Source organism: Mus caroli, unplaced genomic scaffold (genome assembly GCF_978045245.1).
Source record: "Mus caroli unplaced genomic scaffold, Mus_caroli_1 scaffold_11, whole genome shotgun sequence".
Lineage (NCBI taxonomy): Eukaryota > Metazoa > Chordata > Mammalia > Rodentia > Muridae > Mus > Mus caroli.
The window spans coordinates 122,257,746-122,382,787 of NW_028227266.1; the positions used below are offsets into that span (position 1 = coordinate 122,257,746).

General features: G+C 43.6%; 1 protein-coding gene across 2 annotated transcripts; it reads left to right on the top strand.

Moving 5' to 3' along the window:
* Positions 1 to 15,214: 15,214 nt before the first annotated feature.
* On the top strand, positions 15,215 to 108,909 carry Lars2 (leucyl-tRNA synthetase 2, mitochondrial). 2 transcript variants are annotated; one of them, XM_021171924.3, is made up of 21 exons: positions 15,215 to 15,376; positions 20,606 to 20,854; positions 26,502 to 26,630; positions 41,110 to 41,201; positions 43,292 to 43,352; positions 55,485 to 55,574; positions 57,736 to 57,879; positions 63,800 to 63,907; positions 64,256 to 64,415; positions 73,140 to 73,244; positions 77,551 to 77,666; positions 81,713 to 81,996; positions 83,758 to 83,856; positions 87,009 to 87,146; positions 97,165 to 97,265; positions 97,656 to 97,838; positions 99,163 to 99,332; positions 100,272 to 100,349; positions 101,207 to 101,318; positions 104,795 to 104,922; positions 106,801 to 108,909. In XM_021171924.3, exons 2-21 carry the CDS (start codon positions 20,624 to 20,626, stop codon positions 106,978 to 106,980), a joined length of 2,709 nt encoding a protein of 902 aa, XP_021027583.1. In that variant the 5' UTR covers positions 15,215 to 15,376; positions 20,606 to 20,623; the 3' UTR covers positions 106,981 to 108,909. The 2 variants fall into 2 exon arrangements, with proteins under 2 accessions (XP_021027583.1, XP_085684348.1); XM_085828222.1 differs by lacking the exons at positions 15,215 to 15,376; positions 20,606 to 20,854; positions 26,502 to 26,630 and adding an exon at positions 34,960 to 35,115.
* Positions 108,910 to 125,042: the final 16,133 nt, after the last annotated feature.

Consider the following 125,042-nt stretch of genomic DNA (forward strand, 5'->3'; position numbering starts at 1 on the left):
GCCGGATGTCCTGACCTCAAGATGTACCCTGATACCGCCAAGTTCCTGCTTCCCCGTGTCTAAGGGGGTCAAAAGCAGGCCACCGACACACCTGCTTCCCCGTGTCGCCAAAAGAAAAATTTCCGCTCCCCCATTCCTCCTGCTGAGAAGTACTTCCACTTTTGCTTGTGCATTTAAACCTTGAGCCTTGCTAATACAGGGAGACCTTGATGCTACTCAGACTGCTTCCATGTGTTGTTCATTGCACAAGGTTCTCGTCTCTCTCTACCCCCCCTCCCCCCATTTGGTTCTTAGAAGAAGGTCCCCTCAAGACCCTGAATAACTGGACCTGCTGGACGGGTCACAGATGGCTGATGGTCCATTTATTCTACTAACTAGAAATCATGGCAGGTCTCAGATATAACAGGAACTGTCTCTACAAGTGTTAGAATCCTCATGCAGGCCTGGGACGAGGAGACTCTTAATCTTGCAAGTGTTAAGTACTTGAGTATTAAGAGCCTAAGCCCTTGGAAGCAGCCAGTGTTACAGCTCTCAGCCTGTTGTCTGAGACCTTGGTCCTATGAGTTGGTATCTCTTTGGAACACTTATGGTGACCTGTGCCTCTGGGTTCTCTTCTGTGACCCCTCATATCCTTTTACTCTTCTTTAGTCATATCTTCACTCTCTCTTATCATCCATTTTTACATCCCTTCTCCATGGCTTGGTTGCTCTTGAATGGTTCAACTACCCCTTCAGCTAAACCTTCCCTATAATTCAGTGGCTTGCTGTTGAGAGGACTCAGGATATTCACCTCCGTGTTTGAGAGCTGCTGGGAACCCAGTGTGCTGTTCAAGAGTTGGGTACATGGCATGACTGGGGTCACTCAGGTGTGGATGTCCATTTTTGATCAGCCACCAAGCAGGTCTGGTATTGGGCTAGTGGGTAGAACCAGATGGTCTAAGTCCAAGGTGTACCCACAGGATCTTTAGCTGTTGGGCTGATAGCATTTCAATGAATCTGAAGTGTATGTACGTTTTTCTTTTCTTTTTGCTATCTTTTTGTGCATGTCTATAAGTAACCTCAAAAGAAACATGAATATTATTGTAAATGTAAACTTTTATTCACCAAATGTAATTGTCATCTTGGAGGCTTACTGCTGAATAAGCTCACCCTTTCTAACTCTTTCTGAACTCTGTCTGGCTGACTGATTCAAACTGGCTTCTCTTGGTTTCTGACTGAATTGCTCTGCTTGGCCTCAAACTAACTGGCAATCTGTTCTAATCTTCTCATTCTCTGGCCCATTCTGTCTTCACCTGCCCTGTCTCTGTAAAATTCTCCCAGTAAAACAAAACTCTCCTCTCTCTCTCTCTCTCTCTCTCTCTCTCTCTCTCTCTCTCTCTCTCCCTCTCCCTCTCCCTCTCCCTCTCTCTCTCCCTCTCTCTCTCTCCCCCTATCTTTTCTCTCTGTCCTTATGAAAGTTGGGCATATCCTATCTCTGACTCATTCTGTCAAATCTCTCTTTGATTTGTCACTTTGTCTGCCCCTCAGTTAGACATCATTGTTTGGGATTAAAGGTGTGTCGTTCCAGACAAATCACACAGATCTGAAAGGTCTTTGGATGCGATTCCATATCAGAGTAGCCATGTTGCTGGATTAAAATTCTTCTCCATACTATCAATTTTGGAGTCACACATATCTTTAACAAATAGTCACGAGCCGGGCGTGGTGGCGCATGCCTTTAATCCCAGCACTAGGGAGGCAGAGGCAGGTGGATTTCTTAGTTCGAGGCCAGCCTGGTCTACAAAGTGAGTTCCAGGACAGCCAGGGCTACACAGAGAAACCCTGTCTCAAAAAACCAAAAAAAAAAAAAAAAAAAAAAAAAAGTCACAAATGAAGAATCTGTGATTAGCAGGAATCAATTTCACACTATCTATGCAAAAGAACACATGATGTGATATCACATTTCTGGGCTACAAGGTGAGTACCTTCTCAAAAATATAGAACAAAGGCCAGTAAAATGGATTAAAGCTGTTGTTGCCAAACCTGACAACCTGAGTTTGACTTCTAGAACACACATGGTAGAAGGAAAAAACTAACTCCCAAAAGTTGTCCTCTGACTAACACACATAACCCATAGCAGAACACCCCCTGATACAAATACTAAATATAATAGTAATAGAGACTAGAGGCTGTTGGAAGAATTGGGGGAGAGAAAGAACTGGACTGAATCCCAGACTAGAAGATTTTAACAGGTACCCAGTTCTGTGAAGGAAAATGGAAGATACTTGAGGGAATAGACAACATGACTTTGATGTGGAAATATGGGAAAGGGTAGAGTTTATATCAGTTGAGTATGAGAGAATAGAAGATGATTTTATGAACAGAAAACTTAAGATGAGGCTTAAATAAGAGTCCCTATTAGCTCCTGTGCATGGGAACACAAGGAGCAATGTGGGTTTCAGGCAGAACTTGATCTCACAAGCTCTTTCATGGCAATCTTAGCAAGTTTCCCATTCTGGTTCTAGGTTGGGGTGGGGAGGAGGGAGAGAGACAGGGAGGGAGAAGACCAGGCTCCATAATAAGGAAGACAACAGAGACAAGAGACAGAGAGAGAGAGAGAGAGAGAGAGAGAGTAAGAGGCAGGAATACCCAGGTAAGAAAGGAACTGAGAGGGCTGGGTGGAGACTGTCTGGAGGAGTCTGTCCAGTTATCACTGTGTGACTAACCCCTGCCACAAAACCTGGATGCTATGGTATTCATGGAACTATTTAAATGAGTATCACAGCAGAGTCAAAAGGATCACAGGATGGTACGAAGTGAGGTGATATGGGTGGGAAGAGTAAAGTGATCAAATATCTTAAAAAGAAACACTGGAAGAAAAAGAGACTCCCCCCATTTCTATTGTGTGGAAGCTGCTTATGATAAGGGAAAGGTGGTAATTCTATGAATTTTGAAAAAGGACTGACCCTTGAGTCAAAAGAACCTTGGCTCTGGTTTAAGCCTCTCAGTGGGTGAGTCATGAATTTTAACAGTGCTGATCAAAGCACCTCAAAGAACTCTACTCCTTTTTCTGAGAAAATCTGATAAGCATGCCAGATGATCCACGGTTACAGTCAAACATATCTTGACTTTTTTGTGGTCTATGCTTAGTGAGAATTCCTTTGACTTTTCCTGACCTATGTTTCCAGCTGTCAGTATTCTTTTCTAATCCATAAACCTGTACAGTGCCTCTCCTAAGCCCCACGATAATCTAATTTTCTAAATAAAACTTCCTTGGATGAAAATTACTATACCAGGGACTGGAAAGATGACCTGAATTTGAGCCTCAAAACCCATCTAAAGGTAGAAGGAGTGAACCAATTCTACAAAGTTTTCTTCTGATCCCCACAGGAGTGCCATGGAACAAGACCTCTCCTCCCAATATCATGCACACCAAAGACAATGGAGACAACCTGAATCCCAGTCAGTTTTCCCTCCTAGTGAGGAAAAGACCTGTTTACTATGTGAGCTGACGTCCCCAGAAGCCAATCACCAGGGCTCCCTCCACATTTAGTGATGAGATAAAGAGGAGCACTGTGGCAATAATATACTACTCCCCCGAGGATGGATCCCCCATTATTCTATTAAAAAATTGCCCCATGGCTCCCCCCCAGTGTTAGGAACTATATTTAGCTCTAAAAGAAGCCAATAGGCCCTTAAATCTTTTTTTCAGGCAATATATATGCTATTAATTTGCTTTTTTGGTTATCAAATCCTTTGTCAAATTAGATGCCAATCCACTTTTCTCTCTGCTCTTATAAACTCTGCTAATTAAGGTCAAAGTCCACCATGAGCAGATAGCCTCTAGGCTATATGAGAGACTCCCTTCATTAGTGGGATTTCTCCTTCTCAGACCTTGTCTGGGTAATTCTAAGCCCCACATATGCCTCTACCTGAGGAATGTAATGTAGCCTAAATTAGATTACAAGATCAATTTCCTTTCCTCTGATAAAACCTGTTCAGCCAGTACCTGAGATTCCTGAAATGTTTCCCCATGCTAATGAAGCATTCCAGGTACCCTAAGTCCCCAGCCTATGACCTTTGTCCATCCTGGATGTCCCTACTCTCAGTCCTCCAACACTTTATAAGTCTTGAATCACCCTAAGTAAATTTGATCTGCCTCCTGATAGCTGGTCCTGATGTGGTCATTCACCATTTGATCTCACAGGGCTTCCAAACCCCTGCTGGACATCTCTGCTCCTTTTGTCCTTGTGGGCTAAATAGGCCAAAGATCCACGAGGGTAGGGAGACCCACAATCCTATAGGTTTCCACCCTTTTACAGGGGCCAATCAGGTTCTGGTCAATACTGTTCCCAGAATAGAGGCTGATGACTATGACTCCCCTTTATAAAAACAAAAAGGGGGTGATGTGGATCCAGAAAGCCATATGACATGGGGGGAAGGGCAAGAGTGAGGTTGAAATGTGTCCAAACTCAAAAATCTCATCCTGATACCAGCAGGACAGAGTAGGGCTGCTTCCTCTGTGCTCCTGTAAGACTCTAGTGAGTCTTAGCTTCCCCGGGACCCCTTGAGTGAACCACGTAGAGCCGGAATCGATGCACAAAGCAAGAGGAATTTATTGTTCCAGTGTACTGGGGTCGTCCCAGATCTGAAGGAGAGGCAGAGACCCCCCAGCGGCCTGTTCATCGGGTTTTCATATGGTTTCCAGGGGCAGAAAAGAGCATCAGCAACTAGGCACAATATGATTGGTGGAACAGTGCACCCTTTAAATTGATTGGTCTTTAGGGAATGAGGTAGTAAAGGCTAACTCAGCCTCTCCCTTCTGGCCTATGTGCTCCCTGACCTGTCTCTTCCAGGGTGGGAGGGGTCCAATGGAATTTTGGAAAGTTCCAAAGCTCTGAGCTGACCTCTTTACTCTAAGCCTGCATGTCCCAGCTCATGTATGCCTTATGACCCCCACCTCTGCTGTCTTTGAGGTGGTCATGTAGGCTGGTGGTCAGGTTTCAGGTTAAGCATTCTCTGTCCTTATAAGGACAAGTTTAGCTAGCACCTAGAATTCTTCTTCATGCAAATGAAATATTCCTAGCATCTGGGCCTCAGTCAATGATATACATTCACCCTAAAAGCCCCTACCCACTCCCCAAGGTTTATATAGCTCTCATTTCCCCCAATATAGAGAGCTGTTTTGCTGAAAACCGTCTACAGTAAAGGCTGTTTTTCTCTCACTCACACCAACTGTATTCTGCCTAATCCACCCACACCACACACCTGAGCTTCATTCCTTCCAGTCCAGCCAGGTATGCAGTGATTCCTGGATACTCTGAGGGGTAAAGCAGACCCCCAAAAGCCGTACCTACTTAAAATATTCTATGAGTGTGACTAAATGACTATGGGGAGCTAGAATATATAGGTTGGGAGACAAATTATCTTGGGCCGCCTAATCCCCTGAAATAGCCATTGACTGCTGATGTTTATGTGTGACCTAACATCCTTGAGACTTTCAGGTCGAATCCTTTGGGAATGTACAAACAGGCCCCTCACTACCAATGTCCAGTTGTCAGCTATTGCAGGGCTCTCAGGCTCCTGCTTGGGGTTTAATAATAAAGACACAAAGACATTTGTGTAATATAAGGCTGTTGCTTGTTTTCTGGTGCAGTCCCTCAGCTTGCCCTTAATGTAACCTGCAATTGCATCTGTCCACGTGGTTCTCACTCACTGCTCTACCTCCCTGTCTTGCTCTGTCCTCCCTTCTGTCTCCTGTGTCTTTCTTCTGCCCCAGCTCCAGTTGCCAGCTCTTTATTATGCAAAACGTCACACTCCTTACTCATCCAGTTGGCTTTGGGGCCTATCCAACCTACTCCGTGGCAACTTGCCTTTCTTTTGGGGCAGGTGAGGAAGTGTCAAACATTTACATAGCCTGGTGCAGCTGGCCCAGCAATTAACAATTGATAATACAGGGACAAGTCTTACAATATGTGCAGGGGTATATTATCCTAGTTGTCAGATAACATCTGAGGCCTATAGCAGATTTCCGAATTTTACTGTAACCCACTCTCCTGATGTTTCTTCTGATGTGTTTCAAAATTGCCTTGGTGTTAGTGTGCAGGCAGTTCCACCGACCTGCTCTCTGCTTATATCAAGACCTGCTGCAGTTGCCAGGTGTGCTAAATGTGGGCATTGAATAAAAAAAAATGCACACTACCTCAGCTCTCTCTCTCTCTCTCTCTCTCTCTCTCTCTCTCTCTCTGTTTTCTGTGTGCTCTCCCCCTTCCCCCTCTGCTCTCATGACTCTCTGTTCCCTGTCTGTCTGTCTGTCAGTCAACATGTCCACTTATCCTGCCTCTATCTTTCCCCCAGGTCCTCACTCCTCTTCCATTCCCCAGTAAACCACTTTAAAACTAGATCTGTTGCCTGACATAATTTCTCAGTGGTATACCTTGGCATGGCTCCACCAAAGGTACCTCCACTTGCTGCGTTATCTTTCATAACACTTGATTTATCACTTTCCTTGTTCTGTTGCTATAGAAACTTCATAATTGTTACTGTGTTGGAATGCGATTTTGAGAATAACCTGAATCTGTGTTCTTTGGCATGATCATTCATATTTGGCTCCAGAATAAACCATTCTTATTCCCTTTGAGACAACTATCTCACAATTCCGTCTATGTATCTTCTGGCTGTTGTCCCATGGATTTCTGTACACTCTCCTCGGGCCTGGTGGGGAGAAATTAGTAGCAACCTGCTTCTGGCCAAGTAGTAAATCTAGTTACCTTATTAATTTTCATTTCCGAATTTTCATGGAATGCAGGGAAATGAGATACTGTGTTGAATCAAGATTCTGATAACAAGCAGAACAGGAGAGGGGTTGGTTTATAGACCTAGACAAAAGAGGAGAGAAACAAGAACAAAAGGAAGTTAGTCATTTCCAAACTTTTTTCCTTGCAAGGCAGGAGCAGGAGTCAGAACAGCACAAGGAAATAATGGATTAGTTAACACTGGGATATTCCAGGTTACTTCTTTTGTGTGAAGATTAACAGACAGAAGGGACTTTATTATCAGCTCAATTTCCCTGGGTCTGTTGGGAAACCTGTTAATTCTCTAATCCTGAGCTCTCAGGTCAAATCTTCACTTTAGTTTGGTGATACAGAACTTTAATGTGAATGATTCCACCTGGCCTGGGACTGTTGGAACCAACAGCAAGGCTTAGAGAAGACTAATGGATTTCTCTAGTTTTTATTTGGTCATGGGGAATCATTTCCTATGGAGGCTGGAGAGGGAAGCTCTTTTGTTTTCTAATTTTTGATAAATATGCATATGCATACAGTTTACCATTTCAACCATGGGAGAAAAGCAAAGACTCTATCCCAGCCACCTTTTTACTTTTTATTCTGAGATAGGGGCTCATTAAGTTGTCAGGCAGCCTTGAATGTGTTATCCTCCTGCCTCAGCTTTCCAATTATTTGGAATTCCTGGCATGTACCACCACTCCTGACTTAGTAATCCTCCTGCCTCATTGTCAGATGTATTTAAAATACAAGCATATATTATAGTGCCAGACTTCCTTTTCAAAAGAAGGAAGAGCAGGAGGAGGAGGAAGAGGAGGAGGAGGAAGAAGAAGAGGAAGAGGAGGGGGAGAAAAAAGAGGAGGAGGAGGAGGAAAGAAAAAGAAGAAAAGATACAACACACTCTACACTGCACGCAACTTGTCTCTTTTATTTAATGATGCATCTCGGCAGCATGATCTTTAAAAGTGAAAGGATTTACTTTCATGCTACTGTCTTTGATGTAAAAATAGTTACTTTTCAGAAAAGCAAATGACTTTTAGGAAAATTCCACTTGAAATAATCTTCTAAAAATGTCAATGTTAACTTTACCAAATAAGAGGACAGAGAGATTTTGAACCAGAATAAGGATGGAGGTTATATGTCCATGTATGTGGGGAAAGGCACTCTGGTGGTTATATATGAATGCACACATTAAGAGTGATGGGTTCAAGGTAGGCTGCCTAGAGACCTCCTCCTCTCTCATTTTGTTCCCCCAGAGCCAATCCCCTAGTCTTCTCCCTAGCACTGCAGCAGACCACTAACTACAGCCTTCTCTCATCCTTGCCCACATCTCCTGTGGATCCCACAAACCATTCTCTCCCAACCTTTATCCTTCTACTTGTTGCTTTGTTCTAGACTTCAACTCCAGAAGGCACCCCCTGCTAATCCAAGGGCCTCTCCTTTCAAGACAACAAGTAGGTTGAAGGCAGACCCACACCTCTCCTGCTCCCAAGATCCAGTCGTCTTAGTTTCATCCCCAGCTCTGCAGCTAGAACGTTGCTGTGGTCTCTCCTTCCTCTCTAACCCCATCCCCATAGGATCACAAAGACCTTTTCTTCCACACTTCCTTTCACCGACTTTTCTCAGTAACCCAGCCTCCAGCACCAACGTTTCCTGTGCCAACCAGCTGAACAAGCCAGGAAAACAGACAATACTTAGCCACCACACTCTCCAAAATCCAGAGAGGAAACAAACCAAGGAACAAAACACTCACCCAACAAAGACAGATCGGAAGGCAGCACCTAGACCTATAATCATCCCAAACCCAGACTTCTAGACACTAGCATAAAAAAAAAAAAATCAAAACCACCCAGGACAATATGTCTCTACTAGAGCCCAGCTATCCTACCACAGCAGGCTCTGAATACTCCAACATAGCTGAAGCACAAGAAAAAGACCCTAAAACAGCCTTTATGAGTATGATAGAGGTCTTTAAAGAGGAAATGAATAAATCCCTTAAAGAAATACAGGAAAACACAATTAAACAGTAAAAGGGAATAAAACTGTTCAAAATCTGAAATTGGAAATAGAATCAATAAAGACAACCCAAACTGAGGGAAATCTGGAAAAAATATTTAGGAATTTGAACAGGAACCACAGAATCAAGCTTCACCAACAGAATACAAGAGATAGAAGAAACAATCTCAGGCACTGAAGATACAATTGAAGAAATGGATACATCAATCAAATTAAGTGTAAAATCTGAAAAGACCCCCGACAAAAAACCTCCAGGAAATCTGGGACACCATGAGAAGACCAAACCTAGGAATAATAGCTATAGAGGAAGGAAAAGAAACCCAACTCAAAGGCCCAGAAAATGAAGCCAGGCGGTGGTGGCACACACCTTTAATCCCAGCGCTTGGGAGGCAGAGGCAGGTGGATTTCTGAGTTCAAGGCCAGCCTGGTCTACAGAGTGAGATCCAGGACAGCCAGGACTACACAGAGAAACCCTGTCTCGAACACCCCCCCACACACACACACACAAAAGAAGGCCCAGAAAATGTTTTCAACAAAATCATAGAAGAAAAATTTTCTAATCTAAAGAAGGAGTTACCTATAAAGATATGAGAAGCATACAGAGCACCAAATAGATTGGACCAGAAACGAAAGTCTCCTCAGCATACAATAAGCAAAACACATATAGAACAAAGAAGGAATATTGCAAACTGCAAGGGGAAAACCCCATCATATGAAGCAGGTTTATTAGAATTACACCTTACTTCTCAATGGATACTCTAAAAGCCAGAAAGACTTGGACAGACGTGCTGCAGACTCTAAGAGATCACACCAGACTACTACACCCAGCAAAACTTTCAATCACCATAGATGGAGAAAATAAGATAGCTCATAATAAAGTCAAATTTAAACAAGATCTGTCTACAAATCCAGCCCTACAGAAGGTGCTAGAAGGAAAACTCCAACCTAAGTAGGTTAACTACACCCATGAAATAAATAATCTCACAATAGCAAAATCAAAAGAAGACACACACTAAAAAACAGCCACTACCACAAAAATAACAGAATCCAATAGTCATTGTTCATTGCTATCTCTCAGTATCAATGACTTCAATTCTCCTATAAAATGATACAGACTAGCAAAATAGATGTTAAAATAAGACCCATCCTCTGCTGCATTAAAAAATATACTTCAAGATCAAAGATAGACGTTGCCTCAGAGTAAAGAGTAGATAAAGATTTTCCAAGTAAATGGACTTAAGAAGCAAGCTGATGTCGCTATTTTAATAGCTAACAAAACAGACTTCAAACCAAAACCAATCAAAAGATACAGGGAAGGGTACTATATACTTACAAAAGGAAAAATCCACTAAGATAACATTTCAATTCTTAACATTTATCCCCCAAACACAAGAGTACCCCAGGATGTAAAAGAAATACTACTCCAGCTTAAATCACATATTGACCCTTACACAATCATAGTAAGAAACTTCAATACCCTATTCTCACCAATGGACAGGTCATCCAGGCTAAGACCAAACAGAGAAATACTGGACCTAACAGTTATTTACAGAACTTTTCACTCAAACACTCAGCATCTCATGGAACATTCTATAAAACTGACCACATTTCAGACACAAAGCAAGTTTCAACAGATACAAGAAAATTAAAGTAACTCCCTGCATTTTATCAGACCACCATGAATTAAAGCTGGATATCATCAACAACAGAAACAACAGAAAGCTTACAAACTTGTGAAACTGGACAACTCTCTACTGAATGAAAAGTGGGTCAAGAAAGAACTAAAGAACTAAAGACTTTCTAGAATTCGATGAAAATGAAGGCACAATATACACAAATTTATGGGACACAATGAAAGCAGTGTTAAAAGGGACGTTCATAGCACTAAGTGCCTACATAAAAAGGTTGGAGAGATCTCATACTAGCAACTTAACAGGACACCCAAAAGAGTAAGTGGAAAGAAACTGGGGGCTGAAATGAATAAAATAGAAACAAAAGGAACAGTACAAAGAATCAATGAAAGAAGAGTTGGTTCTTTGAGAAAATCAACAAGGATAGACAAATCCTTATCCTAACTAACTACAAAACAGAAAAAAAATATATCCTAATTAATAAAATCAGAAATGAAAAGGGGACATAAAAACAGACACAGAGGAGGAGATGCAGAGAATTGTATCTAATTTAAAAACCTGTACTAAACCAAATTGGAAAATATAAAAGAAGTGGATACTTTTCTTGATAGGAACCACTTACCTAAGTTAAATCAAGATCCAATAAACAATTTAAATAGACCTATAACTCTAGTGAAGCTACATTAAAAGGCTTGCAACCAAAAGAGGTCCAGGGCCAGATGGTTTTAGTGCATAATTATACCAGACTTTCAAAGAAGATTTAATGCCAATGCTCCTCAAATTATTCCACAAAATAGAAACAGAAGAACATTGACCACATCATTTTATGAAGTCACAGTTATCCTGATATCCAAATGACACATAGTCAACAAAGAAAGAGACTTACAGACCAATCTTCCTTATGAACATAGATGCAAAGATACTTAATAAAATACTTGCAAACTGAATCCAGGAACAAATCAAAAACATTATCCACCATTATCAAGTAGGCTTTGTCTTAAAGATGCTTGGATGGTTCAACAAACAAAAATCAGTAAATGTAATCTACCATATAAACAAAGAAACCCCCCCACACACACACACATGATCATCTCATTAGATGCAGAAAAGGCCTTTGATTGAATTTAATACCCCTTTATGTTAAGAGTCTTGGAGATATCAGGGATACAAGGGACATACTTAAACATAATTAAGGCAATGTATAGCAAGCTGATAGCCAACAGCAAATGAAATGGAGAGATACTCAATGCAATTCCACTAAAAGCAGAAACAAGACAAGGCTGTCCACCCTCTCCAGATCTTTTTAATACAGCAGTCAAAGTTTTAACTAGAGCAATAAAACAATTGCAAGAGATCAAGGGGATGCAATTTGGAAAGGAACAAGTCTAAGCATCATTATTTGCAGATACTTTTGTCCCCCAAAGTATACATAAGTGACCCTAAAAAATTCAGTAGGAAACTCCCTACAGCTGATAAACACTTTCAGCAAAGTGGCTGGAAACAAGATTAGCTTAAAAATAGTCAGTAGTTCTTCCATGTACATATGTTAAATGAATTGGAAAAGAAATCAGGGAAGCAACATCTCTCATGATAGCCTCAAATAATATAAAATATCTTGGGGGTAACTCTAACTAAGCAAATAAAAGATTTGTATGATAAAAACTTCCAATTCTTTGGAGAAAGAAATTGAAGATGATATCAGAAGATGGAAAGGTCTCCCATGCTCAAGGATTGGTAGGATTAACATAGTAAAAATGGCCATCCTACCAAAAGCAATCTACAGATTCAATGCAATCCCTATCAAATTCCAACACAATTCTTTACAGACATTGAAAGGACAATTCTCAAATCCATATAGAAAAACAAACAAACAAACAAACAAACAAACAAACAAAAATAATCCTAGCATAGCTAAGACAATCTTGAACAATAAAAGAACTGCTGGATGCCCCACCATTCTCAATTTCAAAGCATATAAACAGACGTGTTGATCAATGGAATCAAATTGCAGATCCAGACACAAATTCATACACTTATGGACACCTGATTTTTTTGATAAAGAAGCCAGAAATACACAGTGGAAAAAAAGACAGCATCTTCAACAAATGGTGCTGGTTAAACTGGATATCTGCATGTAGAAGAATGCAAATATATCCATATGTATCACTCTGTATAAAACTCAAGTCCAAGTGGATCAAAGATCTCAGCATAAAACCAGATACACTGAACCTGATAGAGGAGACAGTGGGGAATAGCCTTGAATGCCTTGGTGTAATAGATGGCTTTCTGAACAGAACACCAATAATGCAGCCTCTAGATCAACAATTAATAAATTGGACCTCATGAAACTGAAAAGCTTCTGTTAAACAAAGGATACTGTAGCCACCAGCGACCACAGATTACCAGGTTCCTGAAAGAAAAGATGGGGCTTTGGATGGAAAAGGCTGTGAGAGAAATAACGAGCCAAGACAAAGTTCTGATCAAGGCCAATGTTTACTTAAGAGTCTGAGCTTATAAAGGGGGGGACCCATCCCCTACCACACTAGGATCTTGTTGCTTTGTCAGGATAGTGTCAGAGAACAGGTTCCACCTCTCAGCTGAGGAAACCACAGATGTGGCAGTCAAAAGACTTTACCCAGGTCGGAAGACTCCACCCTAATTGGACTAACACTAGCAGACTGCTCAAGGCACAGAATGGGAAAAGAGTTTTACCAACTCCACATATGATAGAGGACTAATATCCAAAATACATAAAGGGCCCAAGAAACTAGATATCAAAAAAACCAAACAAATAAAAAACAACAACAACAAAAAAACCACCAAAGACAAAAAAACCAGAAAAAAATAAAAGAAAAAGAAAAACAAAAACAAATACAAAAAAACCCCAACAATTCAATTCAAGAATGAGGTACAGATCTAAACAGAGAGTTCTCAATAGAGTAGTCTAAAATGGCTGAGAAACTCTTAAGGAAATGTTCAACATCCTGAGCCATCAGGGAAATGCAAAATCAAAACTACTTCCATCTTATACCTGTCTGAATGGCTAAGATCAATAACACAAGTGACAGTTCATGTTGGCCAGAATGTGGAACAAGGAGAACCCTCCTCCATTGATGGTGGGAGTGCAAACCTGTATAGCTACTATGGAAATCAATATATTGATTTCTCAGAAAATTGGGAATCCATCTACTTCAAGACCCAGCATACCACTCTTGGGCTTATACCCAAAGCATGTTCTATCCTACCTCAAGGATACTTGCTCAACCATGTTCATTGTTGCCTTATTCATAGTAGCCAGAAACTGGAAACAATCAATATGTCCCTCAACAGAAGGATGGATAAAGAAAATGTGGTGCATTTTCACAATGGAGTATTACTTTGCTGTTAAAAAGAAAAAAAGTGACATCGTGAAATTTGCAAGCAAATGGATGGATCTAGAAAAAAAATCACCCCAAGTGATGTAACCCAGAATCTGAAAGATAAATATGATATGTATTTACTTATAAGGGGATTTTAGGATTTTAACCATTAAGTAAATGATAATCAAGCTACAATCTAGAAACAGAGAGGTTATGTAAAAAGGAGGGGTCTGGGGAGACATAGGAACCGACCTGGGAAGGTAGATTAGATTTTATGGGAGGATTAGGGGTGGGTGAGGATGGGAGGGGGTTGTGTGGAGGGAGAGAGTGTGGGGAGAGTCAGCTGAAATTGAAGGAGGGCACTTCTGAAGGTGGGGGTGGGGGTGGGTGGCAAGCCAGTGCAGTAGAAACCTAGTGCAAACTGTACCAGGGCAATGGTGGCACAGAACTGGTTTCCAGGTGAGGTTTGATGCTGGTCTAGAACAACCTGGTGTTTTGAGCTTTAAATGATCAGGAGACTGTTTTTGTTGTCGTCGTTGAAGTCTTGGAAATGGACAAAAGCTTCCTATGTTTCCTGGGTGGCACACAGAATGAAGTTTTATTCTGTAGGAGTATACACCCCTGCTGGTCTCCTTATGGACTGCATTGACCCATGTAAGGTCAGAAACTAAGATGGAGAATATGCAGTGACGGGATGGATTGTCTGTGAAGCTACAATTGATTTCAGCCCTGTAGGAAGAGATGGCACTCAGACATTGTTTTGTTTTGTTTTTTATTACTGGGTAGCAACCATTTTGCACTATTTGCAAATCTCAGTACACTTCTCACATGTGGCCTTAAAAAGATTCTTCCTTTAAAAGATAGAGTGTAATTACACCATTGTTCCTTTGTAATTCCTTGATTTATTACAGGCAAGAGGCCCTTGCTCCATGCAGTGCACGCTGGGCGATGGGGCACATTAACCCCATAAGGAAGGAGGTCAGACAGCTTGTTTTCCTGTCAGTACGTTTTGTTCCCGCTCTACTCCGGGCTAGGTAATTCTCCTCCTGGGGTTAGAAGATCACCTGATATGATGGATGAAAAGTGCTTCAATCCTCACCAGGCCCATAATGGATCAAAAAGTCAGACAAGCCAGCCCAGTAGGCAGCTTCTGTGACGCTGAGATTCAAACCCTGGCCTTGAACCACCCCAGAGCTCTTTTAACCACCTGTCACTTCATCCTTTAGCATCTCCCTGGTTTCTGTTCTAATTGTAAGACCCGGACAATCAGGTAAGCAGAATTTGTACGGAGAGCAGGCGTAGAGGGCGAGGCCTGGGCGGGGTCAGCCCTGGGCGAGCAGCCTGGGGGCGGAGTCAGCGCTGTCTCTCCCGCACCCTGCCTTTCCCCCTTGGCTCCGCCTCTCCTGTCTGTGTCCGCGGCCTCCGCTTCCGATAAAGTTGTTGTTTTGCCAACATGGCGGCGCCCATAGTGACTGGCTGTGTCCTGCTCGTGTAGTGCTTGGGGAACGAGGCAGAAGGTAGCAGCTGGCCAGAGCCTGTGCGCAGAAAGCCCCTACTGGGGCTCAGGAAGACAAGAGACAGGCCCCGCTTAGCCCCAGGAGCTGAAGGTGCGGACAGGCTCGGGAGTCCCGGGACCTTGGAGGTTGACAAAATGGGAAAAGCTCCGAGATTCTAGTCTATAGGCTCTTTCAGCCATGGACTCTTGTTGACAGCTCCGGACTCTTGCTCGGAGAACGCACATCTTCACATGGCTTTGTATTCGAATTCTCCTCTACTACTCACCTCCCCCGGGTGCCTGGATCTTCGCTTCGGGGTTGGGGGTTTGGACCCAGAAAAGAACCATCAGTACTACATCTTTGGGGGACCCACAGTATTAATTAGGACCCGCAGGTCTTTACAAGTCGCCTGGATCTTAACAGGCTCACAGCTTACAGAGAAGGTGGAGTTCCAGATACGAAATAACTTGCATGAGATCCTGCAGGAAATTAGAAGTAGCATTTTTTTTTTTAAACATTAGTATTTTACAAGACATGTCTGCTGACATTCGTGGTTTTAGAAGATGTTTGTTGGGGTGAGGTGTGTGTTAACTTACTCGTTTTGTTTGTATCCACACCACCCTCTGCTAAAATGTCTGCTTTTGATGCCAGGAAGAGGCAATGCCTATTAGGACTTCAGTAGACAGGTACTTGAAATGGCCCAGAGCTGTGCCTAGTAAGTAAAAGAACAGAAGATGGTTGAAATCTAAAAGTTCTGTAAATTCATAGGCATGAGCACAGACTATATTTGTTCTTAGTCTCTTTCCCCTAGTGGATAGAGTCTGAGGGTGATCTTGGACCTATGCCTAAGGGTTTGGGGTTTATTTTTATTTTTTATTTTGCATTGCTCAGGATGGAACCAATGGCCTCAAACAGTGTCAGGGAATTAGTCTACCACTAAGCTATATCTCCAGCCCCCACATTTACAGTATTTACTTGTTTTATTTTGGTTTTGGTGCTGGGGATTGAACTGGTGCTGAGCATCTGTTTTATATATCTAGTCTTTGGATTTTCTTAACAAATCTGCTTTTGTTTAAAGACTTGTTTTTAATTGTGTGTGTGTGTGTGTGTGTGTGTGTGTGTGTGAGTGTGGGTGCCCATGTAGGCCAGAGGCATCAGATCTTCCTGAAGCTGGAATCATAGGCATTGTGAGTCACCCACTGTGAGTGCTGGGGACCAAACGGGGATCCTGTACAAGAGCGGTGTGCTCTCTTAACTGCTGTGCTGTCTTTCCTTCCTCTTCTTTGTTTGTTTGTTTAAAGACAGAGTCTCGCTGAATAGCCCAGGCTTCCCTACAGCTCATGGTAGCCCAGGTTGTACTGGAACTCTTGACAGTCCTCCTACCTCAGCCTCTCAAGCTACTGGCATTCCAGGTGTGAGACATCACAATTTCTTAATTCCTCTGTCATACATACATTGCCAAATTGCTTCAGAGAGATGTTCTTAATTTGCATCTACCAATAGTATATATACATAATTGTTTTCATTAAAACTATAAGCAAGATATTTAATTGTTTTTATTTCTTTGATTAGTTGTAAAGTTGATTTTTTTTGTTCATGTTTCTTAGCTTTTGTCCTCGGTCTTATCCCTCACTTGGGGCATCAATCCCCCTTTTCTGGTGCTGTGGATTGAATCCAGAGTTTTGGACTTGCAAAGCAAGTGTTCTACCACTGAGATATACTTCCATGCTTATATCTTTGCCTATTTTAAACATGTTTTGGGGGTTCTTTCCTCATATGTGAACTCTTTATGGAGTTGTATAACCTTTTGTCATTGTAGTTTGGGACAAATACTTTTCTTCAGCAAATTGTTTACTCTTTAGCAATTTGTTCAAATTTTTTCTTTCTTTTCTTTAAGACAGGATCTCACTGTGTACCTGTGTAACTCGGGCTGGCCTTGGACTTAAGATCCTCTTGTCACAGCCTCCTTAGTGCTGTTATTACCAACATGTTTTACCCCACCAACTTACACTTTTTTGGTCTATAGATATTTTATGGTTTTGGAGTAAGACTGATTAATTGTGGTACTTTAAAAAATTCCTATTAACTAAGTTTGATGGTTTGTGGTGCCTGTAAGCCTAACATTTGGGAGGCAGAAGCAGGGATATCAGGAGTTCAAGGTCATCTTTGTCTGCAATGCTAGTTCAAGGACAGCCTGAACTAGATGAAACCCTGTCTCAAATTCCCACATCCCTCCAAAACAGTGGGATTTATGCCAGTTTATGGCTTGCGTTGGAGCCCTAATTTAAATTTTTCTCAAACACATTGAACAATCAATCATTTTCAGAGTTGTGGTGGTGCACATGTAATCCCAGCTCTGAGGAGGCTGAGGCAAAAGAACAAAATTAGAGGCTAGCCTGGGCTATATAGTAATATTCTGTTATTTTTGTTTTCATTTGGATGTACATATGTGTATACATAAGTACACACATGTGGAGCCCAGAGGTCAATGTTTGACATTTAAAAATTATATTTATTTAATTAATTCTTTTATGTGTATTTTTGTATGTGCCTGAGTTCATGTCTGTGTATCATATGTGTGCAGAAACCCTTGGAGGTCAGGAGACATCATATCCCTTAAATTGGAGGTATAGATTGTTTGAGCTGCCCTGGGAGTGCTCAGTAGGAGCTGTAGTACTCTTGTAAAATAAGCCATCTTTCCAGTTCCCCAGTGTTAGATGTCTTTTATCTATCTCTCTCTCTCTCTACATTAGTTTTTCACTGAAACTGAAACTCAGCAATTGGCTAACATAGGTGGTCAGCAAGCTCCAGGGGTCTTCCTGTTTCCACAAGCCCCACCCCCAGTGCTGGGGTAGAAGCACAGTGCCACCATACATGTAGGGCTTTTTTTATGTGGGTGCTGGGAATCTGAATGTAGATCTTCATGCTTATGTAGCAAGCACTTTGCCCACTGAGCCACCTAAGCCACAGAGACAGTTCCCTATTACTTTCTGATGTGCATGTGTTTTTCTTTATGAAGTTTAATTGCATTATTTATTTGTTTGAAGGCATGTCTGCCATGGCTGCATACAAAGGTCACTGGACACACCTCTCTACCCTGTGGTCTTAGGGATCAAACTTGGGTTGTGAAGTTTGGTAGCAGGAGCCTTTACCAGCTGAGCCATTTACCAGCATTCATCATGAGCTTTAAATTCTTGTATATACTTAGATCTGTTTTACTGGTTTTTAGTTCATTGGTTTAAGCAAAGGAGAAGTCGTTAGAGAGCCTGGTGCAATGTAAAGCACCGTGTTCGGCCAGCAGTAAGTGTTCCTGTGCATTCGTATTGCTCTTGTTGATGGTTGCCCATTGGCACTTTACCCATCATGATGGGGAACAAGTCCCAAACAGCAGTTCAGGTCAATTTGTATTTTATTTTCCTATTACTATTTATTTATGAAACAGAATAGTCCAGAATACTCTCCTTATGTGCCATGTAGGAAAGAAATGTTAAATATCTGACTGGGTGCCTTCTGCTAACAGCCTTTGGCTTATTGTGGTTTTAGAATGTTTACATAGTAAGAAAACCATAAAATCCCTGACTCACATAGATAGTTCTAATAATATACAAATCTAAGCCCTAAAAGAAATGCAATTGCCTTCCTTATATAAAGTTGGCCATATAGAATTGATGATAGCCAGTTTCATGTAGTTCATTCTATTTCCTATATAGTCATATTGACCTATTTTAGAATATCCAAACCCAACTGATAAGGGGTTTTTCCCTACCTCCCAACCTGTCACTTATTCTAGTCCTGAAAGAGTAAGAGATGTTAAAAGTAGTGGGACATGTTGTGTCAAGAACTTGTGCAGACCAACTTGTGGCAGCAATTGCCACAGTTCCATGTTCTGTGAGTATGCACTCCTCTTTTAGAGCTGGTAGTAACCCTCCTGGCAACCGTTGATCCAGTGCCTTCATGTAAGGAACATGCCAAATCCCAAGGGATATGGAAAAGATTTCGAGAGAATCAGATAATTAAGACCAGTTTAGAATGCCTGGTTTTCCCATGTCTCTCTTGTCTTTTTACCTCTCCATTGCTGTTATGAAATGAGGCAGAAAGTTTAGGGTGTTCATTTAGTACCACATCCTAAACATTTGATGAAATCTCACCTCATCCCCTTAAAAGGGAAAAGGCAGGGAAATTCTTCATCAAGGCTATTTTTGCCATTCACCTGAGGAGGAAACCAGGGAAATATTCGAATTAAGAGTTGAATCCCAGGTGGTTATATTGCTGGATCCTTCCTTGTACAGTGTTGTAATCCAGAGAGTTCTATAACAGAACCACTGCATGTTATGCCATAGGTTCATCTGTGTCTTAGCTGCTTCTCTGGGTATATAGTTGCTGTGAAAGAAGGCGCTTTGTCCTTTGTTTTTCTTTGCTATGGGTAGAATCCAGGACTTGGCTCTTGGTAAGCATATGCTCTGTGTCTTACACACCCAGCCTGGGACTCCTTTGCTATGTTTGTAGTAGTTGGAACAGTGTGTAGACCTAATATCATTCAATAAGTATTTGGCAAATGAAAAACCAAAGGAATACATAGTTTTCTAAATAATGTTTATTTCTTGGCTTAGCCTATAAGGGTCTGTTCAACTCATAACACACATGTACACACACATACACACACGCACACAAATATACATATGAAAAATGTTAATTTTGTTCAGAATTTGTAGTCCTTCTGGGAGACCTGCGCTCAGATCCCTTCTGGTATTTGAGCACATAGCTAAGTTAAGATGTGCTTAGAGTTCTTCTGGAGTTCAGAGAGATAGCAATTGATATGCTAGATAAATTAGAGGGAAGGATTCCATTGTCTCCTATGCTGTTGGAAGGGTGTGTATTAACTGGCCTTTTGGTGGCCTCCCTTTTTTTTCTGTGAGGGTTTTGTGTATTTGGTGTTTGCAACATGAATTACCTTTATATTTTCTTTTTTAAAGATTTATTTTAAATATGTGAGTACACTGTTGTCTTCAGACACACCAGAAGAAAACCATCAGATCCTATTACAGATAGTTTTTAGTCACCATGTGGTTGCTGGGAATTGAGCTCAGGACCTCTGGAAGAGCAAGTCAGTGCTCTTAACCGCTGAGCCATCTCTCCAGCCCACCTTTATATTTTCTAATAAAAAGTTTGTATCTAATTGTAGTCTACAGAACTTCTAAAATGTTCTGTTAGGAAATGATTACTGAAGGAAGAAGAGAAATCATGCGAGCAGGCAGTAAATGCTGAGCTGTGTCGATCAGAAAGACCAATCTTGAGAGGTTCTGGGTGGTGGATGTCATGTTCCTTTGTCCTCTTTTCTAGGGTCTTCTCTCCTGAAGAATGGCTTCCACATGTCAGAGGCTGAGTTTCTATGTCTCTCCTCTGAAAAGGCAGCTAGTTAGTGGGCCACCTGTCATCCTGTGGGAAAGACTACTTCCAGGGTGTTCCAGAAGTATCTACAGTGCCACCGGGAAGTGGACGAAGGAGTACACGCTGCAGACAAGGAAGGATGTGGAGAAGTGGTGGCACCAACAGATAAAGGAACAAATGTCCAGAGTCTCAGAAGAAGATGTGAGTATTCTAAGAGGGCAGATGCCAGACAGCTGATAGATAAGCAGCATCCTAAGTGAGGAAGAGTTTTCATGGCTTTCAGTTAGAGGGGATGAATTCCATCATGGCACATCAGGTAAGGCCTGGCAGACTGTCAACAATGTGAGGTGGCTGGTGCATCTGTAGTTAGGGAGCAGAGAGTGGACTGGAAATGGGGCTGAACTATATAGAACCTTGATTTCAGCAAAGCTCTACCTTCTAAAGCTTCCACAACCTTCCCAAATGGCACCACCAGCTGGAGGCCAAGTGTGCAAACACATGGTCCTATGCGGACATTGTACATTCAATCCACGTTAGTAGAGAAGAGGAGCTAAGGACTTGGATTCTGGGCTCACACTGCTTGGTTTAGGATAAGTTATTAGATGTGTGGCCTTAAACCAAATAACTGAGTATCTCTGTGCTTTCCTTTTCTTACCTAAAATGGAGGGTGATAATAGCACTCACTTGGTTTTCAGGAGGATTGTTGAGAGGAACAAAGGAGGTGACATAAGGTTAGGGCACAAAAAACTTTCTAGTGTGGTAGATGTGTCTATGTTAATACTGTAATGGTTGTGTGACAGGCAGCCCCATAGTAGATATTCTAGAACAGCTTTGATTAGGGAAAACGCAACCAAACAGAAGTACTAGCAGGTACTGGGTCATTTTTGACCCTTGTGTGGTAGGATGGAACCCATTGATCTAACAGGTCATATGTGAGATTCCTGGAGAGGCCTATGGATCTGTCAGGAGGTTGGGTGAGGTAGTGTTTACCCCTTCTGCTGTGGACTTGGCTAGCACCCTGCCCTGCCACTTGAGCATTAAGGTCTGAGGAGGGCAGCCAGCATGTTCTTTGATATGATCTGAAGTTGGGGTCCAGTCTTCAGCATCTCAGTAGATCAGTGGATCTTGGCTTCTGGTCCCGACCCTCTATCCTAAAGTAGTTGTGTGATGCATTTGGCTTCCATTGATTTCTTCAGAAAATTCTCTGCCTCCTATTATAATTGGATCAGAGCAAATACTAGACTTTTATACTAACTGACTTCCCCTTTGTAATAGCAGCCATGGAATAGTAAAGACATTTGTAGAACTCCTTAGGTGGGGCCAAGGCAAGAAGCCGGGTCTCCCTGCAGCTAACGCTGTATTGGACTTGCCTTTTCTGGTCTCCTGACTCTTATTGGACTCACACTCATTCCTTCTGAAAGTGGGAGCTGTTTATATTCAGCTGGAAAGTAGCTTTGGCATTGTTTAGAAAGAAGATCTGTAATTAAGAGAGATATAGTATCAAATAAATAAATGAACACTAAAAAAGAAATTTGAGAAATTTATGAGGAAAACTTGCCCTTTTCCTTAACCCCATGGTTCTTAGTTCCTTACACTGTTTATTTTACAGGTTTGTTTTGAAAAAATCAAATGAGAAAATGTGATTGAACATTTTTGTGATGGTTTGTATATTCTTGGCCTAGGGAGTGGCACTATTAGGAGGTGTAGCCTTCTTGGAATAGGTGTGTCACTGTGGGTATGGGCTTTAAGACCCTCTTCCTGGCTGCCTGGAAGTCAGTCTTCCACTAGCAGTCTTCAGATGAAGATGTAGAACTCTCAGCTCTGTCTGTGCCATGCCTGCCTGGATGCTGCCATGCTCCCACCTTAATAATGTACTGAACCTCTGAACCTGCAAGCCAGCCTCAATTAAATGTTGTCCTTTATAAGACTTGCATTGGTCTGGGTATTTGTTCACAGCAGTAAACCCCAACTAAGACAATTTTCAAACTGAAGACTTCTAAACTGAAGGTAGGTAGGTAGATAGATAGAAAGAAAGAAGATAAAATCATATGCCATTTTACCAGGGACTGAGAACCTGAATGAACACTGGTGTATAGGAAGCTTTAGAATTCACCTCACATTGATATGTTTGAAGTCCATCCAAGTGAGTCTTTAGAAGCCGAATCTTGCTACCAACATCAAACCACCATTAAAAAAAAATTCCCCAAAACAACAACAATAAAAACCCAAAACAAAAAACTCTACAACTTCTTTAGTGAGCACTTTACCATGTACTAGGTTCCATTTCCATTGGTTGAGTTATTTAATATCAGAACAATCTCGAGAGTAGGCATTACCTTTACCTGGGAAATTACCAACCCAACTCTCTGAGAGCCTTGATTTATGAAAACTCCCTGCATCAGTCATCAGTGGAGAATAGACTGAGCCTGGGAAGGCATGAGGATTTCTCTGAGTGAGTCCTCACAGCTCATGGCAAAGTGAGGGTCAGAAATAGAGGCTCTGCCTGTGTGGATTCTGTTACAGCTTCAGAGAGCAATCCCCAGAGATGCAGAAGTCATGTTCTAAATCACAACCTGATGGAAATAGGGAGCCTGCTTTTAAAAATCACCCTCTCCCCATCGCTGGCATTTGTACTTTCTCTTAAAGGCTTGAATTCCTGCACTTTTATGTAATTATGAAAATTTCCCTTTCAGGCAGATTCCTACTCAATTATAACACAAACTCCTGTCATTTCTTCTCTTTCCACCTCCAGATGATGGAACTCATTTCATTGTCACAGAGGAAAATGACTTAATTTACACAGAAAAGCACAAGGCAGGGACAGGCAGTAGGCTGAATATATTTCTGCAAAAACAGAAATGTTCGTGAATATTTAAGACTCACTAGTATTGCTTTTCTGTATGTCTCTGTAAACTCAGGGTTGGAGGTTAGCTGTGCTAGTCCATGATTATTTGAAGTTGTCATTAATTTACTTTTCATTGCACAAACATACAAAACAGAAGAGGCTACTGCAAAAGCTGTATGTAGAAAATGCTTGGACAAGATTGTTAATTAATATGATATAATAAATAGCACAAGAAGATAGGGTGATTATAATAGAATAAAATTGTTTTACATAATAACTTGAAAGTCAAAAACTAGAAATAGACCAGGTGTGGTATAGGCCTGAAGTCCTAGCACTCAAGAGGCCTTAGGCCAGCCTGGGCTATGAAGCAAGACCCAGTCTCAGAAAGAAAAACAAATAAACAAACAAACACACACACACACAAACAAACCGACAAATACATATGTCAAGGATTTTTATTTCTTTCCTAGCTCCCAAAGAACATGATTACAGGTTTGTTGTTTTGTTTTTTTTTTCCCTGTAGCCCTAAAAATTCCCAGAGAAAAGTTGTGGGGTTGATCGATTGAAGGTAGGAGAAAGGGGTCAGTGAAGGAAACAGTTTTATTTTGCAACCAGTAGAAAATAGCTGTTGTACCTTTTATAAGAACTTGTTCACAAGGGGAAAGGATTTCTGTCACTCAGTTTTTCTTTTCCCCAATGCCAGGGATAAAGCCCAATGAGCTTGCATAAGCTAGACAAGAACTGTATCACGGAGCTAAGCCACCAGCCCAACCTAGTCTTCTTAAAAGCCGTGAAGCCCCTGAGTATGCAGCAGCCCCTACCTTAGGGCCTGCTCACCCCTGAGACCCTCCATTCCCCACCTGCCGCTCTGCTGATTTAAATCATTGTCACAGAAGTACAGAGGATGCTTCACTTTCGTATTCTCCAGATTCTGAGAAAACTTTAAAAAGTGATCCTTTCTCCGGGTGTATTACTCACCTATTCTTCTTGGTCATTTCTAGAGGACAGACAGAACAAAGAAAAGTTGTGTTTTGCATTTTGGGGGGTGTGGGAGGTGGTGGTGGTGGTTAGCTATTGTTTATGTTTTGTTAAATATTTAAAACCTTCAATGAAATTTAAGAGCTTGGCAAGAAGCTGGGCATGACATGGTAACATGTGTCAATGTACACCTGAAATCCCAGCACCCTGGAGGCAGAGGCAGGAGGATTGTTGAAAGTTTGAGGCCATCTCATACTATATAACAACATCCTGTATCCAAAAACCAAAACCAAAAACCTTTGCTGCAATTTGATTTCTAGTTCTGCTTCCCTAATTAAAGTTGTGTATTAGTTATTCTTGTTGTTGTGATCAAATACCAGGCAGAAACAGCATAAGGAGAGGTTCATTTTGGCTCACAGTTTCAGAGAATACAGCCTATCATGGGGAAGGCAGCTGATCATATTGCATTGCAGGATGCAAGCAGAGACAGACGAATGTGGCTACTATTCTTACTCTCTTTTCCAGTCCCAGACCTGAGTCCATGGAACAGTACCACTCACAATTAGCTTGGATCTTCCTACCTTAGTTAATCTAGGTTGTCTGACATGCTCAGAGTCTTGCTTCCCTTGGAGATTCTGGGACCTGCCAGGTTAACAGTGGGTATTAACTATCACAAGTAGGCTCAGTCCACCATCAGTTATGAAAATACTAGCCAGCAATGTTTAAAACATCACCTCCCACACATGCACAGGAAGGGGTATGAATTTTTCTCTCTGTTTGTATTCAGTGTTTTGGTGCTTAGGCAAAACCTTGGTGCCTCCTAAAGCTCTAGAAGTAGGGACCAAAAAGGGAGAGCCAGAAGGCCAAGGTTAACAATAGTGTAGCAGTAGATGGTCCACCCTCACTGACCACCAGCAGCCGTTACCTGTCACTCCCCCAGGTGCCCCGTGGCAGAATCTGAGGCTCAGTTAGAAGAGCCTCCAGTTACCTGGACAGGATTTGTAACATCTGCTGGGTGGATGGTTGTGTCTTTGGTAGGCCAACAAGCATTCATTTAAGAGTTACTGTTGGCCTGTTGGGTGGCAGGGATAAATATCAAGATGATTAACACATAATCCTGGGGCTGTGCATTAAGTGCAGTGACAACAGCACTGATCTGACAGGCCTTAGGTCCTCAGGTCTATTCCCAGCACTGCAGAACTTTCCACAAGCACCAAAAATGTCAAGTCTTCCATAAGTAATCAGCTGCGTGACTAGACCCACTCCTTTGGGCCCTTGTCCTTTGATGTGCACGAGCTCTTGGCAGCATTTGACATCCTGCCAGTGGAAGGCTGAGGGTGCCCAATGCAGTGACCGCATAGGATTCCCTGCCCTGTCTTCATTATAGTCAGATGTGTAGATTTCCCATGTTTTCCATGTTGCTGGTGCTAGAGAATCATACGACTTTAATCTGTGGTTATTTGTTTGTCACCACTGGGAAACAAACAGTGCATGTTCCCTTAAGCTTTTCTGTTGAAAGAAACTCGCAGTGTGCTGGTTAGACTTCAGGACCCATCTGGTACCTGGAATTGTCAGCATTGGATCTCATGTGGATGCAGTCATGGGGAGCTGGGGAAGGGATTCTAGTGTTGGAGAGTTCTGAGTAATTTAGCCTCTTCTACTTGAATAATGTGGATCTAACTGTTAGAGGCTCGTCTGGAAAAACAGTCCTTTAAGACCTAGATAGAAACTGCTTTAGGAGAGAAGCTTTGAAAAGAAGGAGAAAAATTGAAAACACCTAGGCTAATTAGCCCTTAACACATTGTTCTGAATTATTGTGGACATTCTTTAGCTTAAACCAGGATTTTGAATCTTGGAGGTTTTAATACATTTTTGTCAATTTACACAATGAGAAAAGTTTTTTTCTTTAAGGAATTTAAAAAATGTTAAATTATTACTTCGAGTAAAGCACTAAAATATTGCATACAGAGCTCCCAGAAAATATGTAATAAACTCTTTCTGTCATCCTTTGTTACTCTTTCCTAGAAATTAAAGCCCAAATTCTACTTGCTCTCCATGTTCCCATACCCTTCTGGCAAACTGCACATGGGCCATGTCCGTGTCTACACCCTCAGCGACACCATTGCACGGTTCCAGAAAATGAGAGGCATGCAGGTAAGGACAAATACCTTTATCACCCCAGACAAGAGTGTAGAGCGGGTCATGTGTGCTTAGGACAGTGAAGAAAGCCAACGCTAGTTAAGATTGAATGGTTTTAAGTGTGAGCATGACTAGCTCAGTTCAGAGAAGCTTTGTAATGAAGCTTCTGGGTGAACTTGGAACAGCTGCAAGAGGTAGATGTTATGCTGGGGATGGACTGGGGTGGGCTTGGGGAAGGTAAGAGCAGACTCGGGTAACACTGCTCCTTTCTCCGAAAGAGCTTTCCCAGAAGCAGTCACTGTACAGTGAAGCCAGTGGGTTAAAAAAAAAAAAAAAAAAGATAAGGACAGCACTCTGGTCAACTCTGCATCTCTATAGATAGAAAGTACCTGAGATCCTGAGATGGCTTTTGGGAAAGAAAGAAGGCTTTCTTGTGGCTCCTGGTCTTACAGAGACAGTGCATGATTCCAGGACCCAGTGATTTTAGGCCTCTGCTGAGGATATTGGATAGCCAAGGTGAAGAGCACCTCAAAGCACAACTGTTTTTGTTTTTGTTTTTGTTTTTTCGAGACAGGGTTTCTCTGTGTAGCCCTGGCTGTCCTGAAGCTCACTCTGTAGACCAGGCTGGCCTCGAACTCAGAAATCTGCCTGCCTCTGCCTCCCAAGTGCTAGGATTAAAGGCTAGCACCACCACTACCCGGCAGAGCACAATTGTTAACCAGTGGCTAGGAAGAAATAGAGAGGGGTCAGGGTTCCTAGGATTTCCTTCAAGGACACACCCCTCATGATCCAAAGACTTCTCATTAGACCCTGAGTCTTAACGGTGAGTGCTACAGGGAGATAAACCCAGGGCTTCACATTTACTAGGCAAGGGCTCCATCACTCAGCTACATCCTTAGCTCCTCTTCCTAATTTTAGTTTGAGACAGGGTTTCACTAAGTTGTCTAGACTGGCCTTGAACTTAGAATCCTTCTGTCTCCGGCTCTGGAGTAGCCGGGAGGCTTGTGTCACCTGGCCCAGCTAGCCCCTACCTCTTGAAGATCCTACCATTATCCAGTAACACCACCCTGGGGATAAGGCCTTTAATAACACGTGGGACTTTGGATACATTTGTGACCCAAACTATAAAGCTGTGTGTAGTAACATACTCGTGTAATCCCTGTGATTGAAGGTTGAGGAGGAGAATGAGGAGTTCAAGGCTAGGCTTGGCTTGGGGATTAAGGATGATCTGCCTCTAGCTCCTGAATTCTAGGACGACAGAGATGCTGTCATGCCTCGCACCAAACTGGGACAATACTGGCCATCGCTCTTATGAACCTGCCAGGCCCTGTGCAGGTGGCATCTTGCACTTCCTAGGTCTCTAGGAAGGTTAATATCTCTCTTGAGACAACTGGTGAACATTTTTTGGTTGGCAGAAGTATCCTATAAAAACCACAAGGTCGTGCTATCATATGTTCATCACTTGAGAATTAATAGTTTATATTGCTGAACTGAGGTTTCTACGAAATTGAAAGGTTATTCGTCATCCTGGTTTAGGAAAGATACGTTTTTCAGACACTATTTCATACCATTTCCTAAAAAGAGGCGGCTCAGGCTGGAATGGTAGCTCAGCAATTTAGATCACTGGCTGTTCTTGCAGATCTCAGAACTCATGTAGATTGCTGTAACTCCAGGTCTAGAAAACGAGGCACCTTCTTGCCTTCACTGGTTCCTGTACCATGTGGTATGCATACACTCATACACATAAACAAAAACAAAAATTTAAATCTTAAAAAGAAAAGGAAAAAAAAAACCAACAACAACAACAAACCCAGGACCGAATTAATTGGCACTTTGCCTAAATTACAGTCTCTCCCTCCCTCTTCATTCCCAAGTATATAACCCAGAATATTGCACACGCTGGAAATGTATGCTATCACTGAGCTACACCCTGGCTCTGTAAAGTGAAATTCTGTAACTAACTTTCAACTATATTTGTCTTTTTAAAAAGCCACCTTAAGTGTATACCATCAGTACATACCATCAGTGTATGCAGGCTTCAGGCACATTGCTAAGCTGGAGCATTTGAGCAAAATCATATTATTGGTGCCAGAGTATAGGGAAGCCTGCCAGCAGTTAGGTAAGTGAGGGGGGTATATGTGGGAGTCAAGTTGTCTTGGATAGGATGAGATGTTAACAGAAGATGTACATGAGGTATCAGAGCCTTGAGGCAGCTCAGGGCCATAAAATAAGGGGGTGTCTTCTCCCATAGCTGAAGCCCAAAGTCAGAGCAGATAGCATTGGTTTGACCTCTGTTCTGCTACTTCCTAACTGAGGGACCCTGCATAGTCACGTAGCCTCTCAGATTCCCACTTGCCTCATTTGCTCTAAAGGAATGGCTTTGGATATAGGGCAGCAGCAGAGGGCTCACCTAGCGCATAGACAAGCATCTAGGCCCTGGAGAAGGAAGGAGAGAGAGAGTGAGAGAAAGAGGAAGATAGAGAGAAAGGGAGAGGGGGAGAAGGGAGGGAGGGAAGAAGAAGACACTGGGGCTAATTTCTCCTCAGGTTGCTATGAGGTCACATTAGGTAGTGCATATGCCACGTGTCTGGTGCATAATACATCCCTTCATCAATGATAGCTGTAATTATGATTTATACTGATTGATTTGCTCTGAGCTGCTCAGGAAAGTGAATTAGCTCCATTTAATCAAGAAGTTCCTGTAGTCTTCTGCTGGGAGCAGGCTTCAGGGCTGCCTCAGTGAAGCTCCTGCCGCTCACTGTGGCCAGTGCTGCCTTCTGCTTGCCCACTGGCTGAGTCTGGGCCTTGAATATGATGCTGTTACTCGTAATTATGTGACATTATTTGGGTTAATGTCAGTGTATTAGTCAGGGATCCCTAGAGAAACAGGAACAGAACTGATTGAATAAATGTGTATATAGAAAGAAAGGGGGGAAGAGAGGGAGAGGGGGAGAGGGAGGGAAGGAGAGAGAGAGATTGGAGATTGAGATGTATTAGAGTGGCTTCAGGGTTGTGGTCCACCTAGTCCAACAATGGCTGTCTGCTAACAGAAAGTCCAAGAATCCAGTAGTTGTTCAGCCCACGCGTCCGGACGTCTTTAATATATGCCAGAATCCTAAAGAAACAGGTTTTAATGCCAGTGAAAGAATGGACTTGCTATCAACAACAAGGCAGGCAAAGAGCAGAGCAAAGCTTCCTTCTTCCATGTCCTTTATTTATGTGGGCTGCCAGCAGAAGGTGTGGCCCGGATTAAAGGTGGATCTTCCCACCTCAAACGATGTGGACTAAAGGTGGGTTTTTCCTCTTCAAATGATTTAATTAAGAAAATTTCCTCACAGGTGTGTGAAGTCACTTGGATTAATTAATTCCAGATGTTGTCAAGGTGACAACCAAAAATAGCCATTCCCTACAGTGAGCAGGTGTGCTGGGTTGTCCTTTCCCCTTGTGCTTCAGACACTCTCTCTGGTTTTGTTTTGTTTTTCAAGACAGGGTTTCTCTGTGTAATAGCCCTGGCTGTACTGGACTCGTTTTATAGACCAGGCTTGCTTTGAACTCACAGAGATCCACCTGCCTCTGCCTCCCAAGTGCTGGGATTAAAGACATACATCACCACACCTAGCCCAGCTACTTTGTTTAAGAAAATTTATTTTGGAATTATTTTATTATTGTTTTTTAATGTGTGCAGATGTTTTGCCTGCACTTACTATGATATGCAGCACTTATATGCCTATTGCATTCAGAGGCCAGACGAGAATATTAGATCCCTTGGAACTGAAACTAGATAGGGTTGTGAGCTGCCATGTAGGTGCTGGAACTTGAACCTAGCTCTTCTGGAAGAAGAGCCAATGCTATTGACTGCTGAGCTATCTCTTTAGCCATCTCTACCCGGAAAATATTTATCTTGATAGCTCCTGTTTAAGTCAGATCATTGTATGTGCAGTTCCAAATTTGGTGAAAACTCATCAGGCTGTTTTAAATGTGGAATCAATGTGGAATGAGAAATAGACATCTCTCTCTCTCTCTCTCTTTTTTTTCTTTTGTCAACAGTGTTGGCAATGGATGAGGTAGCACGTGTCTATAAGCCCAGCATTTTGGAGGCTGAGCCAGGAGGATGGAACTTGGGGCCAGCCAGACTTGGCTATGCAGCAAGACAGTTTCTCAGAAAGCAACAGGAAGCGTATACAAGAAGGCTTGCTGGATGACCTTGCTGGTTCTATAAGCTGTCATATGTCAGTACTGGTGCCTCAATAGTCTTTGATACAAGACAGGAGGGAGAACCTGCTCTGGGACAGCCAGGCAAGAGTGGATGGATTCCTGTGTTAATTAACTTGATCAACAAACGGTCCTTGACCACCAGCTTCATTACAAACTCTCGGTTTCCTTCTGTATCAAATATAAAACTGATGTTTTAGGTAAAAAGCAGGCAGTCAACTGGGAACACCTCTGTCAAATTTTGCCTTTTCCATAACTGCTGAATCATTAACTTTAAAAGCAGGTTTTTATTGGTTCAGTGTGGTGCACATACCACTAATCCCATCACACAGGAGGGAATCAGAGGCAGGAGGATCTATGTGAGTGCAATCTAGCCCAGCCAGAACTGTTACAGTATTTATTTTATTGATGTGTGGGCATGCAGAGGTCGGTGCTCGCCCGCCCACCATGTGGGCTCCAGAGACTGCATCTGGTGTTAGACTTCTGCCCCAGCCATCTTGCTGACCATGGTTCTAGTTTGTGTTTTCCTGGTTCCTCCCATGGAGACTAAAATATGCATGTGTGTAGTTTTTACATAGCTCCCTTTTCTCTGGTTTGTTTGCTCACTGTAGTTTAGTTGCCGAGTTATTGCTCTACATTGTTTTTTTATGTATTGTTTGGATTATTGACCCTGTCAGTAGTGCAATGCAAATATCTCCTCCAGGCTCCAGACTGTTCCGTATTGTGGGCAACTATGGGTTACAGTCTGGTTTTGAGGGTAGGCAAGAGTGGTAATTCAGAAAGTTGAAGGTTTTCAGATTATGCAAAGGGAGGAAATGAGGTAAGAATGCTTGGGGTCCTGAGGTTACTAGACATGCCCTTGTTTCTTATAAAGCCTATGGCTCAAGGTTGCTCCAGCCCAGGGTGTGAGACTCAGGTGTATCATCCTTCTTAGAAGACAGTGATGCCCTCCATTTGGAAGCTGTTACTTAGGCCCAGAGTTCCTATACTGGATAGCAGGACAGCCTTCCAGTGTCTGTGTCAGTGACCAGCTAGCCTATATGACTCTCGCATTCTAGTCCTCCAGAGCTAATCCAGGACCCTTAAACTGTATGTAACTGCATTTCAGTTTTCTTTTATAACAATTTAAACATTTTTCCTTTATTTCATTTTATATGAATGGGTGTTTTGCTTGCATGTATGTCTGTGTACTGTGTGACTTTGTGCTTACCTAGTGCCAGGGAAGCCAGAAGAGGACAACAGATCTCTGAGACTGGACTTATGGTTGGTTATTAGCCACCCTGAGGGTGCTAGGAACAAAACCTACTAGGTTCTCCATAGGTGTCTAGTGTACTTAACATCTGAGCCATCTCTCTAGCTCCTTTATAATGATTTTTTTTTTTTTTTTTTGGTCTGCTGGCTCAAACCTCCTGAATCCACAGTTCTTAATGATGTACATAATTTTTTTCATAGTGAATATTCTTGTTCTTACTTACCTCTGTGGTTTTCTCCCAGGTGTCTCATGCTTCCCTTACTATTCTTTAAGGTTCACTTAATCTTCCTTGAACTGTAAACTGGCCTTCAATTCTGTAGCTCACATTTATCAGCACTTATGGGCAGAGCCATAGACTACCTTAGCTAAGCTCATAGGTCCTCTGTGTTTCTGTCATCTGCCGGATACTATTTCAACTTCTTGGGGACAGAGAAAGTCCCTATAACTCCTTTGTTAGTAGCATGTCAGCTGTTTAAAGGGTACATGGAACCCTCTTTTTTTTTTTTTTCAACACTCTACAACTTACAAAATCCTTTGTTTCCAGTCAGACATGGTGGTGCACACCAGTAATCACAGTGCTAGAAAGCCAGTGGCAGGAGGAACATTAGTTTTGAGGCCAATATAGGCAACTGTTTTCTCTTGAGTTTGCTATGGGTGGAGGTAGGGCTGGAAGTATCCACATTTTGAAAGAGCAGTCTAGGCAGCTGGGCCAGTTTTGTACATGGTGGATGAATGCCATCTCTGCTGAGTAAAATAGACATGGCTGTCTAGGTTTGAGCCCAAGTTACACTGACATGTGAGAAGAGAGTTAAAGGACTTTAGCAGCCAACTGTAACCATAGACACATGTAGACTGTAGAAGCACTGTTCGAGTACTAGGTGGTTTGGGGGTGGTAAATCCGAGCAGTGATGTGCTGCTTTCCTCTTCAGACATGTAGTGTACCCAAGGGTATTGCATAACTCAGAAATTCCAGAACCCCAGAAGAGGGGGAGGCAGGAAAATCAAGCAAGTAAGGGCAGCCTGGGCTATATGAGACTCTGTGTCAAAAGGCAAGCAAACAAACAAAAAAAAATGTGTAATGCCATTTTGAGTGTAACCCAGTTTCAGTGGCTCCAATAACGCTTTCCTAAGACTTGCACGTTTACTCAAGGGCCATTTAAAGCCAGAATTAAATCCTTTTTCTACAGTCAAAAAAGGCTATTCTGACTGTTGGCTGCTCCTTAAACTCAAAAGAAGCCTGATGACATACTCAGGCTTAGCTCCATATGGTGATTTTGTTGTGTTTTCATATGTTGTATGCACAGATGGTTGGAAAATAAATTCCCTGCCTCCCACCTCAGCTGGTGTCCCCAGCACCTTCTGGTCCAGGAGCAGGGTGATGAAGCATCAGAAGTACTCACTCATTACCTTTGCAGAGCTGGGCTTGGGCTAATTAATTAGCCTCAGGCAGAAAGCCATAGCCTTGAGCAAGTACAGGAAGAAGTTGGGGCTCAGTGTCTAGCAGCTATTACTACTGTGTGATCACCCACAAGGGCTACGTGCCAGGGACATTCTCAGCGAGCAAACGATTGTGGATGTCTCCTCAGTTTGCAGTCTGCAGTTAGTATCTGTGATGTGCCCAGAGTACACGGCGTGGCACTTAGTTCCAGATTTTCAAATCTCCGTGGTATCAGGAGGTAGGCAGTGGATTTCCAGGCTTACGCTTTCAGGTGTGGTTTGGGAAGAGAAGGCAATGTTGGTCCAGTGCCTTCATTGGAAAGTAAGTGCCTGGCTTGGCCACCAGTCAGGCTCTTCTGTGTTTCCACAGGAGCCATGCCCTTTGGGGATAGCTGCACTGTTTTTTTCATACTCTGAAGTAGTTGATTTTTATATCCACTCTGTAATAATGGTGGTTTATTATACTGGCTAAATGAAATTAAACACTGCATTTCTCATTTCTTGGAAATAGAGTGCTGAACTCACTCCAGAGAAGCCCAGACACTGAAAATAGCATTTCTTTGTGAAGCAGTAACCATGGTGCCTGAATCTGAATCTGAATTGGTTTCAAATATAAAGCTTTGTTTTATGGGGGAGGGAGAGAAGCTGGCCATTGCTACCAACTGGCTGGCCCCTGTTCTGGAGGCATGCTCCTGTCTCCAGACTGAGACCGGATGCCTCAGTCTCCTTCCTGTCCACTCCTCTCTGCATGGCTTACTCTTGCTTACTGTGTTAGAAGGACAGTGGCCCCTTGCTTGTTCCCCACTGACATCTTAAAGTATTTAAACTTGTACATAAGATCCCACTTTGTCTCTGGTAAAATAATGCAGCATAACCCAGGCTGTAGCGTGGCTCTCAGCCCTCTGTCCTTTTTGCTGAATCAGCTTGCCTTCAGCCCACCTGCCAACCCTGAAATGCCCAGGTACTTAGTTCTGGAGGACTGTACTCCAATGCTAGCCAAGACCTCCCGCCCAGGCCTCACTCTCCTTCCAGCTCTGGTCTGACTTACAGAGCTCTGACACATATTTCGGGCTAGCAGCCTCTGGTCTGTGAGGACACCAGCCAGCCTGACTCCTCCTTGAGAACCACACATGGAAATGGTCTATGTGCTGTGACAGTAGCCAGCTCTGACTCCCACTTGGGACCTCACATGGAGATGTTCCATCTGCCGTAATATCGTGCTCTGACTCTCCTTTGGGAAGTCACATGGGGGTGGTCCATCTTCCACAATAGAAGCCAGCTCTGACTCCTCTTTGAGTCGTGTTCTTACATAGTTCCACCCCTGCTTTCTATTAAGTTGTGGTTCTCAAGCTGTGGGATCAGCTGCCTAGCTGGTCTTTTGTTGTGACTGTTTGATTTTGTGATCCAATGAGTTTAATTAGGGTTACTTACCAGCTATTACCAGTGAGGAAAATCAGTCTCTATTTCTGTCTTTTTGTCTCTGTCTCTGCCACCCACCCCCAGCAAACACTGACCGATCTTGGGTGGTGGTCATGAGTCCTTCCCTCCGACTGTGGCTGGATTTGAGGCATTGGAAACCTAGGTGGAATTGGAGGGCAGGTAAGTGGATAAGCCAGGGACTTTCCCCCAGCACCTGCCCCAGCCACTGCCCAGCTCCTTGTGGCTCCATGTGATAAGTATTTACACTCCTCCCCTCACATCAGCCTTGGGCCCTGCCCATTGCTGCCTCTGTCTCCTGGGCTCTAGGTGGCCATGATTTCTCTGTCAGGTCTGAGCTAGTGATGATGTCCTGCTCTGTTGAATTTTAGGGAGGCTTCACTGTCACCATAGCTTCTCATCCAAACTTACAGACTAGAGTATTTGTTGTGAAAACTAGATAGAGATTGTGATTTTTCAGACTTTGAAGTGTTCTGATTTCTAATTTAAGCAACTGGTACTTCTTGATTCAGCCTCTGAATATTTTTACATTTATTATCTTAAAATTATCATTTTTATCTTCTGCTACCTTCCATGATGTCACATTCCTACTGTTCCAAAATTGACATGATGGATATTTAAAAGTATATCTTAAGTAGAGTTATAAAAATAGGTCAAATATCTGGAAAAAAGCTGTAGGAAGCATTCACATCCAAGAAGAGGTTATCTTAGAAAATAAAAAGAGGTTAGCTTAGGAAATCAAGAATGCTCAGGGTGTGCCATATATTCCTTTATTTCAAGAAGGGACCTTATTTTGTTGCCCAGGTTGGCCTCCAACTCTCGGTACTTCTTTAGCTTCCCAAGTAGCTGGAATCATAGGTATGGACCTCCAGACCTAGCTGGGCCCTAGTATATAAATGCAGGTGCCCTTTTGTCTTTAGGGCAGATTGCCATGTTTGTACATGTGGGCTATAGGTATAGTAACTTATTTTAACTATGGAAGTTTAGTGATACAAAGAAACCAAGTCATTTAAAACCCAGCAGAGTGTAAAGTTCTCCTAGTGAATGGTTTGGACAGTCTTGGCTCAGAAGTCAAGAGTAAGGAATTATAGCTGTCTTTTTGTTTTGTTTTACATTGTTTGGGATTCAGTCTGTAGCTTTTCTCTTCTAAGCGTGCTCTCTACCACTCGGAGGCCAGAGATAACATCACGTGCCAGATTGTGATACAGGATACCTGAGTTTTGTTTTTGAGGCAGGGTCTTATTGTGTGACCCGGGATAACTGCGAGCTCACAATCCTCCTGCCTGAGCTTCCTGAGTGCTGGAGTTACGGACACATGTAGCCTATCAGAACATAGTCCACTGCTAGGACAGAGGCATTTGGGCATATTACAGTGGCGCTTATGTTTTTACTCTCTATTTCTCCTCCATTGGGAGTGAGACATTCTACAGCAAGGGAATGGGCTCTGCATGTGATCCCCAAGGCTTATGACCAGGCGCCTTCCTGATTTAAAGAAAGTTTACTTGCAGGGACATTTAATTCAGTGTTCTGATGGATGGCAGCAAGACAGTGAAGTTATAAGATGGACCTTCCACAGGACTTAAGACAGTTGACTTTGTTAATTTTTGCCAAGAATCTGAATTATTAAGGAAGCTTAAGATTTTTTTAACTTTATCTTCATACTAACATAAAGTTACTTGGGTAACATGTGACCTAAGAGTATCTTCTCATGTTAATTCCATCTGAAAATTAAAATAGAAATGAATAAGTTTGTTAACATAAATCTAGACTGTGTGTGTGTGAGTGTGTGTGTGTGTGTGCATATCTGTGTGACAGTGTTTCTCTCTGTTGACTTTATCTAAAAATCAGGACAGCACCTAATAGAATGTTAATGGGCAGAAACATTGGACTGGTGCCATTGGTGGTTTTGACAAAGAATCCAAGTGATGATTAAGTTCCCCTTTCTGAAAAACAGTTACACAACAGCTACTGTGTTCTTCCCAGGAAGCAACCTGGGAGAATTCAGTACAGCATGAGCAGAATTTGAGTGTAGGCCTGGTAGTATGGAAGGACTCCTGAATAACTCAGAACAGGGCTTTTTAGTTCCTGGAAGAAAAAAAAAAGCCTACACAGGAAGACTGTGTCATCTTCGGATAAAAGCCATATTCCAGAGCAGGCTGTATGCCAAGGGTGCTTTTTTAATGAGGCTTCCTGGCTCCTGGGGACTGAAACCCAGCTTAGACCAACTTCAGCCAAAAAGCAATTTGTTTTTTGTTGTTATTGTTTGTTTGTTTTTAACAGATCCTGGTAAAAACAGGATCCAAGGAAATCTTGCAAGAGCCCAGGCACCCTGGGTACTTGGACCAGGTTCTTGAGGTTCATCTGAACATGGACCTGACTCAGCTACTATTTTGCTTTTTTGGATGTCACTGTGAGGTTGATCCACCACTGAGAATCCTTGTGGGTCCCCATCACTACAGTAGACAGCCTAGCTTCAGACTAGCGCAGGGAAGGCTCCAAACCCATGTGTCGTTCTCTAAACAGGCCATCCATACCAAGCCTGCATGAAGCTTAAGAGGAAGCAGTTTCTGAGAAGGGCAGATGCTTTTAGGAAGGATGGAACACTATATAGGTCAGCCATATTTCATGGGAGGAAAGAGACCTCTTGTCCCAACTGGGTTGGGGTATGTCTAATAATGTTCCCAACGCTGCATGGAATAGGTTCACTCAGCAAATGTTAGAATGCTGTTTTTAGAGATTTGTATTCATCATACTTAGGCAGGAGTGAGTAGGTGGTAAGGGCAAAGGATCTATGGTGGAAATTACAAACCTCCCATATATGCTGCAGCAGGGTGTGTTAAGGTCAAAAAGAAATATAAAGGTTAAAAAAATTAAACCAAGAGCACTAAAAACAGAGACAGTTATACTTGCATCTGGATATGAGCCATCCAGGTGGACCATAAGAGACAATTAGGCTCCAAGAATCAAGGCCACTGATAACAGGTTGGCTGGCTAGCTTTCATAAGACCTTTCCCCTTTGGAAGATACATGGTAGATACTGTTGCTTATTACATATTCTTGCTTTTAACGCATTACTTCTAATGTAGCTAATTTTAATAGCCTGTGGTGTAGTAAGGAGAGGTTATAACAAGCCAGCCTAATTTCAGGAAAGAGATCCCAAACTATAATGAAGACAAGGCAATAACCAAGAACACTGCAACTGCTTCTTGGTAGCTGTGAGAATGAAGAGAGTTTAATATAATGAACAGCACTTGGGACACCCAGAAGGTAAGAGATAGCAACACCAGCTGGCGACTGACCAATGGCCAGCCAGTCAAGACGAAGACTAGCACAGTCATGGATCGAAGTTAACAGTTAGCAACACACCCGAATAATGGGAAGGAAGTGACCCTGGCCAAAGTAACTGGCAGCTTAGCAGATAGTCATGGTCAGTAAGCCCAAATTAAAGGCGGACAGGTGGCCCTCAGCTACCCTTAACTGGGGCAACGCATGGATATCAGATGATTGCCTTATTGGTTGGCCCAGGGGGACATGCTGTGAGTATGTGGGCCTTCCCCTGGTTTTGCCCATGATAACCCAGAGTTAATCATTCTCAACAGAGATTTCCTCAGTTTTTTTGTCCAGTTTCTGCCCATTGCCTTATAAGATTCTGGGCAAAGAAAATGGTTCTTCTGTCTTGGAAACTCCAGCCTCTCTCTTGAGAGTTTCTTCTCACTTTTTCTTAAGTTCTTGATTGTTCTATGATAATTCTTAATAAAGCCTGCTCCCACCTTACATACTTCCACGAGAATCTGTGTCATTAATCTTCATTGGTGTGAGACAACAAACTCAGCACCTCTGTCCCAGGTTGATTTTTCTTTTTCTTTTTCTTTTTCTTTTTTTTTTTTTTGTGAACTTAAACATCCAGCATCTTACATCCTTAGGTCATGCACAACTGTGTTGTGAAAGGTCACATCACACTCAGAAACTCTGCATCAGTACTTTTGTATTTAGTACAGGTGCCTGTGATGTAATGCTAAATGAAAAAGGCAGGTCATAAAATATTTATGTATGACTAGTTCTATTTCCATAAAAACCACATGTTCCTATATGTGTTTGGATGAGTACTTTGCCTGCATGTATGTCTGTGTACCGTGTGCATACAGAGCCCACAGAGGCCAGAAGAGGGCATCAGATGCCCTGGGATTGGAGTTACACAGTTGTTAACTGCCCCGTGAGTTTTGGGAATCAAATCTGGGTCATTTGGAAGAGCAGCCAGTGCTCTTAACTACTGAGTCATCTCTCCAGTTCCAACTATATTGTGTTTTTAATTTGAACAACATCAAATGAAAAAAAAAATCTGTTTCTGGTTGACTCCAGAAGAGCTATGAATATGGGAACTTGTAGAGGGCAAAAAGCCCCTTGTGCACACAGGTCAGCTCTAGAGAAGCTAGGAAAGTTTAACATGAAGCCATCCTTCAAAGAAAGGAGATGTTTACTTGTCTTCCTCCTGGGATGCTGAGAATGGGTGTAGTTTACAACCTGGTTATCCTTTGTTATCTACTGAGCCAAGCCCACATCCCCTAGTATTTATGCTTTTCTTATTCCAGATCCTTCCCCCTGAATCTTAAGCATTGCTTTAGGTCATAAAACCCACTTAACCATTTGCGAGATGTCACTTGTCCTTACAACAGCCTAAGTGACTGTTATCTTATGTTCCATGTTATCTTATGTCCAGGCCAATCCTGATACCTCAGTCATTCTCCCTAGACTTTAAATCTTGGGCAGGATCTCTGAGTCAACAGAACTCACCCTTGTGAAAGAAGCCAGATGTACTTTGTGAAGAATTTCAATGTAAACATGTCTTAAGTTCTGCTGTGTACATGGGACTGAATTAATTGTCATCAGAAAGCTTTCTTTTTTTTTTTTTCTTCAGAATTCTGCTGTGCTTAAATATAGCTAAAATCAAGCAATTGGTGTCAGACTCTCAAAGTCTGGCCCAGCACCAGGTACTGAGGTTGGACTGAATCAAGTTTCATTCTTTCATTACCTAGATTGTTTCCCTGCCAGCTATAAAGCCTACAGGGACAGCCAGAACCATCCACCCACACCCTAGCCCCTACCACAGGAACTGACCTATTAGCCAGTTCTTACATAGTCTTAATTAAACTTAAATGTGGCTGGTGGCTGCCACATCAGAGATCAGGGTTCTATAACTGGAAATTTCTGGCATGAGATGGATATTTTGAAACCCTTGACATTTTATTTTTCTGAGACAAAGTCTCTCTGGCTCTTGGTGTTATTGTTAGATATGATCTTACTATGTAGACCAGACTCACCTGGAACTCATGGAGATATGCCTGCCTCTGCTTCCAGAGTGCTGGGATTAAAGGGAAACCTGGCAAGGCAGGGTCTCTTAATCAACCCTAGATCTCCAGCCACCTTATTCTCAGGGTTTTCTGTTACTACCTTCAGAGGTTGTGGTTAGAGGTGGGCTGCTATGTCCACTGGCATTTATGTGAGTCCTGGGGATCCAAACTCCCATTCTCTTGCTTTGGAGGCAAGCACTTTAATCTCTGAACCATCTCATCTACTAAGCCCTGTTTGGGTATTTCAATGAGCTGTAGCTTACTCTGAGACACTCTGGAGTGCCTCTTCCTGAGCCAGTGACACATTTTAATCAGAGGGCAGGTTCTAGCCTTCCTCTCTGCCAACTTTTTTTCATATGTGAATTTTATAAGGCTTCATATGAAGCTTTCTGGATATCACCCAACCCTTTACTCCCACCTCACTGTCCAATCATGAAGGTGGTCTCAGGTGTTACGGGATGATTGACAGACGTTCTGCATCTGTACTTGGAACATGTTCTTTGAAGAGTTTGTAGGGCAGAGAGTTGCTCTATCATTTTCTTTGAAAATTTCCTTCAGAGCAGACTCCTGAATCCCTGTTAACAGGGTTCTATTGAAAATGAAAGATGGTGATAGGCAAAGGAAGGAGGAATCGTGACAAATGTCCATCCAGGAACTTAGGTACCATGTGAAGAGGGAAGCCTGTGAGAGTCAGGCAGAGGAAGGAAGGTAGCAAAAGAAAAGCTGTTCCTTCCTAGTAAGGCATAGCTCCTTTCATAAATCCATTTTCATTTTTTTTTTTAATTTTCACTTTGTTCTATTATACCAGGTTATCAATCCCATGGGGTGGGATGCGTTTGGATTGCCTGCAGAAAATGCTGCCATAGAGAGGAATTTGCACCCCGAAAGCTGGACCCAAAGGTAAGTATTTAAGATATACTCAAGTACTTATACAGAGAGAAACCTTTTAGAAACCTTTTTAAGCCTATGCACAAGAGAGACCTGAAAGCAAAAAAGAACACAAAACAAACCACCACAACGCTGGCAGATTGCCAGGATGTAGATATACAGGATTCTGTGCACAGGTGTTTGTCAGCTGGCTAGTCCGTTACGGGGAAGGTGAATGTGTCACAGTGCACATGTAGAGGTCTGGGACAGTTTATGGGAGGAAGCTCTCTTCTCCCATCCTGTGCATTGTGGGGATCAAACTCGGGCTGTCAGGCTAGGTGGCAAACACCTTTACCATTGATCCACGGCAGCTCCTGGCACTTGCCTCTTACTGCTCTGCAAGCCTTAGAAATGCCAGAGCAGGTTGTGTGCTTGTTACTCTGATGCGGGTTACTTACAAACTAGTCTTTCCTGGAGCATTGATCTTTATGAAGGAAACAAGGAGGAAAGAATTGGATTTGTTCAGTTTCAACAGTACTTTTTGGCTGCTGGACCTGAACTGAACCATAGCCAAACACTACATTCTGATTGTCACTGAAGATTAAATTTTTGTTTTCATCATTTATGAGCAAGGAGCAACTTAGTAAGATAAACAGCTACCTGAGTTTGGGTGTGGCTTTCTCTTACTGCCCCATGGCCCAGAGTTCCTAGCCTTCTCCCTGCTAGTCAAGTACTGAATGCCGAACATCAGAATCTTCTGGCCTCTCTTATCATCTCACTCTTCAGATGCAGGACAGTTCCAGGCCTGTCTCTGGAACCTCCACTGCCTCCTCCTCTCCTCTCCTCTCCTCTCCTCTCCTCTCCTCTCCTCTCCTCTCCTCTCCTCTCCTCTCCTCTCCTCTCCTGTCCTTCCCTTCCCCTCCTCTCCCCTGCCCTCCCCCTCCCCTTCTCCTCCCCTCTCCTCTTTCCTCCTTTCTCCTCCCATCCCCTTACTCCCCATTTGTATGTGTGTGTGTAAAATGCATTTACATGAATGTGCCTGGCTGAGCATGTGTACTAGGAATCCAAAGCAGGATGCCAAGTATCTCCCTGTATCACCCTACTGTCCGGAAGTAGGGTCTCTCACTGAGATGGAAGCTCACCGTTTCAGCTAGGCTGGCTGGTCAGTGAGCTCTCAGGACCTTGGCTGTGTCCAGCCTAATGCAAGGGTATGGCATGCAAGCCATGCTTGGCTTCTCCAGGGACGTTGGGGATTTATATTCAGGTTCTTGTGAACCCACCCTTCCACTCTCCCCAGCCCCTGTCTCCCCGGCCCCATTACTACCTTTTTTTGCACTCACCGTACTCTATCCATCATACAATTAATTCTAGATTAATGGAAGTGATCAAAAAGGAGTAAAAGAGGAAATGACAGCTCTAATAAAGTAGATCAAACATGGCATAAGCTGATTCCAGCAACAAGAATTATAAATTGATTAGCACACTTCTCATCCAATTTGAGAGCAGTTTTAGGTTCTGATCGATGAACACTGTGTTATTTCTTTTGAATTTCCCCAATTTATACATTAAGTGGTGTGTGTGTGTGTGAGAGAGAGAGACAGAGACAGAGACACAGAGACAGAGACACAGACACAGAGAGAGAGAGAGACATTTGCACACACAGATCCAGGGATCACACACACCAGGCAAGAGCTTTGTCCACTGAGCTCCAAACTTCCCAACACACAAGGGTTTGTTTGTGTTTCTGTTTTTTTTTTTCAATTACTTTAAAACTCGCTGGCTTGACTTAACTGTGTAGAACACAGACATAAGAAAAGGCCAGGATCACACATTCAAAAGGTTGCTTGTTAGAGTGGCCACGGGAAGGAGCTGCCCCCAGGGCTGCGACCAAAGTGGCATCGAGTAGATGAGCAAGTCCAGCTTGGGTGTCTGCTACCATACTGATATTTTACTGATTCTTGGGGATTGATTTTTTTTTTTTAAATCCTTGCCAGGACAAAGCAACAGTTAAACTTCCTTGTCTGAGCTAGACTTTTTAAGTTTTCTTAAACATTCTTCATATGTGATTCATCTGTGGTCCTGATCCCCTCTCAGAGTCAAGCTTTCTTCCCTTTGTTTCACAGCAATATTAAACACATGAGGAAGCAGCTCGACCGCCTCGGCCTGTGCTTCAGCTGGGACAGGGTGAGTCAGCTTCTTCCTGGGGCTCTGTTCAGGGAAAGGCCCGACTGAGTGAGACCCTTCCTCCAGTTTGGGTTGGGAGAAGGAAAAGGAATTGACAGACCTCTGGAGAGAAGGCTTAGCACTCCACAAACTCAAAAGAATCCAGAGTGGGTGTTTTGCCTGTATACAAATAATTTTCTGGGGCATTAAGCTAAGAGAGCTCACTTCTTATTTGACTATGTGTGGCAAAGACTTTGCACAAGGATTTCTGGCACACAGCAACAGTTTAAAAGGATTATTGAAATAAACATAAAAGTGATTAAATATTAACCTGCTGGTCTTTTAGGTGATGAACTGGCCATTTATTTTGTTCTGAATTCAGAATTGGTATGCACAAGCCCACGGTGATTCTCCACATACAGTCTTTGGTGTGTAGATCTTTCAAGAAGTCACACACCAAAGCCAGTGGGAAGTTCCAGACTCAGGAGGGTTACAGATGAGTAACCCTCATGCCAACTGTGGAAGGAGACCTTCAGAGGCCCAGCCCAGGCCTTGGAGGAGTAGGCTGCTGAGTAAGGGAGACTACTGTTTGCCCTTCTGTAAAAGGTCTCTTCCGTGCCATGATCCCTCTCAGTACCCACTCACTCAGCAGCCTGGGTGGGGTTTTGCTGGAGCATTGGGATAAATGCAAAATCACGTCTGAAACGAGGTGAGTGCACTGGGAAAGACAAAGGCAGTACAGTTAAAAAGGCCTTGGCTGTTTGGTTTGGTTTTCCTGCTCCAGATCATAGTGCCTTGAGCCAACCATGGGGATTTGCTAGTAGAGTAAAATGCAAGGCTGTCACAGAGAGCTAGCCCCTCAGGGGTGGCAATCATGGTTTTCTTAAGTGTGTGTGTGTGTGCATGTGTGTATAAAACCCAGGGCTCCAGCCTATATTTATGTTTTAATTAGAATTTTTTTTAAAAAAGGTGTATGGGTGTTTTACAAATGCGTATGTCTGCACTATGCACTTGCCTGTTGACTATGAAGACCAGAAGAAGGTGTTAGGTGCCTTGAACTTAGAATCAGAAATGGCTGTGGGTACAGGAAATCAAACATCTGGAAGAGCAGAAACTTAAACAGCACTCACTCACATGGCTTGCTTACATATGTGCACACAAAGCACTTAATACAGACAAGATAAAATAAAAAATTGAAACCATAGTTATAAGTATCCCTTTTTTTCATGATTTCTTGCCTTTGACATTTTGTTTTCTATTTTCTCTAGGCATTTGAAAATCTCAGGTCTAGATTGTATTTTGCTAAAACATAAAACATATTTGCTTGTTTTTAGCAACACATGCTAGGTATAGCCACAAAATTATAAAATAGCTTTTTTACATTTTTCACTTTAGCTGTAGCCCCATTTTCAGGAATTTTAGTTTTTGTAATCGAGGGCACAATGAAACCATTGTATCTGCTCCATGGGTAGAAAGAAAGGTTTATTGGGGATCAAGCTGCCAAGGTTATCTTTTAGGAAGGGAAGGGTGGCAGAGAGAATTGAAAAATGGCAGAAAAAGCAATTGGGTTTCATAGGACAGTCAGCAGGGTGGGTTGGATTGCTCTTGCATGAGGTCAAACATTGGAGTTGCTGTCCCAAGACACTGTAGTTAACTGCAGAGCTGCCGGCTGCACATGAGCAGGAGCCAGGGCAGCCGAGTTGCTGTGCTGTTCACAGCACGTGTTTGTAGAGTCAGAGCTTACAGTTCGGATAAGGCTGGGTGTTTACTGAGAACATCACTGATACTTTACAGCTTGAATGCAGCTGCGTAGCTACTAAGAGTGCCATCTATACCTTATAGCCTGATAAAGTCCAGTTGCCACTGAGTGCTTTGTGGCATCCCCTTTGTCAACACAAATATTTTTTGTTTCTATTTCTCTTGCTTTTTCATCATGGCATAATTTCATGGATAAAGAATTCAGGGGTTGGAACAGTGACTCAGCAGATAAAAATGCTTGTTATACAATCATAAGGTCTAGAGTTTGAATCCCAGCACATATATAACTCATATAACATATGTCACACACACACACAACTGTAACCTCAGGTTAGAGTGTCGTGGAGACAGCAGGATAATTTTGGCTTGCTAGATTCCAACCTAGCTGGCAGAATGTGAGTTCCAGGTTCAAAGACAGACCCTGCCTCAAAGGAAGAGGCAGAAAGAAGGGAGAGGGTAGAAAGGGTAGGAGGAAAGGGGAGAGAGAGAGAAGGAGAGAGAGAGGGAGGGGGGGAGAGAGAGAGAGGGAGGGGGGGGGGAGAGAGAGAGAGATGCTTTGGAATAGCAGTTTACACATTTCATATTTCCACGGCTGGGTTGGGATTTCTTCATGCCGTGGGCTTACTTGTTTCAGCCTTTCCTTCCCTCCTGTTAGATGGTGATTACAACTTGGGAATAACGTCCTCTTCATCCCAAACACCCTGCACCCTTCCTGCCTGAGTTCATTTTCAGACACCATTGTTAAGCTTACAGAATGGAAAGTCATTATGACTTCAAGATCCTGGCTCCTTATTCACGCATATGACTAAACATCAAATAAGAAGGGTTAAACCCTAGAAATGACAAGGCCTGCAGGGTAGCAGATATATTTTTAAATGAGGGTGTTTTTTTTTCTTTTAATTTTGAAAGCATCAAAAACATCTTTAAAAGTACTTTGAGTCAGGTAAGTGCCTGACAACTGGGTTGGGGAGAAGCTCCCATTGTGAGAGCTCAGAGCCCGTTGCCTTGACAACATGTGGCGGCACTGCAAGTGTTTGACTAAGCCAGTCTCCTTTCAGGTCCTTACAAGTGAAATCATTTGTCTGCCCAATCTCTAGCTCTGGGTTTCTGGTGTCCCCTTAGAAGAATGAGTGCCTCCTGTAGGTGTTCCCTATAGTCCAGACTCACCTTTGAGGGGGCAAGGCGGAACCTTTGAAGTGAATTTGCTGTGTATCTTTTGAGACTAGCATGTTTCAGTCATCTTGAAGTTCTGACCATGTCTCGGCCACATGTGCATGGCCAACTAGGATAGTGTTTGCCAGCCACTTCTCTTCCTCCACTGGAACTCTAACCAAAACAAACCAAACAAACTACTCCACATTTCTAGGTTAGGAGCTGGGAAAATGTTGAGTCACTAAGATGCTTGCTGTGCAAGCACAAGCACCTGGATTTGGATTCCCAGCACCTACATTAAAATCTGGGCTAGGACTGGGGTGTGGGGGCAGGAGGATGCCTGTAAGCAGCCTAGCCAAATTAGTAAGCTCCAGGTTAGGGAGAGACCTTGTCTCAAACAAAATGGAGAATGGTTGCAGATGTCCATTGTCTACCTCTGGTCTCGACATGCACATATGTGAACACAGACATGAACATGTACAGACCCCCACCCTACACACACACACACACAAGCACACAAGCACACACACACAAGCATATGTGAACACAGACATGAACATGTACAGACCCCCACCCTACACACACACACACACAAGCACACAAGCACACACACACAAGCATATGTGAACACAGACATGAACATGTACAGACCCCCACCCTACACACACACACACACACACACAAGCATATGTGAACACAGACATGAACATGTACAGACCCCCACCCTACACACACACACACACACACAAGCACACAAGCACACACACACAAGCATATGTGAACACAGACATGAACATGTACAGACCCCCACCCTACACACACACACACACACAAGCACACACACACAAGCATGCACACATACTGCTGGGCTATTGGTATTTTTTATGGCTTTTTCTAAATTTATATTTCATTTCTTGGTCTTTGTCTCAGGTGAAATTGTTCACACTGTGGCAAGTTTCTCCAACTCATTGCTTAGTGAAGGTGCAGATAGCTCTGTGGCTGCCACTGTTTGCTTTGTGGGCTGGTAAAGAAGCATTTGCTTCCAACTCCTGGCCCTCATTCATGCCTGAAAAAAATAATGCTTTCCCATTCTCAGGAACCCTAGAGAACCAGCCTTGTAAAAGTATCTGTTGGAAGATTCTGCCCTGTGGAGCTTGAAAGTTTGAGGGTGTTTCAAATCACATAAATTGTATCAGTGTTCCTTCCTTCTAGAAAGATGGAGTGCTGGTCTCTGCCTGCCTAGACTGGCAACAAATTGCAACTCAAACTAATTAATCTCCTCTGTCACTTTATGGAGAGTGTTCTGTCCCTAAATGTCAAGTAAGCAAAGCTGTGCTTTGTTATAATGCCTTGATGAAGTTCTTGTCAGTTGACAAAGAATAATTACCAAGAAATTTACCAAATTGTTGCTTTTTGTCTGCATATGCGAAGCTCCTAGGATCTTGAATACCATGGGTTGTAGAAATTGTCAGGCCACCAGTTACATGATAAAAGTCAAATACAGTCTCTCTCTCTCTCTCTCTCTCTCTCTCTCTCTCTCTCTCTCTCTCTCTCTCTCTCTCTCTCCCCCCCCCCCGTCCCTCCCTCCCTTCCTCCCTCCTTACCTCCCTCCCTCCCTCTCTCCCTCCCTCCCTCTCCCCAACCCCTTCTGAAGAGGAGCTAGGAGCTATTTTCAATAAGACAGTGTCTTCAAAACTGCTGGCTTCAACCCCCTGCTGTTAATATTCTAAATTTTCTTTAAGAAATGTAGAAAGCAAACCTTTCAAATCACTTAAGAACTTAACTTTTGGCCCTGGATTTAGAAAGCAAGATCTTTAAAAAACAAAAAACACACTATAAAGATGTGGTGCCTGACATTTGTCAGTTTTGGTTTTCTTCAAATGTTCATTTTCAGCCTAAAGATAGTCCTGCATGGAAGAACATAATAGCCTGAAAATGAGTGCTTAGACAAATGTTAGGTTCAAGATTAATTAATTACCCTGATATTAACACTTTTCCTTCAGTTCTGCAAAGAGGTGAGCAGGGAAGGAATAGGAGATACAGGTAAAGATGGAAACTGACAGATGGAAGGAAGAGAAACAAAAGAAAGAGGCCAGGAGAAGGCCACAGTGGGTCTCAGTAAGCCTGGTTTTAGGACCATGGGGATGATGGTCCAGAAAGGAGGAGGGAAGCCACGTGGCATAGTGTGGTCCTGAGGATGTCAAGGAGCCACTGGGAAAGATGCAGCTAGGAGGGAATGCAACAGGACCTTGAGAGGAGACAAGCCAGCCCTGGCCTGGGAAGCTGGTGGATGTGAAGGTAGCAGCAAGCTTGCTTCTCTTTTCCCAAGGGGGCAGATGGACATGGATGAAGTGCTGAGGAAGATGGTGAGACTGTAAAAGTCCTCAGACTTCTCAGAGGTGGAGGAAAGGTCACCTTCCTGAACCTGAGCCCAGGTGTGTATAGCCTGACCTGGAATGCCAGCTCTCCCTGTCCTTCTCTTCCCTGGACAATACTCTGGAGTTGAGTTATGAGTGAATGCATGTGCATAATAGCAGATCCATTTTTTTTCCCTCTAACCCCCTGCCTACCAGTGACTGTCTTAGCTACCATCAGCTGGCCTGGTGGTAGTGGTAGCACAAACCTGTAATCCCAGAACTCGGGAAGCAGAGGCAGACAAGTTTCTCTGAGTTTGAGTCCAGCCTGGTCTACAGAGCAAGTTTCAGGACAGCCATGGCTACGTGGAGAAACCCTGTTTTGGAAAACATAAAACAAACAAACAAACAAATGACTCAGCAGGTGACCTTACTCAGTGTCTTCTCACTGGTGAATTAAGAGAGAGCAGAAGTATACTGCTGAGCCAGTATGACACTAGATCATTGAGCAGGGGACCTCATGTGTCTCCTTCCCAAAGGCTACTGTTCTGTGTTTTTGATTTGGAAATTGCTAATAATAAACACAGTTCTCCATTTGTCTTTGGAGTTTTGGAGGCTCTGCACACAGATTTCTTAAATCACTGAATGGTGTGTTGGGGAGACTCTTCTCAGATGAGGTGCTGTGAATGAACCAGGAACAATGGTATACTCCTTTCTTTAAAAACCTGCTTTATTTATAAAATTATCTAAAACTCTGCTTCAGGCCAGAGTTGCTTTGCCTTGCTTTGTTTTGGAAAGGGGCATCCTACTGTAGACCAGGTTACCCCGAAACTCATTGTGTAACTCAGACTGATCTCAAATTCATGGGGATTCTCCTGCCTCATCCTCCTGAGTATGCAATTGTGGGTATATGTTACCACATCTAGCTTTGACTGTTTTGTAAATACCCTTAACCCCTGGACTCAGTGTTTTGTTCCATGAAGACTCATGAACCTTCAATATACATCTGAGGGGTTGGCAGTGTTGGAAAGTCAGGCTGATCTTCATCAGATTTCTTCATTTTTATAGTGGTGGCAACATCTGTGTCAGAATACACTAGTGAGGTCAGAGAGAGTCATCTGATTGCGATGGTCCAGGTCATCCAGTGCTGGGGCTTCTTCCTGTAGCCCTGTGCTCCTTCATTTTCTCATTATCTGACAGCCTGCTTGAGAAGTGAATAATATTTAGGAGCATAAATAACAAGTCTAGACAGTGCTACATCCTGAATGAGGGAAGAGCATTTGGCCTTTAAGCTTTAGCCTAGTTTGGTGGTGAACTGTTCCCCACTCGTCACCATCGAGTCATTGCCTCTCTTATTAACAACTTTTCTTGAGGTTTACTTATTGTTTGGACTTGGGTGGCTTGGCTGGGTCTCCAAGGCTAGAAGCACATGTGTGAAAGCAAGCACACTTACCTGATGTGCCATCTCGCTGGCCTTCTCTCCCCTTCTTGTACTGGGGATTGAGCCCAGAGCCTCTTGCATGCTGAACAAGCATTCCAGCACTAAACTCTGTGGTGGTTGCCTTTCTAACACCAGCACCCAGCTCCTTGCCTTCACACTTACTTTGCTGACTCCATCTTGTGTAGGTCACAGTCCTGCAGCACTTCTCCCTCTTATCAATAGCTGTGTAATGAATGTCTGAGACTCACTGTATAACCCAGGCTGGCCTCAAACCTTCAGTCCTCCTGCCTCAGCCCCCTGCTATGAGCTTTCTATAGAGAAAGAAAAAAAAAAAAAAAAGAAAAGAAAAATCCCCAGACAAAAACCACAGGAAGAGCTAACAGACCCAAACCAGTACTGTGCTAAGCTCTATCACACTGTATGTCCCTTTTCTGCCTGGGGATTGCTGAGAGACCTCTGAGTGTCCTTCCCTGACATCACACTCATCTAGATATTTCTAGAGTAAGAAAGGAGTCGCAGAGCACCAGATGGGTCCTGAATGCCATGATCCTAACATCTAGTGTACGTGTTCTTCTGTACTGCAGACATAACCAGGCAGTGCTGCCTCAGCCTCTTGTACATCGTCAATGCCAAATTACTGGGCCACAAGTCACTGTGACATTGGATTGGTTAAGTTATTCAAGATCATTAAGGGAGGATAGTTGGTTTCCAAGAGGTTGTTTTGTCCCTCTTTGTGTTGTGAGAGAGCGTATCTTTTGCCGTGGGTCCTATAAACCTATGAAATATTTTCAACACCAACCTCAGACAGTGTAAAGTGTAAGATTGCAATGTGGAGGAACCACTTCACTGAGATCTCAGATAGACAGCTAGATGGTGCTCTCTGGAGCTCACAGGCTATAAAAGCTGATACTTGGATAGAGATCTGTGTGGAGTGAATTGTATTTGCTTTTAGAGCCATGCACTTGAATTACCTGACTTGGTGTTAAACCAACAGTACCTTAATGCAGGTGTGGGTTTATTTGTGTAGGAATGATTTCCTGCATGTTTGTATGTGCACCATGTGCATGCCTGAAGAAAATTCAGATCTCTTAGAACTGGACTTACAGACAGGTCTGAACTGACAAATGTATACTTGGAACTGAACCCCAGTCCTTTGCAAGAGCAGCAAGTGCCTTTAAATACTGAGACATCTCTCCACCTGTGTGAACTTATTTGAAAACAGGAAAAAGCAAGGAAGAGAAGTGTTGGGGAATTTAGGGACAGTCAGTCTTATTTTCTTTTTCTGATGGTCTCACCGAGAAGTCTTACTTACTGGTGCCATCCATGCCTGTGGGCAGATGAGGATTGCAGGGAGCCCCACCCCACATATGCAAGGTACCTGAGTGGGCCCTGCAGATGTGGTTGGATTTGAATATTTGGGTTCATGGGCTAGATTCCAGGAGGCAATCTTTAAACACATCTGTGTTGACATCTGTTTTGTAGGAGGGGTTATCTATAACCACATTCCTTTCTGACTTCAGAACAGAAACATTTAATACATGAAAATTTTTAAGTCAGACTAACACTTAGGGATATATTAAATTATTTAAAATTTAGATGTTACCAAAAAAAAATCACTTGTCCCCAGCAAGCAGCATTCTAGCTCTGACCTGTGTCTGGGCAAGGTTCCCGATGGTTTGCCAGTCATGTTCAGTGAAGGGGCCATATTTGATGGAGGAGAGAAACTCAGTAAATGGACTAGCCCCAGGAGACAAGATTTAACCTTCTTTGTCACTTTGTGGACTGCCCACTAGAGAGTTATCTGGCTAATGTTCCTTTGATCTGCCTGTGGCTTCATACCTAAAATGAAATAATATAAACCTTTAGATCAACATTGCTCTATTAACATTTAAAGCTGAAAACAGCATATGGTGCCTCACCCCTGTAAACCTAATACTTGGGAGGGTAAGACAGGAAGATTACCCTGAGTGTAAGGCCAGCCTGAGTTACATACAAGACCCTATTCACAAAAATGAAAGCTATGATTAGCTAGATAATTTGAGGGGCCTGTTTTGTTTTTCAAGACAGGGTCTCTCTGTTTAGCCTTGGCTGTCTGGAACTCACTCTGTAGACCAGGCTGGCCTTGAACTCACAGAGATCCACCTACTTCTGCCTCCAGAGTGCTGGGATTAAAGGTGTGTGTCACCACTGCCAGGCTAGGGAACTCTCCTTTATATTAGTTCTGCAGTATTAAATCACATGTCCACTAGTTGGTGAGCATGTGTGCACGTATGTGCGCTCTCTCTCTCTCGCGCTCTCTCTCTCTCTCTCTCTCTCTCTCTCTCACACACACACACACACACACACACACACACACACACACCACAAAACTGTGACAAAGAATTGTTTATAGACATTGCCAGATAATTCCCAGGGAGCAGAGTCTCTGCTTTAGAGACAGGGAGACTGTTAATATTTTCATGGGTGTTAAGCCCAATGGCCTCTTGACTGTAGAACTGTGTTTTCAGTAAGTAGTTCACAGTGAACATCTAAAAAGAGGGTTTTGATTTTTAGCCAGTTGTCTAAACTAAAAGCTTTTAAGTGATATAATTTTTTAAAAAATGCCTTTGATGATTTTAGAAGACTAGAATTTTTTTTTTCTTTTGTTCTAATGAGCAAATCATGGAAGTCTCCAAAGGAAATCTGTGGCTCTCAAAATGTACATTGCTCAACTTAGTGAATAGATAGCTAGCCTACTGCAGGTAGGAAGGTGCAGCATGGGGAGCCACTGTAACCTCCTCAGCCCTGGTCCCCTCAGGCAGGTGCACAGCAGTGGCCCTGGCCATGCAGCAGCTAGCGTTATGTTTTTCTCTAGATGCAGCTGTAGAAGCAGCAAATGAAACAGGTCAAGTTCACATGGGAAGTTAGGGAGAAAATGGGGGCGCAGCCTCTTTCACCTTGAGCTAATGATGCCCAAAAGGAACACAGGTAGATGGTTGGCTAGATAAAGGTTACCTTCCTTTTCTACCTCAGGTAAACTAATTTTCAAAACCACAAACCTAGTTAAAGATAATGCTGTTCTATTGCTATGTGAATTTTACTCAGTGTCTAGAAGCAGATCCAAGAGATCCAAGAGGTGCATTATAAAAAAAATATATATAGAAGCAGATCTAAGAGTGCATTATAAAATATTTCTTATAAAATATTTTCATTATAATGCATATTTATTATAATCCATTTATTTTATTATATTATATTAATTAGAAAGATTTGATATTTCATTATGAACAACTCAAATAAACACAAAATAAAGTGTTAATGGGCCCCATCCCTAGATTTAACAGCTTGACATTTTTATATTTGCTTTATGTACTTCCTTAAAACTGTAGTGGATAAAGGTTTTTTAAAAAGATATTTCTACCATAACAAGGTCTAATATATTTCCCATAATTCTCACCCATTCTACTCTTCAATTCAAATCTATTTTCCCTGTGTGTTTGTGATCACAGCACAGTGAGAATTTAGCTATGAAACTTATATGAGATATACAGATGTGCTTTTGTATATAGACTCATGTGTCTGGTTTATTCTCAATTCAGCAGCATTTGGGGGTGGTGTTTCAGTGTTGGAGAGCATAAAATGATGAGTAAAACAGAGTAGAAGACAGCTCCTGACATATGTTTGTTAATAATGAAAGCTTTAAAGGTAATTGTCTAGAAAACTAAAAAGGGCAAGTCTGTGTCCTACTAGCAGGCCAGGGCTGAGAAGGCAGCACTGGCACTGATAACAGGATCTGGGGAGGCAAGCTACTCCCTGCCTGCTGGTCTGATCCTGGAACTGGCAGTTTCCTCATGCCTGGCACCCCTACATATCAGGTGCCTGAGGAGTCCCTGAGAGCTGGTGATTTACCAGAGCTTAGGTTTTGGCGGGGGCCAGGCTGCTTGGAACCACCATTATATTGGCAGATTTGTCTGAGACTCACAATGGGGAGATGGAGATGGTAGTCAGAGTTGAGTTATTTTGCATCTTTAAAATTTTTATTTATTTATTTTATGTGTATTAGTATTTTGTCTGCATGTATGTCTCCGTACTAGGACATCGGATTCCATGGGACTACGATTATAGATGGTTGTGAGCCACGTGTGGGTGCTGGGAATTAAACTCAAGACTTTCTAGAAAAACAGTCAGTTCTCTTTGCTGAGCTATTAATTGCTAAGCTATCTCTCTAACCCCTGTTCCACATTTTTAAAAACTTGTTTTCTGGGCTGGGGTTATAGCTCTATGTTGAACACTTGTTAGCATGCCTGAAGCCTTGGGTTTTATTCCCAGTAACACCCAAATAATATAATTGTTTTTTAAAATTAGGACTCTGCTACTTAAAACAACAACAATAACAAAACATCATATAAAACAACCAAGAAAAGCTAGGAATGTAGCTCAGTAGGTAGGGTCCTTGCCTAACATGCATGAAGCCCTGGTTTTTAAAATTCTATATTAAACTTGTTTTTCAGTCAGAAAGTAAACTTTAGGAACTTTTGATTAATCTCCCCAGGTAGACAATAGCTTGATTCATATTATATAATAAAGAGAAAATAATGAGGCTAGATAAGCTATTAGACCTAGGTTCTGTGTAGACAAAAGATTTATTACAAAATAAGAATCACATCACAGTGAACAAATACTCCTGACATTTGTGATTTCTTTTCAGATGAGCTATATTCTTGGCCCCCAGCATGTGTTTATCCTGGCAAAAAATGTTCATAGTGGAAAGATGACTCAGCAGTTAAGAGCATTTGCTGGTCATCCCGATGATCCAAGTTCAGTTTCCAACACTCATATTTGGTATCTCACAGCCACCTGTAACTCCAGTTACAAGGGATCTGATGGCTTCTTCTAGCCTCAGTCAACAACAGAACTCATGCACATATACCCCCACACCCACATACATACAAAAACTATTAAATCTTTAAAAAAAGAAATTGGGGCTGGAGAGATGGCTCAGTGGTTAAGAACATTAACTGTTAAGAACATTAACTTCCAGAGGTTCTGAGTTCAATTCCCAGCAACCACATGGTGGCGCACAACCATCTGTAATGGGATCTGTTGCCCTCTTCTGGTGTGTCTGAAGTCAGCTATAGTGTACTCAAATAAATAAAATAAATTAATAAATAAAATTCTTTTTTAAAAAAAAGTTCATAGCTGTTTCCTATACTGTAACTTCTTCCATGAGACCTGAGACTATTCTCATTGAACACATCTAGAAAAGATAGGGGAGACAGTCCAAGGGCAGCATCTCTTTCTTCCTAGCATAAATGGCTTCTTCACCCACTTTTGAGACTTAGGAAATAGGTTGTGGAAATAGGTTGGTAAATTTGCAATTTAATTGCTTTTTAAAACCCAAATCTCTAAGTTGTGGTGTGTGTGGTGGAGTGCCTGGCTGTGTGTTTATACCTCTTCCCTTTTTGGCAGGAAATCACTACATGTTTGCCAGATTACTACAAATGGACTCAATACCTGTTTATCAAACTCTATGAAGCTGGACTGGCCTATCAAAAGGAGGTAAGTTCATGTTAGCTTCCTTCTTAAAATTTTATAAATTCTCTCCATCTTAGAATCATTGCTGTTATCCAGGTGTGATGGCACACCTATATCTTTAATCTCAGTCTTTAAGAGGCAGAGGCAGGTAGGTCTCTGAGTTCATACCAGCCTGGTCTACACAATGAGTTCCAAGACAGCCAGAGCTACATAGTGAGACCCTGTCTCAAAAATACCAAAACAAAACAAAAATAGTAACTTTTATGTGAGAAACAAAGAAAGTCCTGTTTGCACATAACGGTGAAGATGAGAGCCACTTTAGGTTCATAGACTCAACTGCAGCAGACGAGCACTTCCAAAAATAAAGCAGTAGTATTCAGTCCTTTCTTTCTACCTCCTGAAATCTGCCTGGTGTTAGTGGTAATAAAAGATGAGCCAATTTCCTTAAGTTTATGAACCTAAAACTTTTAGGTCCTAGATCCTTACTACCCTGGACATCTCTGTATACTTACGAGGTAAAGACCTAGGAGATCCCATGTTAGAGAAACCAACTGTTCAAGGCTCATCTTCCCATCTGATTCCAGATGGCATAGCTTCAGTTTTTTGTGTGACTAAACTACTTGCAGTTGTAAAATCATAACCCAGATTATGGCTGATGGCTAACCTCTCCCCACCCTGACCTTTATGTAAGTGTGGGAGACATCCAGAACCAGTCAGATCCCAACACGTCTTGAAAAAGCCACTGAAGAGAGCATAATAAAGGGCCTGGCTGTGCTGACTTGGAAATGGTCTAGCACGGGTGACAGAGAAAATCCTTGCCATTTGACTTGGGCTGGAGGGCAGTGTTAGGCTCCTGACCCAGCAGGACAGGCTGTCTGAAGGTGCTACAGCACCTCCTTCAGCTCACCATAGTTTCTCACAGAAGGCAAACCAGCCTGCAGGCCAGAATTGAGGTGGATGCAGGCCATGAGCAGGAAGGAAGAAGGGTCTGTGAAGCACATGGCTGTTAGCACTGTCTCTGTCGGAATTACTGTGAATACTTTCTGGTGCTGAGGAATTGCACATGTTACATAGTCTTCCATTAAGTTTTTAAGCAGTGCTTCTCCAGTCAGTAGAGCAATCCCCAGATTGCTTTGTACTCGGTGCCTTCTTGGTACCAGGAGGCACCTGAATGTCACAAAGTGGTAAGGGTAGGCAGAGGTATTTGTTTTAAACAAAGACTGAAAGTAACAGGAACTCTGGAGTGCCTTCATCATGGTTGAGACCACATGTTCTACCAACCAAGTGAATCTGTGAGTGGGACTCGGAGTTGTTACCCATGGGGTACAGTGTTGAAGGCAGAAAGCATAACAGTTTTCTGCAAGTGCTGAAAATGTTCTGTATTTTTACAAGATTAGTGGTCACATGTTTACTCATTTAAAAATTCGTTAATTGTTCACTTAAGACTTACCTACTTTTTGTATAGTCTACATTAACTTAAACTACAATCTTCAAGAATTACAAACATAATTTAGTTTCTTGAGACCCAAATTCCTTCCGTGTCTGTCGGTGTCTCTGGGGCCTTAGGTTTGTTATATTGCTTCTCTACTTCTCCTCATCATTCTCTGAGAATAGGATTCTCTGATGGTTCTACTTACTACAAAGTTGATTGTGAGCATTAAAGGGCCTCACATAACCCAAGGGTAGTGGCACACAACTGTAATTCCTGCTCTCGAGAGACTGAGGCAAGAATAGCTCAAGTTTGAAGCTAACCCTGAGCTAGATAGCCACTTAGCTGTAAAACCGCTTAGCATGGGAACTAGCACTTGTTTAACACTCAGTAAACAGTGTTGTTATTAAAGACCAGTATATTTAATTCCTCTGCAAATTATAACCCTATTCTCCTAAACTTTAAATAGATACCTTTTTTTCTTCTCTTCCAAAGTGTTCTAATAATTTTAATCCTGAATGTTCATCATATCATCAAGAAAAACCTAAGGTTGAATTGGCCATGTGCTCACAGATGTCCGTCTTCCCCAATCCTATTCTAACAAAGGCATTTTATGTGTCCTTGTCACAGCTTACTAGTGGCACATTGGCCAAGCAACTCACCCCAAAGATGCCCTCAGTCTTGGAGCCACACTGTAACATAGCCTCCACAGGGCATTCACCACGGTGTATTCCCCTGTCTCCTGTATCCTAACAGGCCTTGGTTAACTGGGATCCAGTGGATCAAACAGTGCTAGCCAATGAACAGGTGAATGAATATGGCTGTTCATGGCGTTCTGGAGCCAAGGTAGAGAAGAAATACCTCCGACAGTGGTTCATTAAGACAACTGCTTATGCAAAGGTAAGTGGTGGTCAGAGGCTCTCAGTAATGCCCAGTGTGTAGGTATAGCACACTGTCAACTCTGTTGAAGGAGCCTAAGCAGAGTCCTAAGACATGGGAGGCAGAGAGCCTCAGTGTTGTTCATGTACATACAGGGTGGTGGGCAAGGGTCTTGAAGTTTTAACAAGAAAGACACCTGGAGGTCATTACAATTCTTCTTTAGTGAGTTGTCCTCAAAGCAGCAGTAATTCTATCTGCAATTATACATCCAAAAAGGGAATGAATCTTTGTGATGCTCCATAGGGCTTGAGTTGAAGTTTCTCTGTGCCATCGCTTATAGTAACCCAGAAGTAAAGAGCTGACTGGTCTCCAGGAGGGAAGGCCAGGGAGTAGGAGTAAGCTGGGCCAAGTACAGAGCTCCAGATGTGGCTCTCCTGTGCCTCTGATTGTTTGTGTAGGTTGCCCTGGGCCTCAGTTTCCTGATAAGTAAGTTGAGCAATTAGACCCGATGATGCTCCAAGTACCTTCTGGCTGATTCTATGTTCAGAGATCAAGACAAAGACAGCCATGGAAACAGAGTTCCTTAGTAAGTCATAGTGGCCTGGATAAAGTCCTGAGTTCTGTATGTATGTAATACTCAGTGCTTCTGTTTTAAGCTGAGTCTCAAAGGCAACCTATGGTATACCCAGACAAAGTCTGTGTCTCATCTGCAGATACTCAGGTCAGATATAGTATATAAGACTCATGTGCAGAGAAAGCACAGTCCTAGGCAACTTCTGGACCAAAACAAAACTTCATCCCACCAGCTCAGCAGACCCTCAGTCCTCCCTCTAAAGATATCTGCAGGGAGACTCATTTCCTTTTAGTTTATTCTGATACAGATGACCCTGGGCATGGATCTGGACAGGTTCAAAAGAGCTTATTAGCTTGCCTGGAGGAGAGCAAAGCTGAGAGCATAGCTTTCTGTGCAGCCCCTCTCCGCTAGCCTTAGGTCTATCATATTCCTGAGTGTGGGTCATTTCTTCTCCTCTCCCTTCCCTCCAGAGACTGATAGCATATTGGAAAGGAGGGGTGCCAGTCCCCTAGCTGATGTGCCATGAAACTCTGATGGCAGTATTGGAAGGACACCTGGTTAGCTCCTAAGTTTTGACCTCTGCTTCTAGTTGGAAATGTAATAACCTGACCAGGAACACTGTTCTTTAAAGTGTCAGCTGTGAATTTTCAACTGTTCAAGCAGAATGGTGAGTTACCATGGTAACTCTTGGTTCTTGCTGAACTCCTGTGCAGATTTATTGAAAAAGCTCTTAGGAGGTTAGCACTGAAAATTGGAAGAAAAGGGAGAGTCCATGATGCTGGAACATTTGGGGACTCTGGTAGGAGAGCAGACCCAGGGCTGTGAGGCACATGGGAACCTGTGCTTTACACATGGCTAAGAGAGACACTGAATCCCCAAAGGCCACAATTGGAAGCTTGGATAACACCCTATGACTGAGGACAAAAGCAGATCAGAGTTGCCTTATTGAAGATTAAAAGTAAGCCTCTGTAGGGGTCAAATAGAATTTCTAGAAAAAAACAGATCCAAGGGGAGTCGAGCATGATCAACACCCCTGTAGAGTATCACCTGCAGTGCCCAACAGGTAATAAAAGTTACTACATGCCAGGTGGTGATGGTGCACACCTTTAATCTTAGCACTCAGGGAGGTGGAGGCAGACAGACCTCTGTGAGCTCAAGGCAAGCCTCATCTTCAGAGCTAGTTCTAGGACAGCCAAGACTATCAAAGATAAAGGCTATCAAGAGAAAGAAACCCTGTCTTTCAAAAAAAGACAAACAAAATTACTACATTTTTAAAAAGCAAGATTCTGCTACCCAACAGACATAGACCCAGAAGTTGAAGTTAGTTGATAAAATGAAGGCATTTTCTATATAAATGAACAGGACTTAAAAGAAAAGGTGATTGTTTTGAATCTCAGGAGAGCAGAAGCCACCGTTAACACTGAACTAACTGAGAATCTGGACCATCTGAGTACATCTGAATTAAAAGCTTCAGTGTTGGGCTGCAGAGAGACAAGTTAGAGGGAATAGACATAACACCAACTCAGTGCAGTGAGGGATGTGTGATGGGTGTCTCAGGCTTCTATTGCTGTGAAGAGACACCATGACCACAGCAACTCTTATAATGGAAATCATTTAATTGGGGCTAGCTTACATTCAGAGGTTTAGTCCATTGTCATCATGGCAGGAAGCATGGCAGCACACAGGCAGACGTGGTGCTGGAGAAGAAACTGAGAGTTCTACATCTTGATCCACACACAGGCAGCAGAATGAGACTGTACCACACTGGGTGTAGCTTAAGGATATGAGACCTCAAAGCCTGCGCACACAATGACACAGTTCCTCCAACAAGGCCACACTTGTCACTCTCTAGGGACTGAGTATTCAAACACATGTGTCTATAGGGGCCATTCTTATTCAAAGCACCACATAGGGTTGAAAAGCTAAGAGATGGACAGTGTATGTTAAACTGAGAGCCATGTAGGAAGAAGACTCAAAGTAGGTCTGGAGAGGTAATTAGGGACTGCATTAATTTTTACAAATTTTGACTTCAGCACAAGAGCCATATGAAATCATGAAATATTGTAAAGAAGTCAGTGATGTCAGAATTATGGGATAGCCTTTTTTAAAAAAAGATTTATACGTTTTCAAAAATGATATGTTTGTATGTGGCTCTGTGGTTGTGAGTACATGTGCCCGAGGAGGATGGAAGTTTCGAATGCCCTGGAACCAGAGTTAGGTTGTGAGCCACCAAAAGTGGGTGCTGAAAACTGAACTCAGGTCTTCTCAAGAGCAGAAAGCACTCTTAACCATGGAGCCATCTCACCTGTTCCCATAGTTGTGTTTTCATAAGAACATTGTGGAATGGGCAGTGTGGCTACAGGTACCAGTCCAAATGCTTTTGCAGTGGTCCCAGCCTGCAGAATCTAGACTTAATGGTCCCAGCATGTGGAATCTACACTTGCTGAGATGGGTGAGATGGGATATCCTGAACACCTGGTATGATAGAAATTGTCTTGAACTAGTAAAGAAGTCCTGCTGTGTACTTAAGGATAAGACATTGGATCAACTAAGAATGCTTTCAGCTGCGAGCAACTGAAAACCCGAGTCCGGTGGTGTAAGCAAATAGGAAGTTACTTTTCCCACATAATGAGAAGCAGTTGCTGGGACCAGACTTGGCTTCCCAGGGTTTCCCTTGGCCTTTTCTTCCTGCTTGTGATCTCACGGTTGCTAGATGGCTGCTGCAGCTCCAGAGACCACATCTCCATTCAAGGCAGAAGCAACAGGAGCAGTGTAAACAAGTCCTTTCTAATCCGAAAGCAAGAGCTTTGTCCAGCAACCCCCCAACCCCAAAGAACTCCACTCAGGTTTGTGTCATGTGGCCACCCCCACCATTAAAGGAGGTGCAAAATGGACATGGCTTTTGAGCTTCTATAGTCCAGGCAGAGGAGGAGTGAGCACTAGGACCTGGCTTGGCTTGAGAGCTGTCTGCCACAGGGATCTTAAGATCTCTGTGTTTGTCCCAGTGTGTTCATGTGGTCAGCTTAGGAGCAAGGCTATGTCCAGGAGCCCTTTCATGCGCTATTGTTCCAGGGTCTAAAGACTCTGACCTTGGAAACAGAACTCGACTGTCTTATCAAAGGCTGCTGTGCAGTGTGTTCTGTTTCTTCCTCTCAAGCTGCCCTTCAGAGTTGTTCACTGTGAGTGGTATGCATGAACTCAGCCACTGGCTGACAAAGAGAGCTGAGGTGGGAGAAAAGACAGTGCAAGCTAGACCTGCAGAGCAGTGTGGGTGGTATCTCACAGGCAGCTGTGCTATGTCACCCATGAGGGGAGGAGGATGACTGGGCTTTTCCAGGTACAAGGCAAGGGGTGGGCTGAGTTGGATGCCTAAATCCTGTTATCAGTTTTAGCTAACTGCTCTTATTAAATGGGGATAGTTAATAAATTGTTTCCAAATTGTACCCTGTCCGAGGGTCCATTGAGTAGGGCAGAGGGAGAGGCTTCCCTCCAACTCTGACATACGGGCTTCCTCAGATTTATTTTTGTGAATGAAAGCTGCTAATTCACTGATTAAAAACATACATATAGAGAGGTTAAGATGTTGCAAATCCAGACCCAAGTTTTCTTGGGGTAGCTCAAGCCTTCTTAGTAGCCATTTATTGCCTCTTCTGTATTTGACCTGACATCTTTGTGTCCATTAGGTAAATCCATGGCAGGGTATAAATAGAGCTTGTTTTCTTTGGAATGTATAAACGGACCTCCAGATTCAAATAAGCAAAGGCTGCAATTCTATCAGATGGGATGCGAGGCCTGAAGCAGAGCTTTTCCCACCTCGCTGTAGCTGCCTCATCGCTCTTAGTACCTGTGCCTTTAAAAAGTGACTTGATTTATGACTTTCCTTGTTCTGTTCCTATAAAAACGTCATCCAAATGTTACCACATTGGAACATAGAATTTGATGTAACCTGAATCTCTGGTTCTGGTTCTACTCCAGAATAAACCATCATTTCTCCCTTGGGAAGTGAGAGCTATGATTTTTTTTTTTTTAGACACTTTCATTTGTATGTGTTTGTGCACAGGGTATCTTGCCTTGGGCCTTCAATGTATGTTCCACCAAACCTGATTCTTCAGGATTTCATACCATTTTATAAAAAAAAAAAAAAACCTCTAAAAACCTGGTGTTTCCCCAAGTTTTTTTATTCTGTGAGCCAAGAGAACTTCTATACCTGTGGTTGGCAGGGATGGGAAGAGGAGCTGCTAGCACTACTTGCCATGGGTAGATGAGACCAGAGCTGCTGCCTGCTGGCTCGGTAATTGCAGCTCCCACAAAGAGTATGGACAGCTGTGGCTAGCAAAAGCTGAGTGTCACACAGGGGACTGAAAAGAGCTTGTTTAGTGCTTCAAGATAATGATTTCATTTGGCCAAATAAAAAATTGTTTTATTTTGTAAAGATATTCATAGATTTGCTTAGATTTTAGGCCAGCAAATATCTAGAATTAACACATGCAAACTTTCACATTTCTTCCTATTTGAATGTTTGGGCATCGTCTCCATCTGAATGTTTTAAGCTAAGCACCTCCACCAGGAGCTTTCCCATCTTTGATGTGCAATCTGGGAAGAAAAACAAAAAACAAAAAACAAATCAAAATCATTGGCTGCCAGTATGCCAAGCATGTAATGTCAGCACTGTAGGGGGAAGCAGGAGGATAGGAATTTCAAGGTTAGCCTGGGCTGTGTAAGACTCTCTGTCAATCTCTCTCTCTCTCTCTCTCTCTCTCTCTCTCTCTCTCTCTCGTGTAAGACTCTCTATCAAAATCTCTCTCTCTCTCTCTCTCTCTCTCTCTCTCTCACACACACACACACACACAGAGCGAGAGAGAGAGCGAGAGAACTAGAGATATAGAGAACTTGAGGAGTTAGAGCGGGAACAGGAAGAAGAAGGAAGGGTGAAGTGATTCTAGGGAGGGTGATACAAAATTCTGTGGGAATTGGAGATAGGCAACTGGAATGATCTTTGGCAGGAAGGGAGGGGGAGAGGTGGAGCTCATCTGCAGATTTTCTTTTGACCCCCAGACTTGAGGAGAGAAGCTATAAACACATTCAGCAAAGATGTTAATTGAGGTTTTTGTCTATTAGCTTGCTTCCATGAAATGTTGAACAGAGGTAGGTCGGGTTGATCTTGCTTAGGTGGGTTGTGAATTGAGTGTGTCTGTTGTGTTTTGCTGTCCTGACTAAGGCAGCAGAATGAGGAAGTGTTGAGGGAGTCTGATATCCAGAGCTTTCTTCCATGTCCCCACCTTTCCTACCTCAAGCCCCACGTCATTCGTTCTCACAGGACCTTTACTACTTTTCTTTTCTTTCTTTCTTTTTTTTTTATTTCCCCAGGCCATGCAGGATGCGTTGGCAGACCTCCCAGAGTGGTATGGAATCAAAGGCATGCAGGCCCACTGGATTGGGGACTGTGTAGGCTGTCACCTGGACTTCACATTAAAGGTGATAAGACGCTGGCACAGCATTCACACCTACGGATCTCGTTTGTATTTTGGAACTCTCTGAATACACAGCAGCTCTGCACCAGACCACAGCGCTGTTGAGCACAAAGAGAACCGGGAAGGCATCTTTCTGAGCATGCTTTCTCCATCGTCATCTTGGGGTACCTGGTGCGGATTGCAGGAGTGGAGACTGACCAAGGATTGCTCCATTCTGTTCTTGCATACATTCCTGGTCCTGTGGTCAGAAGCTGCCATGGCTGTTTGGAAATGAGGGAATGGGTGGCATGGGGAGCTCCAGAACTTAGGGGGGAGAGGACTGAGAATAAAATACCATGTTTCATCCTGCCAGGTTGATGGAGAAGACACAGGAGAGAAATTGACAGCATACACAGCCACCCCTGAGGCCATCTATGGCATCTCCCACGTGGCCATCTCTCCTAGCCACGGGCTTCTACATGGCTGCAGCTCTGTGAAGAAAGCCTTGCAGAAGGCACTAGTCCCTGGCAGAGGTGAGCTACAGGATGTAGTCCAGGCTATGAGGTTACCTCCTTCACCTGGACCCATATACTTCCTGCATTTGCTACTTTTTATCATCTGTTCTTCACCGTAGCCGTAATTTTTACTTTTTTTAAATCTCAAAACCTGAGGTAAAACAGCTCTGGAAACATTAGATTGGTCGTCCTGGGTTTCCCTGAGCCCTTCCAGAGAATGCCCAGAAGGCAAGTTCTTTAGTTTTGGTTTAGTATCAGTTTAAAGCTCTCTTCTGAGAGGGAAAGAATCCTTTCCTGAATTGTTAATTCTTCTAGGAAATAAAACTACTAAAAAGGAACGGTGAGGTGGCACAGTGGATAAAGTGCTTATCTTTGTCAGCCCTGATGACCCACATGGTGGAAGGAGGGAGCGGACCCCAAGAACCCCACAGTCCTGTGACTTACACTCACACGCATATTGTGACACACACACCCCTAAAAATAAATAAATGTACTAAAATTTCAAAACATGAGGATATAAAAAGAACTCTGACAATGAGTGACTGCTGTCACTGAGACTGCTGACCTTTTCCGTTCCAAAGGGAGGACCACACACCTCTGATAAAAGCCATCCAGGGAGGATTTTGAGGTATAGAGCCTGGAGGTTGAAAGGAAGGCCTTATTGACTAGAAGTAGGTCTCCGGTGAAGGCTTAAAATTCTCTGCAAAAATCTCATCCTTACGCTTCTTCTTACACTGTGAACTTTAACCTGCATCTCACATCTGAGTTATTGAGGTCGCAAACCACTTTGGATGACTGGAGAGGCAGTGTCAGGACAATTTACTTCTGCTCTAGACAGTGATTGTTTCCTGAGTGCACTGAGGGCAACTTCGTCACCTGCTCTTCCTAAGAGCCTGCTAGGGGCCCAGCCTCCTGGGTTAGACACAAGCTTTTTACAGTCCTGACTGTAAGTGACTCTGGGCTTAGGGCAGAAGACTTCCCGATACAAGGCAAATCTTGTCATTTGCAATCAACATTTTTTTGTTATATATTGAAATAGAGAAAAGATGCAAGTTAAAATTCCATGTGTCCCTTGAAGGCCTCTGTGCCCATGTCTCATGAATGCTTGATCATCAGGGAATAACACTACTTGTTTTTTCCAGACAGGGTTTCTCTGTGGTCCTTGAACTCACTCTGTAGACCAGGCTGGCCTAGAACTCTGATCCTCCTGAGTGTGGGATTAAGTGACACAATTTGAAAGGATCAGGAGGAGTGGCTTTGTTGGAAGAAGTGTGTTAACTTAGGGTGGCCTTAGAGGTTTCAAACGCCCATGCTAGACTCAGTATCTTTTCTCTCTGCCTGCAGATAAGGATGTAGCTCTCAGCTACTTCTCCGTCACTACTCCTGCCTGCCACTGTGCTCCCTACTGCCATGTTTCCTGCCACGATGATAATGAGCTAAACCTCTGAAATTGTAAGCAAGTCCCAATAAAAAGGTTTATTTTATAAGAGTTGTCATGGTCATGGTGTCTCTTCACAGCAATAAAATACTAACTTAGACAGTTAGGAAGCAGAAAGAGGTGAAAGGTGCTGTTCAGCCCACCTTCTCCTCTTCATGCAGTTCAGGACCCAAGCTCATGTAGTGATGCCACACATATTTAGGGTGAGTCTTACCTACTCTGTTAAGTCCTTCTGGAAACACCTTATAGACATATCCAGAGATTCTAAAATCCAGATAAATTGACAAAGTTAATGATCTCAGGTGTTTGTTTTTTGTTTGTTTTTACTCTGCTGAAGGAGGAGGAGGTGGAAGAAGAAAAAGAAGAAAATAAAGAAAGAATTTATTTCAACTTTTTGAAGGGAAAACTCAGTTTTTACACTTTTGAGTTATTTAAGATTCCTTGAGGCTATGATGATTAAAAAGTAAATATTAAAAACTAAATGCTATAAGTAACCAGCTCACACATTTCCCCACCTCATAGTTCATTTGGGAACACAAAATGAAGAATTTTAATAATTAATGAACTAGTAAGTTATAAAAGATTACAGTCCCTGAGATGAAGGACACCATAAATTCAAAGTACCTTCCCATGATAAGCTGGAGTATCTATCTTAGTTACTTTTCTATTGCTGTGCTAAGACACTGTGACCAAGACAATTTATAGAAGACCTTATTTATTGGGCTTCCAGTTTCAGACGATGAGCTCATGACCATCATAGAAGGGAACATGATGCTAGAATAGTAGCTGAGAGCTTGTATACTGATCCAGAGGCACAATGCAGAGAGGGAGAGAGGGGAAGTGGGGGAGAGAGAGAATGAGAATGCTAGCTGACCATGGCATGGGCTTTTGACACCTTAAAGTCCACCTCCAGTGACAACACCTCCAACAAAGCCACACCTCCTAATCCTTCCCAGACAGTTCTACAACTGGGGACCAAACATTTAAATCTCTGATCCTATGGGGATCATCCTTCTTTAAACCACCACCGTATCTAACTAAGTACATACGACCAGCCATATCTTTGAGACCACTTTGGTGCTAGTGCACCAGACTGGCTTGGTCATTTCATTTTGACAAATTGAAAGGCATTTGTAATATCCCATTTGGAAGAGCTCCTGAGCGTCCCCCTTCTCTCAATAATCCTGAAGCTGTTCCAGATGGAATATTATGCTGAGTATTGAGCGTTTCCAGTTCTAATCTTCAGAATAGAAACATCACTTTATTCAGTCTGAGCCAATTCATTCAGTCTGCAAATCAGTTAAGTTAGTACATCAAGACTCTGATTTTTGTCTTGTGACATTGTCTGGTCACATTCAGACCAGTATGGTGTGTTATGTGCAGTGCAATGTTCTCATTCCTGCTATGAACCTCTCCCTGCTGTGGGCCCATGCCTGCTGTCAGCCCAGCCTATGCCTCCTGCAGCCCGTGGGCCCATGCCTGCTGTATCCTCTTTCTCCTGCAGCCTGTGGGTTTTACTTTAACCTCAGCTATTGTCATTGCTTACCATTGCCAGCTGGCTTACTCTTCCCTTCATTGTTAGGATTCTAGAGCAGTAAGTGTCAAAGTAGTGACCATAAAGATCATGGTTGGACAGGGAACTTAGTCTGTCAGTCACTCTCAGGTTAAATTTTACTATTCAAATTCCAGCTTTTACTGAGTTGGTTTCTGAAAACTGTCTCCTGATTTGCCATAGACAACCAAGAATCCGGTCCTGTGGCCGGGAATGTATTTCAGTTGTTTAGCCTGTGTACAGGTTCAATCCCAGGCTCAATTCCTGGCATGGTAAAATAACCAAATAAAGGAAACTAGTCCCAAATGTACCCTTATCACCATGGAAGGACACAGTACTTGTATATTTAGTTTTAGAGTTGTAAGAAGTTGACTCAAGTGGACAGGGTAAGCGTGAGGGGCAATGTGCCTACGGGGGATCAGCTTATCTCAGTAGTTGTAGGAGAAAATGATAAAGACCACAGACCAATGAGAGTCAGTGAAGAAGAGGGACCATCTCAGAGAAGCATCTGGAGGTGGTCAGAGGACATGCCCCTGACCTCTGGCTTGGCTGATGGAATTACTGATGGAAGGTGGGTCAGAGGACACACCCCTGACCTCTGGCTTGGCTGAGGGGATAACTGATGTATTGGCTAAATGTATAGAATTTTTGCTTAGCAAACTTGATGTGGGTTTTTTGTTTGTTTGTTTGTTTTTGTTTTTGTTTTTTTAATATATATATATATATAAGAAAAAGTGCAGTGCTTGCTTTGAGTCTTGGGAATTTACTTCCAAGATCACCGGTGTCACTCTCTTTTCTCCACTGACACCTATGGCTCATGTAACTTTAATTTTTTTAAACCTTATTTTTAATGATGGTTCTTAAATGCTTTAACCTCCCTTGTCGCCCATTACCCACGAGAGGTACTAGAAAAGAAAGGATATGGGGAAGTGGACCTATTTAGAAAGGTTCTTGGGAGTAACTCCCATCTGTGATGTCTGGAAATTGGCAGTTTAGTTCACAGGTTAGCAGCGGCAACTTGATCCGATATTTCACGGATACACCAATAGTCCAGTTCCTTAGAGTCAGGATAGCAAACATGAATCAGCAGTGGTGGCACTACCTAGCATAGACAGCCAGACCTCAGCCTCGGCTTGAGTCAGGAGAAAGGACCCAGAAGGAGACCCTTGGGTCTTGGCTGTGCCTCAGACAAAGTGAAGAAGATGTGAGACCAATAAGTATTGCACAGCTAGCTCTATAAGCAAACCTAGCTCAACCTTTGTCACTGTCTGTCAGGTCATATTTATACCTTCCAAACATTACGTGTCCTCCATGGGTCTTGCCTCAGCATGTGTGTCTGTCTTAGCTGACATCACTCTGCCAATCAGCCTAAGTCCACAGAAGTGACAAGAAACTGCAGCACAGCACCAAAAGCTTTTTGGTGCATTTCTCTCTATAAAGCCCCAACAAATACAGCCCGACTACGCACTGTAAGGAGGACCAATGTGTACATATTATTATCAAAGACTCCTTCATCACATGTCCTTTCACATGCTTGCTTTAGCAGAACATCCTTTCACCTGCGTCTGCTTCAGCTAAGCATTCCTTCATGAGTCTGCCATAGTCTTTCACCTGTGTCCACCTCAGCTAAATGTTCCTCATGTGTTTGCCCCAGCTAAACTCCATCCAACCAACTTTCCAAAGAACCCTTCCTTAAGTTTCCACTTCAGGTTTCAGTGTTATTTTATTAGCTATGGCTAGAAAGGGCTGGAAGCCAAAGAAAAGGGATGTCTTCCAAGTTGCAAAGCTGTCTGTCTCTTAATTATTTTAAACCTATTTATAACATAGTATATACCGGATCTTACCAATTAGGGTAAACAGTTACTTTACATCTCTTCCTCCTCCACTTCCTCTTTTTTCCCCCCAAATTTCATTTATTTTTATCTTACATGTGCATTGTGTGTTTTTACCTGAATGTATATCTATGTACTACATGTACGCAATGCCTGTGCAGGCCAGAGGAGGGCGTTGGGTCCTCTGGAAGTATAGATGGTTGTTAGCTGTGTCATGCGGGTTCTGGGAACTAAACCCTTCCTCTGGAAGAGCAGCACATGCTCTTAACTGCTAAGCCATCTCTCCAGCTCCTCCCTCCGTTTTTGGAGACAAGCCTTGCTGTGTGACCCCTAACGTCAGTCTTGCCATCCCTCTTCAGCCTTCCAGTGCTGGTATTGCAGATGTGTAGCATACCATGTGTGAGGCTATAATGGAAATGCTAATGTAGGACTATAATGCAGCTCAATGGTAGAGTACTAGGTGGGTACTGCCTAGCATCTACAAAGGCACTAGGTTTGACTCCTAGCACCAGGAGAAAAAAAAATAGGTGTGTATGTGTGTCTGTGATCATTTCTGTGTATGTTTGTGTGTGTGTGTGTCTGTGTCTGTGTATGTCTATGTGACTGTGTATGTGTCTGTGTGTGTGCTTCTATCTGAGTGTCTGTGACTGTGTGTGTGCCTGTGACTATGTTTATGTCTGAGTGTCTGTGCGTGTGTCTATGTCTGAGTGTCTGTATGTTTAAAGAAGACAGGTATTGTGAACACTTATGTCCGTATGGCTTTTGCTTTTATAAAATTTACCTGAGGAAAGATGTTCAAGAGTAGATTTTTTTCAAAGGTATGACCTTTTTTCAGCTCCATCCGGTGTTGCTTTTATTGGCTTCTGAAAGAGCTTTATCCTTTTATGGTGGCAGTAGATGAATCTTACTGCGACCTCACCAGCAGGTGTGACCCTTCTTAAAGTTTTCTCTAATTTACTAAGTGTAAAATGATAAGACATTTAAGATTAATTTTTACCTCTTTCTAATAATTGATTTTTTAAAGTGTAATATCTATGCCATATGTGTAGGGGTGCCCTTAGAGGCAGTAAGAAGATGTTACATCCCCTAGAGCTCCAGTTTCAGGCAGTTGTGACCTGCATTATGGGATGCTGGAACTGAGCTCAGGTTCTGTAGAAGAACAGCAAATGCTATTAACTACTGAGCCGCTTCTCCCTAAAAGTAATCTAAAAAAAAAGAAAGGAAGAAAGAAATCTAAGTGATAAGTCTCACTGTCGCTTAGTGGTACATATGAGCCCTGGCTTCCATCACCAGCTACACACACACACACACAAAGAGAGAGAGAGAGAGAGAGAGAGAGAGAGAGAGAGAGAGAGAGAGAGAGAGAGAGAGATTAACATCTATATTTTATGAAAGTTAAGGAGTACCATCAGTGTAACTGCAGCTAACAGTGGCCTCTTTATGGAGCCACTTATAAATTTTTAGGTGTCTGTTACTTGGTGGCATGACAGTCTAGATAAACAGGGTTTTCTTTCTTGCCTTTATAAAGCTGAGTGGGTTTGACAAATCTACCATGTGAGATGGTCAGAGCCAGTATTCTTTCTGTGTCCCTTATCTGTCCCCCTAGAGTTTTCCAAGCTGCTCTATATGTTGTCTATGTCCATTAAAAGAGAACAGTTCCTATGGAGAAGGACTTAACTTTTTCTATTTTTAGATAGGCTGTGACTTAGAAGTTGCTTCTCCATATAGCCCATGGCTATACCTAGCTGCAAAGGAGGCTGGACAGTGCTGTTTATTGTGTAGCCAACTAAACATTCTGTTGTCGAGTCATTGGAAGAGGTGGATGTCGTGGTCAGCTGGCAGCTGATATCCAGAGCTATTTCTCTGAGGCCTGTGTCTGCATTCTGTGTCTGTACTACAGTCTCTCCATTCTCCACAGTAGCTTTTGCTCTTATTCTGCCCCCTCACCTCCCCTTTTCCTAACGCTTCATCATAATTGCAGAATTTGCAAATACATATTTCTTCTTTGAGAAACCACTTTATGGAGTTAGAAATGTGGATGCCTGCTTGGAGATGTGGAGTTCACCAGGCTCCAGCAACAGGGGTTTAGCAACTGGATCCAGAGTGCTAGCTAAACCTCAACCTCCAAAGCCCACACTGGATGCCACTCTGCTCTGCCTTCTTCCTGGATCCTGCCTTTACCTCTTGGAAATGCAAATCCTAATTCTTGGGCTTATTTTTATTTGAGGGCTCGTAGATAACTATATGAAAGTTTGAAACAAGAAGTGCAAGTTGCAAAGGCCAGCCAGTCGTGGCTCTTTTAATGGTGATGTAATAACACAGGTAAACTAAGGCATCTGTCACTAACTGTTCACGTGCCCCTTTCTTTCCTCTGGACTTTGGATATTTTTGTACTTCTAGTCCATCTAGTCTCTGAGGATGTCTACATGTAAGGCTCTTTCCCTGCTACTGTTCTTGTAGTAAACTTTATTCATGATAATATACTGATTGGGTAAATTGCAAGTCATTTGCTGTAAATAAATAAATAAATCTGTTTTCCCTTCCAGCACCTGTGCTCAGAATGATAGCTCTTTTGAGACTAATTATTTATTAATAAATGCCTTAGCCATCAACTTCAGCTTGCTGTCTGACTTACACTTAATTTATTATCCCTTTTATTCTAACCGAGGATCAGCTATATGGCTGTTCACCTCTCCTTATCTTCTTAGGTTTTTCTCCTTATAGTTCTTGAGCCGAATCTCCCATGCTTCTCACTATTTCCTGAATTTTCTCTATCTCTGCTGAACGTCCCACCTCCTATTTCCTGCCTAAACTCATTGGCCTTAAGCTTTTTTATTGACAGGTGATGCTTATAAGAGATTCTTTCTACAATTCGCCTCATAAATACTCATAACTGGGTCATGTATACATTAATTACATTGTTCTGATTGTTTACTTTGCTTATTTTTAAAACTGGCTCCTGCTGTGTAGCCCAGACTAGTCTAGAACTCACTGTATATCTCAGGTTACCCTCAAATTCATAATCCTGCCCCAGCCTCCAGAGTGCTGGACATGCACTACCAGCCCCAGCCTTACTATCTCATTCTTAGGTAACTTTTTATTTTTTTCTAGAATTCAGTCTCTTTCTCTGTGTGCCTCTCTTTCGTTTGCTTTTGTTTTTTTAATTTCTAGCAGGATCTTCCCACATTCTCCATAGCTCTATAAAACTCTTGATACCGTTTTCTCCAAATTCCAGCCTTCCAAACAATCTTACAAGTTCCTCTTTTTCCTAAAGATACTCTGAATGCTGTTTGGTTTGGTTCAGGTCTGAATTGGTATGGCCCTCCAGGCCTCAGCTACATGTCTAACGTTCTGCCTGACTTCTTTCTTGAATGTTCTTGTAGCTTTTCTTTGTTGGGTTCCTGTTTCCTGTCTCTTTTCCCATTAAACTTCCATCTTTCAAGAACACACATGCTCCAGTATCTCCTAAGACAAGCATATGTGGGAAGACACTGTTCTGTCTGTGGATGTCTAGAACTTTCTCTTTCTGCTCTCTGCGCTGCTGTTCTCTGCTTGCTAGCCACATCCTCACGCACTTGCTTTAGAAGTTCCCAGCTCTTCCTTTCACCATGGGGAGGCTTTGCGTGTCTGAGTCTCACTGCTGGAGTTATTTCTGAGGAGTTAAAGGTGGTAATGAGATGCTTTTCCATCTGGGACTCAGAGCACCCTGCCCACTTCTTTGCTTGTGTGTGCAGGTAGACAAAACTTCTCTCCTGTACTTGTTTAATCCTCTAATATCCACTGGTGTAAGTTACCTGCTAATACTCTTCAAAGGACCAGTTAGTTCTTTAGCAATTAGCACACAGCATGGGAGATGTTATGCTTTTCTTGCTTGTCTGCTCTTGGATGTGTCTTGCTGATGGATCTTTTCTTGTTTTCAGATTGCCTCACACCAGTGATGGCTGTGAGCATGCTCACCCTGCAGGAGGTCCCCATCGTTATCATGGCTAACCCTGACTTGGAAGGCTCTCTAGATTCAAAAATAGGTATGTGGTAGATGTCATACATGCTAATAAATTATGCCGGGTTAAGGGCAAAGGGATGACAGCTCTTGCTGTCACTTGGAGGAGTTTACTATTGATTCTGTGATGGGTTTTGCTTCTCAGTGAAACTGTGTGTTCTTTTTTTTTTTAATCTTCCCTTTGGAGCTGAGGATCATATTTACTAGTTCACACATTGTTGGCAAAGCATTCTACCATGAGCTGCACCCAGCCCTCCCCTTCCATGTGTCATTTAGTTAAGAACTACATATTCAAGAGCACAGTACTACACACCTGAATTCCTAGCACTCAGAAGCCTGCGGTAGGGAAATCGCAAGTTTAACTTTTTTAAATATATTTTTTGTGTATGAATGTTTTGCCTGACTACTGTGTATATGCCCTGTGCCTGTAGAGGTCAGAAGAAATAGAATCTTCTGGAACTGGAGCTACAAATGGTTTTAAGGTGTCTTGTGGGTATTGGGAACTGAACCCAATTCCTCTATAAGAAGAACAATTCTTATAGCTACTGAGCAAGTTTAAACCCTGGAAAACATGGCAAAACCACATCTAAAAAAAAAACAAAAACAAACAAAAGCAAGAATGCAAACAACAATAAAACCGTTTTGAGTGCATATGGGTAGAGTGGTGAGGGGAGGGGATGGCAAAACAACTCAGGGTATAAGAATGCTCGCCACTCAAGCCTGCCAACCTGAGTGGAGTTCCTGGAACCTAATTCTGAAAGTGATCTTCCAAACCTCCACCTGTGCCTGCACACACACACACACACACATTAATAATTAATAAATCATAAATGCATACATATATACATTTTACTTTTTTTTAAGGATATTAGGTATTTCATGTCATCCTGGTTGCTATTGAGAATTTAAAAAGCTTAGGCTCATGAATCATGAGTTAGTTTTTAAATACCTAGGCACATGATATGGGGATAATACAACATAGGCTAAAAATTTAATTTCAAAATCTAAGCCAGGTGTAGTAATTCAGGCATCTAGTCCCAGCATTGAGGAGAGAGATCTTGAGTTTGAAGTCAGCCTAGACTATATAGTAAGATCCTGTCTTAACAAAACCAAACCAAACAAAATAAAACTCACCAAACTGCCAGCAAGGGTAGAGATGGGAGTTCCTATGATCCTTGTGGGCTGGGTTTTGGAATTGTGGAGGAGTATTTTCTGAGCTCCTCAAGAAGGGGTCATGAACAGTATACAAAGGCACCTGAGAGACATTTTGTCATTGGCAGCCTTATTTAGGAGTATTGCCCATCTCTTGTCCCGGGGCAGAACAAGAACAAAGGATAAGTATCTAATGACAGCCCTGTCCAAAATTTGCCTTTGGGACACACCTGTGCACCTCTCTGGCTTGCTTTCCTCTCCCACTGCAGATCACACTGGAGATTCCAGTCACACTGCAGAGCAGCAGCCTGCTCAGCAGTGCCCTTCCTGTGCTGCTGCAGCAACAGTTCCTAGTAAAATGACCTCAGGTCACTTCTGATGAAGCATTTGGAAGAGATGTCAAAGCAGACAGCTGGCACCGAGCACTCAGGTCATGTCTGACCGTTACAACCACACATCTTATAATTAGTAAGAAGTTTTAAGGAGCCAGAGTAAACAGTGGAAAAAAACCTTAATATGACATTTTTGGGGCAGACAAGGGATGTTTGACATTTTGGGCTAAATCACTGACACAATATGGAGGATTTAGATGTTTTTAGGTAAGCATGGGAAATTTTTTTTTTCTGTTGTCTTGATTTCCCTCGGTTGTGTAATTGGTAATTTTTTCTAAGTACTGTTCCTTGCCTTTTAAGGGTAGAAGCAGAAACAAGTAAGAAATAAAGCAGAATTTTCACTATCCCACCTGCACAGTTAGAATATATCACGTTTTCAAGTAGTCTTAATGTGGCCAGATAAATGTGGTGGCTACTGAAAGGGACTAGTATTGGCTTAGGATACTCAAGACCAAGTTCTTAGCATAGAAGAGATTTATTTGCCCCAGAGGGACAAAGGGCAGGGAATAAGAGAAAAGACAGGAGACAGAGGAGAAGGGAGAAAGGGAAGGGAACAAGGGAGAGGGGGAGGGGGTGTTCATCCCAGTGGGGCACAAAGAACTGGCTCTGGATAGAGAGCAGACAGACAGATGTGGCCCATAAAGGTAAAAGGGGAAACTCCATGTTACGATAAGGTGTTTAATTTTAATTGGGCATGTTAATTAGGCGTTCCAAAGGGGACTTTTGATTGCTGGACTTCTATACTTTGATAGCTGGACCTTGATAATCAGCCTCAGGAGGAGGAAGTGGAAAAATAAGGGGACAGACTTCAGTGGCTAGCTTTAGGAATATAATCTAATGGTTTTTATCAAAGCAGAGGGAATGGGGAGAAAGGCAAGGCCTGTCAGAGCCATGTTTGCCTTACTTGGGCTGGCTAGAGTCCTTTCAGTGTCTACTTTGGAGTGTCATTGAGTCACCCTAAGCAGGACATCAGAATCTGGCAAATGACCCTTGACTCCCTGCTGTGACTACAAACTGCTGTTGGTAGTGTTTGCAATTGCCCTGCATCCATACCTCCCAGTCCAGTCCATTCGCTTTATTTTGTGTTTTCTGTCACAACGCAGTTGGAAACACTATTGCCAGACTTTCTGAACCCACAAGCATTTAAATAATAATGAATTTGAATTTTAATAAGACACAGGGACTTATTAAATTTTATTATAGCTTAGGCCTTAGCTTGGGCTACCTCCCTGCTAGCTCATCTAACTTAATTAACCCAAGTCTTATAGTCCATGTCCCACCACATGGCCTGTTACCTCTCTCTCACTCCCCATATGTCTAACCTCCTCCATGCCCTGCTGGCAAATCTTCCTGTATCCCTGCTGCCTCTCCCAGAGACCCTCTCTCATAAGAATGGCAGTACTAAAATCTGGTCATTACTCAGCTCTCTGCTGGTACAGACTTGAATAATACCAACACAACCTTCACACACTGCACCCCAACAAAACACACAGCTTGCACTACTATAGAACTGTCAGCCCTCTGCACCTGAAGGCACCCCTCTGGAACTGTTTTGTTTGGCTTAGCCTTCTTGTTTGACCTTCCACATGTATGTTAACATTTTCCATGAGAGAGGTGTCAGCACCAGGAGACATTTGACCAATTTGGGAGATTGTGAAATGAATTTATAGTCCTAGCTAGCCTGTATAAAAGACACACGATCCCGGTATTTTATTTACAAGCCTAGATTGGGCAGGTTTGGAGCTATCCTAACTTATTCTCCAGTTGTATGTCCCCTGTCACATGCTGTATCCCCTGGCCACATGCTTATGGTCCATCTCCTTTCATGGTAGCCTCCTCCACCTCCGTCTTCTTCCACTCTCTCTGCCTGCAACTCCTTCACTTGATCCTCAAGTCCCACCTTTCTCCCTTCACTGCCCAATCACAGGCTCTAGCTTTTTACTGGGGAGCAATGTTCACATAGCATCACTTGATGTATGTGAGAATCTGCTTGTGGGAAGCCACATCTTGAGAAGCCAGTATTTAGCATTAGAATACAAGCAGCATCAGACCAACCCACTCCAGGAGATCTGTTGTTTGTCCCTACTGAGGAAGTGGTCTGGAAAGGAGCCAGGATAGGGTAGAATACTCCCTGTGCCACCATGCTCAGAACCGCCCATTTTGTCAGGAGCACCACACTCAGAACCCTGTCCTAGAGAACCAACCACCAAAGCCTGCTTCTGTGCTCAGCTGAAGCCAGAACAGCAGGCCCTACCCCCTCTGGGTGATTTTCTTGTGTTCCACCTCATTTCCTGGAGATGTGTGTGGGTTGAAGAATAAATGCCTGTTCAGAATCCTCTGGTATTCTCGGGGACACAGCGTAGACTCCAATGCCAGCTTTCAATCTCCAGACTTGGAGGACCTTTCTAGGGAATTAAAATGCCATTGGAGCCAGCACTGCTTCCCACCAGGAAGCCATTGGGGGCGATTCAAGAGTCTCTCCTCATACTTGTAATATACAGTTTCCGTGGCATAGATGGTAGATTTTGGAGTTGCAACTATGTTTTTAAGAAGAAGGAAAACCAGAGAAAAAGACCTAAGGAAAATAAGTCCAACAATGTGAACAGTTGTGTTAGGGTGTCAGGTTCTCTAAGACTCTGTCCCATTATCCAGTGAGTTTGATGTGGCTTTCTGTCTTCTGAGGTAAAAGGGACCTTAAGAAGCTAATGCTTCGTGTCACTGTTGCACAATTCTTTGTTTTGAGCACTTAAGAGGAGTTGATGTTTTGTATTTTTCATCTCTGAACAGGAATCCCCAGCACCAGCTCAGAGGACACCAGACTGGCCCAAGCTCTGGGCCTACCCTACTCTGAGGTCATTGAAGCTTCACTAGATGGCACAGAGAGACTGAGTGGATCTGCTGAGGTTGGTGCCCCTGGCCTGTGCCTGAAATTTACTTACTTGTGAGTCAAGCCCCTGAGATTGGTGTGATGAGACACGCTCACCCTTCCGCTCTCCCTCACCCCAGCGGCCTTGTAGCTCTGCTTGGCTTTGCAGAACAAAAGACTCATCTTCTTCAACGCCTAGAAGTTCCTTAGCCAACCCTAGAAAACTTCATTTGAGAATCTTGCTTGAGAAGTGATCTTTCCAAAGAATTTTTAGCTTCTTAGAGAGGTGACTGTAGCTGACTCTTCCTGGGGAAGATGATTGCTCACTCCAGATTATTTGCTGTTAACATCTAAAGTTTAACTTGAGTTAACAGACTGTTTATAGACTGTTTAGTTTAATCAAAGTTTACAGACCCTTATATAAACACTCAGTGTTTAAACAAGGTTATCTCCTGTTTGATTTCGTATATTTGGCAGGATGTGAACTCCAGCTGTGCTGAACTGAACCTGTAGTAACAATTTTGGAGTTTTTGTTTCTTTAAAAAAAAAAAAAACACAGAAATTTTATAAGAATGTACTTTCATTTTAATTCCAGGTGTAGGGATGTGGGGCTGTTTTGGACTGTCAGAAGCAGCTATGACTTGCTTCCTGCTGTAGCAGAGACATAGTTTTGCCAGCTGCAGATAGTTTCTGTGATTGGGTGACATTTCAAATTCTGGAAACTTTTCAGAGGGCATATAAATGCTAGAGCCCTGATAGGTGGGGTGGGTGGTTGTTGGTCATTCAGGGGCAGTTGTTAATAGTTGTGCTCAAAGAAGAAACAAAAGGAAAGAAATTAGATTCAGGGATCTCTCTCTCTCTCTCCCCTCTCCTTCATCCATCTCTCTCTCCTATTTAGTAATAGGGGGTTAACAGGGGTAGGATAGGGAGTGGGGGGAGGGGCAAAAAAAGACCAGCTACATGAACCAGAAACTGGTGGAAGAGGCTGTTTGGGGATGGGAGGCTAAAGTGGGAAGTGACTGAAAGCAATGAGTCTCAAACTTAAGCATGTATCAGAATCACGCTGGCCTTGTTAAAACATCCTGACTCTTCCCAAGAGATCTGTTTCCAGCAAATTTGCATGGTGTTGCTGCTGGTGGTGGTATTGGGATGCTGGTGCAAGTTTTGCTGGTAGTACTAGTGGTGGTTGTGTTGGTGGTGGTGGTGGTACTGGTCCAGGGACCACTGCTGAAAATCACTGGCTTAGAGCCTTGCTGCTGAAAATCTGGTCCCTAGATTAATGGCTCTGACATCACTGTTAGGACTGTGACTTCCAGCCCTACCCTAGTCACACAAGTTCCCTGAGTGATTTGTATGCACATTAAAACTTGAGAGCATTGGCTTGGAGTGTTCATTTTTAAACTTGACAACACAGTGGAAACACTCACAAAGTGTTTTAAAATATTGGCACTTGGAAGAAATGTGTGCTGATGTACACCTATGATCCTAACATTTGGGAAGTGAGACAGGAAGGTTAGGAGTTCAAGGCTATACTGGGCTATGTTTGAGACCATCCTGAGCTATGTGAGACTCAAGAGACATAACAAATTAACAATCTAATGGTTGAGTCTTACCCCAGATATTGCAACCAAATGAAGGATGATAGTGAAGCCATGAGTGGTGGACATCAGGAGTTACAGCTCCCCAGGAGATTTGACCGTAAGCCCTAATCTGGGACCTGCTGGCTCAGCATGTCAGTCCTCCATCAGGCCAATCATGAATCCCAACAAAGGACCTACTGATCCCTCCCCTGGTTCTGGTTCTAGTAATACCTGAAGATCCAGGTGTTTCAGGTTTGGGACCATTTAGTTATAAGGGTATCCTGTCTTTTCTGTCTTCCTCTCTGTTTCCGTCTGTCTCTGTCATCTGTCTGTCTATCTATCTATCATCTATCTATACATCCTTTTATCTACAAGAATAAGGACTTCTATCTACAAGAGAGTAGTTTCTGGCTTCATGTTTGTATCTCCAAATATAAATAATATTCTAAGATATTAAAGCCTTTTTTTTTCCCTTGGCCCTCATTTGTGCAGGCCTACTGGAGAGTAGGGCAGAGCCAACCCTAGGGGTCAACTTTAGCTCTGGGAAGTGAGGAAGGGGATATCCATGGCTAAAACTAGGCTGTCTCTCTCTGGGTCCCAGAGAGACCCCTATTCCTCTAGATGGGACTCCTAGCATTATTTATCCTCTGCATTTGCTTTCAGATAGCTTCCAGTAGCCTTCAGTCATCCTGATCTCTTTGCTGAATACTCAACCAAATGATGTCACTGAGTGGGTGGAGAGGGTGAGACAAGGCTGTTTTCTTTCTTGAGCTTCTGGAGCAGAGGGCAGTGGTGCATGAGAATACAGACTTTGAAGAGAGCATGTAGTGCTTTGTATAGTAACTGTATGATATCAGGAGTCCAGACTGGAGGACCTCTCCCAGAGCATAGCCACCCCTTTACAGTAAACTCTAAGAAGACTCTCCACATCACTAGTAAGGAGGTTAGTTTGTTAAACAGTCTCTTAATGACTGTCTTGTGACTGAGCTCCTTGAGGACATGAACAGATTACATTTGTCTTTGTGTCTCTGAGGCCTGACATACAACAGGACTGATCCCAGGAGCCCACATTCTGAATGTTAGCAAGCCTCAGGGCTCATTTCATCTGATTAGCTTGGTCTCTGGAGAGCATCAGTGAAGAGCACACTCCACCTCTGCCCTGTTGTCTGTGAAATGGGAATATTTAAATATAAGAATGGTTTGTTTCTTCAAGCTGAGGCAGATCTACCCCCTTGCTTGCCTTAAGATATAACATTGAATTTTTTTCCCTCTGGATATTTTCTCTCTAAGAGGAAGTGCATATTGTACAGTTCTTCACTGGTAATTAGACATCTCGGTGATTATCTGGTAGTCAGACATTGATAGGTATTCAACCAGGGCATAACAGAAAGGGGGGGCACAGACCCGGTGCCAGCTGCCCACCACACACAGTGGGCACAGTGCCCATGACCAACATTATTTCTCAAAGCTCCTGGAAATATTTTAATATCTTTAAAATTTGGAAATAGAGATGGAAAAATGGCTCAGCAGTTGAGAATACTGTTCTTCCAGGAGATCTGGGTTCAATACCCAGCACCTACATGGCATCTCTCAACCATCTGTAACTCTAGTTCCAAGAGATCTGTCACCCTCTTCTGACCTCCGTGGGCACCAGGCACAAATGTGGTGCTACAGCAAAACTATCTCAGACCCACCAGTGATATAAATAAATGGACAGTCTTCTAACTTCTCTAACCCAACTAGTCCTAGCACGATGTCCCACCATGTGGCCAGGTCTACCTCTCTGTTCTGGTCCATCCAATCACCTGCTGGTTGAATCTCTCCACCTCTCAATTCTTCTCCCAGAGTTCCAGCTCTGCCCAGAAGTCCCATCTTTCACTTCCTGCCCAGCTATTGGCCATCAAGTCTTTTCTTTTTTTTTTAATCATTCCATTTGTTTACATCTCAAATGATAACCCACTTTCCAGTTACTCCTCCACCAATCCCCCATTCCATATCTGTCACCCCCTCCCCACCCATCAACTCTTTATTAAAGCCAATTAGATACAATTCTAGATTGCCTTTGGCAGGTGAGGAAGGAACAAATATTTACAAAATATGAGACCAGTGATGGGCCATTAACTCTTTGCCAATACAGAATTAACAATTGAATATACAAAGACACACCTTCACACAGTATACCCCAGCATGGTGCAGAGAAATACATGAAGATAAAACACCCATACACATAAATAATTTTAAATTGTAAACAAACAAACAGAAACCCCTCAAACTTTTAGGAGCAAAAGTCATATTTTTCTATCAGTGCAGTTGCAAAATGTGATTTTTAGTGTTACCTTGAGGAGGAAAAGACCCATAAAGATAAATGCACCCAGGGTTCAGGGGAGTCCTGATGTGGCCCGACACTGAACCAGACCGGTATGAGCGTCACACATTGATGCAGTGGTTCAGGGTGCTGAGCAGGGGCAGAGTTTATCTTACAGTTGTCTCTCTTCATTTCCAGTTTACAGGTATGACCCGGCAGGATGCCTTTGTAGCCCTGACTCGGAAAGCCCGTGGGATGAGAGTGGGTGGACATGTGACAAGTAACAAGCTGAAGGACTGGCTGATCTCACGGCAGCGCTACTGGGGCACGCCGATCCCCATTGTCCACTGCCCAGCCTGTGGCCCTGTGCCTGTGCCACTGCAAGACTTGCCTGTGACTTTGCCCAGCATTGCGTCTTTAACGGGCAGAGGAGGCTCCCCGCTGGCCTCGGCTTTGGAGTGGGTGAACTGCTCCTGCCCAAGGTAAGGAGCCACAGCCAGCACCCTGAGGTGTTTTGGATATCCTCTCCTCACTGGATGCTAAATGCTACCTTCTTCACTAGCCTAAAAGGAATATCAAAAGTATGTAGGAACCTTTGAGGAAACAGTCTAGAATTTGGCCTAGGTACTATGGAGGGGCCCGAAACACTGATCCAATGGAAGGAAAATATAGGTTTTCTTCATACCCCACTGTCTGCCACTTCTACTCCACAGAGTTTCCTAGAAGTGTGGATGGTGTTTCTTCCCTGCTATGGCTGGCCAGTACAGACAGAGCCTGTGATAGCCAAGGAGTATGGGAAAGACAGTAGTGTGTTCACTCCTTACCTTGCTGAGGCACACCAACCTTCTCTCCTCTTTCCTCACTTCAGAGTGAGATTGGGTTTTCTAGCAGGTCAGTAGACTGCCTCAAATATGGTTTTCATGATGCTGTTAGTAGCTGACTAGCATCAAGCTAGTTCTTTTCTCTTTCCCTTTGTGAAGGAGTTTTCACATTCAGTACAACGTTGCAGCCTTGCATGAGAGTATGGCTTCTTCACAGAACCACAGAATTTCTGAAAGGTAAAACCCAGGCCTCAGAGTTGACTTTTCTCCCTGATTGAGTTTGGTAAACATCTAGGGCTGTAAGCCACCAAGCCAATACAACCAAATAGGACAGCAGAGAGATATCTTCTTTTTTTCTTTTTCTTTCTTTCTTTTTTTTTTTTTTTTTTTTGTTGTTGTTGTTTTTCGAGACAGGGTTTCTCTGTGTAGCCCTGGCTGTCCTGGAACCCACTCTATAGACCAGGCTGACCTCGAACTCAGAAATCCACCTATTCTTTATATATTTACTTTTGCATTCTAAGGCATTGGGCCGAAACCTCACTCTCTCCTGAAGAACAGCAGGGCTTGGTGTAGTCTGCCTCATAATTCCCTGGTATTCTGGGAACCCAATGAGGCAGCATCTGTAACACCTTTGACCCAATCCTGCTGCCCCAGATTGCACTGTTCCTACCTAGCCCAACCCAATGAAGGACCTCATGCCCCCTTCATCTGCCCCAGCACCTCTTCCCGACCATCCAGTGCTTGGTATCAGTGGTAACACTTAGTTGCCTTCAAGCCCAAGGCGACAGTAGTGGAAGTGAGCATAATGAGTGTCACTCAGATGTAATTGCTTCTGGGTCTCTGTTCTCCTCCGTGTTCCCCAAGTTGGGCAAGAAAAAGAAGGTGCCTTATCTTCCAGTTACTTCCATCGTCAGAAGTAAGATGCAATCCACATAAAGACCTGGCTTTACTTTAGAGAACCACTGTGGAGATTGGCACCCCTCTCTGGTGGCACACAGGATTCCCTAGGAACTTCTCTGACAGTTCCTGCCCTGAGGAATTCCACCATGCCCAGGCCTCCTGACTAAAATGCAGGTGTGAGGCCCGGTTTGGTCATCTGACCTGAGGTGGGGTGGGAGGGCTGATTCCTTCTGCAGCATTCATAGAGCCAATGTGGACTGCTTAACAGATAGGGGATGTAACACACAACCCTTCTTTTCCTTTGTAAATTGAAAACAGACTGCAGCTGTTATGTGCTTAGTGAATGGAAAGATCCTTTTGGAGACTCCAGTCCTCCTCTCCCTGCTCTCTAAGAGCACCCTCACTCAAACTTACACTGATCAAAGTAAAATATTGGCAGGCCCAACATCTCACAAGAACAGCTGGTAGGTAACTGCACTGAAACCTAGAAAAAAAAAAAAACTGATAAATTTCTTTTCTCAGGTGCAAGGGATCAGCAAAGAGAGAGACGGACACCATGGACACCTTTGTGGATTCTGCGTGGTACTACCTCAGATACACTGACCCTCATAATACTCACAGGTGATGTCCCTACTGTGGAACAGCAGCACTTTGCATCCTCCATGAAGCAAAACCAAGATGGTGTTAAATATGCAAGGGAGGTGCTGGGAACGTGCCTGGGTGGAACAGAGAGGAGCTGAGCTGGCAGAGAAAACACCCACATTGTGTGTTTGTGCAACTGGCACCCAGAGACAGGAGGAGGAGGATTCAGAGGACCCTCCACTATAGCAAAGCTTTCACTGCCTCAGCAAGGCTGTGGGAAGAATGCCAGTGCACATGTCCACTTTGTGCTGGTGCCCTCCTTTTCTTCTGGAAGTAGATGAAGATCAGGGGCTGGGCCAAACTAACCTGTAGACACAGTGGTGGCTATTGTTGGTCAGCTGTGCACTTTATGCCAGGCTCTCAGCTTGGAGAAGCTTAAAGTGCCAGAGAAAAAGCACTTTTAATGTGAGTATATTAATTATTAAGTTAGATTACTCAGCCCAGTAAATTCCATCTATAATACAAATTGAAAAAACAGCTAAAGGAAGATGTGAACACCCTACACTATGGAACGGTAGGGACAGTAAGGGTGCCTTATGTGTACTGAAGAGAGGCAGGACAGTGTTGGGGAGAGCTAAGAAGTGTAGACTCATACCACACATAGTCAATAAATCTCCTAAAGTGCAAATCAGTAATGAATATAAACATTTTTAAATAGTTGAAGTAAGAGTAGAAGCCAAGAGTGCTGGTACATGTGTATAGTCCCAGCATTCTGGAGGCAAGAACTGGAAAATCAAGAGATCAAGGCCAGCCTGGGCTATACAAGATCCCATGTCAAAGAGAGGAGTGGGGGAAGGGAGAGAGAGAAGAAGAGAAAGGATGAAGAGGAATAGAATCAAAAGTGAGTAGGTAACCAGGTGTGATAATGTCTTTACTCCCCTCACTCAGGAGACAGAAGCAGGTGGATATCTGTGAGTTCAAGGTCCATCTGCTTAAATATCGAGTTCCAAGCATCTGGGTGCTACACAGTGAGGCCCGGACTTTAAAAGAACAAAAGTGGCTAAGGTTCAGGCCTGGGGTGCAGGGAGAACTGAGGCTAAGACCACTGGTTTGGTAAACTTTCAAGTGCTGTTTGACTTTTCTGTCTGTTTCTTGGACAAGATAGAAACCGAAAAGAGAGCAGTAGAAACCAGGAAGACAGACTGCTTTCAGACCTTAGCAGGTTGCTCTTGAGAATGGTAGAAATACCCTGGAGCTATATTATCCACATATGAAGGGCTTCCATTCTGGGCATACGGTGCACACCTGCAGCTCCAGCACTGGAGACTGAGGTAGGAGGCTGGAGGCTCAAAGGGTCTTGTTGTACACAATTCTATGTTTTGTCAAAAATAAGCAGAGGAAGCACTCTCCTATTCTGGCTTTAGCACAGTAGCATATTTCTGGTTAGACACATGCTCAAGCCATATTCTGAGCAACAGAGTTGTGGTTCCATAATTTGTGTTCATTTCAGAAATTAGTGAGATCCTGAGTAAATGGAAAGATGCAAGGAGACTGGGAACCTGAGAGCAGCTCCACATGAGCCATAGAGGAGTGTGAGGGAGGGTTCCCTTCTCAGGCTGCGTCCCAGCTGTCCTGAGCCCTACATAGCCCATCTGTGAACAGCACAGCTTCACACATCACCTGCCATGCTGCCCCCGGATCCAGCATTGTCTTGAATCTTCCAGAGCGGTGTCCTAGGTAGAACATAAATTGAATAGTTAACATCATTTATCCCGAATTTGTTCGAGAGCTAAATACCACCCTCAACTTTGGCTTTAATGTTGCCCAGAGCAGCAGTTGAATTCATTTATTTACTTACTTTTTTTTTTTTCCAATTTGAGACAGGGCCTCACTGTGTAGCCATGATTGTCCTGGAACTTGCTATGTAGACCAGGCTGGCACTAAACTCACAGAGATCAGCCTGTCTCGGCTTTCCAGGTTTGGGGATTAAAGGTCTATGCTCCAATGCCCAGCAGCAGTTAGATTTCTTTAAGAAACTATTTTTTCATTAAATAAAAAAAAAGGTAGTTATTTTTTTCTTTTGCTAGCACAGTTGTAGCTGCAAAGAGGCCTATGTTAAGAGCTACACTGCTTGGCTAGGCTTCCTGGCCTACCACCAGCAGTTTCTGTTTGTGTTTCAGAACTGGCCGGTCAAGAGCAGGCTACAGGAAAATACTTTGTGGCATTGGGGAGAAAACTCTGAAATTTTAAAGCCAGGGAGCACAGATCCTCCAAAGCAAGTTCCTCAGTTAACTTCTGAATGGAGGGTTGCCTTGGGAACAGGGAGGTCTGTTCCCCAGCCACAGTGGCTCTTTCTCAAGGCAGCAGCCAACAAATAGATGACCTGGTGAGTACATTAGGGGACAGGAGTAGGAGGAAGTCTGATCTTTGATATCCATGTTGGTCACAAGCATCCAGAAATTGAGGGAGTTACTGGGATGTCTTATAACAGGCCCTAGATAAGTTTCACTCCTTCAGTAAGCCATATTTGTACTTTTGCTGGCTATTGCAAAGCACTTTAAAAATAAGATTGATTTCTGTTTTAAAACGAACATTTAATAGCATGCTAGTTTCTATTATAAATGCTACTATTGCCCTCTACTGGTGAAAATTTTAAAAAATCTAAATAGTCATACTAAAAATTAAATCTAGCCATTCAAATAAACATCCTACAGAGATGCTTTGTTGCTGGTATTTTTTCCTCTTGCTCTTGTTTTATTTAAAAAATTTTTTTTTCTTTTTTAGAGACAGAGTTTTTCTGTGTAGCCCTGGCTCTCCTGGAACTTGCTCTGTAAACCAGTTTGGTCTTGAACTCAGAGATCTGCCTGCTCTGCCTCTCAAGTGCTGGGATTAAAGGTGTGAGCCACCACTGCCTGGCTCAAAAATTAACTTTTTATTACATTTGTTTAGTGTGTGCATGTGCGTGTGCGCTTGTGTGCACATGTGCCGTGAGCCATGCACAGAGGTTAGAGGATGGCTTGTGGTCCAGTCAATGCTTCTCCTTTTCTCACTTATTATGTACATTTTTCTTTTGTTTAAAAAAAAGTAATTTTTTTCTGGCACTAGTATTTTCAAGGGATGAGCACACATAGGTTTAATTTATACAATTGTGGCAAAGAAGACATTAAAATGCCCACTTATCTCTCTCGCAGTCCTTTCGGCTCGGCACTGGCAGACTTCTGGATGCCCGTGGATCTGTACATCGGAGGAAAGGAACATGCTGTCATGCACTTGTTCTATGCACGATTCCTCAGTCATTTTTGCCACGACCAAAAGATGGTGAAGCACAGGTGAGCATTTGTTGTACTTTACAAAACAGTTCTGTTCACAAGCAATAACTGGAAACAGGTATCTGTTGGGAATCAAGATAATTTGTGCATACAAAATAAAATCTGTTTTTCATATATGCTTTAGAGGCCATTGTAGTCTTTACAATTTGAGGTCCATTTACACAAACCTCTTAATCATTTGATGTGAAATCCGGCTTTCATTGAATCTGTCTGTTAAGTAATTTGAGGTTTTTACTTGTAAAGGAAAGAGGAGCACTGTGATGTTATGTGATTCCTGAAGCATCTCACATGCTTGTCACTCTGGGTAAACTGTACCTCTAAGCTTGGCAGAACCATCTCTAGTACATCACTCTAACACTTGTGTATCAGAGCAGAAGATGGCATTGCAAATCCATTGACAGTTTTTCTCCTGCTGGTTTATAATGTGTTCCTCATAGCATTCAAAAGATGCAAGAAAGGGTGGTATACTTTTGTAATCCTAGCACTCAATAGGCCAACACAGAAGGACGGTTGCAAACTTGAGGCTGGTCTTGGCTGCATAGTGAGCTTTAGGCCATATGGAGAGACTGACTCAGGGCCCCAGCCTTTATAGACCCTCTGAAAGATCCCAGCACTTGGGAGGCAGAGGCAGGTGGATTTCTGAGTTCAAAGCCAGCCTGGTCTACAGAGTGAGTTCCTGGACAGCCAGGGCTACACAGAGAAACCCTGTCTCAAAAACCAACCAACCAAACAAAAAATCCCTAGAATTCCAAATGTCACAGAGTCATAAAAACTATCTGCAAGCTGGAGCACGCCTTTAATCCCAGCACTCAGGAGGCAGAGGTAGGTGGATTCCTGAGTTCGAGGCCAGCCTGGTCTACAAAGTGAGTTCCAGGACAGCCAGGGATCTAAACAGAGAAACCCTGTCTCAAAAACCAAAAAAAAAAAAAAAAAAAAACCAAAAAAACCTATCTGCAGCTAACACAAATCATACCCCTGCCAGAGCATGAGGCAAATCCTAGTCAGATTCTGGGAAACAACCCCAGATCTCCACACCTGGGATTAAAACAAAAACATTCTTATAATACCTTATATAATATTGCTGTGTTTTTTTAAAATAAACCAAAATTAATCACTAAATTACCACTATAAAACCCTGTCTCTAAGAACCAAAAGATAAAAAGTAAATGAACATTCATGCTCCCCACCTCAGTATGGGGAGTAGAACAATATATTACTCATAGCTTGGTGCTCACAGGATGCCCCTTGCCAGTCATATCACCCTTTTCCCTCCATCCTTCCCCAAGAGAACTCCCATAGTAAATTTTAACTACTCATCTCTTTATAAATGTATCACTTCTGACTCCACTGCATTTATTATTATTGTATGTGTGTATGATTGCGGGGAGGGGCTAGTGTGTCACAGCATACATGTAGCAGTCAGAGGACAAGTTTGTGGAATCAGTTTCCTTTTTCACCTTTAGGTTTTGGGGACCAAACTCAGGTCATGAGAATTGTATGGGAAACATCCAATTCTATTTCTCTTCCCTGCATTGATCCTTCTGTGATTAGGATCGTATAGCACATATTCTATTTTGAGATTCAGCCTGGTACCTCCTTCTTTTTCATTGCTGAGCAGCATCCCAGTGTGTGGACTGGAATTTCCATTGCAGAACTTGGACTATATAGCCACAGCAGCAAAGGGGCTCTTCACCTTTGAAGATTTTTTCCATGCTAGTGTTTTTCATTGTATGCATTGCCAATATTTCCTTATTCTTGGCTTATATCTATTGCATCTTTTGATGAGCAGAAATCATTAGTCTAATATAGTAAAACTTAATACTGAGGCTGACGACGGGGTTCTGTAGTAGAGTACGTGCCTAGTGTATACTAGACCCTGGATCCAATCCCCAACACCATGCACACACACACACACACAGATTAACCTTCCCCTCTGTGGCTATTGCTCTTCATGCCTTTGCTCCATCACTGAACAGCTCAGCCTTCTCCCCACTGTTCTGTAATGTCCTCACCATGAATTGATGTGTTACATCCATAGGGCCTGCTAGTGGGCTCTCTGTTCCACACGCTTGCTCTCTGTACTGCTGGTTTGGTATGCACAGCCTTTGTTACTTTAATACACAAGTCTTGGTGTCCATTGTCCTTTGAGGGAAGTCCTCTTCTTTTTCCTTTTTCTCCCAGAGAATCTTTCTCTGGTCACACCTTTGTTTTCTTTGTCAGTTCTAGACTCATCCCGTCAAATTCCAGAGCACACACTGGGCATGTTTCTTTGGTATTGCCCTGGAACCACATTGGCAGCTGCCCTTCCTCATCCCTCTTCTCATGTCTAATCTTAACATCTCAAATAATCTTTTTGTCTGAAATATATCCTTCAGTATGTCTTTTTGTTTTCTTTATTGATGATCCATGTATTTGTTCTTTTCTCTAAAAGTAAATTTATTTCAGCGCCATATTTTCAAACATCTTTTTATTTGTTTGTTTGTTGAGTTAGGGTTTCTCTGTGTAGCTGTCCTGGAACTCATTCTGTAAATCAGGCTAGCCTTGAACTCACAGAGAGAGATCTGTCTGCCTCTGCTTCCCGAGTGTTGGGATTAAAGGTGTGGGCCACACTTCCCGGCCATCCGTTTATTTCCTATCATACTGAGTATTAAACTCAGAGCCTCCTGTACTCTAAACAGTTGAACTACAATGCACTCTGTTCTCAGCCCAAACATCATCCATAGAAGGCTCCTCCTTAGCACAGGGCTCTGAGCTAGCACTTCCCCTCAGCCACAGCTCGTTGTCCTTGTTGCAGTGGTGCATGCCTATAAACCCAGCCCACTGGAAGCAGAAGCAGGTGGGTCTCTGTGTGTTTGAGGCCAGCCTGGTCTATATAGTGAGCTCCAGCCCTGCCAGGGGTACTTGGTGAGATGGAGGTCTGGACTCTGAGCACACATGGTTTCCTCTGAGTGACAGCTCTTTGCTGTCCACACTCCCTCATTGTCTGGCATTTTGAAGTCCACATGCTTTCTGTAAGTGTGGAGTTGTTTATTCTGCTTTGGATTAATATTTTTAAGATTTATTTATTTATGTATATGAGTACTCTGTCTCCATACACAAAAGAAGAGGGCATCAGATCCCATTACTAATGTTTGTGAGCTACCATGTGGTTGTTGGGAATTGAACTCAGGATCTCTGGAAGAGCAGCCAGTGCTCTTAACTGCTGAGCCCTCTCTCCAACCCCAGATACAGGGCTTCTTAACTGTCCCTTCCTCATCCCACCCTCCAATTTTCTTCTTTTGAAACTTTGATTAACTGTATTTAGGCCATTCAGCTTATTAGGCATCTCTCATTTAACCTTTCACATCTTCTCTCTCTCTCTGTGTCTCTCTGTCTCTCTCTCTGTCTCTCTCTCTCTCTCTTTCTCTCTCTCTCTCTCTCTCTCTCTCTGTGTATGTGTGTGTGTGTGTGTGTGTGTGATTGCGCCTTTGTGAGTATATTTGCATCACATCTGTGCAGGAGTCCACCCATTTCAGATCATCTGGAATGAGGTACAGGAAGTTGTGAGCTGTCATGTACGTGCTGGTAGCCAAGTCCAGGTCCTAGAGCAGTAAGCTCTCTTAAGTACTGAGCCATCTCTCTAGCACCCCACTTTCTTTTTAGTATAAATACATTTCAAACCTATCTATTTCCTAAAGTTTATTGAATATAACTTATTTATGTGTGACAGCTAACCCTGTGTCTCAGCTCAGTGTGATCTAACTTGTTACTGTTTTTTGCTGCTCTTAACCATGGCGCATTGTTTTTTAGGAGACAATGATTGTCAGCCAAGTTTATATGTCATGTTTGCTTGTTTATGGGATCTCTTGGTACCTCTGTATAGGCAATTTGTATTAGCTTCCCTCTGTTGCTGGAGAGAACACCGATCCACAACCACCTCAGATTCTCCATCTGAGGTTGTGTGACCATACAAGTAGCATGGATCCAGTCCTAGAACTGTAACAGGATCAGCTTATGTTTGTAGATTTTCAGGAAAGTTTCTTATTTCACCATGGTCAATGAATGTAAGTTTAATGGCTTTTCTGTGCTAACCAACTGTGAGCAGCTTCCTAACGCTTATGTGGCTTCAGTGGCTCCTGCTGTCCTGGAAGGTTTTGGTCTCCAGCTGTCCTATCTAGTCTTTGCCATTCCCTTCTCCGCTCAGGAGTCCCCTAGATTACTTAGAGAAGAAATGGCTAAATAAACTGTGCTTTCTGAGTGTCTGGGATTTTTGTTGTTTCTTTATTCTGCTTTGGTTTTGCCAGCTCAATAACACATTTTAAACAGTGTATTTTATACCATGTGTAGCCTTTTTAGTTATTTTTCTGTTAGGACAATAAATTACAGTCTCCTGTGTGCATGCCGTTAGCAGAATGATCCCAGGTCATCCTATTAAATACCTAAGTACTTACTAAGTACTTACTAAGTACTTACTAGCTCTACAGGAAGTGCACAGCTCCCTTCCAGCTTCCCACCTTCCCTCTGTTATCTGGGCTTTTGTTTCTTTTCATATTCCAGAACAACATAGTATTTTTCTTATCCTACCCCTATGAGTATGTCTTGATGGTGACCTAGAACTGATCCTTTTGTCTCTGTCTCCTAAGTTATGGGCAAGTAACTGTGCCCAACCTGACTGCTCACTTGTGGATGTTACATAAGTAACTGTGCCCAACCTGACTGCTCACTTGTGAATGTTACATATGTAACTGTGCCCAACCTGACTGCTCACTTGTGAATGTTACATATGTAACTGTGCCCAACCTGACTGCTCACTTGTGAATGTTACATATGTAACTGTGCCCAACCTGACTGCTCACTTGTGGATGTTACGTATACTACCCAGTGTCTTTGATTTTTTTGACTTCATGGAAATTTTGATGGTTTTCTCCATCAGAACATACATATTTCCCATTTTTTATTTCTGCATAGTGTGTCATAATTGATTAAATCATTTACTTATTTTTGTAATATATTATTATTTTTTAAAAGAGTGATGTTTTATTTCTCAGCAAGAAAGGGAAGTATATCATAAGAGTCAGTCCTAACATTGAAATCTTGGGTCAACATAGATAGATAGATAAGTTGATTGATAGAGATATATATTTCCCTACCTTGGGACAGAAGCAGGCAAATCTCTTGAGTTCTAGGCCTTCCAGAGCTGCATAGTGAGAATGTTTTTTAAATGCTTTGTATTACATTTACTTATTAGTTTATGTGTGTGTGCATGAGGGTGGGCCTGTGCTTGTCTGTTTTCTTTGGGGTTCAGAAGACAACTTGCAGTGTTGGTTCTCTCCTCCCACCACGTAGGTCCCTGGGATTGAACTGAGGTCCTCGAGTATCTTCAGGCACTTAGCCATCTTGCCTGCCCTATTTTAAATGGTTTGATAGATAAGAATGTTTGACTTTTGTACATGCCTGGAATCCCACTACTCGGGGGGCAAAGGTAGTAGGATTGGCCCTGTCTCAACCTAAAACTACGTCTATAACTTTCAGATTCTCCATAAAGCAGACAGAGATTTAGCTTCGTTAGAATGAGGGTGCTGGAGGCTCCACCCTTATCCACTCTGCCAGCTCTGGTTAGAACTCTACTGTATGAAAACCATGCTGGGTGCAACTGAGTGCTGAAACTGGCCTTCTGCTTCTTACCCCAGAGACCTTGATGTATGGGAACAACATTTCTGCATCAGAACACTAAAAATTGATATCACTGGGCCCATCAGATAATTAACTAAAATGCTCGTGGTTCAGGACCTGCTACTCAGTCCATTTTGCATTTTGTATCTGTGAAAACAGATTTGCTAGTTGTGGGTTGTGTCCTGTTACTGTCATGGTCTCATGGAAATTTTATGTGTTTTCCTTTTTTCTGTACTCACCACCTGGCCCAGGCCAGCCTAGAACTCTTGTTCTTCCTCCCTCAGTGTTGGGATTATTTATAGTTTGCACCACCACAGCCAGCCATGGGATTATTTATGGTGTGCACCACCACACCCAGCCAGACTTTGGCAGTGATTACATAATAATTTTAAAAAGTAGCCATTTACAGAATATAGTCTGCAAAAAGGAGACCCATGGAGGATCCTGGTAATTTTGGGTGAGGGCAGGCCTCAACTTGGTTTCTTGGTTCTGCATCAGCAGCCACCTGGTGCAGTCAGAGGAGTGGGCAGCTGTCTGTCCAGGGCTTCAGTATTCATTATAAATAACACCAAAAGTAACCTGTCAATCTATGCTTAGAATTTCCTGAGCTTGCTTGCTCTCTTCCTTCTTTCCACCCTTTAAAGGTAGGACAGAGGAGGAACCTGGACTAACCTAGAAACCGTGAAGATTCCAGCACTTGTCTTCCTACTTACACAGGTTATATTTCACTGTTGATAAAAAAATAATAATCTGCCTCCAAGGGGTGCAATTGAAGGGGTCAGGAGAATCTGGGCCACCCTCCTGCTCTTGGAAGACAGTACTGGGATGAAAGAGTCTCTCATTCACATTCTTAGTAGACCACATCTGCCTTTCTAGGAGAATCACATTGGCTCAGAGAAGTCTGCAGAAATGAAGTGCTGCTGAGGCCCAGGGGAGCTTGAGGGACCATAGCCAGGCCACTGAAACTCATGCAGTTTTAAAAACGTTCTACTTATATGGGTGTTTTGCCTGTGTGCATGTCTGTTCACCACATATGTACAGTGCCCCAGGGTCCAGAAGAGGGCATTGGATCCCTGGAACTGGGGTTAAAGACAGTAAGATGTCTTATAGGTGCTGGCAATCACTGGGACAACCAGTGCTCTTAACTACTGAGCCATCTCTCCAGCTCCTACCCCTTTTCCTATGCCAAGTTTTATCATCCCTATTACTAAATCATTTGTCTGAGACAGTGCCTGCTGGGCTGTAACTTGGAGAAGCTGGAGTCTAGATGGACTTTAAAGATCTAGTAGCATAAATGTCAGAGATTGAGACACATTCATTATCAAAGTCTTAGTCCTGGTACAGTGCTGTTCTACAGGAGACCTGCCAATTATGGGAAAGGGGCCTGTGTGGACACCCTTGGGCCCTCACTCAGAAACTGTTTGCAGTAATTTTGAAATAAAAAAGTAAGTGATTCTGGTAGTAGTCAAACTAGTCAGGTGGCAGAGGAGACAGAGTGCTTGGGGGAAGTGGGGCGGCATGCTAGGTGCTGTTTGCATGTCTGTGTTTACACAGATGTCTGTCATGAAGATTCATCAAGGTGTACCTACCCCAGTACTAGTGTACTTATGTGTGACTGTTAAATGCCATTTGACAGTTTTCTTTAAACATAGGAAGGAGAGAGGAGGCGGAAATAGAGACAGTGAGAGGAAGAAGAGGGAGAGGGAAGAAGAGAGGAGAGAGGGAGGAAAAGAGAAAGGGAGAGGAGGGGGAGAGGGAAAGGGAAGAAGAAACAGGGAGAGAGGGAAGAGGAAGACAGAGGGAAAGGGAGGGGGAGAGACAGAGACAGAGAGACAGAGACAGAGAAAGAAGGGAAAGGAAGAGAGGGAGATTTAAAAGCTAGAGTACAGTTCTAAGCAGATACAAATAGCCAGGGTCAGGGTCTGGCTGGCAAGTTGCAATTCTACACATCCCCAGAAGGTGGCAGAGGTGTGTCACTTGGTTATATAAAAAACAAAACCCCAATGATAGATAATAAATAACAGCATTTCTTTTTGAATGTTAACTGTACTTGATTTTTTCCACCTTTGTAAATGTGCCCCATCTCTCACCATTGCTTCTTTTTTATAAAGATTTATTTACTTATTTTACTTTATTTACTTGTTTTAGAACTTTGTCTGCATGCATAGCTGTATACCAGAAGGCAGCATCAGATCCCGTTATAGATGGTTGGGAGCTGCCATGTGGGTGCTGGGAATTGAACTCAGAACCTCTGGGAAGCAGCCGCTGCTCTTGATCACTGAGCCATCTCTCCAGTCTCCCATCATTGTTTCCATCTACTCCTATGCATGTGTTACATGCACATGCGCACACACACAAATACATGCATACTCACTAAAAGCCCTTAGAACAGGACAGTGGGATGCATCTCAGGCAGAACATGTACTTAGCACCTGGACCCTGAGGAAATTATGGTGCAGCATGGGACTGATATACACAAAAATCAGGAATATTCCTGGCCCTCATCTCTCTCACTCTCTTGTCTGCCCCATCTGCTCTCTTGACTCTACTAGAAAATGTCTTCCTCCTTGTTACTACCTACCTGTAGCTGTTGGGCAGGGGCCAGTTGGGCCAGTACTCACCTAAACCAGATAACCCTGAACATGAAGTAAGGATCTTCTGGGATTAGCCTGCAAGACTATCCTGGTTTATAACTTGTGGTTAGGTTTCTGGTTTTCTGATTCCCTGAGTAGGAGCTCCCAATACCTGCCCACCCCTCCCCCCAACCCCATGTCAGTGACGTTGCACCCCAGAGCTAGGATGTTGGAAGGTCTGCCATGGCAGTATAACTGAACGAATCTCTAGCTGTCCAGAGCAGCATGAAACACTTGCATAGGATGGTGTCTGGAATTACTTGCTGAAATGCATCAAGAATCAGGCAGATTCTTAGAAAATAAAATAATATAGGGTAAAGAATTTGAGTGTTTCTTAAGAATAAACCATTTGTAGTGACTGTGGTGGTGCATGCCTTTAATCTCAGCACCCAGGGGACAGAGGTAGGTAGATTTCCGAGTTTAATCTACATAGAGTGTTCCAGTCCAGCCAAGGCTTCAGAACGAGACGCTGTCAGAGGGATTGGGGGAGGTTTGTTGGGGCACAGGCTGGAACAATGAATGGCTCAGCAGTTATGTTCACTGGCTTCTCTTCTGGAGGACCTACTATGCCTGCTGCTGTGCTTCCCCACTATGAGGGTCAAGAACTCTAACCCTCTTCAATCATGAGCCCCAAGTTAAATCCTTTTGTTTATAAGTTGCCTTGTTCATGTTGTTTTCTCATGGTGTCTTAGGGTTTTATTGCTGTGAAGAGACACCCTGACCAAGACGACTCTTATACATGAAACATTTAACTGGGGCTGGCTTATAGGTTCAGAAGTTCAGTCCATTATCAGTGTGACAGGAAGTATAGCAGTGTGCAGGCAGACATGCTGCTGGAGGAGCTGGGGGTTCTATATCTTGATCTGAAGGCAGCAAAAGGGGACTGGAATTCTACACTGGGTGAAGTTTGAGCAAATATAAGATCACAAAGCCCCACTCCCACAGTGTTATCCTTCCTCCAACAAGACCACACCTACTCCAACAAGGCCACACCTCCTAATAGTGCCAATCCCTATGGGCCAAGCATTTAAAGACATGAATCTATGGGAACCAAACCGAATCAAACCACCACGTGATATGTAAGTAACACACATACCAGCTGTTGGTAGCTGTCTCCTTAGAGTGTAATGGCTAGGAAGGACAGGTAGATAATACTTTGATTTTAACAGAAATGACCCATTCCTGTCCAACTCATTAGATTTAAAACTTTAAGACAATCTAAGCAGGTCCTGTGTTAAGGGAAATAGTAAGCACCCTTCACAAGGGCAGCCTTCAGTATTCCCTCTCGGCCCCTCTGTGCTGTGCCTGATGGGCAGCTGACACGGGCTCTGTTTTCATGCAGTCACTTGAACCCATCTTCCCATCCATACCTTGGCAAGTTTTTCTTCCTCCCATCTTATAGGTTGGCAAACTGGATTCCCAGAGCAAGGAAGTGGCTTTTGTGGCTCAGGTAGAAGTTGGTGAGATCCAGGCCTTCCAGATCTGAGTCCTGGGCTCTCTCCTCAGCTCAGTGCAAAGTGGACCTGGCTGCTGCTCTGAGGCCTTCCAGATCTGAGTCCTGGGCTCTCTCCTCAGCTCAGTGCAAAGTGGACCTGGCTGCTGCTCTGACTTAATGTTAACACCATATCCCAGGATCCTATTCTAAGGTGTGGTCCATAGTGATGATTTCTGGATGCCTTGAGTCCTGGCTGCTCCATCTCCCCCTCTCTTTTTTCCCTGTGATCTTTCCTCAGGGAACCTTTCCATAAACTACTGGCCCAAGGCCTCATTAAGGGACAGACATTCCGCCTTCCATCTGGACAGTGTCTGAAGAGGGAGGATATAGATTTCACAGGTAAGGAGGGCCCAATCTGGCTCGGACAGGTAAGAATGAAGGTCTAGAAGCTCTTAGGAAGCTTTTAGTATCTGCTATTGGACCCCACCTGGATGTAAAGTCTAAGATCCTGGTAAGGCCTCTGCAGGCTCTTCTTGGGACTGGTTATACCCTCATACCCAGCCCCATCCTGTGTAACATAGTGTTTGCTTGGACATCTCCACCTGGTCTAGTTTTGTTTGACAGCCCATTGCTAGAGAGAGCCTCAGACTCAGAGCGTGGAGTCTTCCAGGATCTTTGCCCACAGGCCTCGAAGCAAAGTACAAAATATGGAATTTCTACCCTGCCCACTTCCCTGCCAGGACCCAATCAGAATCATGTCTTGTTCTTGAGTACTCTTTTGGCATCTAGGTCCTGCTCCTGTTTGTGCAAAAACAAAAGAGAAGTTAGAGGTGACGTGGGAGAAGATGAGCAAGTCCAAACACAATGGGGTGGACCCTGAGGAGATTGTGGCCCAGTATGGAATTGACACAATCCGGCTCTACATCCTCTTTGCAGCCCCTCCTGAGAAGGACATCTTGTGGGATGTAAAGAGTGAGTCTGCCTGCTTCCTTTACAGGATGCCCTGGGCTCTGAAGGAACTGGGGAAGGAAGTGTTTCTTGCTGGAAACAGTAATGGAGAATTCTAGAAGTCATCTTATCCAGGCTTCTGTCCCTCTCCAAGGCACTAGCTCTCCATTGTTCAGGGGCCTTGGGTCCCTGTGGTGAGAATGGGGGTGGGGGGGATTCCCAGAGTCTGTGCACATTCCCAGTCCTCAATCTACACTTGCTGGTGGTGGGGCCTGGAAATCCACACCACTGCAGGCTCTGTGCCGATGATAATGTGAGGCCTCTGGACAACTGTTTCCTTAAAGACCAACCCTCTGGGCTTACTTAGAACTGCTGAACTACAAAGAGTTCAGTCTTCTTTAACATTCCTTGAAAAGTTTTTCTAGAACAGAGTCCTCCTCCCTCAATCAAGATGATGCCTGGATACTGGGACCACATGCAGCCTACCAGCCACTCCCTGCTGCTTGACTTCCCTCATGAGATTTGTTTCTCCAAAGCTTTGGTTCTGCCGTTATGATCTGCCTGGGGTAGATTTGGGGAGTGAAAGCCAATGACTGTGGGAGGAGTCTGTTTTATCTGAGGATTGGCTGGTTTCTCGCTATGTCTTATAGTGGTGGATCTGGACAGTCATGGCAGATGAAAGCCCTAACAAACTACCTTTAAGTAACAGAGGCAGGACATGCAGAACCCAGGACCCAGGCAGTAGCTCAATTTTCTCCTTTCTACATGGGCAAGTCTCCACATCTGCTTTTCACAAGCCTCCAGCTGTCTCCGCTGTGTCCCCACTCTTGAGAATACACAACCCAGTAGTCAAAGAGTTTAAGCATCTATCTACACCCATACTTATTTGGTCAGCTGTGTGACCCAGAACCACCAGTGACCTGTTCTGCTTCCCCAGGTCAGAACAGTGGTTAGACTCGGTGAACATGTTTGGAATACATAACACACACACCTGGCGAGGTGAGGATCTGTTAGCTGGCTGTGCTGCAGGGCTGTTCCCCAGCATGTTGTGCAGCCACTGCCACTGTCACCTGTCCTCATGAGATCCCAGCTTCACTAGCAGTGGCAACTACCTTTAAGCACCCTGTTAGCCCCAGGCATATCTGTCACAGCAAGTTTGCTGACCCGAAGGCAGTGCGCTAATGCCCATCCCAGGCAGGCAGCAACTGCTGAGCAGCCCTGCTGCCATTGCTCAGGACATCAGAGATCCGGAAAGGAGTAGTGGCTGACTCTGGGAGGACCGTGGGGCTTTGTTTGCTCCCTTCTTATCAGCACACATTTTTGTCTTCTTGATTACCACAAAATGCAGCTGACGCACTCCCTGGAGTGCTAAGATGGCAACAGCGGTTGTGGTCCCTGACAACAAGATTCATCGAGGCAAGGACTTCCGGGACAGTCCCTCAGCCTCAGCTGCTGAACAGCAAGGAGAAAACCAAGGCCCAAAACCTCTGGGAGTACAAAAATGCAGTCATAGCTCAGGTCAGAGTCCGTGGACTGGGCAGTGTGTCACTGCTCGCTCTGAGAGAGCCGTGCTCAGTGGTGCGTGAAGCCTTCATGCTCAAGGGCCACACGAGTTTTCTTAGTGGGGTGTCCCTGTTGCCTTAATTGCCCTCAGTACTTTGGTTGTTTATGAAGGCTTTCTGATTGAAAGAGATGTTCTCAAATAATGGCTGTCCCTCCTACCTGTCATCTTCTTCCACCTGGACCTCAGGAAGACACCTAGTCCCTGTGTCTATGGACTTGACCTACAGGTTAATCCAACCTCGTATCTCTGATGAGCACATTGATGGCACAGCAGGGGGAGTTTATTGTTTGTTTTTGTTTTTGTTTTTGTGACATGAATGTGGCTCTGGGCCTAGCATGCTCACCTAATGGCATTCCTTTATTTCCATCCTTCCTATAGAGGGAGGGAGTCACCAAGGTGAATCTGGGGATCTGAGTGCTGCCTAGTGGTTGCTCTCATACCATGCCTTATCTCTCTGAAACATAGGTCAGATAATTGATGCTGTTTTAACAGCTGTGAACTCTTCACATCTTAAAGATGCAATGGTTGGGAGTGAGCCCTAGGCCTCACTCAGTCTATGGAGAGCGTTCCTGGTTTATATCACCTGCCTCTCAAGTCTTTATGCTGCTTATCAGCTCCTACTCCAGCAACCAGCATTGTCTTCTTAAGCATCTGTTCTGGGAAACAACAGACGTGGATGTGATGTGGAGAGAGAGGCGGTCTTAAGTAGTGGAAACAGCTTGACTTCGAATTTAAAATGTAGTCATTATTCACAGCAGTAAGCACTTTTTTGTTATTTTCAGTTAGCTTTGTTGTTTGGGTTTTGTTCTGTTTGTTTACTATCACTCTTTTTTCTGGAAAGGAATTTTTGAAGAAAGTGAGTTTAAAAACAAAAAATCAATTTTTATCAACAGGTGACTACTCATTTCACAGAGGACTTTGCCCTGAATTCTGTAGTTTCTCAGCTGATGGGACTCAGCAGTGCCCTCTCGGTAAGTAGCTGGGTCTCGCAGAGAGAGGGTGAAAGTGTGGGGAACACTCCCCCCATGGTTACATCCCTATCATACTACTTTAAGGTTTTAAAGGTTGTCTGGGCAGAGCCGTTTTCTTTTTCTGAGACAGGGTCTTACTATGTAGCCCAGGCTAGCCTTCAACTTATGATGATCCTCCTACTTCTGCTTCCTAGCTTCAGGCCTCTTGTAAGAGGCCATGGAGGCCTGAAAAGTTAGACTCCATGTCTGACTGACCAGTTGCAAAGGCATGGCCAGGCTTAGGCCTCTCTGTATTCTAACCTTCTTCCCCTACTGCCTGATTTCCTGAGTGTATTGGGGTGTTTCCTTGACAGCAATACTGTTTGTATCTGCTTAACGTAGATGAGGCAGAATTACTTCCACCGACAAAAAGCGCTGTCTTCTTGAGTGCCGCTCATCTCTTTGCCACATGTTACTCCAGTTTTTCTTGACAAGGGAAGAATTTGTCAATAATTGGTGGATAGAGAGGACCCTCACCTTGGTATTCCACAGTAGAAAATCTCAGGAGACAGTCTGCATTTTCCCCTAGACCACAACACATAGGAAATCTTGCAGAGTGCTTACAAGTTTGACCTTGTTCCTAGAGCAGGTATCCCTCCCTTGTTGAGGCTCAGCCTTGTCATCTGTCAGATCGGGTACAAATGCTGTTGTCAGCACTGGATGTGTGGTTCTGTGAGAGAAGTCTTCTGAACCAAGCAAAGAGGGAATGGCCATTTCTCTCTTACAACCCGCTGAGCCTCTGGATTGTACTTCACTCATTGCCTGTCTTACCCTGCTTATTTGTACCTCAGTCTTAAATGTCCCTTCCTCTTCCTTAGCAAGCCTCTCAGAGAGTGGTTCTCCACAGCCCTGAGTTTGAGGATGCTCTGTGTGCCCTGCTGGTGATGGCTGCCCCCCTGGCCCCTCATGTAACCTCAGAACTCTGGGCAGGTATGTAGAAGTATCCTTGTCTAACTAGTTACTACTACTTTCATTTGTCTAAGCCCACCAAATGTCTGTCAGAGTGCTCTTCATCCCTTAAGGGTTTAGCTGCTCGCTTGTGCTCTCTCTCTCTCTCTCTCTCTGTGTGTGTGTGTGTGTGTGTGTGTGTGTGTGTGTGTGTGTGTGTGCACACGCGCACATGTAAGCTCTTGTATGCATGTATGTGCCATATCTGTGTGTAGAGGTCAGAGGTCAACCTTTGGGTGTCAGTTCTCACCTTTCTCCCTTGTTTTGAGACAGGGTATTGACTACTGTGTAATCCAGGCTAGCTGGCCCAAGAACTACTAGAGATGCTCCTCCTGTCTCCACCTTCTGTCTCCCCATAGCAGCACTCATGAACTACAGATGCTTAGACTACTCTGTCCAACTTTTACATGGGTTTGAGCATCCAAACTCAGGTCATCAAGCTTGCCCGACGACCACTCTTACCCACTCACCCCTAACCTGTCTTCATTGTGAGCTCATGAGCCCCGTCCAGATTTTATCTGTTTTGGTAGCCAAATGTACATCAGGGTCTCCATCCCACCAGACCCTCCAATGGGTTTTGTTTGTTGTTAGAAACTTAGCCCAACTTTATACATGCTAAGTATATGCTCTGCCACTGAGCCACACCCCAGCTTCTGATGGTATATTCATGCAATGTGGATGTTGTTCTTTCAAAAACACTTGAGCAAATTCATTTCTCTGGGAAAGGTCAGCGTGAAGTGCCCCTGCTTCCTGCTCATTTTCTTGGAATTGCCAGGGTTGCTATAAGCAGTGTCAGCACAGACCCAGGGCCTCCTGGCATATGCCGTGGGATCAGCTAGCACAGGCAAGACAGGGGAAAGACAGCTCCATAATGCCACCAGAAGAGGATTGCCAGCCACAGAAACTGACCACCACTTCCAACCCCCTAGCCTTCACTGTGGGCCACCAGGGCAGCCTGGATCCTGTGCTCAGGGTGGGAGTGGAAAGGTTTGTTTTTGTCTTCTGCAGGAAGGTCAGCTCGCCAGAGGTGGGGATGAAAGGAGTTCAGCTGGCCCTGCATGATGGCCCTGGAGGGCAGACCTTTGTCACTAATCTCCTGCACTCAGACCAATCCCATTTTGTTGACCTTTCACCTTGTCTGTGTCTTGGCAGTTGCCATTTACATGTTGGTTATTTTCACTTAGAAGAGCAAAGTGGCAAAAACCTGCACATATGCAGGGTACTAAGCTCCACCCTCACAGCCAGGCTGCACCCACCATTCAGGGAAGCCTGGCTAGGGACCATACCTATAAATAAGCATCCTGATTACTCCGGAAAGTCTGGCCTTCCTTGTTTTTCTAAGTGGAATGTATAACAGCTTCTGTCCAGAACATTTTTATCCGAGATCCTTTCATCTCCTAGGCATCCTGTATGACTTCCATACGGAGGTTTTGGAAACCTTCCCAATACATCTGGGTCACAGGATAAGCCACTACCAGCTCAGCAAATAAAGACATGATTATCTGTTTTCTGTGACCTCCATTTCACTTTAGAGAAGGAAGAAGCCAGAATCGTTTCTGCATTTGCCAAAAGGCTATTAAGTTCATTGTGAAGTATAACAAACAGCTCAGTCCAGGACCGGCTGGGCACCAGGAAGAGGCTAGAACCAGCTTGGCACCAGGAGGAAGCCAGGCCTGCTACTCCTTGGGCCCTGAGGAGCCTTCACTTCCCTCCTGGTAACTGGCAATACCAGTTCACCCCGATATCAGATAGGAAAAAAGCTGCGATGAATGCATGCAGTCCCAGCACAAGGGTCAAGGCAGAGGCCAGAGAATGAAGTGCATCAGCACCACCCAGTGGCCTGTCCACACTCAGGCTTACCTCGGGTCTCTTAGCTTCAGTCTGTAAGAAGAAGCGGAGCTTGCAGTGGGCATAAATGAGCAATTACTAACTCATGGTTCAGTAAGACTGATCCTCTGTGTGTGTGTGCACATGCATTCACACTTGTGTGTTTTCATGGGTGTTTACAATCCTTGTGTCAGACCCAGGATAGTGTTCATGCTAACAAATATTTCTCACTGATCTATATCTCTGGATTTTTTTTTCTTCTAAGTAAAGGAAGCAGAATATGTCACATTTTGGCCCAAAGTTTCTACCTGCTTGCATACATGTACTTTGAATATCCGAAGCCAGTGGTCCCAAACCAATCCCAGTATAAAAATTATTTGAAGGAAAATCCACAAATCAATGGGACAAGGAAGCTTTATGCAACAACTAGGTTTATAAAGTTTACTTTGTGTTTTTGAAGCTAATTTTTTTACATTATAAGCAAAATAAATTACTAGTAAATTTGAAAGCTAAATAGTGGGAAAAATGAAACCTTTCAAAGAAACCAGAAGGCAATTATTGAACTGACTTCACAGCATGGGAAAACTCTATACTTAAATAGCTTTTCAAACTACAAAAGAGCTGTGAGTATAGAGCACTTGCTTAGCACACGCAAAGCCCCAAGTTCATCACCAGCACAACTGTAATGTACACATAAATAGTATATATAAAAGCAATAAATTTCTTATGAAAACCTATAAAACATTGCCTCTAGAAGAAAGGGAGGACCTTGAGGTACGTCCTAGTGGTAGAGCACACACTTGGCATGCTTGAGGCCCTGGTTTCCATTCCTGGTTCTAAATGGAAAGAAAAGCCTCAGCAGTCCAGGGAAGAAGACTGGAAAGGGTTAATAGCATGCCCCCTTCTGTGTCCCACCCTGAGCCAAAGCTCTGTCCATGAGTGGCATCCAGTGAGGCAAGACTATGTAGCAGGGTGGGAGTGCTCAGTTCCCAAGAAGGCTGAGAGCATCCTCCTCTCTAGTACACTCTATGTGAGAAGAGCTGGGGACAAGATTTTCAGACCACAGATACTCATGGCAGGAGACACTTGTGAGGACAGCCTGTACTTGGGGTCTGTTCTCAGAATGGCATTCCTTCTCCAGCAATGGGGGTAGCCCCAAGACATGGCAACCTTGCTTTTCCACTCATTTCAGACTCCCTTGTCCATTCATCCTCACATCCCTGCATGCTGTTCAAAGAAAGGCTGACTGAACCCTGGGATCACAGACCAGCTGTAGGAAGAGGTCAGCCCCTCCCTGTTCACCAGCACACCACGTGATCCTCAGGCCCTAAGCAGTCTTGATTTCTACCCCATTGATCAGCCATACAGTCATAAGAGTGTCAAATGGGAAAAAGTTTTAAAATTTACAAGAAATCTCTGATATTGGCACAAGAACCCAATGCAGAAGCCCACAAAACAGAAAGCACAAATACTACTCAGGGTGGCCAGTCCACAACATTATGGAAAAAGTCATTCATGGCGTCCCTTGCCTCCTCAAAAGGCCCTAAGCCAAGGGCAGAACCTTGCACCTTGTTCACAAATTGCCCCTGTGTGTTCAGAGTGGCCTGACCTTCTGTGCCTTGGTGTTGCAGGCCTGACACTGGTACCAAGCAAGCTCTGTGACCATTATGCCTGGGATGCTGGTGTGATGCTTCAGGCCTGGCCCACTGTGGACTCACAGTTCCTTCAGAAACCTGACATGGTGCAGATGGCTGTTCTGGTGAGTGCCACCCAGAAGGCCTGACTGTGATCTACAGACTATTGCTCTCCTACCAGTGACCCAACAACCCAGCCACCGGCCAGCCCTTCCTCCTTACCAAGCCCACAGCACAGAGGTCTATGTTCCCCTTTGTGCCTGCAGTGTATCCCAGAAGCATGTAAGCTTCAACTCTCAGGGCCTGGAGGGACTAGAAAGGGGAAACACCAGTCCCATCTGCCTTAATGGCTCCCAGGTCTTCCAGCTGCATTTGGGAGCATCGGGGTGGGCTTAGGGGGACACAGTGGGGACACACATAGAAGGTAACAGTAAAGAATCCCTCTGTTGTGCTGAGGAAATGGCTTGATGGTTAAGAGCACTGGATGTTCTTCCAGAGGATGTGAGTTTGGTGCCCAGCATCCACATGGTGGCTCACAGCCATCTGTAACTACAGTTCCCTGGGCTCCAACACCCTCTTCTAGATCCTCTGGCACCAAGCATGCATGTGGTGCACAAATATACATGCAGGCAGACTTTCCACTCACATGAAATAAAAAAAAATTATGTCAAACATATCTCACTAAAGCTACATAAACCTCTTTTCTTGGTAAACTGTACCATTTTCAATATATAAGAGAAAAATTGTAGGAGAAATTCAAGCATTTTGTTTGGTTTTGTTTTGCTTTTTTTTTTTTTTTTTTTTTTTTTTTTTTTTTTTTTTGAGACAAGGTTTCCCTGTGCCCTGGCTATCCCGGAAACTTGCTCTGTAGACCCAGCTGGTCTCAAACTCATGGAAATTCTCCTGCCTCTGCCTCCTGAGTGCTGGGATTAAAGCATGCACCACCATGCCCAGCCCAAAATTCAAATTTTAGTTTCATTTTGTTTTTAGGTTCTGGGGTTGAAAGTAGAGCCCAGTGCATTCTAGTCAAGTGGTGTCCTGCTGAGCTGCACTTCCAGTCCTCCTCTTACTTTTTACTTTTAGACCCGGTCTCAGTAAATTGCCCAAGCTGACCTTGAGCTTGACCTGTAACCTACACTAGCCCCTGGCTATCCTGTTGCCTCAGCCTCCAAGCTATTTGGAATTACAGACCTGTGCCAAGAGGCCCAGCAAGAATTGGGTTTGTTTGTTTGTTTGTTTTCCCCTTAAAACTTTTTATGTAAAAACTAGATCCCTGTTTGTTCCCTCTATGCAGTTTCCATTTGTTTAAATTGAGACAAAATATGATGGCCTGTCAATGGCTTATGTGGCAGAAGATGAAGAGGCCAGGATAGGTTTTTTTTCATCTGATCCTCTGGATGGCAGGAGGACTAGAAGTAGGTCATTTCATCCCAGTGTGATTTTCCTTGTCTTATTCTACAGGAATACCCCATTCTTAGTTAAGGAAACAAGCTCAAAGAAGTGACTTACCCATGTCCAGTCCTGACTCTAGGCCAGGCCTAGTGCTAGGTTCTGGGGCTACAGGTCAAACAAAAGCCGGGCACAGTGGTTTACTCTAATCTCAGCACTTGAGAATCTGAAGTAGGTAGACAGCGCTAAGTCTGATGCTAGCCAGGGCTATATGATAACACTTTGTCTCAACAAAAACAAAATTCCAGTGGAACAACAGGGTTCCTATCTTCATGGATCTTAAAGTCCAGAGAGACAGAAGAAAACAAAAGAAGGAAAAGAATAAACATGAACATATGTGCTGTGGAAAGTGCCAGCATTACATTCCACCCTGGAGGCTGAGAAGCAGTAAATCTCCTGAAGGCTAGCCAGCAAGCCTGGCCCCGCTGTACCTGTGCCAAACCTGGACCACAGGAAGCCCATGCTCAGAAAGAATGCTTAGCATGAGTCTGAGCACCCTCACAGCCTGCCTCCCTGTGGACTCCCCTCACTCTTTCTGTTCTTTCTCTCCTCAGATCAACAACAAGGCCTGTGGCAAGATCCCTGTACCCCAGTATGTTGCCCAGGACCAGGACAAAGTCCATGAACTTGTTCTCCAGAGCGAGCTAGGCATGAAGCTGCTGCAGGGGAGAAGCATCAGGAAGGCCTTCCTCTCCCCCAGGACTGCCCTCATCAACTTCTTGGTGCAGGAGTGACCAGGGCTTCCAGGACCCTCCTTCTCTGTCCAGATCAAGGGAAGGAGTGTTAACGTGGAAAAAAAGGCAAATGTCAGGGACATTGGCCTTTGTGCCAGGACCAACTGGAGTCAGCAGGAGGCTTGTGTGCTGAAGTCTGGACCTAGATGAGAATGTATGGTGCGCAAAGAGGAACTAGGGGAGAAGATTCATTCAGTTGTCCCATACCCCTCCACTCCCACTCAGGGTATGAAGCTACCAGAGATGCTGCCGGGTTGGGACAAGAAGTAGAAAAGGAGCAGGCAAGGCTAACAAGCAGCCAGGAGCTTTTGCACCAACAATGGTGCTGTCTCTGTACTTCTCAGGAGTCATGCAGACTACGGAGCCACTTAGGCTTGGGATCTGCACAATAGTCAGGCGTACAGATGGTGGTAGCTGGGCTTTTGGCTTACAGGACAGATAAAACTGTTCAACTGTGGAACTAAGCATGAACACCAGCATCTCTACAAATTGTTCTGCATATGTCTCCAGCACCTTTCAACTGTGTCACACAGGTCTCTTCCACTCCAGCAGGGAGGCCTGTTCTGAGTTTAATGTATGCTCTGGGATAGGGCAGACTGCATCATAGCCACAGTTTCAACATGCAGAGTGTGCTCTGTGGTGAGTGGAACCTTGTTCTAAGTTGTTGATCCTCACCAGAGCCCCATCATAGCCCCCTGAGGGGTTTGAACCCCAGGTGGCTCACATGGGCCCCTAGATAGTGACACCACTGTCATCCATTTGGCTCCCCAGAGTGTCACTAGCAAAAGCAAGTTCATCAGAGAAGAACAGAACTGTTGCTTCCTGGGTGTCACCTCCTGTGTGAGAGACAGATAAATCATAGCAGGTGTGTACCCAGACTACCAGTAAATGAGGAAAAGCTGACTTTATGTGGGTCATCAGTAAAATGCTATTACAGACATGGCCTGAGCAAGGGTTTAATACTAAGTTGTGGAAGAACTGAGAAGAAATTAGACATCTCAGGATGGCTGAAGCTCTGTATCTGTAATTTGAAATCACCCAAAAGTGGCTGTAATGTCGTCTGCCTTCAGATGCCTTTAAATGTCATAAACATATCACTGTAAATGTAACTTTTATTCTCCTGAAGTGATTGTCCTCTCAGAGGCTCACTGCCTCAGTCTGCTAACCTAGGCCTAGTCTGAAATCTTCTAGCCTCCATACAATTTAGGCCTAAAATATTTTTAGCCTCTGAGACCCTTTCTTGTTCTTTCTGAGCTCTGGCTGACTGATTCAATCCAGCTGTTGTGGCTCAAACTCCTCCCCAAACTGACTGATTCAATCTGGCTTCTCTCTCTGCCTCTCCTGAATCACTCTGCTTGACCTCAAACTAACTCTAAGCAATCTGTTCTAGTCTTCTGGCTCCTTCTCATTCTCTGTTGTTGATTTTTTTTTTCTGTTTTCACCTATATCTAGCTTGTGTCTCCAGTGTCTTTTATCATCACAGGCCCTGGCTCTGTGCTACCTCCCTAGAATACCTGTGGTTCATCACCTTCAGCTCACACTCCATTCAGACAATGCTCACTTAGGCCTACAAGCAAGGGAGAGGCTTAAGTACAAGGTCTTTAAGCTTGATACTGTGCCTGGTCTCAATGCCTAGAAATTCCAACTTAATTGTCACTATCATAAAGGATTTTAAAATTTTTTACAAGTGAGAACCTAGCATGTCCAGGTCCTAGGTTCCATCTCCAACCTGAGAAAAGCAAGGCAACTTTACCAAAGAAACTAATTACATACTTGTATTCCCAATATGTGAGAAGCTGAGGCAGGAGGATCGTGAGTTTAAAGCCATCCTTGGTTACATGAGACTCTGTCTCAAAGAAGAACTACCAGGGATCCTAATGGACAACAAAGGTTGAAAACCATTGAATTAATAAATGTTGTGAACCATAATTTCTACCCAGTCCTTTCTCCTTCATTTTCATCTCATCTGGGATAAGTTTAGCCCAGTACCATGAGGAAGTAGAATTGGAAGAGATTAGGACTAGAAGGGAAGGCAGGGCTACAACTCTAGAGAGGTGATTTAAGAGGATCCTCAAGACACAAATGACAGTCCCATGACACACAGGAAGCACATAAGGGTTAAAGTGAGGGGTTTTTGTTTTTGTTTGTTTTTCTGTTTTGTGTTTTCCTAGAATAAGCTTAGTGGCCTTGATGTCCTTTAGTTGGGTGTCATTTGTCCTAAACAGTGGGCCAGTAAAGTTTGTAGGCTGCTGGGATGACACAATGGGTATTGGAGAACATTCTTTCCAAGAGGATGAAACTTAGAAAAACAAGCTCATTGGTACTTCCTAGGAAGCAGTAGATATGGTAGAACATTTGGACAGAAAATTGCTCCCTGTGGAGTACATGGGGTGGGGTGTGATCTGAGTCAGAAACTCATTATCTTGGTTAGTTTCCATCAAAACCCTAGAGGGTAGGGATTATTCTCATGAATATGAAGAAACTCAGGCTCAGTAATTTGCTTAGTTTTCAAAGTTAATTCAAGGAAGAGGCCGGTGTAAACTCTCATTTGGCTTCTCTTAATGCTGCCCTGCTGGGTCACAGGCCTTCACTGAAATGCCCATCTTGATTGATATGACAGCACGATGAGATAGTAGCCTTTCCAGCAGTCTGGAAACTGCTGAACTCCCTCATGAGGAACGAGTCAGTCTGGGAAACACAACAGTAGTGCCTGCTCTGCTGGACAGATGGAGCCCGGGGCTTGGTTCTACAGGGCCTGGTAAAAGGTTGTTGCTAGCTCCTGGGAGAGTCAAGCTCCAAGAGGATGGAGGTTATTTGTGTTGGGGAAGTAGATGAAGAGAATTTGTGAGCAAGAAAAATTATGCCCAATGTGAATCTTGCCAGAGTGGGCATATGCCAAAGAAAATGAAACGGACTCCAAGAACAAAACACTAAATGAGGCAGTAGACTGCCCAGGAATTCCTCCTCCCAGCTAGAGTACACTCCTTCAGAGAACAGGTCATTACAAATATAAGCAGTGGAAGAAAAGGCAGCCAACTAAAGACAGTTTTTACAATTGTGACATGGAAATTTTCTCATAACTAGAAGCAAGATACCCTAGACAATGTGACCCTAACCTTTTGAGTCAGCCTTGCTCTACAGCCCAAGTTGTCCTGAAACGGATAGATCTTCCTGCTTCATCCTCCTGAGTACTGGAATTTCAGATAAGCATCACCATATTTTTAAACTTTTATTCATGTGTATGTGTGTCTGTGCGCCAACTTGTCTGTATGTATACCAGAACCCAGAAGAGGATGTTGGATTCCCTGGAACTAGAGTTACAGGTGGTTGTGAGCCTTCCTATATGGGTGTGGGGAACTGAACCGAAGTCCTCTGTAAGAGCAGCAAGTTCTTTTTAACTACTGAGCTATCTCTCCACCCCTACAAATCACTTGATGAGGGTCTTTCTGTTTACAATTTTGCATTTTCTCTTCTTTTTCCTTTTTTTTTTTTTTTTTTTTTTTTTTTTGGAGGGGGAGCATGTAGTATTTCAATAATAGAGAAGATATAAATATATGTAAAGTTGGCTCAATGTGGTGGTGCATGCCTAAAATCCCAGCATTGGGAAGCCTAGGCAGAAAGATGGCTGAAGCCTCCTGGGATACTAAATGAATGAAGAAAACAAGTATGGTGTGACAATGATACACATGAATTAAGAGCCTGGCCCTCGTATTTATCTTCTGTGTCAGGGTGTCCTGCTCTCTGGGAATATGGGTACAGTTAAGGAATATTTCTTCCTTTGTGTGAAACGGAATCCAGAGAGTCACAGCAACACTTGAAGTCAGCATTGGTCTAGGTACTAGGTCTGAATAGAAAGGGGGGCTTCTTCTAGGCTAGCCTTGTGATCTTAAAGAAGGTGCTCATGTGTCCGTAGTGAGCAAGGCCCTCCTGCCTCCAGCCCTCCCCTAGCCATCAAGACTGTAGATAACTCAGCCTGTGACAAGACCTGTTCCCATAGGTTTTGACTGGCTTGAGACCACAGCAGTATAGTGAGCTCTCCTGAAATCCCCACTCCACAAATATCCCACTATGGAACCTTTTGCAGAATCCTTGGGCTGCTTTGGGAGCTCGAGTGGAAGGACTGAAAAGTGGGAATCAGTCACACCCTGCATAGCTCATGGGAAGGTGGAGGGGAGCCCAGGGAGAAGAGCAAGCAGAACAACAGCTACTTGCTTCGTGGGAGGCCCATATCCAGGCTGATGAGTTCAAAAAATGGAATCTGAGATGACCAGCAGTGAACAAGTAGGGATGACCCTGTAAGGCAGCAGAGGCCAGGCCGGGCCTGAGACAAAGGCCTCAGATCCAAGTCTGACTTCCCAGAGTTGACCCCTCACCCTGGCCAACATCCTTGGAGAAGAAAAATAGGTACATGAGTAATGAGGCCCTGAGGGAGGAGGCCAGGCCTGCTGGAACTCAGCACCTATGACTTACTTCCCTGACCCACACACCCCGAACCTAAATTCCAGTTTTTGTTTAGCTTCTGGAAGAACACAGCTAAGCCAGTAGGCTCTTAGTGTGGAGATGCTGTGGACTGTGAACCCTGCTGGCAGCAGCAGCAGCAATGTTTTCTGTAGTGGTGCCAGGTTGGTCTTCATCACATAGCCTTGCTTAAGACCATACAGAGGAGAAGGCAGAGCCATAGTTCCAACTTGCTCCACTACTTTATAGAGCTAGCCTGCACCCTCAGGGTTTCCCAAGGCAGACCTGATGTCTAGGTTCTCTCATGTTCCCAAGCTACCCTAGGAACTGCTGAGTGGACGTTTCTGAACCTATGACTAAGAAAGTTGGTTACTCTTGATAAACAACCTAGCTTGGTACACATGAACCTGAGACTCACCAGTCTGAGGAATCATTACTCCTGGCAGACAAATCGGTTTCCCCTGAGAACTGTCACCAGGACTCACACATCAGGAAGTAACCCTGGCTTGACTGCACATACTGAGAAAAGTTTGTGGAAGGGGAAGCTGAAGAGGTGGACCTAGGACATCCTTTCCACAGACATTGAAGAGACTATCTGGGATTCCTTAGGCATGGCCTGCTCTGGAATTAGGAGATTGGATCCTAAGAGAGGAATCTCCTTTCATGGGCGTATTGAGACACAGGGGTTGGGATGAGAAGTGTTGGTGGCACTGCACTGGAAAGAGGAGGCAGGCTACATCGCACAAGGTTACTCCTCAAGAGTAAGGACAAGTTCTTTCCACTAGAGGGGTTTTGTCAAGTGGCATTGGGCAGAATTCCCCACCATACTAAAGATCACAAACAAGCTGATCTAAACACTGGGAGCTTAAGTATCACCAGCGTTCCCTTCGTTAGTAACCAACCGAGATGTCAGTCAATATTGTTTCCAGGAAATAGTTTCCTTTAAGTACAAGCATCTAGACATCAGCTCTTGGCATCTAGACAGTGGTTACTTCATTAGTTCTTGCGACTCCATAGCTACACTAATCTAGCAGTCTGCTTGTGCCTCCTTTGTCAGTCAGTTATCCTCAGGCTTAAAAAATTGGTATCTGGGATGGAGAGATGGCTCAGCAGTTAAGAGCACCTACTGCTCTTCCCGAGGTCTTGAGTTCATTTCCCAGCAACCACATGGTGGCTCACAACCATCTGTAATGAGATTCAATGCCCTCTTCTGATGTGTCTGAAGATAGAGACAGTATAGTCACGACATAAAACAAATAAATCATTTTTTTAAAATATTGGTATCTGCGGGCTAGAGAACTGCTTTGGTGGTTTAAAAAGCTTGCCGCTCTTGCAGTGAACCTGTGTTTGATTCCTAGCACTCATGTCAAGTGACACAACTACCTGTGACTTCAGCTCCAGGGATCTAGTTTGTGGCCCCTGAGGACACCTGTACTCATCACCTCATGCAAGTGCGTGCACATACATACATACATACATACATACATACAGCATTGGTATCAATGCTTAATTCCACTGTCTCACACAGCAAGTACCATTCCTGACAACCTAACTCTCTGGAGGAGCGAATGGGGTGAGGGGCTCTGCTCCATAAATCCCACCATGCTGGCGGGTGTGAAATCCTGGCTTTTGAGGTTGCTGAAGATATTGGAGTGGCCTACCAAGAAGTGGGAAGGTGGAAAGCCAGAGGAGATTGGGAACTAGATTTCAAATTACACATAGTCCTCTTGCCTACTTCCTCTTGGCAAGAGTTGAGTCATAAGAGGTCAGTCAGTTTGAATGGAGCCAGGCAGCTGCTCCCAGAAACAGTGCTGCCCTAGAGAGGGAGACTTCATCCCTGAGCTGAAAAGGCGGTCCTCAGCCCCGTAGGAGAGGAGGGCCCTAGTTCTGCCACGTGACCATTCTTAATTGTCTGCTTGTTTATCAATGTCTTTAGTTATCTTGTAAGTATCTAAAGGCTCTGCTGACACTGCTTAACAAACACCTCCTGAGTGACAGTCATGTACCTTCTAAATCTGTGAGAGCGGCTGACTGTGGTCTGAAATAGCTGTACAATCAGAGTCCTTTGCTGTCTGCCAAACTGGGCTACCAGCCCTTTGTTCTGGCTTAGATCCCATTCCCTATCCCACAGTGATGTGCAATATAGACGTTCTTTGTGCTGATCTTGGCACCAAGGGTTAGCTCTTTGATCCCCAATCCTCCCTGTCTTCCACGAGACCCACATACTGGTTTATGTAGATAATAATTCAGAGTGCAAGGACTTTTGAAAGTTATGGAGATGCCCTGCAGGAAAACTAGGGGCTCTTTCAGATTTCTATTTCTGAAGGAGCATGACTGTTCATATAAGGTAGAAATGGGTCACTCTTTTGAGTGCCTTTATGTGTTCTGGTTCTCATTGCATGCGAATGCATATGTGTGCCATACCACACTCATATATACATGCAGCACCACCTATACATTGCATATACCAAATCACATCTGAACATACCATATACATCTAATTATACATTCATGCCTCACATATAAACACACAGCCCTACACACACACACACACACACACACACACACACACACACATATACATACATCCATACATCACTCTCCTTATATAGCACACACCACAGACACACATCACTTATATGACACACAGCAACAGACCTGCTTTAGGAGAAGGTATATAGTGATTGGTTTTGTTTCTCAAAAAAATGTGCTTCACACCATATTCCTGGTGCGTGGGGGACAGCTAACTTGAGAACTAATAAAGCCCCAGCTGTGAGGTAAGTGTCCAGTCTAGGGCCTGAGGGATGACTGAACAGATTGCTTCTCCTCTCCTCGTGTAGTCAGACAGAACAGTACTCCTGCCGTTGTATAGAGGTCCTTCTATCATTTGACAGTGGCTGGACCTGACTCTCATCATCATGGCTCAGGTCCTGAATGTCTAAAAGTGAATTGTGACTCATATTATTAAAAGTCACAGCCTTGGATACAGAATTAAAGTGCTAATGAGACCTGTAATGCATGAAGTTGTTTGTCCAATGACATACACAAATACAGCATACAAGGAGAAGCCCACACTAGGCAGATATCTCTATTACATGAGAACCCTAACTCTGTTCAGTAGGACTATCTGAGCTACTAAGCTGCTCCAGCCAGTTCCTCCCTGGAAATGTCTCTGTTTCTGTTACGGTTGAGTCACTGCATAATCCTTTATCTTGTTACAAAAGATCTTGGAACCCCAAGAGGTGTACAGTCGAACCCCTACCTGCCTTGGTTCTTCCTTGTCTCTAGCATGCTCCAGGTTTAAATGTCACCCCACAGAGTTTTTCCTCAACTGTTTGCACCTCAGCCATGCCTTGTCTCTCCTGCCTGCTTGTCCCTGAGAAGTGTATCCTTTCTTCCTTGATGCAGCCAGAGTGACGTTTGTCCTCTCAGCAGTTTAATTAGCTCCTGCTTCTGTTATCTGGAGCAGCAGTGATCTGCCTTGCTGTGGTGGCAGATACAGCCCTCAGGAGGTGCTGGATAAAAGCTTGAAAGTGAAATGCTGTCCTGTTCTCAGTTCTGCCTTCTGGGGCTCTGAATACTCATACTGAGGCTGGTAGGAGCGGACCTAAAACACTGCCGGAGCCATCTGACTCCTGTACTGGGATTTTGTATTCCTTGTTTGTTTGTTTGTTTTTTAAGCTTGCCTTGAAAAAGTCCCACAAATTTGGTGATTTAAACAGTAAACAACCACCCTTTGATACTGCTAGAGGCCATGAGTCCAAGCCAGGGTGTAGTGAGCTCCGGCAGGCAGGGTTTTCTGGCCAGCTGTTGTCCTTCTCTGCTTGAAACTTCACCCTTCCAGTTCCTGAGCATCACTTCATACACAAGTGAGAAAGGATGCCTTTGCTCTGAGGTAAGCTAGACCTCAACCCACACTGCATAGCAGATTGACCTTTTAACATTTACAGAGCTGGCAGGACAGCATGTGGCTAAACACCAAAACAGAAAAACAAGACCATCCGGGAGCTGCTAGGATCAACACAGCCAATCAAGACCACCAGCTAGCCTCTGCTTCGTCACAGTGATATTCCACGTCTGCCTCACAAGTATTGCCTGTTCTCATCATGTACATATCTGACTCCACAACACATCCAGAAAACTGGATAAAACAGAAAAAGGAAGTGAAACCTTCTCTAGGTAACTCAGACCCACTCCTGGAATTCCTTGTCTTTTTCATGCTTGAACTCATAAACAATTCTTCTTTGCCAGGTGAACTATCCAAAATCCTTGGGGAGGTGACCTTCTCTTGAAAAGTGTGCACTTTTTTGTGAGTGGGTATTTTTGTCCTGTAATAAGATTCCTCCATTTGTCTTAATTCTGAATCCTTTCTCAGCTGTGACAACTTCTTTCCCTCCCTCCTCTCCTCTCCCCTCCCCTCCCCTCCCCTCCCCTCCCCTCCCCTCCCCTCCCCTCCCCTCCCCTCCCCTCCCCTCCCCTCCTCTCCTCTCCCCTCCCCTCCCCTCCCCTCCCCTCCTCTCCTCTCCTCTCCTCTCCTCTCCTCTCCTCTCCTCTCCTCTCCTCTCCTCTCCTCTCCTCTCCTCTCCTCTCCTCTCCTCTCCTCTCCTCCTTCTCTCTTCTCTTCTCTTCTCTTTCCTCTCTCTCTAAGACAGAGTCTTACTTCATCTCCTTCTGACCTCCATTTCTCATCCTGCTGCTTCCACCTTCTAAGTGCTGGGATTAAGTAAAATCCACCATGTTTGGCTCACCTTCTGTAGTTCTTTTTATTTTTGAGATAGGGTCTCTATAGCCTTGGTTATTCTGGAACTCGTTGTGTAGGACTTCCATAATTCTTTGTGTAAGGGTTTTTGCCTGTGTCACGGAAGTCTAAAGAGAGCATTGGATCCCCTGAAACTTGATTTATGGATGGTTGTGAGTCACTACGAGGATGCTGGGAATTTAACCCAGGTCCTCTGTAAGAGCAACCAGTGTTCTTAACTTCTGAGTCATGTCTCCAACTCTCTTTCATAGCTTTTAACTGGAATGTTCTCTAAGAAAAGTTAGGTCAGAAGCCAGGTGTGGTGGGCCATACCTTTTATCTGAGTTCTCAGGAGAAGCTCTATGAGTTCAAGGCTAGCCTGGTCAACATTTTGAGTTCCAGGCCAGCCTGTGAGCCTTGGGCTGCTGTTTCAGGAATCCTAGGTCAAAGTCGCTGTGGGTAGCAGGCATCTTGTAGCTCTCTACAGGGGCCAGCTGTAGCATGCCCTGGCTGGGAGCACCCAGGGATCTGACTCACCACAGCTCTAGTGATAGGTCTGTAATAATGTATAAGGGACTATAAAGAATTAAAATTTCACTGGGTGTGGTGGTGGCACATATTTTTAATCCCAGCACTTGGGAGAAAGAGGCAGGCAGATCTCTGAGTTTGATGCCAGCCTTGTATACAAAATGAGTTCCAGGGCAGCCACGGCTACACAGAGAAGCCCTGTCTCAGAAAGCCAAAAATAGAAAGGAAGAGAGAGAGAGAGAGAGAGAGAGAGAGAGAGAGAGAGAGAGAGAGAGAGGAAGGAAGGAAGGAAGGAAGGAAGGAAGGAAGGAAGGAAGGAAGGAAGATAGATAGATAGATAGATAGATAGATAGATAGATAGATAGATAGATAGATTTCTTCAGGAACTTCTATGCTGTGTGCTGGTGGTGAAAAAGCCTTTAGCCCTGGAGCTACTGAAGAGAAGTCTGTCTCCTGGGAGACCATGAAGTCTTATTTCACTGCTGGCTTTTGTCCTTTTCCATATCTTGTAACATTTCTAAGGGCAAAGCATAAAGAAGCCAGGAATTCTTCCTTCCCCTATTTTGGCCTAAACTAAATAAGTCCATTCCTGTTACTAATTCCTGTCCCCCAGGTCTCTGGAAAAGCTGCTAGCAGCAGACCTCAGGTTCTCGTTACAGGTCCAAAGACAACAGCCAGGCATCCAGGGTTTATCCCAGAGTGGGACCAGGGTCTACAGAGGGCCAAGAGCTCTGTCAGTTCTGGCCCTACCCAACTTAAGTCATGTCAGTGTTCAATTAGGTGCAGCCACGAGAAGGAGGCAGCCAGTGCTGTCAGGCCTTTCTATCAACTGCCGCGAAGGTCACGCAGGACAGATGACCCCATAGCTCAGGGAGGAGCCATGAGGCACTCAGATCAAGGAGAGTTGGGTAGTCTTCCAGAAAATCAAGTCTTTTCAACACAATCTGGAGGCAATTGTGTGTGTTGGGGGTAGGACTTCCATAGCTACACAGCCAGTCAGAATGGATTCACTACTTCTAGGCTATGGACTTTAGGCAAGCACGTTTTCTCTCCAACACATGTTTCCTTATCAAAGAAGCAAGCCATGGGGCTTCTGGCTGAGCTGGTTGAAGGATTACAGTAGGTGCCAGTGGCCTGTCAACAGTTAAGATCCATTATTCTTGACATCCATGACTGGGTGATATGAGGGAATACAAGGAAAACTATGTGTTCATAAAAAGTCTGAGTTCTTTCTGCTGCATTGTGGAGTTGCTGAGAACACAGTGTGTCTCTGCCAATGGCGGGATTGTGTTCCCATCAAAGCACCCCCTCCCCCTGTATGGAAAGTATCAGAAGTAAAAAATTTATTTACTACCCCAATAAATCCATTCTAAAGTCAAAAATCATAAAGCTGTTGAAGTAATGGGCTGTCTGTTCCTTATATGGTAGGTGTCTATCCCATAGCTTGGCTTGTACAGGTTATTGGTACTGTAATGAAACACCATGACCAAAAGCAGGAGAAGGAAGGGCTTATTTGGCTTATACTTCAATATCATATTCCATCATTGAAGGATGTCAAAACAGGAATGCAAACAGCACAGGAACCCGGAGGCAGGAACTGATGAAGAGGTCTTGGATGGGTGCTGTTTACTGGCTTACCCAGAAAGGCTTGCTCAGCCTGCTTTATTATAGAACCTACTCCCACCAGCCCAGGAATAGCACTACCAACAGTATCCCCATTGATCACTAATTAAGAAAATGCCAATTGTGTCTTGAAAAATAAAGACAAAAGAAAAGAAGAGAGAGAGAGAGAGAGAGAGAGAAGAGAGAGAGAGAGAGAGAGAGAGAGAGAGAGAGAGAGAGAGAGAGAGAGAGAGAGAGAGAGAGAGAGAGAGAGAGAGAGAAAGAGAAAGAGAGAGAGAGAAAGGGAAAGAAAGGAGGGAAAGAAGAGAAAAAGAAAATTCCCTATAGCTGGATCTTATGGAGACATTTTCTCAATTGAGGGTCCCTCCTTTCAGATGACTTTAGCTTATGTCAAGTTGACATAAAACTCACCAGGACACAGTGAGACCTCATTGTAAATCATCCCCCCATGTCTGTGAGGAGGAAATTATTGAATGATTCCTGAATCAACTAAGAAGAGAAATATCAGCTGCCCATAGAACAATTTGAGATTTCTGAAATTATTGCTCAATTCAAAAAGCCAGAAGCAGTGAACTTATAAACCTCTTTGTTTTAAAAACAGGATGAGCAGGGTGATGGTGGCATATGTTCTTAATACCAGGACTCTGGGAGACAGAGGCAGAGGGAGCTCTGAGTTTGAGGCCAGCCTGGTCTACAGAGTGAATTCCAGGACAGCCAGGGCTACACAGAGAAACAAAAGCAAACAAAAAAAGATGACCATGTCTCCACATACTTTGGGAAGGTGATTATGCCTGGTTCTGCAGAGGACACTGTTGGCTGTGGCTTGGGGTAGAAAGGACGTCTTTGCTACTGTGTGCTCATTTGTACCTTATGAAGTTGAGGTCATTCTGGTGTATTATTATTATGTGTATTTATGTGTGCATGTGGGTATGGAGGCCAGAGTTCAACCTTATGAGCCATCTACCTAGCTTTTTTAGACAGTCTTCCATTGGTCTAGAGCTCACCAAATAGGCAGGCTTTCTGGCCATAGCCTCAGGGATCTACTGCTTCATAGTTGGGATCACAAGTATGCCTGGCATTTTACATGGGCTTGGGAGTGCAAACTCAGGTCCTCATGATGAGTCAACTCCCCAGCTGTAGTGAGTGTTATTTTAAAAAGAGGAAAAGTAAGTTTGAGACTGAGGCTAACCCAGAGCCAGCTCACTGTGTCTCTTTCAATACCTGCTGTTGCTCTTTGGGAGAGCTGATGGATGGTAAGCATTTTCAGCCCTGTGAACATGTGATCAGTCACATGGCTCCAGCTACTGTGTGCTGCAGTAGACAGTAGTAGGCAGGACTAAGTAGGAGTAGAGTTTTGCTGGCCTGGCATAGGCCACACACACACAGAGAAAGTAAGGTCATAGTCCCAAATTCTGGGTCTGACCTGGCAGTATTCCAGGTCAGAAAATGATGAAACAAAGGTTCATTACAGGCAGCAGGAAAGGGCCTCAAGGCAGCTGCTTTTCTCCATTCATGGGACTATTCCTTGGGGAGGCTTGGGGCCAGAGAAGTCTGAGGTTCAGGAAGGAGATTTGGAGCAGCCAGCACTTCCTGGCCTGCTCTGGGCATCAGTGGGATGGAAAGAACTCAAAGGAACCTTGGTGGCTAATTCTTCATCCATCTCTTCAGCTGAAATATAAAGATTCTATTCAGAGCTCTCCCTGAAGTGGAACATAGTTTGGGACACACACAGCATTGTGCACAGGGACATTTCCTATAGCCAAGCAAAAGTCATAGAAAGGTCCTTTCAGTTCACTGCAACGTAAGCAGGACTCTATTCAAGACAGAGGATCTTTGCCTCTGTCTTGAATATAGTGACGAGCCTGGAGGCCACTGAATTGAGTTTTCATAGGATCCTGAGTCTATATATAATTCTTTATACAAGCCTATATTAAAAAACATACAGCCGGACATGGTGGTCACGCCTTTAATCCCAGCACTTGGGAGGCAGAGGCAGGTGGATTTCTGAGTTCGAGGCCAGCCTGGTCTACAGAGTGAGTTCCAGGACAGCCAGGGAGATACAGAGAAACCCTGTCTAGAAAAAAACAAAACAAACAAACAAACAAACAAAACAAAACAAACAAACAAACAAAAAACAAAACAAACAAACAAACAAAAAAACAAAACAAAAACCCAAAACCACACATGTCTTCATGTAAACCTTTTTTTTTCCAGTTCAGGGCTCAAACCAAGAGTTACACATGCCAGGCAAGGCCTCTTCCACTGAACTACACCCTAAGCCTTCCTACATTTTTGAGACAGGGTCTCACTCTAGCCCAAACTGACCTAGAACTCACTATTCAGCTCAGTCTAGCCTTGAACTCTTACAGATTGTTCTGCCCAGCCTTCCAAGTGCTGAAATTTACATGCCTGGTTTGTAAACAGATATTCTTAAATATATTTTATATTAAAATGCACACACGCTGGGCGTGGTGGTGCTCGCCTTTAATCCCAGCACTCGGGAGGCAGAGGCAGGTGGATTTCTGAGTTCGAGGCCAGCCTGGTCTACAGAGTGAGTTCCAGGACAGCCAGGGAGATACAGAGAAACCCTGTCTAGAAAAAAACAAAACAAACAAACAAACAAAAAACAAAACAAAACAAACAAACAAACAAAAAACAAAACAAACAAACAAACAAAAAAACAAAACAAAAACCCAAAACCACACATGTCTTCATGTAAACCTTTTTTTTTCCAGTTCAGGGCTCAAACCAAGAGTTACACATGCCAGGCAAGGCCTCTTCCACTGAACTACACCCTAAGCCTTCCTACATTTTTGAGACAGGGTCTCACTCTAGCCCAAACTGACCTAGAACTCACTATTCAGCTCAGTCTAGCCTTGAACTCTTACAGATTGTTCTGCCCAGCCTTCCAAGTGCTGAAATTTACATGCCTGGTTTGTAAACAGATATTCTTAAATATATTTTATATTAAAATGCACACACGCTGGGCGTGGTGGTGCTCGCCTTTAATCCCAGCACTCGGGAGGCAGAGGCAGGTGGATTTCTGAGTTCAAGGCCAGCCTGGCCTACAAAGTGAGTTCTAGGACAGCCAGGGCAATAAAGAGAAACCCTGTCTCGAAAAACCAAAAAAAAAAAAAAAAAGCACACATATGCACACATACCTGTATGAGAACACACTGTTCACACTGTTTCATATCCTTTCTTTTTTTGTGTGGTTGCTTTTGTTTTGTGAGACAAAGGTTCATGTGGCCCAGGTAGGACTCAAACATTCTTATTAGGACATGACCTTCAACTCCTGATCTTCCTGCTTCTACCTCCCAGGTTCTAGCATTACAGGCACAGACCACCACATCTGGCTGAAGTAATACTCCTGACTAAGCCATGCATCATTAACATTCATGAAATATGCTTTGGATCAAATATTTGGTTACAAGATAATCAGTTAAACTTTACGGAAGGATTGCAGAGACACACGTGATTACAAAGACAATAGTATGACTTTTATTTTGTTCGCTTGTTTCTGTAAGTTTGAGTAACCTATTAAGGTTTTCTACCTGTAGGTGACAAAACCTGTGAACCCTTTTCTATTGTACTTTTTTTTTTAACCTTTTTGAGGGAGTGTCAAGTGACTGTCGTGTATCAGTTACTATTCTGAGTTCCTTGGGGTACAATAGTGAGGCAAAGGCCCATGGTTTGGCAACGTTTCCATTTTAATGGAGACTGGTAAAACAACCAACAAGGAAGAAGCTCCCTGAGTGTCAGGGAGAAATGTGATGGAGATGATGCTGCGATGCTGCACTTCCCCAGGAAGTGGGCTTGAGTGGGACCTGGAAATTGCTTATCTTAGGAAGGGGTTTTTAGGCAGAGGAAATGCCTACGATTGGTACGCTGCTCCTAACTGGCTGAAGCTGGTCCTGATTAGAGCCAGCGCTCTCTTTCACCAATACCTACATATACTCAATGGATTGAACTAGAGAAACACAAGCTATCACGGTGAACTCACTTTGGTGAACTTTATGCCCAGAGAATCCAGGTGGGGCTGAGCAGCTCAGAGGACCTTCCTGTCTTCTGGGCCACTCAAACTCTCTCTCCACAAGATGGCCAGTTTCCAACAGGCACTTCCCTGATTTCAGCTACCCACTCACTTCCTACTCCACTGGAAAAAAAAAAAAATCCAGGCCATTAGAATGGCTTCCATTCTATTAATAAGATCTCAGTGTCATTGTCCTTACTAGTCTGTTTAGCCCGTTGCTTGCTCAAAATCCTTCCTCTCTGTTACTGTGTAGGACAGTGCATTGGAGTTCAGGCCTGGTCTCTGCAGGATGTCTCCCCACACTCCTCTTCCTTCCACATTAACAATGCTTTCTCCACAGGCCCTATCCACTGGGTCATTCCTGCCAGCTTTGAAACAGGCTCTACAACCTACAATACATTTTCAGTTTCTAAGTTTTGTAGTGCTGATGGTCAAACTCAGGGCCTTGCCTATGATAGGCAATTGATGTTCCACTGAGACAAATCTCCAGCTCTCAGCTCTCTCTCTTTTTTTTCTTTTTTCTTTTTTTTTTTTTTTTTTTTGAGACAGTGTCTCACTAAGTTGTCTATGTTAGCCTTGAACTTACTTTTCAGTCCAGAAAGGCCTCAGACTTATGACTCTCCTCTTAAGTAGCTAGGATTACACCACCAGATCTAGAAATATTTTGCCTTTTAAACAACTGATAGGCAATAATGAATACATTTAAAAAATATCCACTCATCCATTCATCCATTAATTCATCCCTTCATTTAATGTGTGTATGTTGGAAGAGTTGGAGCTACTATATAGTTTCTGGAAATCAAACTCAGGTCGTCAGGCTTGGCAGCAAGTGCCTTTACTCGCTGGACCATCTTACAAACCCTGAACACATCTTTTGAGATACTAGTCAACACATGTTTTCAAGTACATGAAACAGACAAAAGTGGCCTATATTAAATAATTTTGGCATTAAATAAATGTGCACAGAATTAGGATTTTTTTCGGTCTCTTCAGTATTGAACAGCATCAGTAAAACATTCAAACATTGTGTATGGGTGTTTGGCTCACAAGTTTGTCTATGTCACATGCATGCAGTGCCTAGAGAGACCAGAAGAGGGTGTTGGGGCAGTGGTGAGCCACCATGTGGATGCTGGGAATCAAACCCAGGTCCTCTAAAATAACAGCTAGTACTCTTAAGTACTGACCCATCTCTCCAGCCCATTTCCAGCACTTCTAAGGATCACTTGCATAATGGTATATTGGATGCCATCTTTATAAGCTGCTGTTATTATTACTGTAGTTGTTGGGGGATGGAACCCAGGCCCTCGTGTATGCCCAGCAAGTGTTCTATCACTGGGTTGTAGCTCTGGGTATAGGAGATTCTTTTAAAATAAAAATATTTAATCCTGGGCTGGAGAGATGGCTCAGCAGTAAAGAGCACACACTGTCCTTGCACAGGATTGGAGTTCAGTTCCCAGTACTTACACAGGGTGCCACACAGCCACCTACGACTTCAGCTCTGGGGTTTCTGATTCTCTCTCTGGCTTAGAAGAACATCGGTCCTCTCTCCTCCCCCACCTCTCTCTCCCCCTCCCACCTATATACACACACACACACACACACACACACACCACATATACACATAATTTAAAACTAAAATAACTTTAAAACCTAGTTTTAGTATACTGCTTTATAGTGGTACTCACTCATCAAATTTTATTGTGCAAATAGTCTTCCCGTCCCACAGAGGCCGTAAAACACAAATCTGGGGTTAGTAGTTTGGGGTGGGAGCCTGGAACTCTTCATTTTCAACAAATATCCTGAACCTTCAGAGTCTACAGGACAGTGAACCATTCTTGTGTTTATAGAATATAAGAATATAAGCACTTCCGTATATATTATCTTATTTGTTCCTCGTCACAGTTTAGAGAGATTTGCCAAGACACATATGTTCAACCAAACCCTGCGCATATACAGGTGTAATGAAGTGGATAACTGATTAGCTGACAACCAAAAAGGGGCATGCAGACAAATAAACAGCTGGAGCTGACCCTCCATACCTAGAGCTCCACATCTGAACAAGGGGAAAATACTCAGGAAAAGAAAAGGTGTTTATGTTAAACACATACAGATTTCATTTTCTTGTCATGATTCCTGAAAAACAACAAAACAAAACCAAACAAAACTGCTGAGAACTATTTACATAACATTTACATCTATTAGTATGAGCAGAGACCTAGAAACATTTAAAGTAGACGGGAGAAAGCCAGCAGGTTAGTGACTTCAGTATCCCTGGATTTAAATAGTGTTCAAACCAAGCAGGAAACAAAGGGGTTGTGGGTGGGGGTAACTTTATGGGGAGGTGATTTTTAGCTGGGAAGGAAAGAAGAGACACCAGAAGCTGGTCAGCAGGCTCTAGGTAGGCACTAGGAAGTTCCATCCACCGGGAGTTCAGGCAGGGAAGGCCCCAAATCAGAGGGAGGGTAGGCGGGGCAGTCAGGCCTGTTTGTAGAAGTGAAGGCGGGTTTTCAAAATAAGTCCCGAGTAAGCCTTGAGGGTTCAAGTTCAAGAGTGACAGGCCTGGGATTTGTTTTAGATCACGCTGGCGGCTGTGTGGGAAACGTAAACTATTCCCAGTCACCTCATAGGAGCTATGTGTGTTATCTAGAGTGGTGAGAACCGCTTGGGGTTCAAGAAACCCAG

Bases quoted from the DNA above. Each gene is read 5' to 3' on its own strand.
- Lars2 (XM_021171924.3), top strand. From the start codon at position 20,624: ATGGCTTCCACATGTCAGAGGCTGAGTTTCTATGTCTCTCCTCTGAAA. The intron at 43,353-55,484 runs GTGAGTCAGCTT...CCTTTTTGGCAG, and splicing joins TGTGCTTCAGCTGGGACAGG to GAAATCACTACATGTTTGCC. The intron at 97,839-99,162 runs GTGAGTCTGCCT...CACAAAATGCAG, and splicing joins CATCTTGTGGGATGTAAAGA to CTGACGCACTCCCTGGAGTG.